The sequence below is a fragment of the Protomyctophum bolini genome (assembly GCF_963924005.1).
Source record: "Protomyctophum bolini genome assembly, chromosome: 20".
NCBI classification, from domain to species: domain Eukaryota; kingdom Metazoa; phylum Chordata; class Actinopteri; order Myctophiformes; family Myctophidae; genus Protomyctophum; species Protomyctophum bolini.
In genome coordinates this window covers 12,376,832-12,521,010 of record NC_137881.1, presented here as the reverse complement: position 1 = coordinate 12,521,010, position 144,179 = coordinate 12,376,832, and the positions used below count along the sequence as shown (strand labels likewise).

The window sequence follows — 144,179 nt, the reverse complement described above, 5'->3', positions numbered from 1 at the left end:
CTGAGGCCCCTGAACAGCAGCCCGCTGATGGCCCCTAGCATGGAGGACAGCATCCTGCGAGCTGGGAGCCTCAGCAACAGGAACCAGCAGAGCTCTCCGCTCAGCTGCAGCTACCCTCCCGTGACGGACGATGAAGATGACGATGACGACGAGGAGGATGAGGGCCTGGGGGGTCTGACGAGACCCGCGAGCCGCGGGCGAGCCATCGACGACCAGAACAGTGACACCAACAGCCAGATGTCAGACGCGCTCAACCCCCGCTTTCAGCCGGTGAACGGCACCCTGAGGCCATCACCCAAACCCCGACCGAGCCCCATCTCCATCAGTGCCCATGCATCCCTCATCCACAAGGCTCAGATCGTTTAGCACCAACAGCCAGAGGAGCAGATGTGAGACTTTTGGGGGGTGGTGGGGGTCCAAGCAAGGCATACTGTATAGGCCCCTTTTTCACCAGCGTTGAACCAGCCCGGTTCTTAATCCATGAGCCAGAGCCCCAAAATTGGAACGTTAATTACGAATTGAGTGGGCAAAACCATACCTATATTAAATTTGTTTATAGGAGTAGCTTTGTTATTTCCACCTACAGTATATACATTCACAATAGGTGAATAGGTAATAACGTAATTAATAGTTATCACCATGAAACTTCTCCAGTTGATTACTTACACAAAGCGAGTTATTGTATTACAAGTTTTTGAAAATATGAAAAAGCTACTACAGTGGAAGGGTTTTCATCATGTATTCATTTACTTATATTGACCCAACAATTTAACATAGGTATGGTTTTGCCCACTAAATTCATAATGAACCTATAAGAACCGGGGGCTGGTTATGAGAAAAGGGGCCATAGTGACTGCCAGGGGGGCCAGCCTGTCTTCAGCCTGTAACTGTATGACGCTTTGTGGTCCACCATGAGAACTTTTAGGCCTCGAATATGCTGCTGCTCGCGACCAAAGTGCTGTTAATGCACATACGGTGCCTCCTCCAGTTATAAACTGCAACGTTTAAGGGCCGGATCCCTCATTCAGCAGGATGTGTGTGTGTGTGTGTGTGCTGGACGGTGGAACTGGTCTGGTGTGTGACTGGACTGACTTGTCCGAACCAACCACACTGTCGTGCTCTCCTCCTCTCTCACGAACTACACCTCCATACCGCCAACCCCACCGTGGCCCCTTTCTACTTCTCCTGTTGTGCATTAGCCCCCGAGCACTCAGACAGTTCTTATCTGTTGGGCTAAAAACAAAAAGACTTCCTCTTCGATCCCTGCCAGGACATGCATTACGTGCAACTGCACACATGTAGTCATTTGACTACAATGTAAATTTGTACATTATATGCAAATATATGCAATTTTGGATGTCACCGTTTTATGATGGGCAACAAACACGCACATCTAAAACCTATTAGGCTGGGCGCCCGAATCAAAAACTGTGATAGTTCAAAAATGTAAAGAGTCCGCACACCAATTTCCGCTCCCAAATATATATTTTACTTGAGTGAAAGATATATTTGGGAGCGGAAATTGGTGTGCGGACTGTTTTATGATTTACAATGTTGATAAGAATTTATTCTTCTTGTTTTTTCCTTCTTTCTTTTTTTTTTACGCCAACATTGTTTTACAGTATATGTACATATCTGCATCACTTTAATATATTTATGTGAATATCTTTTCATATCTGGACTCTACTGGTTTGGAGAACAAACACTGACTAAAAAGCCAGGTTGGTGTTGGAAACATACCTTGGACATCTTTGTTTGAAAAACATATTCCTCAAGGACAGTGACATATTTTTTTATACTGAGGGAACAGAATGATGACCACACCAACTCTAATGTATTTGTAGTATTGTTCTCCAGCATAACTTGGGAATTATGCAATGTGTCAATGCAAAAAAAAGAAAAAAGTTGACAAAATAACTTTGCTTTCTAAGCAATTATGAAGTATTATTGTGTTTTTTCAACACATGTATTGCAATGCCATCTTTTACAGTATATAACCTACTTGTTATGTTCAGGGATATGCCTTAAAGTTAATACCGTCTCATTTAGAGATTAAAATGCAATAAGAATGTTGTTTCATCTCACAGTCAAGGTTCACTAAAAGGCTATAGGAATTTCCCATGTATCACCAAACCAACCATGAGTCTGGCAGAAGAATGCAGTTACAGGCTTCTAGTTACATTGGATTGTAGGTCTATATGGACTTGTAGACAGTGACCCCTAGTGTGCACTACTGCAAGGTGCATAGACCGAATGGCACTGTACAGCGAGCACTGATTTGATTTCGCCACTGTACAACCCACTACTAGATCAGTGGTTTTCAACCAGTGGTTCCGGGGACCACCAGTGGTCCTTGAGGGGGTTCCAGGTGGTCCCCAGCTAAATGATGGAGAGTTGGTAACCAAATGGACCCTCAGTCAGGAGTCAGGACCCTTATGGATCTTTATCTCTTGAGAGTTAAGGAGTTACATTATTGTTAAACATCTGGCATTACTTAATTTACAAGAAGTCTACACACTGTAGAAGAATTGTTATTTTGATCAACATTTGCTGACAGTATCGACTATGGAATTGTGTGTCAACGAAAACTAAATATTCTTTCATTTTGGGTCTGAGAGGCTAAAATCTCATAAGGGGTGGTCCGTGGCTCAAATGCTGAATATGGGCCTTGATTATGAAAAAGGTTGAAAACCACTGTACTAGATTCAAGTTTAATTATGTCTTATTTGTACTGCATGTGTGAAGTACAATGTCGGTGTAGCAGACTCTGCCAGTGCTATAGGCTACTGTGCAAACAATGTCCAACAGTAGCCTATAATACAAAAACCTACGGTAAGGTATAGTAATACTACAATGAAAGCTGTTACGTTCCACTGTGCTCTTATAGTGTCCTTGTTTTACAGTACAAATGCAGCATTATTTGGAGGGCTACAGTATATATGTGACTATGTGTGGGTTTTTAATTTGTTTTAAATACACTTGGAGGGTATTAATGTGCTCTATTTTCACACGTTGTCACTTGTCAGTGAGAGTAAAGTCCTTTAACGAGAAAATAAATGTTTGTACCATCTAGTATTATCTGTCTATTGTTATTATGCTATTTTCTTTTAACGGCAACTCTGTCAAATAAAATGAGTGACTGCAAAAGACATAATTTATTGGAGTGACAGATACAGATACAATACAATACACAATACAAGACAACAAAGGCACACAGTGACCCATACAACATTAAAGAAAACCACACACCAACATACCTAGTGCAAAGGAGGGGAAGAACATCACCTCAAAACCTTCGACCCCTACCCTGTCCGCCCTCTGCAAGGACTCTGTTAAGGAGTGTGATTGACAGAGGGACAGAGGAATGCTTGTAGTTGTACCTATTGTACTAGCACGCATGCGGAAATTGCGGAAATTGAAAATTGAGGAAATTGCGGGAATTGAAAATTGCGGAAATTGCAAATTGCGGCAATTGCAAATTGCGGAAATTGCGGAAATTGAAAATATTTATTTTTTATTCAAGAAAGTCAGTGTGCAAAGCAAAGTTTCACAGAGCCACATGACTAATGTGGGAATTGAACCCTGGACCTGTGGATCACAAACACAGCCACTCATCACACTGAGCTAGCGCGCAGGGTCCGGCCCATTCCTCTCTGTTATGTCATATGACGAGCATTTAACTTTTAATATCACAATTATTGTAGCTAGTCTAACTGAATCTGGAAGTATTCCTTTATTAAATGATTCTTCATAGTCTGGAATTGTAACTGATCAATTTTCTTTTGTGACATTCGCCTTTATTTTATATGGAGGGACAGTCAGTGGTGTAAACTTTATTTATATAGCACATTTCATACATAAAATGCAACTCTGTCACATTCTGTCTCTCCCTCAGTCTCCACACTGGCCTCCCATATCCCATTCAAGCACACCCAGTTCACCCAGTTCCATTTACACACCTGTCAACTACCTCATCAGCCCAGCAGTGAACACTTCTCCAATCAACCTGCTCACTATAAAACTGGACTCAGTACAAACACTCATTGTCAGTTCATAACCTGTGTCACAGATGTCCTGCCTGTTCATGTGTTGACTTTGATGTCATTCTGATTCATGCCTGATTCCTACCTGCATTCCCCTGTGTAAGATATCTCGTAATTCTTTATTAAATACTTTATTATTATACTCTAGTTTGTTGTGACTTTGCTCCTGGGTTCAACTCTGTCTGCATCCTTGACAACTAAAGTACTTCACATATTAAACTTTATTTATATAGCACATGTCATACATAAAATGCAACTCAAAGTACTTCACATGAAAATAAAATAAAAAATAACAAGCAGCGGAATGCCAGAAACAAAAAGTAGGTCAATCTACAATTAGCAAATAAAAATAGCAATACAAAACTAAAACATTAAAAATGGTAAGGAAATTTGTATTGGATAATACATTTTAAATTGATATTATTAGATATTCAACTTTATTGACATTTATAATTAAATTGGTGTCTTTACACTGTAGAATCCATTGTTGTTTGTTTCTGTTGCTTAACTCTGTTGCTTTAACTACATATAAGTGTCTATTTGTTTGTCTCTAAATGTTTTGATGAATTGAACAATGCCCTTTGTTCAATTCATGCCATACTATAGCACGCCGTTTTTCATCATTTTTGAGGATTTGAAGAAAATTCAAAATTTCAAAAAACATGGGTTATAGCCCATCGTTTTTTGAATTTTTGAAAAAAATGTTATCCTCATTTTTCATCATTTTTGAACATGGGCTATAGCCCCTACCGTACGGCATACTATAGCATGCCGTTTTTCATCAATTTTGAGGATTTGAAGAAAATTCAAAATTTCAAAAAACATGGGTTATAGCCCATCGTTTTTTGAATTTTTGAAAAAATGTTATCCTCATTTTTCATCATTTTTGAACATGGGCTATAGCCCCTACCGTACGGCATACTATAGCACGCCGTTTTTCATCATTTTTGAGGATTTGAAGAAAATTCAAAATTTCAAAAAACATGGGTTATAGGCTTATAGCCCATCGTTTTTTGAATTTTTGAAAAAAATGTTATCCTCATTTTTCATCATTTTTGAACATGGGCTATAGCCCCTACCGTACGGCATACTATAGCACGCCGTTTTTCATCATTTTTGAGGATTTGAAGAAAATTCAAAATGTCAAAAAACATGGGTTATAGCCCATCGTTTTTTGAATTTTTGAAAAAAATGTTATCCTCATTTTTCATCATTTTTGAACATGGGCTATAGCCCCTACCGTACGGCATACTATAGCACGCCGTTTTTCATCATTTTTGAGGATTTGAAGAAAATTCAAAATTTCAAAAAACATGGGTTATAGCCCATCGTTTTTTGAATTTTTGAAAAAAATGTTATCCTCATTTTTCATCATTTTTGAACATGGGCTATAGCCCCTACCGTACGGCATACTATAGCACGCCGTTTTTCATCATTTTTGAGGATTTGAAGAAAATTCAAAATTAAAAAAAACATGGGCTATAACCCATCGTTTTTTTCATTTTTGTCAAATCATCAAAAATGATGAAAAACGGCGCGCTATAGTATGCCGTACGATATAGGCTATAGCCCACGGTCCAAAATGATGAGAAACGAGGATAACTTTTTTTTTCAAAATTTCAAAAAACATGGGCTATAACCCATCGTTTTTTTCATTTTTTTCATTTTTGTCAAATCATCAAAAATGATTAAAAACGGCGCGCTATAATATGCCGTACGATATAGGCTATAGCCCATGGTCCAAAATGATGAGAAACAAGGATAACTTTATTTTTCAAAATTTCAAAAAACATGGGCTATAACCCATCGTTTTTTTCTTTTTTTCATTTTTGTCAAATCATCAAAAATGATGAAAAACGGCGCGCTATAGTATGCCGTACGATATAGGCTATAGCCCATGGTCCAAAATGATGAGAAACGAGGCTAACTTTTTTTTTCAAAATTTCAAAAAACATGGGCTATAACCCATCGTTTTTTTCATTTTTTCATTTTTGTCAAATCATCAAAAATGATGAAAAACGGCGCGCTATAGTATGCCATACGATATAGGCTATAGCCCATGGTCCAAAATGATGAGAAACGAGGATAACTTTTTTTTTCAAAATTTCAAAAAACATGGGCTATAACCCATCGTTTTTTTCTTTTTTTCATTTTTGTCAAATCATCAAAAATGATGAAAAACGGCGCGCTATAGTATGCCGTACGATATAGGCTATAGCTCATGGTCCAAAATGATGAGAAACGAGGATAACTTTTTTTTTCAAAATTTCAAAAAACATGGGCTATAACCCATCGTTTTTTTCTTTTTTTCATTTTTGTCAAATCATCAAAAATGATGAAAAACGGCGCGCTATAGTATGCCGTACAATATAGGCTATAGCCCATGGTCCAAAATGATGAGAAACGAGGATAACTTTTTTTTTCAAAATTTCAAAAAACATGGGCTATAACCCATCGTTTTTTTCATTTTTGTCAAATCATCAAAAATGATGAAAAACGGCGCGCTATAGTATGCCGTACGATATAGGCTACAGCCCATGGTCCAAAATGATGAGAAACGAGGATAACTTTTTTTTCAAAATTTCAAAAAACATGGGCTATAACCCATCGTTTTTTTCTTTTTTTCATTTTTGTCAAATCATCAAAAATGATGAAAAACGGCGCGCTATAGTATGCCGTACGATATAGGCCCATGGTCCAAAATGATGAGAAACGAGGATAACTTTTTTTTTCAAAATTTCAATAAAAACTCAAAAGCACCCGGAGACATCTGCTGAATGCCCAAAGGTGCCGTGGCGTAATGATGTGGAGCGCTTGGCCCGTTGCCTCTGCTACAGTCAGTTGGCTGGTTCAAGTCCCATGTCATGACATCAAGGTGCTGGAGGACCCCTGAAGAACATTTTCAATGTCCATCTAAATTCTAAAAGGCTTGTTAAATATGAGTTCCCGGTTATACCTTACATGCCAGTGTGGTGCAGGTGATAAACCGGGGGTTTGTAAACAGGACATTCAGGGTTCAAGTCCCCTGAAGAACATTTTCAATGTCCATCTAAATTCTAAAAGGCTGGTTAAATATGAGTTCCCGGTAATTCCTTACATGCCAGTGTGGCGCAGGAGATAAACCGGGGGTTTGTAAACAGGACATTCAGGGTTCAAGTCCCCTGAAGAACATTTTCAATGTCCATCTAAATTCTAAAAGGCTGGTTAAATATGAGTTCCCGGTAATACCTTACATGCCAGTGTGGCGCAGGTGATAAACCGGGGGTTTGTAAACAGGACATTCAGGGTTCAAGTCCCCTGAAGAACCTTTTCAATGTCCATCTAAATTCTAAAAGGCTTGTTAAATATGAGTTCCCGGTTATACCTTACATGCCAGTGTGGTGCAGGTGATAAACCGGGGGTTTGTAAACAGGACATTCAGGGTTCAAGTCCCCTGAAGAACATTTTCAATGTCCATCTAAATTCTAAAAGGCTGGTTAAATATGAGTTCCCGGTTATACCTTACATACCTTACATGCCAGTGTGGCGCAGGTGATAAACCGGGGGTTTGTAAACAGGACATTCATGGTTCAAGTCCCCTGAAGAACATTTTCAATGTCCATCTAAATTCTTAAAGGCTGGTTAAATATGAGTTCCCGGTTATACCTTACATGCCAGTGTGGCGCAGGTGATAAACCGGGGGTTTGTAAACAGGACATTCAGGGTTCAAGTCCCCTGAAGAACCTTTTCAATGTCCATCTAAATTCTAAAAGGCTTGTTAAATATGAGTTCCCGGTTATACCTTACATGCCAGTGTGGTGCAGGTGATAAACCGGGGGTTTGTAAACAGGAAATTCAGGGTTCAAGTCCCCTGAAGAACATTTTCAATGTCCATCTAAATTCTAAAAGGCTGGTTAAATATGAGTTCCCGGTTATACCTTACATACCTTACATGCCAGTGTGGCGCAGGTGATAAACCGGGGGTTTGTAAACAGGACATTCAGGGTTCAAGTCCCCTGAAGAACATTTTCAATGTCCATCTAAATTCTAAAAGGCTGGTTAAATATGAGTTCCCGGTTATACCTTACATGCCAGTGTGGCGCAGGTGATAAACCGGGGGTTTGTAAACAGGACATTCAGGGTTCAAGTCCCCTGAAGAACATTTTCAATGTCCATCTAAATTCTAAAAGGCTGGTTAAATATGAGTTTTGCAATTTCCGCAATTTCCGCAATTTCCGCAATTTTGAATTTTTAAAAAATTCAAAATTGCGGAAATTGCGGAAATTGCAAAATTGCGGAAATTGCGGATTTCCGCAATTTCCGCAATTTCCGCAATTTTGATTTTTTTAAAAAATTCAAAATTGCGGAAATTGCGGAAATTGCGGAAATTGCGGAAATTGCGGATTTCCGCAATTTCCGCAATTTCCGCAATTTTGAATTTTTAAAAAATTCAAAATTGCGGAAATTGCGGAAATTGCGGAAATTTGCGGAAATTGCGGAATAAATGAAAAAAAAAAACGATGGGTTATAGCCCATGTTTTTTGAAATTTTGAAAAAAAAAATTATCCTCGTTTCTCATAATTTTGGACGGCATAACCCCCAACCGTTACTTTTCAGGAAACAGGGGGAGAGAGCACCGTCTCCCGATGGTCCTTCCCAGCACCTTGATGTCATGACATGGGACTTGAACCGGCCAACTGTCTGAAGCTGGCAACTGGGTCAAGCGCTCCACACCATTGAGCCAAGGCACCTTGGGGCATTCAGCAGATGTCTCCTGGTGCTTTTGAGTTTTTATTTTTTATTCAAGAAAGTCAGTGTGCAAAGCAAAGCATCACAGAGACACATGAATAATGTGGGATTTGAACCGTGGACCTGTGGATCACAACTAAGTACAGCCACTCATCACACTGAGCTAAGTGTTCTAACCTTTTAGAATTTAGATGGACATTGAAAATGTTCTTCAGGGGACTTGAACCCTGAATGTCCTGTTTACAAACCCCCGGTTTATCACCTGCGCCACACTGGCATGTAAGGAATTACCGGGAACTCATATTTAACCAGCCTTTTAGAATTTAGATGGACATTGAAAATGTTCTTCAGGGGACTTGAACCCTGAATGTCCTGTTTACAAACCCCCGGTTTATCACCTGCGCCACACTGGCATGTAAGGTATAACCGGGAACTCATATTTAACAAGCCTTTTAGAATTTAGATGGACATTGAAAATGTTCTTCAGGGGTCCTCCAGCACCTTGATGTCATGACATGGGACTTGAACCGGCCAACTGACTGTAGCAGAGGCAACGGGCCAAGCGCTCCACACCATTACGCCACGGCACCTTTGGGCATTCAGCAGATGTCTCCGGGTGCTTTTGAGTTTTTATTTTTTATTCTAGCCTTGAAAAGTTCAAATTACTGCAGCATTGAGCTGTAGGAGGAACTCCCGATGGTCCTCCAGCACCTTGATGTCATGACATGGGACTTGAACCGGCCAACTGTCTGAAGCTGGCAACTGGGTCAAGCGCTCCACACCATTGAGCCAAGGCACCTTGGGGCATTCAGCAGATGTCTCCTGGTGCTTTTGAGTTTTTATTTTTTATTCAAGAAAGTCAGTGTGCAAAGCAAAGCATCACAGAGACACATGAATAATGTGGGATTTGAACCGTGGACCTGTGGATCACAACTAAGTACAGCCACTCATCACACTGAGCTAACTGCTGGTTACTACAACACAGCTTTTCTGTGCTAGTTGATGTTAGTGTGGAATGCAAAGTGTCAGTAAAGATTTGAGTATGTCGGGGTTCGAACCGGCACACTTCTACTAGGTATACTACGGATATCATTTGACTTATCCGTTGGTCCACTGAGGCACACAATCATGGGGAATTTCTGTGCTGCTTTAAAGTTGTCCTTCTGAAAGTCAGTGTGCAAAGCAATGGACCAATGAACCATGTAAATACAACAAATTGAGCAGGGCACTGCACGGAGTTGCACCCCGTTCCGGTAAACCAGAAGTACGACACCAGTGCCTTAGTTTTTGTGTTGTCATTTACAGGTCCTTTCGTTGAAATGTAAATTTTACATTTCAACAGTGTGTGTGTGTGTGTGTGTGTGTGTGTGTGTGTGTGTGTGTGTGTGTGTGTGTGTGTGTGTGTGTGTGTGTGTGTGCACGCTTCGATAACCAGTGTTGGACCTGTAAGGGTCCATTTGGTTGATGAGAAACCAGGATAATGGCGAAGCTCTCTGTCTTGGTCTCGGTTGCAATAAAATGATCGACTCTACACTACACTTCAGAACACTCTCTGCCTGCCTTCATTCGTTCGGTGCTTTTGACTACAGCCTACAGCCTGCCGTATTGCTTAGCCGTTTCTGTCTCAAATAGATAGAATTATAGTCAGTGTAAAGGGAGAAATTACACGACACAGGCTCCCATTGGCCCGTGAGTTCCAACCTCTCGGCCAACGGGAGATTGCCCCTGTGTTTCGATCGCGTTGCCACGTCTGCTCGTATCAAGCCTGGCTTCGTCCACTGAAAACGTTTTTATTTCGGGAACATTTTTCTGATTTTATTTGACTTGATTATGTTGTTCTTATTTGCTTGTTGTACTGTCCTGTTTTAATTATGATTGATTTTATTGTGTCACTGTACAGCACTTTGTAACATTGTTAAGAAAGGTGCTTTATAAATAAAATTTACTTACTTACTTACACAAGGCAGGTCGCTGGTTTCCGTGGCAAAACATGGCAACGACCCAGTGCGTCTCACAATGTTGTGATTTCTCTGCATGCATGCAATTAAAATGAATGACCACTAGGTGTCGTCAATGCAAAGCGTCTGATCAATAGTTGAAATGTCAATTTTGATTGATTGATTGATTGAAATATTTATTAACAGTTTGCAGAATTACAGTAGGCCTACATTTCAAGCACAAACTCAATACAAAGACTGTTAACTGTGAGTGGACGACCCAATTAAGCCTTACACTTACAAATGCCGTACGGTAGGGGCTATAGCCCATGTTCAAAAATGATGAAAAACGATGGGCTAGAACCCATGTTTTTTGAAATTTTGAATTTTCTTCAAATCCTCAAAAATGATGAAAAACGGCGTGCTATAGTATGCCGTACGGTAGGGGCTATAGCCCATGTTCAAAAATGATGAAAAATGAGGATAACATTTTTTTCAAAAATTAAAAAAAACGATGGGCTATAACCCATGTTTTTTGAAATTTTGAATTTTCTTCAAATCCTCAAAAATGATGAAAAACGGCGTGCTATAGTATGCCGTACGGTAGGGGCTATAGCCCATGTTCAAAAATGATGAAAAATGAGGATAACATTTTTTTCAAAAATTAAAAAAACGATGGGCTATAACCCATGTTTTTTGAAATTTTGAATTTTCTTCAAATCCTCAAAAATGGTGAAAAACGGCGTGCTATAGTATGCCGTACGGTAGGGGCTATAGCCCATGTTCAAAAATGATGAAAAATGAGGATAACATTTTTTTCAAAAATTCAAAAAACGATGGGCTATAACCCATGTTTTTTTAAATTTAGAATTTTCTTCAAATCCTCAAAAATGATGAAAAACGGCGTGCTATAGTATGCCGTACGGTAGGGGCTATAGCCCATGTTCAAAAATGATGAAAAATGAGGATAACATTTTTTTCAAAAATTAAAAAAACGATGGGCTATAACCCATGTTTTTTGAAATTTTGAATTTTCTTCAAATCCTCAAAAATGATGAAAAACGGCGTGCTATAGTATGCCGTACGGTAGGGGCTATAGCCCATGTTAAAAAATGATGAAAAATGAGGATAACATTTTTTTCAAAAATTCAAAAAACAATGGGCTATAACCCATGTTTTTTGAAATTTTGAATTTTCTTCAAATCCTCAAAAATGATGAAAAACGGCGTGCTATAGTATGCCGTACGGTAGGGGCTATAGCCCATGTTCAAAAATGATGAAAAATGAGGATAACATTTTTTTCAAAAATTCAAAAAACGATGGGCTATAACCCATGTTTTTTGAAATTTTGAATTTTCTTCAAATCCTCAAAAATGATGAAAAACGGCGTGCTATAGTATGCCGTACGGTAGGGGCTATAGCCCATGTTAAAAAATGATGAAAAATGAGGATAACATTTTTTTCAAAAATTCAAAAAACAATGGGCTATAACCCATGTTTTTTGAAATTTTGAATTTTCTTCAAATCCTCAAAAATGATGAAAAACGGCGTGCTATAGTATGCCGTACGGTAGGGGCTATAGCCCATGTTCAAAAATGATGAAAAATGAGGATAACATTTTTTTCAAAAATTCAAAAAACGATGGGCTATAACCCATGTTTTTTGAAATTTAGAATTTTCTTCAAATCCTCAAAAATGATGAAAAACGGCGTGCTATAGTATGCCGTACGGTAGGGGCTATAGCCCATGTTCAAAAATGATGAAAAATGAGGATAACATTTTTTTCAAAAATTCAAAAAACGATGGGCTATAACCCATGTTTTTTGAAATTTAGAATTTTCTTCAAATCCTCAAAAATGATGAAAAACGGCGTGCTATAGTATGCCGTACGGTAGGGGCTATAGCCCATGTTCAAAAATGATGAAAAATGAGGATAACATTTTTTTCAAAAATTCAAAAAACGATGGGCTATAACCCATGTTTTTTGAAATTTTGAATTTTCTTCAAATCCTCAAAAATGATGAAAAACGGCGTGCTATAGTATGCCGTACGGTATGGGGCTATAGCCCATGTTAAAAAATGATGAAAAATGAGGATAACATTTTTTTCAAAAATTCAAAAAACGATGGGCTATAACCCATGTTTTTTGAAATTTTGAATTTTCTTCAAATCCTCAAAAATGATGAAAAACGGCGTGCTATAGTATGCCGTACGGTAGGGGCTATAGCCCATGTTCAAAAATGATGAAAAATGAGGATAACATTTTTTTCAAAAATTCAAAAAACAATGGGCTTATATCCCATGTTTTTTGAAATTTAGAATTTTCTTCAAATCCTCAAAAATGATGAAAAACGGCGTGCTATAGTATGCCGTACGGTAGGGGCTATAGCCCATGTTCAAAAATGATGAAAAATGAGGATAACATTTTTTTCAAAAATTCAAAAAACGATGGGCTATAACCCATGTTTTTTGAAATTTAGAATTTTCTTCAAATCCTCAAAAATGATGAAAAACGGCGTGCTATAGTATGCCGTACGGTATGGGGCTATAGCCCATGTTAAAAAATGATGAAAAATGAGGATAACATTTTTTTCAAAAATTCAAAAAACGATGGGCTATAACCCATGTTTTTTGAAATTTTGAATTTTCTTCAAATCCTCAAAAATGATGAAAAACGGCGTGCTATAGTATGCCGTACGGTAGGGGCTATAGCCCATGTTCAAAAATGATGAAAAATGAGGATAACATTTTTTTCAAAAATTCAAAAAACAATGGGCTTATATCCCATGTTTTTTGAAATTTTGAATTTTCTTCAAATCCTCAAAAATGATGAAAAACGGCGTGCTATAGTATGCCGTACGGTAGGGGCTATAGCCCATGTTCAAAAATGATGAAAAATGAGGATAACATTTTTTTCAAAAATTCAAAAAACGATTGGCTATAACCCATGTTTTTTGAAATTTAGAATTTTCTTCAAATCCTCAAAAATGATGAAAAACAGCGTGCTATAGTATGCCGTACGGTAGGGGCTATAGCCCATGTTCAAAAATGATGAAAAATGAGGATAACATTTTTTCAAAAATTCAAAAAACGATGGGCTATAACCCATGTTTTTTGAAATTTTGAATTTTCTTCAAATCCTCAAAATTGATGAAAAACGGCGTGCTATAGTATGCCGTACGGTAGGGGCTATAGCCCATGTTCAAAAATGATGAAAAATGAGGATAACATTTTTTTCAAAAATTCAAAAAACGATGGGCTATAACCCATGTTTTTTGAAATTTTGAATTTTCTTCAAATCCTCAAAAATGATGAAAAACGGCGTGCTATAGTATGCCGTACGGTAGGGGCTATAGCCCATGTTAAAAAATGATGAAAAATGAGGATAACATTTTTTTCAAAAATTCAAAAAACAATGGGCTATAACCCATGTTTTTTGAAATTTTGAATTTTCTTCAAATCCTCAAAAATGATGAAAAACGGCGTGCTATAGTATGCCGTACGGTAGGGGCTATAGCCCATGTTCAAAAATGATGAAAAATGAGGATAACATTTTTTTCAAAAATTCAAAAAACGATGGGCTATAACCCATGTTTTTTGAAATTTAGAATTTTCTTCAAATCCTCAAAAATGATGAAAAACGGCGTGCTATAGTATGCCGTACGGTAGGGGCTATAGCCCATGTTCAAAAATGATGAAAAATGAGGATAACATTTTTTTCAAAAATTCAAAAAACGATGGGCTATAACCCATGTTTTTTGAAATTTTGAATTTTCTTCAAATCCTCAAAAATGATGAAAAACGGCGTGCTATAGTATGCCGTACGGTAGGGGCTATAGCCCATGTTCAAAAATGATGAAAAATGAGGATAACATTTTTTTCAAAAATTCAAAAAACGATGGGCTATAACCCATGTTTTTTGAAATTTTGAATTTTCTTCAAATCCTCAAAAATGATGAAAAACGGCGTGCTATAGTATGCCGTACGGTATGGGGCTATAGCCCATGTTAAAAAATGATGAAAAATGAGGATAACATTTTTTTCAAAAATTCAAAAAACGATGGGCTATAACCCATGTTTTTTGAAATTTTGAATTTTCTTCAAATCCTCAAAAATGATGAAAAACGGCGTGCTATAGTATGCCGTACGGTAGGGGCTATAGCCCATGTTCAAAAATGATGAAAAATGAGGATAACATTTTTTTCAAAAATTCAAAAAACAATGGGCTTATATCCCATGTTTTTTGAAATTTAGAATTTTCTTCAAATCCTCAAAAATGATGAAAAACGGCGTGCTATAGTATGCCGTACGGTAGGGGCTATAGCCCATGTTCAAAAATGATGAAAAATGAGGATAACATTTTTTTCAAAAATTCAAAAAACGATGGGCTATAACCCATGTTTTTTGAAATTTAGAATTTTCTTCAAATCCTCAAAAATGATGAAAAACGGCGTGCTATAGTATGCCGTACGGTATGGGGCTATAGCCCATGTTAAAAAATGATGAAAAATGAGGATAACATTTTTTTCAAAAATTCAAAAAACGATGGGCTATAACCCATGTTTTTTGAAATTTTGAATTTTCTTCAAATCCTCAAAAATGATGAAAAACGGCGTGCTATAGTATGCCGTACGGTAGGGGCTATAGCCCATGTTCAAAAATGATGAAAAATGAGGATAACATTTTTTTCAAAAATTCAAAAAACAATGGGCTATAACCCATGTTTTTTTAAATTTAGAATTTTCTTCAAATCCTCAAAAATGATGAAAAACGGCGTGCTATAGTATGCCGTACGGTAGGGGCTATAGCCCATGTTCAAAAATGATGAAAAATGAGGATAACATTTTTTTCAAAAATTAAAAAAAACGATGGGCTATAACCCATGTTTTTTGAAATTTTGAATTTTCTTCAAATCCTCAAAAATGATGAAAAACGGCGTGCTATAGTATGCCGTACGGTAGGGGCTATAGCCCATGTTCAAAAATGATGAAAAATGAGGATAACATTTTTTTCAAAAATTCAAAAAACGATGGGCTATAACCCATGTTTTTTGAAATTTTGAATTTTCTTCAAATCCTCAAAAATGATGAAAAACGGCGTGCTATAGTATGCCGTACGGTAGGGGCTATAGCCCATGTTAAAAAATGATGAAAAATGAGGATAACATTTTTTTCAAAAATTCAAAAAACAATGGGCTATAACCCATGTTTTTTGAAATTTTGAATTTTCTTCAAATCCTCAAAAATGATGAAAAACGGCGTGCTATAGTATGCCGTACGGTAGGGGCTATAGCCCATGTTCAAAAATGATGAAAAATGAGGATAACATTTTTTTCAAAAATTCAAAAAACGATGGGCTATAACCCATGTTTTTTGAAATTTAGAATTTTCTTCAAATCCTCAAAAATGATGAAAAACGGCGTGCTATAGTATGCCGTACGGTAGGGGCTATAGCCCATGTTCAAAAATGATGAAAAATGAGGATAACATTTTTTTCAAAAATTCAAAAAACGATGGGCTATAACCCATGTTTTTTGAAATTTTGAATTTTCTTCAAATCCTCAAAAATGATGAAAAACGGCGTGCTATAGTATGCCGTACGGTAGGGGCTATAGCCCATGTTCAAAAATGATGAAAAATGAGGATAACATTTTTTTCAAAAATTCAAAAAACGATGGGCTATAACCCATGTTTTTTGAAATTTTGAATTTTCTTCAAATCCTCAAAAATGATGAAAAACGGCGTGCTATAGTATGCCGTACGGTATGGGGCTATAGCCCATGTTAAAAAATGATGAAAAATGAGGATAACATTTTTTTCAAAAATTCAAAAAACGATGGGCTATAACCCATGTTTTTTGAAATTTTGAATTTTCTTCAAATCCTCAAAAATGATGAAAAACGGCGTGCTATAGTATGCCGTACGGTAGGGGCTATAGCCCATGTTCAAAAATGATGAAAAATGAGGATAACATTTTTTTCAAAAATTCAAAAAACAATGGGCTTATATCCCATGTTTTTTGAAATTTAGAATTTTCTTCAAATCCTCAAAAATGATGAAAAACGGCGTGCTATAGTATGCCGTACGGTAGGGGCTATAGCCCATGTTCAAAAATGATGAAAAATGAGGATAACATTTTTTTCAAAAATTCAAAAAACGATGGGCTATAACCCATGTTTTTTGAAATTTAGAATTTTCTTCAAATCCTCAAAAATGATGAACAACGGCGTGCTATAGTATGCCGTACGGTATGGGGCTATAGCCCATGTTAAAAAATGATGAAAAATGAGGATAACATTTTTTTCAAAAATTCAAAAAACGATGGGCTATAACCCATGTTTTTTGAAATTTTGAATTTTCTTCAAATCCTCAAAAATGATGAAAAACGGCGTGCTATAGTATGCCGTACGGTAGGGGCTATAGCCCATGTTCAAAAATGATGAAAAATGAGGATAACATTTTTTTCAAAAATTCAAAAAACAATGGGCTTATATCCCATGTTTTTTGAAATTTTGAATTTTCTTCAAATCCTCAAAAATGATGAAAAACGGCGTGCTATAGTATGCCGTACGGTAGGGGCTATAGCCCATGTTCAAAAATGATGAAAAATGAGGATAACATTTTTTTCAAAAATTCAAAAAACGATGGGCTATAACCCATGTTTTTTGAAATTTAGAATTTTCTTCAAATCCTCAAAAATGATGAAAAACAGCGTGCTATAGTATGCCGTACGGTAGGGGCTATAGCCCATGTTCAAAAATGATGAAAAATGAGGATAACATTTTTTCAAAAATTCAAAAAACGATGGGCTATAACCCATGTTTTTTGAAATTTTGAATTTTCTTCAAATCCTCAAAATTGATGAAAAACGGCGTGCTATAGTATGCCGTACGGTAGGGGCTATAGCCCATGTTCAAAAATGATGAAAAATGAGGATAACATTTTTTTCAAAAATTCAAAAAACGATAGGCTATAACCCATGTTTTTTGAAATTTTTAATTTTCTTCAAATCCTCAAAAATGATGAAAAACGGCGTGCTATAGTATGCCGTACGGTAGGGGCTATAGCCCATGTTCAAAAATGATGAAAAATGAGGATAACATTTTTTTCAAAAATTCAAAAAACGATGGGCTATAACCCATGTTTTTTGAAATTTTGAATTTTCTTCAAATCCTCAAAAATGATGAAAAACGGCGTGCTATAGTATGCCGTACGGTAGGGGCTATAGCCCATTTTCAAAAATGATGAAAAATGAGGATAACATTTTTTTCAAAAATTCAAAAAACGATGGGCTATAACCCATGTTTTTTGAAATTTTGAATTTTCTTCAAATCCTCAAAAATGATGAAAAACGGCGTGCTATAGTATGCCGTACGGTAGGAGCTATAGCCCATGTTCAAAAATGATGAAAAATGAGGATAACATTTTTTTCAAAAATTCAAAAAACGATGGGCTATAACCCATGTTTTTTGAAATTTTGAATTTTCTTCAAATCCTCAAAAATGATGAAAAACGGCGTGCTATAGTATGCCGTACGGTAGGGGCTATAGCCCATGTTCAAAAATGATGAAAAATGAGGATAACATTTTTTTCAAAAATTCAAAAAACGATGGGCTATAACCCATGTTTTTTGAAATTTTGAATTTTCTTCAAATCCTCAAAAATGATGAAAAACGGCGTGCTATAGTATGCCGTACGGTATGGGGCTATAGCCCATGTTAAAAAATGATGAAAAATGAGGATAACATTTTTTCAAAAATTCAAAAAACGATGGGCTATAACCCATGTTTTTTGAAATTTAGAATTTTCTTCAAATCCTCAAAAATGATGAAAAACGGCGTGCTATAGTATGCCGTACGGTAGGGGCTATAGCCCATGTTCAAAAATGATGAAAAATGAGGATAACATTTTTTCAAAAATTCAAAAAACGATGGGCTATAACCCATGTTTTTTGAAATTTTGAATTTTCTTCAAATCCTCAAAATTGATGAAAAACGGCGTGCTATAGTATGCCGTACGGTAGGGGCTATAGCCCATGTTCAAAAATGATGAAAAATGAGGATAACATTTTTTTCAAAAATTCAAAAAACGATAGGCTATAACCCATGTTTTTTGAAATTTTTAATTTTCTTCAAATCCTCAAAAATGATGAAAAACGGCGTGCTATAGTATGCCGTACGGTAGGGGCTATAGCCCATGTTCAAAAATGATGAAAAATGAGGATAACATTTTTTTCAAAAATTCAAAAAACGATGGGCTATAACCCATGTTTTTTGAAATTTTGAATTTTCTTCAAATCCTCAAAAATGATGAAAAACGGCGTGCTATAGTATGCCGTACGGTAGGGGCTATAGCCCATTTTCAAAAATGATGAAAAATGAGGATAACATTTTTTTCAAAAATTCAAAAAACGATGGGCTATAACCCATGTTTTTTGAAATTTTGAATTTTCTTCAAATCCTCAAAAATGATGAAAAACGGCGTGCTATAGTATGCCGTACGGTAGGAGCTATAGCCCATGTTCAAAAATGATGAAAAATGAGGATAACATTTTTTTCAAAAATTCAAAAAACGATGGGCTATAACCCATGTTTTTTGAAATTTTGAATTTTCTTCAAATCCTCAAAAATGATGAAAAACGGCGTGCTATAGTATGCCGTACGGTAGGGGCTATAGCCCATGTTCAAAAATGATGAAAAATGAGGATAACATTTTTTTCAAAAATTCAAAAAACGATGGGCTATAACCCATGTTTTTTGAAATTTTGAATTTTCTTCAAATCCTCAAAAATGATGAAAAACGGCGTGCTATAGTATGCCGTACGGTATGGGGCTATAGCCCATGTTAAAAAATGATGAAAAATGAGGATAACATTTTTTCAAAAATTCAAAAAACGATGGGCTATAACCCATGTTTTTTGAAATTTTGAATTTTCTTCAAATCCTCAAAAATGATGAAAAACGGCGTGCTATAGTATGCCGTACGGTAGGGGCTATAGCCCATGTTCAAAAATGATGAAAAATGAGGATAACATTTTTTTCAAAAATTCAAAAAACGATGGGCTATAACCCATGTTTTTTGAAATTTAGAATTTTCTTCAAATCCTCAAAAATGATGAAAAACGGCGTGCTATAGTATGCCGTACGGTAGGGGCTATAGCCCATGTTAAAAAATGATGAAAAATGAGGATAACATTTTTTTCAAAAATTCAAAAAACGATGGGCTATAACCCATGTTTTTTGAAATTTTGAATTTTCTTCAAATCCTCAAAAATGATGAAAAACGGCGTGCTATAGTATGCCGTACGGTAGGGGCTATAGCCCATGTTCAAAAATGATGAAAAATGAGGATAACATTTTTTCAAAAAATCAAAAAACGATGGGCTATAACCCATGTTTTTTGAAATTTTGAATTTTCTTCAAATCCTCAAAATTGATGAAAAACGGCGTGCTATAGTATGCCGTACGGTAGGGGCTATAGCCCATGTTCAAAAATGATGAAAAATGAGGATAACATTTTTTTCAAAAATTCAAAAAACGATGGGCTATAACCCATGTTTTTTGAAATTTTGAATTTTCTTCAAATCCTCAAAATTGATGAAAAACGGCGTGCTATAGTATGCCGTACGGTAGGGGCTATAGCCCATGTTCAAAAATGATGAAAAATGAGGATAACATTTTTTTCAAAAATTCAAAAAACGATAGGCTATAACCCATGTTTTTTGAAATTTTTAATTTTCTTCAAATCCTCAAAAATGATGAAAAACGGCGTGCTATAGTATGCCGTACGGTAGGGGCTATAGCCCATGTTCAAAAATGATGAAAAATGAGGATAACATTTTTTTCAAAAATTCAAAAAACGATGGGCTATAACCCATGTTTTTTGAAATTTTGAATTTTCTTCAAATCCTCAAAAATGATGAAAAACGGCGTGCTATAGTATGCCGTACGGTAGGGGCTATAGCCCATTTTCAAAAATGATGAAAAATGAGGATAACATTTTTTTCAAAAATTCAAAAAACGATGGGCTATAACCCATGTTTTTTGAAATTTTGAATTTTCTTCAAATCCTCAAAAATGATGAAAAACGGCGTGCTATAGTATGCCGTACGGTAGGAGCTATAGCCCATGTTCAAAAATGATGAAAAATGAGGATAACATTTTTTTCAAAAATTCAAAAAACGATGGGCTATAACCCATGTTTTTTGAAATTTTGAATTTTCTTCAAATCCTCAAAAATGATGAAAAACGGCGTGCTATAGTATGCCGTACGGTAGGGGCTATAGCCCATGTTCAAAAATGATGAAAAATGAGGATAACATTTTTTTCAAAAATTCAAAAAACGATGGGCTATAACCCATGTTTTTTGAAATTTTGAATTTTCTTCAAATCCTCAAAAATGATGAAAAACGGCGTGCTATAGTATGCCGTACGGTATGGGGCTATAGCCCATGTTAAAAAATGATGAAAAATGAGGATAACATTTTTTCAAAAATTCAAAAAACGATGGGCTATAACCCATGTTTTTTGAAATTTTGAATTTTCTTCAAATCCTCAAAAATGATGAAAAACGGCGTGCTATAGTATGCCGTACGGTAGGGGCTATAGCCCATGTTCAAAAATGATGAAAAATGAGGATAACATTTTTTTCAAAAATTCAAAAAACGATGGGCTATAACCCATGTTTTTTGAAATTTAGAATTTTCTTCAAATCCTCAAAAATGATGAAAAACGGCGTGCTATAGTATGCCGTACGGTAGGGGCTATAGCCCATGTTAAAAAATGATGAAAAATGAGGATAACATTTTTTTCAAAAATTCAAAAAACGATGGGCTATAACCCATGTTTTTTGAAATTTTGAATTTTCTTCAAATCCTCAAAAATGATGAAAAACGGCGTGCTATAGTATGCCGTACGGTAGGGGCTATATCCCATGTTCAAAAATGATGAAAAATGAGGATAACATTTTTTCCAAAAATTCAAAAAACAATGGGCTTATATCCCATGTTTTTTGAAATTTTGAATTTTCTTCAAATCCTCAAAAATGATGAAAAACGGCGTGCTATAGTATGCCGTACGGTAGGGGCTATAGCCCATGTTCAAAAATGATGAAAAATGAGGATAACATTTTTTTCAAAAATTCAAAAAACGATGGGCTATAACCCATGTTTTTTGAAATTTTGAATTTTCTTCAAATCCTCAAAAATGATGAAAAACGGCGTGCTATAGTATGCCGTACGGTAGGGGCTATAGCCCATGTTCTAAAATGATGAAAAATGAGGATAACATTTTTTCAAAAAATCAAAAAACGATGGGCTATAACCCATGTTTTTTGAAATTTTGAATTTTCTTCAAATCCTCAAAATTGATGAAAAACGGCGTGCTATAGTATGCCGTACGGTAGGGGCTATAGCCCATGTTCAAAAATGATGAAAAATGAGGATAACATTTTTTTCAAAAATTCAAAAAACGATGGGCTATAACCCATGTTTTTTGAAATTTTGAATTTTCTTCAAATCCTCAAAATTGATGAAAAACGGCGTGCTATAGTATGCCGTACGGTAGGGGCTATAGCCCATGTTCAAAAATGATGAAAAATGAGGATAACATTTTTTTCAAAAATTCAAAAAACGATGGGCTATAACCCATGTTTTTTGAAATTTTGAATTTTCTTCAAATCCTCAAAAATGATGATAAACGGCGTGCTATAGTATGCCGTACGGTAGGGGCTATAGCCCATGTTCAAAAATGATGAAAAATGAGGATAACATTTTTTTCAAAAATTCAAAAAACGATGGGCTATAACCCATGTTTTTTGAAATTTAGAATTTTCTTCAAATCCTCAAAAATGATGAAAAACGGCGTGCTATAGTATGCCGTACGGTAGGGGCTATAGCCCATGTTAAAAAATGATGAAAAATGAGGATAACATTTTTTTCAAAAATTCAAAAAACGATGGGCTATAACCCATGTTTTTTGAAATTTTGAATTTTCTTCAAATCCTCAAAAATGATGAAAAACGGCGTGCTATAGTATGCCGTACGGTAGGGGCTATATCCCATGTTCAAAAATGATGAAAAATGAGGATAACATTTTTTCCAAAAATTCAAAAAACAATGGGCTTATATCCCATGTTTTTTGAAATTTTGAATTTTCTTCAAATCCTCAAAAATGATGAAAAACGGCGTGCTATAGTATGCCGTACGGTAGGGGCTATAGCCCATGTTCAAAAATGATGAAAAATGAGGATAACATTTTTTTCAAAAATTCAAAAAACGATGGGCTATAACCCATGTTTTTTGAAATTTTGAATTTTCTTCAAATCCTCAAAAATGATGAAAAACGGCGTGCTATAGTATGCCGTACGGTAGGGGCTATAGCCCATGTTCAAAAATGATGAAAAATGAGGATAACATTTTTTCAAAAAATCAAAAAACGATGGGCTATAACCCATGTTTTTTGAAATTATGAATTTTCTTCAAATCCTCAAAATTGATGAAAAACGGCGTGCTATAGTATGCCGTACGGTAGGGGCTATAGCCCATGTTCAAAAATGATGAAAAATGAGGATAACATTTTTTCCAAAAATTCAAAAAACAATGGGCTTATATCCCATGTTTTTTGAAATTTTGAATTTTCTTCAAATCCTCAAAATTGATGAAAAACGGCGTGCTATAGTATGCCGTACGGTAGGGGCTATAGCCCATGTTCAAAAATGATGAAAAATGAGGATAACATTTTTTTCAAAAATTCAAAAAACGATGGGCTATAACCCATGTTTTTTGAAATTTTGAATTTTCTTCAAATCCTCAAAAATGATGAAAAACGGCGTGCTATAGTATGCCGTACGGTATGGGGCTATAGCCCATGTTCAAAAATGATGAAAAATGAGGATAACATTTTTTTCAAAAATAAAAAAAACGATGGGCTATAACCCATGTTTTTTGAAATTTTGAATTTTCTTCAAATCCTCAAAAATGATGAAAAACGGCGTGCTATAGTATGCCGTACGGTAGGGGCTATAGCCCATGTTCAAAAATGATGAAAAATGAGGATAACATTTTTTTCAAAAATTCAAAAAACAATGGGCTTATATCCCATGTTTTTTAAAATTTTGAATTTTCTTCAAATCCTCAAAAATGATGAAAAACGGCGTGCCATAGTATGCCGTACGGTAGGGGCTATAGCCCATGTTCAAAAATGATGAAAAATGAGGATAACATTTTTTTCAAAAATTCAAAAAACGATGGGCTATAACCCATGTTTTTTGAAATTTAGAATTTTCTTAAAATCCTCAAAAATGATGAAAAACGGCGTGCTATAGTATGCCGTACGGTAGGGGCTATAGCCCATGTTCAAAAATGATGAAAAATGAGGATAACATTTTTTTCAAAAATTCAAAAAACGATGGGCTATAACCCATGTTTTTTGAAATTTAGAATTTTCTTCAAATCCTCAAAAATGATGAAAAACGGTGTGCTATAGTATGCCGTACGGTAGGGGCTATAGCCCATGTTCAAAAATGATGAAAAATGAGGATAACATTTTTTTCAAAAATTCAAATAACAATGGGCTTATATCCCATGTTTTTTGAAATTTTGAATTTTCTTCAAATCCTCAAAAATGATGAAAAACGGCGTGCTATAGTATGCCGTACGGTAGGGGCTATAGCCCATGTTCAAAAATGATGAAAAATGAGGATAACATTTTTTTCAAAAATTCAAAAAACGATGGGCTATAACCCATGTTTTTTGAAATTTAGAATTTTCTTCAAATCCTCAAAAATGATGAAAAACGGCGTGCTATAGTATGCCGTACGGTAGGGGCTATAGCCCATGTTCAAAAATGATGAAAAATGAGGATAACATTTTTTTCAAAAATTCAAAAAACGATGGGCTATAACCCATGTTTTTTGAAATTTTGAATTTTCTTCAAATCCTCAAAAATGATGAAAAACGGTGTGCTATAGTATGCCGTACGGTAGGGGCTATAGCCCATGTTCAAAAATGATGAAAAATGAGGATAACATTTTTTTCAAAAATTCAAAAAACGATGGGCTATAACCCATGTTTTTTGAAATTTTGAATTTTCTTCAAATCCTCAAAAATGATGAAAAACGGCGTGCTATAGTATGCCGTACGGTAGGAGCTATAGCCCATGTTCAAAAATGATGAAAAATGAGGATAACATTTTTTTCAAAAATTCAAAAAACAATGGGCTTATATCCCATGTTTTTTGAAATTTTGAATTTTCTTCAAATCCTCAAAAATGATGAAAAACGGCGTGCTATAGTATGCCGTACGGTAGGGGCTATAGCCCATGTTCAAAAATGATGAAAAATGAGGATAACATTTTTTTCAAAAATTCAAAAAACGATGGGCTATAACCCATGTTTTTTGAAATTTAGAATTTTCTTCAAATCCTCAAAAATGATGAAAAACGGCGTGCTATAGTATGCCGTACGGTAGGGGCTATAGCCCATGTTCAAAAATGATGAAAAATGAGGATAACATTTTTTTTCAAAAATTCAAAAAACAATGGGCTTATATCCCATGTTTTTTGAAATTTTGAATTTTCTTCAAATCCTCAAAAATGATGAAAAACGGCGTGCTATAGTATGCCGTACGGTAGGGGCTATAGCCCATGTTCAAAAATGATGAAAAATGAGGATAACATTTTTTTCAAAAATTCAAAAAACGATGGGCTATAACCCATGTTTTTTGAAATTTTTAATTTTCTTCAAATCCTCAAAAATGATGAAAAACGGCGTGCTATAGTATGGCATGAATTGAACAAAGGGCATTGTTCAATTCATCAACACATTTAGAGACAAACAAATAGACACTTATATGTAGTTAAAGCAACAGAGTTAAGCAACAGAAACAAACAACAATGGATTCTACAGTGTAAAGACACCAATTTAATTATAAATTTCAATAAAGTTGAATATCTAATAATATCAATTTAAAATGTATTATCCAATACAAATTTCCTTACCATTTTTAATGTTTTAGTTTTGTATTGCTATTTTTATTTGCTAATTGTAGATTGACCTACTTTTTGTTTCTGGCATTCCGCTGCTTGTTATTTTTTATTTTATTTTCATGTGAAGTACTTTGAGTTGCATTTTATGTATGACATGTGCTATATAAATAAAGTTTAATATGTGAAGTACTTTAGTTGTCAAGGATGCAGACAGAGTTGAACCCAGGAGCAAAGTCACAACAAACTAGAGTATAATAATAAAGTATTTAATAAAGAATTACGAGATATCTTACACAGGGGAATGCAGGTAGGAATCAGGCATGAATCAGAATGACATCAAAGTCAACACATGAACAGGCAGGACATCTGTGACACAGGTTATGAACTGACAATGAGTGTTTGTACTGAGTCCAGTTTTATAGTGAGCAGGTTGATTGGAGAAGTGTTCACTGCTGGGCTGATGAGGTAGTTGACACAGGTGTGTAAATGGAACTGGGTGTGCTGGAATGGGATATGGGAGGCCAGTGTGGAGACTGAGGGAGAGACAGAATGTGACAGAGTTGCATTTTATGTATGAAATGTGCTATATAAATAAAGTTTACACCACTGCCAATGGTAGCCTGCACAATCCGGGCACCGGCCAATCGGTGGCCCGGAAGTTGCAACATTGTTGAAACACTTGGAACAAAAAAAGGACGAAGATGGAACTCGACAATGCAAAGTGTCAGTAAAGATTTGAGTATGTCGGGGTTCGAACCGGCACACTTCTACTAGGTATACTACGGATATCATTTGACTTATCCGTTGGTCCACTGAGGCACACAATCATGGGGAATTTCTGTGCTGCTTCAAATCAGCTTGCGCACCCCCGGACCCCACCCGGCGTGGCAAAGCAAGAAGGGGGGGGGCTTCAGATAAATATGTTGCTTGGGGCCTCAAATGGCCTAGAACCGGCACTGCTTGAGAGCGTAAAAATAAACCAAATGGACCTTGGCTTTAAGGGTTTCATTTTACGTTCTCAAGAGATACATTATTGTTAAAAATCTGCATTTACACTAGAGAATGAGGAAGATTTTTTTTTATCAACGTTTGCCTGTTCTCTGGTACCAACATCAATAATATCCTAATGGTACCAACATCAATAATATTCTTCAGTTTTGAGGCTAAATCTAATCAAATGGTGGTCCGTGGATCAAATCGAATGCCAATAAATAATGATATGAAAAAGGTTGAAAACCACTGGTCTAATATCTTGATTTGAGCCGTTTCAGTTTTTCAGGGGTAACATGATTAATTTAACCAACAAAAGTTGATTCTAGTCACTCTACTGAAATTAAACTCTAGGTTTAGCTTATTTGGAAATAAGCACAGAATATGTATAATTTAATTGTCAAATAAAATGTATTGGCAAAAAGACTAGTTGTTCCTTCGGGGCTAATTACAACTACGACTAGCTTGAACTCAGTTTCCAATCGTCCCCCTGCGCCATCTGCTGGTGAATTGTTTTGTATCTTGGCTGCACAACTGCAGCATGCAAACTCTCGTTGACAAAGACCAACTCTGTCCACAGATCATGGTTGTTGTGGACATCATGGCCAGTTACTTTTATTTGTCCACCTGGCAACATATGTACCTTCAAGGCATACAAGGCATTTTTTCAAAAGCAGCCATCAAAGTACCCTGTTTTTAATATTTTCAGTCAAATACCTGCAGTACATGCATAGAATGTTCAGTCAATTTAATTAATCATTAGTTAAAAAGGCTTAACTTTTCTCCTAAAAAGTCAACTTCACACAAAAATTAAGATGTAAATCCCTTTAATAAAACTCAATGAAACGCAGTGTAACAAAGGAAAATAATCCAACAAAAAAGCAAGTAGATAACATTTACAACCACAAAAGAAAAAAAAAAGAAAAACCTGTACAACTCTAAATGCCTGGAGTCACTTCTATTCTTCCAAAGATTTTTTTTTTCTTTTACATTTTCTTTTTTTTAATTAACCATTTTGTGATGATTTGGGGCAAAGAAAAACTTTGGAGTGAGGGATAAGGTAACGTATCAGTTTTTTTTTCTTTTTTACATACTTAGTTCTTCCTCTCAAATAAGTGTAATCTTCGTACACATAATATATGCATCGTAAACGTGGCTGTTTTCTTTTCTCTTTTTTTGGTATTTTTTTGTTTTTACCCACTGTTGTCGTCTACCGCGGTGGTGGGGGGCGGAGGGGGGGACGGGGGGTGGATGAGGAGAATCTGTTGATCGGTGGAAGGGGTAGTTTGAGGTTCAGCAGGGTTAGTTATTTGTATAAGATGTCATAATGGCCGGGTCTGTAGAGGAGGAAAACGCGCGGTTCGCTGCCCTCGGGGAAGACGTGGTGGTTGACCGTTCCCCCCTCGCCCCGGTCCATGTACTCCACCAGGATGGACACGTCCAGCGCCTGCGCCAAGGCGATGATGTGAATGTGGTCGCTCTCTTTAGACATCGGCTCTACCTCCTGGTAGGGGGGGGGGGGGGGGGGGGGGGGAGTGGGGTGGGGAGAAGAGAAAGGGTGCTTAGTTTTTATGGTGGGTGTGCATGAAAAGGGCTTGATGAAGAGCAGCTAGGGTTGAAACTAGTGCTACACAATTAAAGGAGAATTCCATACTAGAAGGCTTTCTTACCTTTATTTGGTAAGAAATAAAGGTTGGTCCAGTGTGCCTATTGCCGTTCAGCACCTGTACACTACTTTCTTTTGGGTGGGGTGTGCGTGCTTCCCTTTGGACTGTATTTGAAAAGGTCTTAACCACATGAAGCCTATATACTGTTTACCGGAATCCCTCCGGGCCCAATACAGAATACACAGAATTAATACAAGAACATTCTCCCCAAAAAACACCACCAGGTATTCCTAATCCTAACCATGTTCCTAATCTTAACCTCAGTAAAACTGCCTAAACCAGGTAATTCCTAATCTTAACCTCAGTAAAACTGCCTAAACCAGGTATCTTAACCTCAGTAAAACTGCCTAAACCAGGTAATTCCTAATCTTAACCTCAGTAAAACAGCCTAAACCAGGTCATTCCTAATCTTAACCATTATATATACATAAATTGTTGTAGGCTTAATCATCAATAAACATCGCATCTGCGCGTCTACAGTAGTCCTACAGAGGTCCGCCGGTTCTAGTCCAAAACATAAATAAATCCAGTCCAGATCTGAGCAACTTATACCTATAAAGCCACTGGACGCATGGGCTAAGCCTTTTTTTATTATTAAGGAAGATCAGCAAGCATGTCACCGTGTTCTGTTTGTTGACTTTTCGCTGACGAGAAAACCCTCAAACATCGATAGCACATGGCTAACTTGATAGCCGTAAGCCGTGCCAGTGTGGGGAGACGGATAAGAGGAGGAAGCGGCAGCGGCTGTAAACGTTCTCCCTCCAGGCCAAATGGCCAATAATGGAATTAATAATGCCAAATAGGTCTCTGCATTTATACGGTTGACATGTGTTCATCTCGTCTCGCTGTCACTCGCTTACATTTCGACTACCGCAAGTCCGCAAAGCTACCCTTGTAGCCAACTAGCCAGAAGTACAACAGAGAACTTTGGGACATTGAGGGGGCAGAAAACCGAGCCAGAGCGCTGTTCATGCAGCCTGGAGTGTGACAAGCTGGGCGGCGCAAATAAGAACAATCTTAGGCATGTGTGCAACATGACAACTGTTTTAAAGTATTGTACAGTGACAAGTACAGTCTCTGTAATGTTTATGTTGTACTATTACTAAAAACGATCTAAAATAAAGGGATTTAAGATCAGAACACGTATTTATTATTATGCAAATTAATCGTTAAAGCTGATAAAAATATCCGGATGTTTCTTAACGGTCGGCTAACCGGTTAGCCGGTTAACCCCTGACATCCCTACTCTTAACCTCAGTAAAACTGCCTAAGACGAACATAAACCTCATTAAACAAATACAAGACCGGAAATATCAGTCAACACACCAGTGGAGGTACAGTATTGCGTCATATTTATCCATACCTCTGCCCTTATTACTAGGTCTGGGTATAAATACAAGTTTTGCTCAAATGCAGTTCACTGGTTAAGGAGAACCCACCTGCTGGCAGAACTCCTTGACGGAGCGCCCGCCCTCTATGAAGTGCTGGAAGAAGGCGTGCTCTCGCTGGAGGTAGCCTGACGTGAGCAGTCGCAAGTACACCACCAAATAGTCCGACACGTTCTGATCATTGAAGGAGCCGAGAACCTCCTGGAGACTGGGCTGTTTCTCACACAGCTCTATCAGGTCCATAAACTGAGGGGTAAAAGGAAACAAGAGCATTAGCCGTGTTATAATCATGTGGCCGTAAGCTGTAAAAGCATGCTCCCACTGCCAATTTATTTGAAAAGATTCCTTTCAAACAGGCAGCGATTAACGCGTCTAATAATTAATTTTCAATGAGACCTGCATTTGTTTCTGTACGTGCAGAGAAGTCCTAAGGGGCGACAACGCAAGCGTATTTAAGTGAGCACGGTCCCGTAAAATGGTTGCGCGCGTGCTCGTTTCATGCACACGCACGCGACTGACCAGACCTGGATTCTGTTTAGCTTTGTTGTTTTTTTACGCTTGCGTTGTCGCGTCCCTCATGAGCAGACCTGTTGTTGACACAAAAACTGCTCATGAAGGAACGTTCCACCAATTAAATTCCAACCGTCAACTGCTTCCGCCAAGCTTTATTATTATATTAAATTATATTACATTATTAATTATTATTATTTTGCTTGGCCTTTCCTTCTTCAGCGATCTTAGACCGGTTTTGCGCATGCACACTGCCGTTCACTTCTTGTATAGAGACCGACTGAAAAGCTGAATAACTCTAAATCTAAAAACCTCATGTTTCTATGTCGTTTTCAAACATTTTCATGTCAAGGACCCCCAAGATTATATGTAATAGGCCGCCGACCTCCATCTGAAAATATGATTTTCCAGGGACCCCCCGGAAGCAAAGATTTGAGTTAAAAACGTTCGCTCTGAAAGAATATACATTCAAAGATTTGCAACACATTTTCAAGATTTTTCAAATATAGCAGCCCTACAAGCTCATAGCCCTCGGTACCGCGCCATGAGCTTGTAAATCTACTATTTTTCAATAGCTAAAGTATAACATAATGCTTAAAACACCAAAAGGGGTTCTATCCAGAATGGGTGTCTCTTCTGGACGGTCTTGTCTTGTTACAGAGAGGCAGCGAACTGAACTCACAGTGTTGTGGAAGTCTTCAATGGTAAACTCAGTGAAGCCCTCATTAACCAGGTCCAGTTTGCTTTTAGCTGCCACTGCTTTGAACCTGAGGAGACAGACAAATATCTAAATCATTAATTAAATCAAAAGATCTTGAGATGGCAAATTTATTCTGCCAACTACTTGCTGTACTGGTTGAATTTGTGCCAGATATTAAAAATAGTTGTACCTTATGTTATGTTTTTGAGTGGTGCAACTCCTACAACCAGCAACCAGGGGGGGGGGGGGGGCTGCACCACTCAGTTCACACTGGTGTGATTTTATTTTATTACTGGCCAAGTCTGGTACGAGACCTAAGAGGCTAGGGTTGGGGACAAGTCTGGAGAATAACAAACATACAATTGTGGACTTGGGAAGAAAACATCCTCTGGTGGAATTCTCATAACATTCACCTTTGAAGTTCTTTGCTGTCTTCCAGCAGGGACTCGAGATGTGAGAAGCCAAACGCTCTGTAGAAGCAGTTCCCGTCCGGCCGCGTCTTCCGGATGTAGGAATATTTTTTGTGTAGGTCCTGATTAAAAGCAACAAACAAACAAGCACATGACATGATTTCAACCATATAAAACTTTGGCAGTAAATAAACAGAAGCGTTTAACAGATGACTTGAACAAGAGAAAGGCGAGCCGACTCTGCCGAGCAGTTAGTTCACAGTTCTTGTGTATCGGGTGCACGGCTTTGGCAGAAATAGTATCTTAGAAAATATACAATTTATTTAGTCAAATGCCCAACAGATCATACATGACGGACGTGTCGGCCCGCAGGCCTTCCTCAGCGTGAAACATTTAAAGGGCCATAGCATTTTTGTCCCTGATGGTTTACTTGACATACGCCTTGTATATTCCAAAGACCTAAAAAACATTGCATGGATGCACCTGGGACATATCATCAGTGATGTATCCCAACTTCCCAAGGTCATCGGGGGTTTCGGTTTCTGTTTCTCGCAACATCATACCCCTCACTCTGGTGACCCAGCCGGGTGATCAAGTCCCAACTTACGTCCCAGTAGCTACCCACGATCAGTCCCATTAGGGAAAGACAGGGTCACACAGTCCACCGCTCCCGAACTACTCTGCCGGGACTGGGAGGTCTGGCGTGTGGAATGACTAGGCTCTGTGGGTTGAATCCTGTCCTGGCCCCTCCTACGTCTCACCAGGTCCACTCCTGCCCTCACCAGGTGCAGCGCAGGACCTGTGCGTTGAACCAGACTCCCAGCACCAGACACTTCATTCAGGAGTGGCAGATTATTGAGCCGCAGTGGTTCCGCAGGCTCCACCAGACAGGGGAACGGTGGTGCTGCAGGCTCTGCTTGCGGCTTGAATGGCCCTCCTAAAGGCCTTACCGTGTGCTGTTGGGCCTCCTCCTCACGGAAGACACGGTCTGGGGAGCCAACACATACTGCTCCCGGGTGCCGTCTACATTCCGGCTGCCAACCATCTCTCGGGTGGTCACCAGACTATACCTGGTTGTCACAGGCTACTATAAATAGAACAAACTAAGAACTAAAAAACATTGCATGGATACACCTGGGACGTATCCTCAGTGATGTATCCCAAGGGCATCAGGGTTTGGGGTCTCGCAACATCATACCCCTCACTCAGGTGAATACTGAGTTAGGGAAATACTGAAGAATACTGTGGTTTGTTTGTAATGTAAGGTTAGTTTTTTTTTATTATATCAAAATGTATTGTGCTATACAGAATCTCTATTACCCGTTAATTAATAACATTATTTTTCACAATATGTCAAATTTGTTTTAAAGGATTTCACAATGACTTATCTCTCTAAACTTCAAAAATACATCATCTCAGCGGACCTTCATTGCATCAAACCTGGTTTGTTTGTGCTGGTACGACACCACACCAGGTTTGTTTCAGCTAGTATGACACCACAGGCACAGACCACACCAGTTGGACCAGCTCAGCACAATGAGCACATGAGGTGACTTGTAATATTATGATGCATGGTTCACTTCAAATGTGTGCTGGATACATAACAGACAGAATTGACAGCCCCTTCGCAAAGCGATTAGTCCATTGTTGACTAAAAGGATGCACGCTGCTTACTCAGGCATTCGTAGCCTATTATTATTACTCAATCCCAGGTCTGACAATCAAACCAAAATGGCAAAAATATATCCGACTCCTGTGCATGGGAGGCACATGAGTCTGGTAGATAAATGTAGACGCCTCTTCCGGCTCTGGGGCGTCTGTATCCCGAGGGAAAGCAACATGGAGGCTCATGGCTGTATTCAACCCCCAGACATACACAAACTTGTTCTTGCACTCGCTATCATAGAGGGTATTGTGGTGGAATGTGCATTTCCAGGCCCGAAATTGAGCACATTGAAAGCCACGATAAAATAAGCCACTCTAGACACGGTGCTGTCAATCTGTCGTTGATAACACCATGAAGAAATGTGACAAATAGTGCTAATAATATCTCTAGAAAAATGTTTATGTACGTTATATGGCCAAACAAGCATGTGCACAATGACATGCATTGAAGTGTGGTTCTTGTCACAGTCAGAAGTGAGGTTAGACTAACCTTGATTTTGAGCTGGTAAATAGTGTCCTCCTGGGCATACTCTGACTGCAGAATTGACAGCTCGTGTCTGGCAGACACTAAAGGATTACTGGTGGCAATCTGGACAGACAGGCACACAGAGCACGTATGGAGATTATTAGTGGTATAAAGTCTTCGTCTGTAAAACCAGTGGTTTTCAACCCATTTCATATCAGGGTCCATTATTCATTCTGCATAAGCATTTAAGCCACAGAGCACCATTTGATGACGTTTGGCCTCTCAGACGGCCAAAACCAAAGAATATGTTGTCGTTGGATAAAGTTTTGTCCACAATTCCATGCTGTATTGACAGCGGTACCACAGGACAGATAAGGCAGACGATCAAAATAACAATAATTTATTAATTTCACATGCTCCAAATGGACCCGTTAATTTTTTACGCTCTCAAGAGTTAAAGATCTAATAATGGTCCATCTGGTAAGGTTGCCAACTCTCCTTCATTTAGCTGCCTGGGGACCACCCTGGAACCCCCTCAAGGACCACTGGTTGAAAACCACTAGTGTAAACAATTCCATTTGGCATTGATAAAATGAGACAGCTCTCACCTCTTGCTGAATTCTGTCTTGCTGAGCAATAATGGCTTCATCATATGCGAGGCAGTTAACTCCTGCTGGCAGAGAGAAAAGGGAACAAAATGAATAAAAGGTGCATTTGGCAGTGGGCCTAATCCGCATTAAAGATGATATTAATCGCTGGACGACAAAGCTCAACTAACGCGAACCGGTAATGAGAGACATTTACCCTTATCGATTATCTTAGGACGTCTTCAATCAATAATATTATACCTCAGATTACAAAGTGTTACATAATACATATCCTTTTCATTAAAAAGAAACCTCCATTTTGTGGAATAATGTTGGGAGGTAACAGTGGAAATATCTATAATAAACTATTTTCATTTTCTTACAGTACTGTCACTGGGGTGGTCTTTTGACAGTTGCCATCTTTGTGGCTATAATGCCCAGTGTGTTTTTTTATGTTCTTTCTTTCATAGTGTTTTGATAACAGTTTTGTTTTAAGAAAAGTTACCTTTGTGCCATGATGACCGTCTACTCTGCTACCTTGACATAAATTACCAATGCCTTTTTTGCATTGTCTTTGTTGTCTTAACACAAGTTGCCTTGTTAATAGTACGTTTCTGGGTCTTTAAAAGGATCTCTGATGAAGTGAAAATGGTGGACCCTGTTGTAAACAAGTGCAGTGCTTCATCATGGTTCGTCCACAGAGTAACAGTTTTTGTACTGACTTGTGCTTTCGTTTGAAATGAAACCCATACTGTGAAATACAATTCAAAATTCAAAATCCAACAATCGGGTCAGCTCTGCAGTGGAAATGACACGAAAACAAACAAACAAAAACTACAGTACAATATGTTTTGACGTGGAAATAAACCTCGCCGGGGAAGAAGAACCACGTACACCGAGGTCCGTCCACTAAACTAACGGGAGCTCGTTTTACGCTTTTATTAAACACTCCCAGGAGCCATAAAAACACCATAATGTCATTGTATCAGCGATATTTTTCCTCCTTTGTGTAGCAGTGAGCTACGTTAGCAGTTAGCTTGCTAGCCGAGCAGCAGCAGCATCTGGCCCCTGATCTTGTTTATACCGGATTTATTTGGGATTATTTGGGGGGACGCTGCAGTGACAACAAGACAGTTCGCCTGCCGAACAGCCAAGGGTGTCGTCGTGACATCTGACCGCAGAGAGATAAGAGACTAGCCCGCCGTGTTGTGTGTCTTTTTAAACGTTCCTGTCATACTGTTGTTCGTGTTTTTCTCTCTCACCCTCAAGCTCCACTTGTGATGGTTGTTCCTGCTGCTGCTCCTCCGCCATCTTAGCTGAAGATGTTCCACAACAATTCTGTTTCCTGCTTGTCCTTCTTCTTCGTCTTCTGGATTCCCCCCGCGGCCGTCACACTGGGCGCCCGTCGGCGCGTTGCTGCCCCCCCCCCACCGCTGTTGGTCTTGGGTACTGCCATAGATAGTGTACTGCACTGTACTGCCCACACTGATATAGTGACCTTAAAATCTATCTGACCTTAAAGGACACTACTTTTTTTCCAACCACGCACGCCATTTTTCATCATTTTTGAGGATTTGAAAAAAATGAAAAAAACGATGGGTTATAGCCCATATCGTACGGCATACTATGGCACGCCGTTTTTCATCATTTTTGAGGATTTGAAAAAAATGAAAAAATGAAAAAAACGATGGGTTATAGCCCATGTTTTTTGAAATTTTGAAAAAAAAGTTAGCCTCGTTTCTCATCATTTTGGACCGTGGGCTATAGCCCATATCGTACGGCATACTATGGCACGCCGTTTTTCATCATTTTTGAGGATTTGAAAAAAACGATGGGTTATAGCCCATGTTTTTTGAAATTTAGAAAAAAAAAGTTAGCCTCGTTTCTCATCATTTTGGACCGTGGGCTATTGCCCATATCGTACGGCATACTATGGCACGCCGTTTTTCATCATTTTTGAGGATTTGAAAAAAATGAAAAAATGAAAAAAACGATGGGTTATAGCCCATATTTTTTGAAATTTTGAAAAAAAAAGTTAGCCTCGTTTGTCATCATTTTGGACCGTGGGCAGTGCCGGTTCTAGGCCTTTTGAGGCCCTAGGCAACATATTATACAGAGCCCCCCCCCCCTCCTGCTTTGCCACGCCGGATAAAAATTGTAAATTTGCCATGAAAATGCTTCAATCTGGTGCACTTTGAGATCAAAATTAAGAAGCTAGGTGGGGGCCACATATGTTTATAAACAAATCCCAAATGTTTATAAACAAATCCCAAATGTTTATAAACAAATCCCAAATGTTTATAAACAAATACCAAAATGTTTATAAACAAATCCCAAATCCCTTGGTCCTACCCCCCCGACCATGAGACTTACTACAGGTCAACTGGTAGTGGTCCTACCCCCCCCATGAGACTTACAAATCCCAAATGTTTATAAACAAATCCCAAATGTTTGTAAACAAATCCCAAATGTTTATAAACAAATCCCAAAATGTTTATAAACAAATCACAAATGTTTATAAACAAATCACAAATGTTTATAAACAAATACCAAAATGTTTATAAACAAATCCCAAATCCCTTGGTCCTACCCCCCCGACCATGAGACTTAATACAGGTCAAATGGTAGTGGTCCTACCCCCCCCCCCCCCCCCCATGAGACTTACAAATCCCAAATGTTTATAAACAAATCCCAAATGTTTGTAAACAAATCCCAAATGTTTATAAACAAATCCCAAAATGTTTATAAATAAATCACAAATGTTTATAAACAAATCACAAATGTTTATAAACAAATACCAAAATGTTTATAAACAAATCCCAAAAATCCCCCCCCCCAAGGACCACTGGTTGAAAACCCCTGTATTATAATTTATAGTCAGACAATGACACAATTCTGTATAACAAATCTTGTCACCATGTGCGGTTGTTTTGGCAACCAATTAGCCAATTACAGCCCAGCCGGCGGCCGGGCCATACAGGCTATGGGATCTCATGTTGACGTGAAGGACAACAAGCATGGCTCTCTTCTCAAACAGACTAGCGTGTTGTTTGCTCACTAGGCGACTATGGAAAGCTGTGACAGTGGCGGCATGTGTTCGGCACCATTCTTCTCTAATGGGTACGTTTGGTTGAATGTGGGTTTTCATTTGTTTACCCAAAGTTAAGTATCATTGCATGCATTAGCTAGCTAACATTAGCTAGCTGTCATACATAATATGACTGTGGGTTTATGTGTGAACACTTTAATACACTGTTGGTTGAGTTCTGCTGCGCTTCAAGCTAATTCTAAATTATATCAGTAGCCAGGCTATAGTACTAGTTCTGTGCAGCTGTTTTTGACAGTGTATTTGACAGTGTATGAAAATTGTATTTCACAGTATGCAGAATGGGTACATTTCAAAGTCAAGTCAATACAAATACAAAAACTGTTACTTTGAGGACATCACGATTAAGCATTATACTTGTTTACAACAGGGTCCACCATGTTCAATTCATCAGAACATTTAGAGACTGCAAATATACACTTCTATTAAAAGAAAAACAGCAAATCATCATATAAAGAAAGCAAAAAATGGAAAAACATGTACAGTGTGGGGAGAAAGGGGGGGGGGGGATGGGGGAGCTCAGACTATTTTCGAATTTCAGCCGCTGCTATTTGAGAGCGGTTTTGAAGGAGTCAAGGGAATCACATGTCTTAATGACTGTTGCTAGGGCGTTCCACATTTTAATGGCATAGGAGTGAAATTAATTTAATCCCTTGTTTAAGACAAATCTGGGTTGCACGTGGTTTGTTATATACACACACACACACACACACACACACACACACACACACACACACACACACACACACACATACATAAACACACACACACACACACACACAGTATAATGAGTATATATATATATAGATAGACATAGACACATTTCCTTTTGTGTCTAATTCATAGCTGAACTAATTGAGAACATGGACAAGAAAGCGACCTGGGACCGGTTCTACACAGAAAACGCCAGCGCTACTCCAGCAGCCTTCAAGAACTTTGAGTGGTTCTTTGGTTTCGACTCGGTCCGCAGCTTCATCCTGCCAGCCCTGCAGTCCCTCCAGTCCCAGAGCACAGGTACGAGTTCCACCAGCTTGCTCCGAGTCCTGGACCTGGGCTGTGGAACCTCGGCGGTGGGGCCTTCCATATACAGGCACTCCCCTGTCCCCGTCCACGTCACCTGTGCGGACATCTCGCCCGTGGCCGTAGCTCTCATGCAGCAGCAACACGCACAACAGGCCCTAGAACCTCAGAACCCTCGTTCCCGGCTCGAGTTCCTGGAGCTGGACTGCACGGAGCTCCACGCGTGTTTCGGCCCGTGCAGCCTGGACCTCGTCGTGGACAAGGGCACCGTGGACGCCCTGCTGAGGTCCAGGGAGGGGAGCGGGAAGGCCAGCCGCGTGCTGGGCCAGTGCCTCAGGGCTCTGCGGAGCTCCGGGTCTCTGCTCCAGTTCTCCGACGAGGACCCGGACGCCAGGCTGCTGTGGCTGGAGACGGAGGCACGGGGGGGACAGCGGGGGGAGGAGGAGGGGGGGCTGCCGGCAACCGTGACGGTGCATGACGTCGGGGAGTTGCGGGGAGTGTGCTACTACTGTTACCAGGTCGTCCCTCGCCCCCGTGGTGTATAGTTACTAGTTTGTTAACTGTTGTGTTTGTTGTTGTTGTTGACTGGGGAGTAAACACGTTATATAACTGCAGTTCATTTCCTCCCTTTCTTGACAAAAAGAAACATCCAGACCCCCAAGAACGTGGCCAGGGGGCCGCCCTGGTTTCAGCGAATATATATATATATATACATATACATACAGTTAATATGTGTGTGTGTGTGTGTGTGTGTGTGTTAGGCAGTGACACTTGGTGATGAAAACCAACCAAACGCTATTTTCGTGCTCGGACACAGCCAGCCAGCCAGGGACCAAGGGACACAGCCAGAGACGCACAAAGCATAGTGAACTGTACTGTCACTGTACTGTACTGTCGCACCGAAAATCATTGTGTGGGGGGGCTCCACAACAGTGATGAAAACCAACCAAACGCTATTTTCGTGCTCGGACACAGCCAGAGACACACAAACCTCCGTATAGGAGTGGTTTCACCACTCAAAAAGACTGTAGTGTGGCTCTCATCTTATTGCACAAATACAGTGTGTGTTGTTGATCAGAGAATTATTATTTTAGTACTTTCCCCATTATTAAGACCTGAGAGGTCGTTCTCACACAGTTAAAAAATAGCAGCTGTACAAGCTCGCCGTGTGGCACGAAGTGACGTGATGTGAGCTTGTATATCTGCTATTTTTAGCCGCTTAATAGCCGTTCATAAAGTCTATACAAACTTTTCAGTATCACCCGTATTGCTTCCAAAATCATCGGACTTCCTACACCCACACTTTCTGATATGAACAATAACGCCATCACACGACTAGCACTCTCGATATCAAATGACACTGACCACCCTCTGTATCGTTTCTTTAACCTCATGCCATCTGGACAAAGATACAGAACCTTGCCATGGAAAAAGGTCCGTTTTAGTAGGAGTTTTGTCCCCTCAGCCATCGCGGCATTAAACAAACTGCCCCGCCGATAGGATGGTTCTGTACACAGCTTGTGGGGACCTCATGTTTTGTTTTTTTTGTACTGTCTTGGTGTTATGTGCTCTGTGTTGTTTTGATGTGGGTGTTGAACTGTTGAACAGATTGTGAAGACAAATATCCTTCGGGACAATAAAGATTATTATTATTATTATTATTATACACATGCACAAACACAATGCAAAATACTCGACGAGCAGCTTTTCATTACAACATTATGTACAGAATTTTGGCCATGTGTTTCTATACCTTGGCACCCAAAGGGGCCACAGGGTTGGCCTATATGTATACACTCAATATCAGACCACATCTCACGTGCATGTGCATTGTGCAATATGAGATTGTAGATTGTCTATTTTCGGGGAAGATATTTAGTGTGACAGTGACGCAGGAGCGGGCCTAGCTAGTATAGAGCCTGGGAGACTCCGGCCAACAAAATATAGAGCGTAAGTGGTAATACAAATGTATAATAATAATGAATAATTATGCCCGTTTCATGAATGTGGGTCATTGCAGCTCTGTTCATCAACGCTGAGGCTCCCCATACTGTACCTCTTCTGTAGTCATCCTTTTAGGCCTCATCCTCCCAGTAAACCAGTTCTGTTATTACAAGGTGCTCAGGTGGGTAAAGCTCAAACAGAACTGGTTGGTCTACTAATGAATACCACCTCAATGTCGCTCTTGAATGTAAGTGCAGTAGTATGTCAACTGGCAAAACACAATGATGGCATTTTAAGTTGTTGCTCCTTCCATGTGTGAATGTATTCTAATAGCACTAGCAGTGCTATTAGAACCTAGGTTCCACCTAGGTGGACTGCTGCTATTCGTATTTGTGTATTCGCGAGCATGGAATGTCTATCATAGTTTTCAATAGGTATTCTTTCCCGCTTGTCCAGACTAAAGTGCAATGTCAGAGTTTTCGCAACAATTAAAACATTGGTCAGAAGTGTTATGATATGTCTCCATTTAAGGGTTAAAAAATGCCAGAGTAGGGTGGATGCTATAGGTGCAAAACTGCAAAGGTAACAAAACTACAAAAGGTTTTCAAACCAAAACAGCCCTATTCGCCCTGGATTCAAATACCAACATATCCTCAGACTGTGGTCAATATTGCAAAGGACCAGGTGTCCCATGCAGGTATGAGTGCTTTAGTGTGGATGTGGCTGTACTCGCATATGCAAGGATGCATCATTTTCATTCAAAGATCGGTGCATATCAATTACCATAGACCATCACTGGCACATGGTTTCAATTGGGTTAAGGTTTGTTGTTCTAACAAAAGCAAATCTGGGAAGAGAAGCGGCAATAGGAATCCTGCTTTAATTTAAATGTTTTGAATAAGAAATGGTCAGTTCTAAAGAATAATTTGTTTCCCTATCTGTCCCTTGGCCTGTCTGGAATGATCTTATAATATATATTGATCAATTTATAGATTTACCGATATTCTCACAATAAAATACCAGTTTTATCAATTTTATTTAATGTTAGAAAGATATACAGTATTTAGTTAGAGTCTAACTAAATACTGTATATCTTTCTAACATTAAATATAATAGATAAAAGCACATGGTGAGATAAAAGGGTAGAAAGGGTCTAACTGTTACAATCTTTAGCCTTGTTTTGAACAAGCAATGTCGTATCGTATAGGCAAAGCACTGTGAAAATGCACACAAAAGGTGTATTGAGGGGAGTTATACTTTGACATTCTAACGCTATAGCCTTTTGGACCAGAGCTACCGATGGCAGAGGAAACCAAGCAAGGCACCAACCTGCACATCAGGATCAATCAGGGGTTCAGTGTCTTGCTCAAGGACACTTCGACACAACTATAACTCTGGGGAAGCCCGGGATCGAACTGGGAACCTCCCAGTTCCCATCCGGCTGCTCTACCGGCCACTTTACCCGTGTCCTGACATAACCCCCCCCCCCATCTGGTCCTTGGTCTGGTATCCACCCTGTGGGACGTAAACTATGTTTTCTTTGTTTGCCAAATGGGTGGAGGTGGCCTAGGGATAGAGTGGCCGGATTTTTTTATTCTGCCTTTATTGATACGGTAGTATGATTACCGGTAGTATCAAATGAAGATAGACAGGAAAGAAGGAGAGAGAGAAGGGTTGAGAGTGAGACACGCAGCAAAGGACGTCATGAACGGAACTCAAACACGCAACATTTCTGTCAGGCCAGAGCCTATATGTGGCATGAGCCTGGCCCTGGACCAGCGGGCGCCCCAGTATCTTTGAATTCATCCAAAACAAACGTCGATCTGTTTTGACATTTTTTTAACAAAGGGGGAGAGGACGGATGAGAGAGTCCAGGCCGGAAATGATGATTTCTGTCTTTGAGATTGAGACATTTTGAGGCCATCCAGGATTGAATGCAGTGTGTCAGGCACTCCTGCAGTGGATTATAATAGTTTATTATGAATTTTACTAATGGAGGCAGGTCAATTTGAATATCATCCACAAAGCAGTGAAATGATATGTTGTGTCTGGTTATGATTTCCCTCACTAGGCTCAGTATGTAAAGTAAAAAGAGCAAGGGCCCAATATTGAACCCGGGGGGACTGGGCCTGAGAGGGCCCAGAGGGGCCTTATTAGAAGAAAAAAATATCCTCATTATTTGTAACCTTATTTCCAGTATACATATTGATGTTCATCTCATGTTATTCATCCTCGTGCCCTGGCTATGATATTATATGACGTAAGAACCAAGACGTCTCTCTTAGCTTTTGTTTATGGTACAGCTTGTCCTCGTAAGCTTCCTTGTGCTGGTGGCAGAACAACTGTACCGTACTGTACAGGCCTGTCCGTAGTCGATGTACATCTCCTTTGGCCACGCATGTATTAAAGCATGTGGTTCTCAACCTGTGGGTCCCCACATTTTTGGGGAGTCCCCAGATTACAGAGAAGTCACAATTTAAGCAATTTGAAGTGTGTGTGCACGCACGCACGCACGCACGCCTTGCCTGTGTGTGTGCTTGTTTCTCTCTCTCTGTGTGTGTGTGTGTGTGTGTGTGTGTGTGTGTGTGTGTGTGTGTCTTTCGTGTTAACTTAAAGCACATCTCATCTACATTTGAGAACATCATGTTTTCTATATCAAACCTTTATTTTATTTTGTATCTCTTATGACTCACATATCAGTGACCACAGCATCATGGGTAAGGTCACATTTTAGTACTGTCGAGTGTTTATAAGTCCAACTCCTCATTCTATTCAACGAGCCAACCGGACAAGAGCTTTGAAACGGTGAGTCCATTTTCTAATACTACTACTAATACTACTACTACTAGGATACTACTATTTTATGTGTCTGTAGATTTTTTTCAACAACATAAAAGTAATAATGTTTTGCAGAATTGCTACGAAATTCAATGTTCTTCATTATTACTGTTACTAGATGAAGCTGTGTTTCCTGATCTTCATGATATCCACGCTGGCTCTGCCTGTAAGCTCCCAATTAGGGATACCCCTAATCTGCTACGGTATGTACAGAGGCATTCATTAGGCTTTAAATGGTCATTTCACCACATCTCATTTATTTGGAACTAATTCTGTTTGGATTTTATACTCAACTCTACTTCTGCTTCTGCACAGTATCCAACCAATCAGCCATACCCTACTGTATGTCTCTTTGCTGTGAACTTTTCACAATTAACAAAATCATTAACCATTATTATTTTACTGTGATGACATTCAAAGGTCAATGTGATTCTCTGTGTTTGGACTTTACAATCATGCACCGGTACCGGTGCTGGATTTGTTGTGGAGGTACGTACTGTATGTACACACATGAACACTAGTTCAAATATGTCAAATATATACACAGAATGCCTAACAACTACTACATGAAATACACACATGAATGACTAACAACTAGTACGTCAAATACTGTATAAACATGTAAGTGTCTCTGTTGAGCCTTTATAACTCCAACTCTTCATTCTGTTCTCAGACCCTTTGATGATGATGCCCGCCGCCGCCCGTGCAGATTAGTAATTAATGTGGTGAGTCAATATGTTCTCCTGTTCAGTTTTAACTAATGACTACCAACTAGTACAGTACATCAATGTATACAATGACTATCAAACTACAGCAGTGGTTTTCAACCCTTTTCATATCAAGGCCCATTATTTATTCTGCATTTGATCCACGGAACCACCATTTGATGGCATTCAGCCTCTCAGACCCAAAACTTAGAATATTTAGCTGTTGTTGGATAGGATTTTGTATGATATGGTACCATTAGGAGAGATGACAGGCAAACATTATTAAAAATATATTCTTTTTAGATTTTTATCAATAATTTAACTCTTGAGGGTGTAAAATGAAAAATCATTTTACGCTCTCAAGAGTTAAAGATCTAATTTGGGTCCATTTGGTTACCTACCAACTCTCCATCATTTAGCTGCCGGGGACCACCTGGAACCCCCTCAAGGACCACTGGTGGTATGACTATCAAACTATAGAATAGTACAACGTTAGCTATATCACACAAACGGTTGTGAAACCAGCGTATCAGTGGTGTAAAATGTACTCACATTTGTTACTTAGGTAGAAGTATCAATACTGCAATGTAGAAATACTCTTACAAGTGAAAAGTCCAGAGTTCAAAATGTATTTAAAAGTACAAAAGTATTGGCATCAAGATGCCAATACTTTTGTATTACTCAATTACTCTGTACTCAATTTACAGAATGTCCTGCATTCAGGAGTTTTCATGTCTATAAAGTATATTTAAAGTAACAAAGTATATTTACTCAAGTACTGTACTTAAATGCACTTTTCAGGATTTTTACAGCCAGAGCTGTAAAAATCTTCTCTTATGGGCATTATTTTCTAGTGGGGGGTCCTTGACATGAAAATGTGTGAAAATGAAAACCTGATAATGACCTGATGAAGATCCTGTGAGATCGAAACGAGTCAGGTTAGTTTCGTCCCGACAGCAGAGATATCTATTGTATTGATTATTATTTATTATTATTATTATTATAACTCCAACTCTTCATTATTTTGTCTGTAGCTGCACCCTGCTCAGCCTGCTGGATGAAGACGATCAACGGTGAGTCATATGTTATTATATGCTGTTCAGTTTAAACGAATGACTAACAACTACATCAATGTATACACAATGACTATCAGACTATACTTTATACTACAATGTATATCTATCTATAGCTACGCTGCTAAGCTTTAGCTCCGATGCGAGGTTCCCTGTCAGGATATCCCTGCACAGGTCGAAATGGGCTCTATAGCTGGATCGAGCCCGTCCACCAACAGTGGTGAGACAGTAGGCTATCTGTAAACAGTACTCTTTTCAAAAAGTAAAGGAATTGGAACCGAGATACAGTTGATAAACTTAAGGCCGGCCCGGCATGTAAACTCTTACGTCTGGGGTAAAACTTGTTTGTCAGCCAGTACCATGTTTTCCCAATGCAATCTTACGGAAGCAGTACTGCACATGCGAACGGGGCTTGACTGGACTATTTTTTTTATTTAAAGCCTGATTTAAGCAGTCCAGTCTAGATATATCTAGTTGTATTCATTATTCTTTATTTATCATTAAATGTATCTAAAACACTTTGAATTGTCTTTGTGAACAAATAGATGAACAAAGTGGTCCAGCGCTGACCCCGGAGAACCCAATGGACACAAATCAGACGACCATGAGGGAAGAGGAGAAGCCAGACGGAGGATGGATTATGCGATAACTGAATTGATATAAATGTTATCATTACAATGTTCTGTAAAGACAGCTTAATACATTGATCTAAATGTTATCATTACAATTAATGTTGTCAAGACAGCTTAATATATTGATCTAAATGTTATCATTACAATTAATGTTCTGTCAAGACAGCTTAATAAATTGATCTAAATGTTATCATTACAATTAATGTTCTGTCAAGACGTCAGCTTAATAAATTGAAATATGCTTCAGGTTCACAGAGGATTTATAGTGTACATACTATAGCACGTTTTTCATCATTTTTGACGATTTGACAAAAATGAAAAAAACGATTGGTTATAGCCCATGTTTTTTGAAATTTTGAAAAGAAAAGTTATCCTCGTTTCTCATCAACCAAATGGACCCTTACAGGTCCAACACTGGTTATCGAAGCGTGCGCACACACACACACACACACACACACTGTTGAAATGTAAAATTTACATTTCAACGAAAGGACCTGTAAATGACAACACAAAAACTAAGGCACTGGTGTCGTAGGCCTACTTCTGGTTTACCGGAACGGGGTGCAACTCCCTGCAGTGCCCTGCTCAATTTGTTGTATTTACATGGTTCATTGGTCCATGGCATTGCATTTTCCGCAATTTGCAATTTCCGCAATTTTCAATTTCCGCCAAATTTTCAATTTCCGCAATTTCCGCAATTTGCAATTTCCGCAATTTCCACATTTACTTAAGTACTGGACTTAAGTACAATTTTGAGGTATTTGTACTTTCAACTTTACTTTACATTTTCTGAACTTTTACTTCTACTCCACTACATTTCCGAGGCAAATATTGTTTTTACACAGTTTTTACTCCACTACAATTATTATTGTAACTAACTATTGTTACTAGTTATTTTTATTATTACAAAACATACATTAACCACTTCAGCCCCAATACATTCCATCTACATACAGTATAACCTCACAATGCGTCGTGATGCAATGCATTGTGTGCATAAGTACTTTTACTTGAGTACATTTTTCAACACCATAATGAACACCATTTTGGGCGGGAACCCCTTTTGGTGTTAGCATTATGTTATGCTTTAGCTATTGAAAAATAGCAGATCTACAAACTACGAGCTTGAAACTCATGAAACAAGTTATAAAAGTCATCTGGTCCTTCTCCATCGTCATCTTGAAGCTGAGCGTCCTTACAGAACGGTGGAGGTATTAACATCTGAGGGTCCATGATCCCCCGGACATTGTTGAAGAAGCTGCATGGTGGCAGAAAAGCACAGACCAACTGAAATTGACCAACTGATTCATCAATCAATCATCACACGACAATCAGGGCAAACACAGATTGCAATTAGAAAAAACAAGCAGGCAAATTTCGAATTGCCTGCTTTGGTCTAGTGGTTAAGATTCAACCTCCGTTCACTGGCTTTCGGGTGCTGCTCACATCCTTCTAAAAATACTGGTGACAACCGTCCTACAGTTAAGGCATGGCACCCCGTTACCTTGAGGACGTGATCCACCCGTCCTGTGTTTGGTCAGATAACACACGGGACGTCTTCCTCCCTTCCCTACGGCAACCCACCCTGGCCTTCAGTCATGACTTTTCAGCGTTATGCCTCAATTGTCAGTGCGCCAGTTAAGGCTATCATATCCTCTTCCTCTTATTTGAGTTAGTTTTTTGGATCACACACATGGTACACTATTCAATTATAAATGATAAAGATATCATCAGTTCAACAATTTGTCTAGGAGTAGCGCTGACTGACACATTTATTTGGGAAAGCCTTCCTCTCATATTATGACCAGAAATAAAACATTGAATGAAAGAAAGAAAGAAAGAAAGACCCCTGAGCTTTAGGCCAACTGACCTGGTCACCATCCATCCATGTTTTTTGGTGTGGAACAGAGTGCTGACGGGGATGCATCCAAACTCGGTGACAGTGCTCATGTATTTGGCTGTAGAGAGAGAGAGAGAGAGAAGTACAGTAAAACTCCCGTGGGAACTTGGGCTATAGAAACTCACCTCACTCAAAAGAAGAAATGTGCACACATAAAGAGGAAGTGCACATGTACACAATGGACGACTGTTCCATTTGTACACTTAACAGAAGTATATTGTTCCATGTCAGCAGCGTGGTCCGCCAGCGAGAGGAACTATTTGGTCTTTGGTCTCAAATCTACTGCCATGAGAAGAAGACAGAAGTATGAAAGATGTCATTACTTTTAGCTTACCCTTTCCCTCGCGTTTCCTCTTCAGTTCCCCAAACCAGGTATTGACCAGGAGTCCCATCTTGGGTCCAGAGGAGCTACCCAGCACAGCCTGGCCCAGAAGAGATGCATCCTTTGGGATGGCCAGGGGATGGAAGTCTGCCTTCAGTCGCTTCTTGCAACATGACTGGTTATGGTGGTCGATCCTATACATAACACCCTGGCAGACAGATACAGTAGGGTGACATTGTTGTTTTTTTTGTATATGCATTTGGAACAATTTCCTAAATTGCTTGGACATTGATCTGTTTATTGATTTTCATGCGATTAGCACAAAAATGCTCCCCATGCACCTCTTGATAGAGTAGAAGTACGTCAGCCCGGAATGTCTTGTTCTCATGAGCTCCAATCTCTCTGAGGCGGATCCGCTTAAATAAAGCATCGTAAATGTATTTGGCGTAGGCTGTGAACTTCCCACTTTGGACGGACTGTGAGAAAGACAATGAATGTGACTTGAATTCTTTAGTTATGTAAGTCAAAATCATTGAGGACAATACATTCTTTCAATGTCTATGTTTAACGACACATCTAAAGAATTTAAAAAACGTACCACGGAAAGGCTTCCAGTCATAAGAGGCGGCGATCCTGTCATGACAGAAATGTTTTATTGTTTTAAGAAAACAATTAAACTACTCGATTCACCTGGTATCTTGGCTTTTCCGAGGATACAAATGTACAAGCAATGAACAGAACAGCAGTTATATAACATTAACATGTTTATAGCTGGCTGAGCAGGTGAAATCAGAGACACAAGATAGTTCAGCTTTGATTTATTGATTGAAGTATTTATTTACAGTATGCAGAATGGGTACATTTCAAACGAAAGCACAATTTAATACAAAAACTGTTATTGTGGGCGACACCAGGCATAAAGCATTTGCACTTATTATAGGGTCCATTTTCAATTAATCAGAATTGATCCCATGGATTTAGTTCTGATCTTTAAACATTCATACACTCATGTCATGTCTCCTATTAGTTTGTACTTACTGCATGGGTGGGGTGTGCGGGCCATGCAGCCCACCGCCAGGCACAAGAACAGGAGCAGGCTTCTTCTCATGGCTTCTCTCGGTCCCTCTCTCTCACACACAGAGAGAAATGAACAAACACTCTGCATGCATGTTCTGACTTCCTCGTAAAACAAGGCTCCAGTTTTTACATCTACTTCCATGTTTTTACAGTAGCCAAAAAACCTCTTTGCCTTCATAGTTCATACTGAAATAACAGTGTTGAAGTAGAATGCAATGATTTTACATATCTCTGCTGTCAGGAAGAAACCAACTAACCCCAAAATGTTCATTCTTGGCCTGTAGGAAATTTAAAAAATATATTTATATTTTGAAAACCAAGCAATACTGCCTCATCAAAGTTGTTGTGACATTATTGCTATACATTTCCCATGTTTTGGTTCTAGCAGTCAAGCAGTGGTTCTCAACCATTAGAATTTCAAGGCATTTTAGGCCACAGACCCCCATTTGATACTTGATACCACTCTGGGAGTGGGACCCCAATCCAGAGAAACTAAATGGATACACACTTCATACACACAGAGTTGCAGACCATTTGGACCCCTGGTGGTCCCCCTGGTGGACCCCTGGTGGTCCCTCCCCAGATCCGACATTGAGAACCGCAGGGCCTTTATGTGACATACAAACCAACGAAAGGTAAACAGAATCTATTCTACAGCATTTGCTGTGGTGGCTGAAAGGAGACAACAAAAGCCTGTGCTGGATTTTAGGGAACTCTGTGTGTGTGTGTGTGTGTGTGTGTGTGTGTGTGTGTGTGTGTGTGTGTGTGTGTGTGTGTGTGTGTCTGTGTGTGTGTGTGTGTGTGTGTGTGTGTGTGTGTGTGCGCACGCACATGCGCTGTCATGTGATCTGGGGGATTTGCAGACTACCTGAGCTACAGAGCACAAGATTAGCACTGGCATCTGGAATTTCAAGGCCAACAAGTGGAGTCAGTCAAGTTCCTATTGTGTACAAACATACCTGAAAGCAGCTGATTTCTCATCTTCTCACAACCCCTAATTAATTTGGTTTAAAATCTAGGTAATTACTTAAAGTTTGAAGTCGATAAATAATAATAATACTAATAATTATTGTTATTATTATAATACATACGATTTATATTTTTTCAAGGTACTCAAAGTCTGTTTACAGGACCAGAAAAAGGTTAAAAACTATATGTAACAGGGAGACCTAGCTGTCTCCACACAGAGTGTCCACGACCCAATTACTCAGGTCAGGTGTAAGTAGTCACTGATGATTACCCCTCCCCTATAAAGCCTTGGTGCTCATTCATTCGTTCCAGCTTAACTCTCTCGGCAGTCGGCATGCACTGGCTTGTTTGAGCAAGGTAGGCACTGGATTGTTTTGATATAGCCTTTGTTTAGACCAGTTTCATTTCAAGGCCCATTATTTGTTCTGCATTTGAGCCACGGACCCCCATATGATGAGATTTACCCCCCCCCCCCCAATCTGTCAGGTGAAAAGAAGCGGCTTGGACAACTCATACTGTAGATTAGAAGGAAGCATGAGGTCAGTCCGTTGCTCTCCCCATGTTGGCAGAGGAAGTGTAGCGCCCAGGATTACATTCGATAATTGACACTGGGTGAAAAAATGGGTTGCAAAATCGTGGGATAAAAATGATAGATTTCTTTTTTTTTTTAAAGCAGTTGATTCAAAGTTCCAAGTATCAAATGATACCCGGCAACAGGCTATTGTTGTAAACTCTAAGTACTGGACCCTCGTCTGGTTTGACAGACAGGTAGTGTGTGCAGGCTGGGTGGTGTGTGATGATCCGGTTGAAGTATTAATTTGGTACGGCGACACGAGACAGTATCACGCTAAAGGTTCACCAAGTTTATTACACACACAGGAACATATATAGTGCTGGATCCCAAATGACGTGACAACAAGATATGAGACATAATAACTGCTAACTGCAGCAAGGCTGACCTTGCTGTCTGCGATGTCTCTCGTAGCCTAACTATAAAGTATGCTACAGATCAGTCAGTACACAATACATATCAAGTACACTGTGTCTCACGTTCAAGTACACAGCCATGGGCGATCATGATTATAACAGCTATGATGGAAATAAATGCCAGCCAGATGCTTTATGTACAGCAGGTTCCCTTTTATTCATTTATTTCACAATGCCAAACACGCATACATGTAAATATGGATCAGTGCACATTTGTATTAGGCCTAATACTTGAATATTTCAAGTGCATGGCTAATTGCTGTTTAGGAGGAAGTAGAGTAGGTATTGATTTTGTTTAGCATTTTTCATTCAAGTGAGAGTCTAAATCTGTCTCAGACAATGCATTACACATAAATGGTGTATTTATATAGCGCTTTTGTCCAAGGTGCTTTACATAGATTGTGCATTCACCCATTCACACACATTCATACACCGGTGACAGAGGAAACCATGCATGCAAGGCACCAACCTGCACATCGGGAGCAATTAGGGGTTCAGTATCTTGCTCAAGGACACTTCGACACTAACTCTGGGGGAGCCCAGGTTCGAACTGGCAACCTTGCGGTTGTGGCCCATCCGGCCACTCTACCTCTGAGCCACCGCTGCCACGTATATAGTAGTAGTAGCTGCAGTGTTCTCAAATCACAAAATGCTTTAACAATTATACCAACTCTAAAGCAACATAAGCGCAGATACTCAAAGCCAAGGCTGACAATTTGAACACCACAGAGATGCTCAGTTCCTCTTTAGGAACAAACTCAAGAAGTCAGCTGGTGGTGGTTGGTCTCCATCCTCGGCACTCATCTCTGCTTTAGGGCAGAAGTCTGGACGGATGAGCTCCCCGGGGTCCGTAATTCCAATGACGTTATTGAAGAAGCTATAGAGGAACAGAGGAGTGACAGAGATGCTCGGTGAACCATAGCGTCCAGATCTTGGGCATGTCCTACACAATCTCAGTGATAATGTGTTGGCGAACATTCAACAATAGAGATGCTCCGATCAATCGGCCATGCACCGATCGGTGATCGGCCGATATTCACTCCAAATGACTCGATCTGTGATTGGCAATTTACCCTATCTGTGATCGACCTTATTTTATTTATACCATTTAAGTGGTATAAAAGCTGCCTTACTGAGACAACATGTAGTCCAGGAAGGAAGTGAGACCGATGCCTATCACGTCATCAGGCATTTGATATACCGACTAAAATATCTCTTGTGCACTAGAAATTAAAATAAGATCTGGTTGCAAAAGGGGTGAAGTGGCCCTATGAATAAATATAATAATCACTGAATAACACTGGAATCCTACAGTGTCCTACAGTATAGAGACATACCTTACTGCGACCCAGCCATAATCAGCAGTTTGATATGCAGTGTAGACTGGGATGCAACCAAACTCTGTAACAGTCATCGTGTACTTGTCTGGAGGGACAGATATGGGAAACAAACATTATCAATATTGGTTAGTTAGCAATATAACAGATGTGCACACAGTGGACAGATCTATATGCAGGTTGGACAGATAGACAGACAGACAGACAGACACAGTGTACGGTGCACAAACAAAATTACAGTTATTTGTTACCATTGTTTTTCTGTGCCTATACATTTTGTTTACAAGCAGACAATAGAAGACCACACATTCAAACAATTGTGTGTATATTAGGGGTGTAACGATATTATTGTAACCATATCGATTTTCATTTAAAAAAAAATCGATTGTATCGCTTGACTTTAACATATTGTTTTGCAATGGAAAGGAATCGGTATCGAATCGATATCGTAAATAATACATAATAATAATAATACATAAATACTAAGTATTTGTGCAATTTTAATAATTTACATATTTAATATATAAATCACGCTTAGAGCTGGTGGGAAAGCCAACCGGCTCAAAACGTCACTTTTTTAGTGGCAATAAACCCATTACCTTCTATTCGTGTACTATATATTTAATTTACACCACACACGTTTATCAGGGCCACATTTGGAAATACAACAAGGCCAAATACTCTTCCACACTCTGACCTGTTGAATTAGGCTGCGTTCCCCACCAGGAGTTGACTAGGAGACCCTGACCGGGTCCCGAGGAGCTGCCCACTATGGCCTGGCCCATGAGAGTGGCGTCCTCCGGAATCGTTAGGGGCTCGAAGTCCGCCTTCAGTGCTTGTTTGGTGCATTTGTGATTTGGAGCGTCGATCATAAACATGGCATGCTGCGTGGAGGATGACATTTACAGGAAAGCAAGCAGTTATTTGGATCATTTGGGGCCACACACTCCCTAGTCTCGCGTAGCCAGACAACTATTCCACAATCTCCGAATGCTAGAGCGTCGCAGTCCCGCCCCCTTTCATGACGACGAGTGTCCCGTGCGTGCGTGTGTCAGTGCGTGTGTCAGCGTGTTCAGTACGGTAGCATGTGTTAAGGGGCCAGGGGTTCCTTTAGGGCCTAAAGGCCTAAAGTCTAGGCGCTAATAATTATTTGGAACCTTCATTATTATGAAGTGAAAAGCATAATCAATGTTGATGTAATCAGTACTAGTAGTTATGAAGCATCCTTCCAGAGGGTAAGGTTTGTGTCATTAAGATTAATTTGTTCATTTCGTTAATATTAACTGCCCCAACCATTATTTTGCCTACTGGGTCATTTAGTCCAACATTAGTCCTTGGTATTGATGCCCCCCTACCAACGGACTGATCAATATACCAGCTCATATCTGATGTTATCCATGTCCATCAGGACGGCTGTGGCTCAGGAGGTAGAGCAGGTCGTCCAATGATCCGTGTGAATGTGGGACGCTGGCGTCGACTGTTCGCCGCTTCACTTCCCAATGTATGAATGGACCATTGTAAGCGCTTTGAGTAAGCACGTAGTGCATAGAAAAGCGCTATTATTATTATTATTATTATTATTATTATTTGCTGTTCATATTCATATCATGAAGGGAATGTTCCCTTGTATTCATTAAATGCTAGTGATAGGTTCCATTGAACAAGTGAAGTAGTTAATTCACTACATTACTTGTAAAGTACACACACACACACACACACACACACACACACACACACACACACACACACACACACACACACACAGATCAGGAGCGAGGCAGTGTTCCCGGCAAGGGATTGTCAGAGGCCACGTGTCTCCACTATCACTGTGGTTACCTCTCTGTACAGCAGAAGAGCGTCGATGGAGAAGGTCTTGTTTTCGTACAGCCCCGTCTCCTTAATGCGGAAACGCTTGCCCATTGCATCGTACCAGTATTGTGCATAATAATACAGCTTCTCATTCTGGGAGGTCTGGGAGAAGAGGAAGAGCAGTTTGGTTTGAGTATAGGGGTGCAATTAACAGAACATATCGATTTAATCGACATTGTTGTAACTCAAGTATAATAGTCAAACAAAGAAATAATTATGTTTTTTCTCCTGTTAGAATAATATTATCCCTAAAAACATGTACACGCTTCTTGATTATTCAGGTAATTGATATATTGCTAAGATGATCAATAGTTGCAGCACTATTTGAGTCTGTTTAATTTTCAACTGAGAAATGTTAATTACATCCATAATGCTGTTGTGCTCGATTTGTTTCTAGTTTGTATTGCTCGAAGTGATACCGATGCGTAGTTACACAAAACACTCACCACAGTGAGGGCTCCAGTCAGAAGAGGTGGACTTGCTGTGAGAAGCAGGGAAATATTGGTGTTTTTATTACAATTACTGTGCATTTGTCAGGGAATAAAGACCAACCAGCTTCTTATAAATAATGCAATAGGCCTATAGGCTTTTACAAAAACAATGATAAAAAAGATAAATGAAATGAGAACCATGCAGAGAAACAGATCCACCCTTATAATGTAAACAGTAACAGCAGTTGTTATGTTATGTAATGTAATGTTATTTTACTTACAGCATGGATAGGGCTTCTGTGCCAGAAATATTGGTACCAGCAGGCTCAACAACAACAAAACCGAGTTCCTCATCCTCTCCTGCTTGCTCACACAGACATACACACACAAACAGCAACACACACACACACTGTACACACAGTACACACACTGACAGGATAATGGCTATTGCCAGAGCTACTTCCTTATAAACAAGACCCTGCCGCGGCTCCAGTTCTGGATCAGCTGCCAGAGTTTCTTTCCAACAGCTCTTTGACTGAGAGCCCAGGCTTTTTGTAATCACACGTGCTGGGTCCATAAAATTCAGCCTGGGAAGTGGAGCTGTGCTGTAGAGGCCCTCTTCGGCCACTTTAAGGTCCTAATCTCGTGTTATTAGACTGTTGCCTCTCGCAGTTAATTTCCAAATGCTTTCATAGCATTCGGAGGTTGTGGAATAGTTGTCTGGCTACACGAGACTACTTTAGGTCCTAAAGTGACCTAAAATCACTGTCAATTTGTCTTGGAAATTATAGACCTAAGAAAATATGAAACAAATCCAGGCCAGCCTGGTTCGGCCTGGACTGGGCCGGTTGTTCTGTAATTGTTATGTAACAGTTTGCAGAATGGGTACAGTCGAATCTACAAACCTGCTAAGAGGATAAAACCAGAAAAAAGCACTAAGACTTGTTTACATAAGGGTCTTCACATTTTCCATGATGATAAGAGGCAATTAACAAAGCATGTGACTTTATCAGATCATAAAAAACGATGTCCTAGATAATATTGTGTACTTTATTATCCCAGAACACAGGTTGCTAGAGGACATGCAAATAAGTAATCCTCTATTATGATCAGTTTAATATTTTTTTTTTTTACAATTACAGAAAAAGAATGGCCGGAATACAGTTATTATTCCATGCACAGCTTGTTTGGTTTGGCTAAATGGACATACAGTTTACTGCATGTTAACTCTGAATGATCATTTGCACGTTTAAGTGGTGGAAACTTACTAAGTACATTTACTCAAGTACTGTACTTAAGTACATTTCCGATACTTGCATGCGTTGCAATGCGATGCATTGTGAGCTTGTAGACCTTCTATTTCCAAAAGATGGGACATTCTGCACAATGAGTACTTTTACTTTTGGTACTTTAAGTATATTTTGATGCCGATACTTTTGTACATCTACATTGCAGTATTTATACTTTTACTCAAGTACAACATTTGAGAACTTTCGTGTTCTCCAAACACACTGGGTCAGAGGTAATGGTGTTGTACTGTACTCACAGGAATGACGGAGGCTTGGAAAACCAGTATACTGGAGTTGTGGCTGTCTGGAGAGGATCACATTGCACTAAGGTGACATCACTGTCATGTGAGCCTGAGGAAGTCATGGGACTGGAATACCTGACTACACTGATACAGGTACGGACCGGAACACACAGTCCGAGGATGGGCCTCGCTCATGTGAGCATTATTAGGCAATGTGATCATATTATGTTTGAAGAAAGGTTATTGTACATTCACAGTATAGGAAACGTCCAGAAAGACACCGTTTAGGGAGACAGAATTGATTTATATGAGCCTACAGATGTCGTGTAACATCCAGTTTGGGATGTTGCATCCAAAACTGTTTTGGATGTTAAATCACACGAGTGTGATCATATGTCCAGAAAGATGTGTGGGTTTGTGTAGACACAAACAGTAAATGCCATTGACAATGAATGGCCAGTTTTGAGTGTTTTAGCAAACACATAACGTAAACACAAACATTGATGACGAAGGTGAGGACCACTTCACGCAAGTGTGATATTTATTTTATCAACGTGCCAACAAATGGCTTCCATTATAGCATGCTATAGCTTTCCAGGAATAGAAAGCCTCGATCCCGTTTCTATTAGCTTGGATTCCCCCACCGGTATAGGCAGGTTTCTGAACTGTCCACGCTCCTCCTCTGAGAGTGAGCAGACATAAATGGTGCCATTTTATAATGAGCCATCTTATAATATTATAATTATAGTGAGGACCAATTATATGAAGATAAGGTTGGACACTTAAAATGACAGTGGCGCAACATCTGAAGCGGACTTCAGCCACATGAAGCACCCTTGGGTGAGCTGTCAGGGAAGCGAGGGGCCGCGCTGAGCGTTACAGTGATGCATTGCTACGGGCCGGCAGTGGCTCATGGTGTAGTAGAGTGACCAGATGTGGTTCCATAATGTCGAAGTGTCCTTGAGCAAGACTTTGAACCCCTAATTTCTCCCGATGTGCAGGTTGGTGCCTTGCATGGTTTCCTCTGGCATCGGTGTGTGAATGTGTGTGGGTGAATGTAATGCACAATCTCTGTAACGCGCCTTGGATAAAGGCACCATTTACCATTTAGTCAAGTAACTCCATAATAGGTACAGTGAGGTAATGGTACGTCACAAACAGATTTATATGCAGCAGCCTCCAGGCCCCATATCATTCAAATAATTTATCCATATATAAACAAAGTAATTTACAGTATAATAGCAGAGAATATAATCACAATTTGAAGTTCTTAAACAGCAAAGCCGTACAAGATAAGACCAAGTGGTAAGGAAACCACAGCAATGGAAACAATGCAAATGTACACGGATCACATGGTGGAGACACAGGAGTTGTTGGAGAATAATGTGGAGGAGAATGAAATAATGGAGAAAATCCTGAATAATGTGGAAGAGAATGAAATGATGGAGGTGGGGATGAAAATCCTGGAGGAGATGAAGAGACTGCAGGCCTGGGCAGACAATTTAGACGAGCGGGAGATCGTGCTGTTGACGGAGACGGTGAATAGGCTCGTCGAGCTCAAGAGGATCATGGGACTTCCGTGTGGCCCGCCAGCCCACGCACTGAGCCTGAGCTTTGGCTCCACACAGCAGGGTGCGGCAGCAGGCCAGGAGGAGAAGTCTGGCGTCGCTGTGGAGCCAAAATACATGTCGGTGCTCAAGCTCAAGATGATCTTCGAGCAGGAGATGAAGACGGTGGTGGAGTTCACTTGTCAGTCAGCAGCAGTCCCCAAGCTCAAGATCGTCGAAGGAGCCGATCCCAGAGGGACGGCAGTCCCGGTCCCGTGGATCCCTCCTGCACCACCGACCACTGCACAGGAGGACCCCAGCTCTGGCGCCGGAGAGGGTGCTGCTGCCGTCGTCGTGGAGGAGTCAAAACATCAGTCAGACCTCAACCTCGAGAAGATGGCTGAACAGGAGGAGCATCCCGGTGACGGAACAATGGGAGCCCCGCAGGCCTCACCACCAACAGCATGTGTACTAGTACAGACACCGTCTAGTGTCGGTTTCATACAGGATGCCGATGTGGAGCAGCAGGAGCATCCCGGTGATGGAACAATGGGAGTCCCGCAGTCGGCCCCACAGGAGGAGCATCCCGGTGATGGAACAATGGGAGCCCCTCAGTCGGCCCCACCACCACCAGCAACATGTGTACTACAGACACCATCTAGTGTATGCTTCACACAGGATGACGATGTGTTGCAGCAGGAGAATCCCGGTGATGGAACAATGGGAGTCCCACAGTCGGCCCCACCAGCAACATGTGTACTACAGACACCGTCTAGTGTGAGCTTCATACAGGAGGCCGATGTGGTGCAGGAGGAGCATCCCGGTGATGGAACAATGGGAGCCCCTCAGGAGGAGCATCCCGGTGATGGAACAATGGGAGTCCCACAGGAGGAGCATCCCGGTGATGGAACAATGGGAGCCCCTCAGTCGGCCCCACAGGAGGAGCATCCTGGTGATGGAACAATGGGAGCCCCTCAGGAGGAGCATCCTGGTGATGGAACAATGGGAGTCCCACAGGAGGAGCATCCCGGTGATGGAACAATGGGAGTCCCACAGGAGGAGCATCCCGGTGATGGAACAATGGGAGTCCCACAGGAGGAGCATCCCGGTGATGGAACAATGGGAGTCCCACAGGAGGAGCATCCCGGTGATGGAACAATGGGAGTCCCGCAGTCGGCCCCACAGGAGGAGCATCCCGGTGATGGAACAATGGGAGTCCTGCAGGAGGAGCATCCCGGTGATGGAACAATGGGAGTCCCACAGGAGGAGCATCCCGGTGATGGAACAATGGGAGTCCTGCAGTCGGCCCCACCACCACCAGCAACATGTGTACTACGGACACCGTCTAGCGTTGGCTTCACACAGGATGCCGACGTGGTGCAGCGAGGGCCAATGGATCACTCGGTCCTCATGCTCAAGAAGCTCTTTGAACAGGACGATCCCAGTCGCCAGCCAGTCTCCAAGCTCAGGAGGTTCTTTGAAGGCTTTGGCCAGAAGGCTCCGGGGGAGAGGAGAGAGAAGTGCCCGCTCTGGTGATGACGCAGGATATAAATGGTAGGTTATACACCTTGATTAAGCCCTTCAGGCCTAATTAAGTTACAGGTACTCTTTATAAAGGCCAAACAATCAGTTAGGTGTATCAATCAATAAATTAATCAATCAATTAGACAATCGGGATATACTAATGAATAATGAGTTATAATAATTAATGAGAATTCCCATTTCCTTTGAAAAGGTCATACTCTCCCTGATTAATAACAAGAGTTGGCATCTCTAACCACAAATAACAAGTGATCTTGGTGACGTTTATTCTTTCTTTCTTTTTTCCAACATTAATGTGCATCCTATAAGGGGCTTGCTTTCCTTCTAGAAGACCGTTTGTGCTTGCGTGTGTGCATCTGTCCGCCCACCCACCTGCTCGCAATTTCAAACTCGGAGAAAAGATCCCAAATGTCCTCCTCAAGACCTGAAAAGAGGGACAGCCATGAGAGAGACTGTGGGACTGTGTTATGCATTAATGAATGTATCTGTGTGCGTCCAAACAACCACTGTCTGCGGGAGACCAGCTGACCACTGGGCAGGATATTTTTTAGCTCTGGAAGAGATGAAGACGCTGAAGGCATGATGGGCAGACAATTCAGATGCGCTGGAGAGCCACACAGGCCCAAGCTGGCCTGCATGCGGCTATTTAGGGGAAATGGCCCCTGAATAATGTGCATCTCACAAAGTGAGAATGCATAATTTAACAGTTTGATGAAAGTAATGTTCAAAGTTGTTTGTACTTTGCTTCACTCTCCGGGAGACATGAACACGTGCACGGATGCGCTCCTTTCATTAAATATCACAGGCACAAGCGTGCACAGGCATACACACACGTGCGCAGTACCTCCTTGTGTGTACGCTCATAACCTACACCACATCAGTACCACAGACACTACCCCCCCGGTGATGGGAATCAAACAAACAACGCCTGCCAGACGATGGAAGACGATTTAATTGGACGGAAGTTCAGATTTTTATTTGTGCAGTAGGCAGCGCTCTAATGGGCAAAATCTCAGTTTTAAGAATGCAGAGAGACAATGTAGTGCCTCAGTGAAATCAAAGTTTAAAGGAAAATATGAAAGTTGAAAACATGCAAGCTAGCCTCCCAACCCTTATACCCGTTATATTTGTGCAACATGTGGAGACAATTGCACTAATGGTGTGCCATGAAGAGGTGAACAGATACATAAAAGGACACATTAAAAATTGTGTGAGATAAGATTTCTTTGTGCCCGGAATTAATCATGCAAACCCCTGGACCGATCAGCTCAGACTTTTATCGAGGTCCACAATATTTTTTATTTAATTTACAAATAAATAACTTAATGAAAAATGTAGAAGTAAAAGTGAAGGTTAATTTGAAAATAAATACATATGCGCAGAAACAGAAATTAATGTTTTTTGTATTCATGATTTGTATTTCCCAATTGATTTATTTCCCAATACATCCATTTATTTAATTAGTATCCTGTTATTTCTCTATCTCTATTTAATTATCTACAGTATCTTTAATTTCTGTATTAGTCGATACCGATACCGAATACCAATACCAGTGTCGTGATCTCATGTTATGTTTATAGCTAAATCTAGCTATATATCTCATTTTGTGTTTATAGCAGACTTAATATTTATTGCATATTAGTTCATGATCACAGTATCACATGTCATTTTGTATGATGTAAAGAATATTATTATATGTTGAAATGTGATGTGTTATAATTTAATAAACAATGAATTGAAATGTTACATTACATTGACTTAGGTGTGTAGCATTATCATGAGCTATCATTTATATGGATGTGTGTAATGTGAATATTAGGACAAAAGGGAGGTAATAGAGACAAACTGAACTGATTTATGTTATTTGTTTATGACTGAAAGTGTAGAATGTTCCTGTTCTGTTCAACTCAAAAGAGAAAGGTATGAAATATGAGTCACTTGTACTTGAGACATGTTTACAGCACCCTCTGGTGGGCAATAGCATGGCTTTCTAGTTTCTGCTGACTAGATTAGATGTATGCACATTGCAGTTTGAGTTTTTGGATATTCAATAAATTATTGAATAAATTATTATGCACAAATACAGCAGTGGCAACATTTCAGGCATCGTTGTGGTCTCAACACTGTGGACAGTGAAAATGAAATGGGAGGATTAAAATGTAATGCATAACAATAGCTAAAACATGTGTTAAAATTATCATAATTATACAGTTTTCAGCACTAGACAGTATTTGTTACATAACACTGAATTGTGCAGCAAATCAAAAATGCCTCACTGGGCATCCCAGTCATTTGCAAGTGTCTATTCTTTCAGTGAGGTAAAAAGTATAATCTGAAAGCAATGGCATTCAAATTGTTCCATCAGGTGTAGCCTCTGGTACATATTATGTCTTATCAGTAGCCTACATTTGATTCCATCAATATTGGAGAACAGTTTAAGGACATGCATTACCATTCAAATACTCTGCATTGGTGTTTGCCTTCGTGTATGCATTTGTTATAATGCATTTGTTATAAGTAACAATATGTCCTTTATCCCCATTTACTTTGAATTACATATCTTTGCTAATAATGACATTTACAATTGGCTATTACTGCATAGTATTATGGAGACACGGGAAGCTTATCGTTAAGAAGATGAGACGTGCAACCCATGGAATCAAGCATCATTAACCAGCCAAGTCGCACAAACTCACACACCCCGCCACCTCCCACAGTTTGAGAGAGGAGTTAAAGTAATGGTGTTGACATTGGGGGCAGTTTGAGTAGCTGGCAGATCCTATTGCACTCTGGTCCATGTTGCTCCTCCAGGAAGTACCTGAGGCCTCTGTCTGCAAAGTTGGCGGGTCCTCTGGGGGTCCTGCTGGAGTGGATCTGGGGGTCCGTCAAATAGGTCAACCCTTTACCGTTGGCTGTCACCCAACCTGTGGAAAAGACGACACACCGAGATGATGCTTTCAGAATTGGATGCACTCTTGACTAATTATTAACATACCGTACGTAGGTACATCCAGCAGTCATTTTAAGGATATTTCAAAGGACAGCCAATAAAGTTTAAGTTTAACATCCCTCTGCAACATCACGTCCCCCAAGTACTTGCTAAATGCGTAGGGGTTGGGACGAATGTGACAAAAATACATTTCCTTTCAATACCTTATCTGCACACCATCACAAGTGATAAATAGTCAGCATGACAAAAGGAAATGTATCGCTATTAGTCAAAAAAATCATTTCCTATCACTGTTCAGTAAATTAATCTATATCCACAAAATGTAATCAAAGCCATGATTAAAATTATATTGAAATGGGGTGTTTAGCCTAGAAAGTCAATCTTATGGAAATTGATTAGTCTGTGGATTATCAATGAGCAATGTTGAAGGGGTGCATGTGTTTGGTCCGACAGGCATTAGTCCGACACCCTACACCAAACCCTAACCTCACAGGGAAGCCACGGGTGAGTTTTAACCAGCCACGCATGTGAGAAAACTGACTTCACCAAATTTGGAGGATGCCCCTCTGCACTGTTGTTCACTCCTAGCCTGGTAAAACCACTCTCCCTGCTGGACAACATGGGGAGGGGTTTACCCAGGCTAGTTCACTCCCACTCCTAGATCGAGGCTAGTGTCAGACTAGACTAATGCCTGTCGGACCGTTACTGTAGCACGGCGGACCAACCTATGCGCTGTTGCACTCCCATGTCGAAGAACTCACACAGTAAATATGAATTCTTTCAATGAGCAAGCGTGCACTGACACACACACACACACACACACACACACACACACACACACACACACACACACACCTTGTAGGTCCACAACAACCTCTTGGCAGTTGGAGAACTGGTAAGTGAAATGTCCAAAGGCGATGCCATACTCTGTGGCCTGAAACTTCTCTTCCTTCTTCCATGTGTTGTTGGTTAGTTTGACAAAGTCACCAAGCATGTAAGGCTCCACTGTAATGCATCCCACAATCTCCTCCCCATCCAGCACCTATTCAACCACAAAGATAAACACAAGGGACGTGGGAGAATGAGTTTGAGAATATTTTTTCACCTGGCTCTGTCTGAAAATCCCTTGTTATCATGGTTATGTGAAGGTGTAATGAGTTATGACATGTCCATTGTCCTCACTCCTCACTAATATACCATTATACTATGGCACCATTTCCATTTACTCTGTGTCTCAGAGGTGGGCTGTGGACAGTTTAGAAACCTGCCTACCATTCACACGGGCAGAAGATACAGTCTACCATTCATTGTTAATGGAAGCCAGTGACATGGCGATACAATGCATGCATCCAACGTTTCTAGCTGCTGCAAAAACTACAAATTGAAGCTGAGCTGGGTTCAACTTCCAGATGCAAAGCTACAAAGCTACAACTGTAGCTGCAATGATACACGTCACTACTACTACGGAAGCACAAAGCGAGAACACAACAAATCATGCTGTGATCTTTTGCATCTTTGCATCTGCCTCGTGTGAACGCGGCGTTACAGGATCTCACCAGCAGGAGCTCGGAGGGAATGAAGAAGATGTGAGCGGTGACCTCCTTCTCGTAGAGTCTCTTGTTGAACTCGGTGACGTAATACTGAGCCGTCATCTGTCTCTCCACGTCCTTCAGGTGGAACTGAATGCCCCGAGGCTCCAGGTAATCCTTACCCACATAACTGGACGAGGAAGACACAACACGTTTTTATTTTAAAGTGAAATATGCCTTTGATGGGTTTGTTGGACTACTGTATGTTGAACTGTAGATGACTGCTAACCTGCTCAACCTTTCCTCCTGGTGGAGAAACTGTACCCACAGTGTTGTTCTCTGCTTGCCCTTCATGCCCATCAGCTCTCCGATGTACGCGCATGTCTCTCTGGCCGCCCACAGCCCAGTGGCCCTGGAGAATTTCAGATGAAGGGCACCTGTGGAAGACAGACAGACACCGCAGATTGAGACAAAGAGAGACAATTAATCCGTTTCAACAGGAGAAATGGGATGTATTAATGTGGTTTCAGAGTGAGATCAGAGTGAGACCTGAGATCAGATTCTAAAATGTTCTTCTAAATCCTGACAGTTTTCTGAAAAAGCTATGTTTCTATGTCAGTGGTTCTTTGATTTTTCAAAAATAGCAGACCTACAAGCTATGAGCTTGTAGATCTGCTATTTTTCAATAGCTAAAGCATAACGTAATGCTAACCTGGCATCCCAATTTTGGGCAAATGAGAAATCACACCCGTGTGAAGTGAGGAGCGCTCTTATCGTCGTACATCATCATGTCGTAAAATAGGCACCGCCTATTTGCTCAGACACTATGACTAAATTCTCCTTTCATTGTCAATGAGAATTTAATGTTTGTTAATGATGAAGTTTGTGGACGGTAACTAAAAGCTGGATGTAGGAGGCGCTATAGTGCCTCTCAAAAAATGTAGGTTCAACAGATTTACAAGCTCACGTGATGAGATGCACCGTGGGCTTAAGTGGTTATGTGTTAAAGTTGTTTCAAGAATCATTTCATTACGTAAAACATATTTGTGGGTAGGAGTTTCAAGAAAAAAGGATGGCAGCATGCACTGGCTCAGCAGCCACTCATGCAAATTTAGTTGAGGGGCCCCTCCTATGTGCAGCTTTGAGGGTTTGTGTAATCACAAACATTGTCCTGAACACAAACATTGAATGCCATTGGCAATGAACGGAGAATTTACGTCATATGTGTCTGAGCAAATTGGTGTACCGGTATGCATGTTGGTGGGAACCCTTGGCCAATAAGGGACCACCATTATTGATGATGATGTACAATGATTAGAGTGCCCCTCACTTCACACGAGTGTGATGTTTTTTTAGACACAACCCTATAGAAACAACAGGCCATGAAGAACTTACTGTAGGCGGTTCTGTAGGCCTTGAGCTTGAACTGGGTCTTCTCACTCTGCAGCCTCTTCAACAGACATGCGTGGCAAACCCCGGCCAGGAGCGCACGGCGATCCTGCTCCGTCAACACGTACTGCCGCTCCGGGTCCACGCTACCCACAAAGCACTGCTGCACACAGCTGTAGCACGAAGGGTTCCTTCCATGAGGGGGGTCATTGTGCATCTCTGCCGAGCCGGGCATTATTCCCATCTCACTCACCTCCGCAGAGCTGGGCTTAATTCCCATCTCACTCGCCGAAAACATCTCAAACGAGCTCTCCGACCACGTTTCAGTTGGGGCACACTGGCTGATACCGACAGACGGCCTCGGGCTCCGCTGTGGGCCCTTATTGGCGTCAGGCTCAGGTTGGCCAGGAGGTAAGCCTCCAGATCTTTGGGTCGGGTTGCTGCAGTGGCCCGTGCCTGGTTTGGAGGACCAACCAGTTGGATGAAGAATGCCGCTCGTGGGGGAATTTGTGTTAAGTGAGAGTTTGTCCCAAGATGAACGAGAGCTGAGGCTGTCGCTGAGAGAGCTGCCCGTTCTGACATTACTTTGGGATATGGGCCACGTCGATCCACTGCTTCCCAACCCCGCGGCAACGTCGGCGATCCAACTTTCGTCAGTTTCCACCGCCGTCTCTATTGCAGCCTGTAGCAATTCAAACTGATCCGAGTCACTTCCTGGACTGGAGGTGGATGTCGAGTGCTGCACAGGGGATGCTGGGCCCGGCTCAAAACGGACGGCAGCTTTGGAGCCGACTTTGTCTCTCTTCCTGTTCTCGCTGATGGAGTCTTCCATGCCGCCAGACCCGTCCTCGCTGACCTCTGTAGTCGGACAGCTCTGATCGGAGACATTAGCTTTACTTTCCCCGGAAAAAACACAGCTCCCTGTATACCCGCTGCTGCTAGGATGCGGAGACCCCGAGCTGCTCAACGAAAACCTCTGCCACGAAGAGCTGAGCTCATCGGTGCTCCCTAAAGTGGTGCCGACGTCGTCCTTCTGTGGTGGATGCAGGGGGACTGCCCTAAAGTCAGACCTCCCGTCAGTCAGACCTGTGCTGCGGGTTGAAGGTGCATGTTGGGGCTCTCCCTCCAGACTGTCTCCTGCAGCTCTGTGGCTTTCAGTAGTGCACTCTGCGCTCAGTGTACCGACAGTCGTCCCCATCGCAGTTATACAGTCCGAGTGACCGTCCCATTGACAGGCCGAGTGACTGGGTTCGCACAGTGACGCGTGATGCTTCTGAACCCTCGCCAGCACCCGGGAGAAACCCTCCAGAGTGAAATCCACCGGCCTTTCCTGAATGTTTCTGTAGCCGTCGGGGATGAAAGAGCCCTTGTCGGAATTTGGGAACGGTTCGACGCGTAGCAGACGTTTGACTTGGGACACGAGGCGCATGATCTCAGCACAGAGGCCGTCTCTCTCCTGGTTATCGGCGCGGCAGTAGTCGTAGAAACAGGCCAGCGCTTTCTGGCAGGCTAGCGTGGCCAGTGCCAGCACATCCGGAGCCGCGGCGCCCAGCCACCTGTCGGTGACGGTCAGTGAGTAAGCGGCCTTGACAAAGGTGTGAAGCTCCTGTTGGCTGGTGACCAGCTCGCTCTCTGCTTTGGTGAGCAGGCCGATCTCGAAGGCCTCTCGCGCGTGCAGCAGGAAGGAGCGCCTCTCAGAGACGGGGCACTCCATTGAGAAGCTGTAGGACAGCAAGCAGGTCCCCTGAGCTGCCTGGAGACAGACAGACAAGGTAAGAGACAGACAGATATTAAGTATAGGAGTGAGAGGCAGACAAGGAGAGACAGACAGGACAAGGAGAGTGATAGAATGAAGGACAGAGAATATAATTAATGTTTCATACTAGATATTGACATTCCCTTCCTTGACACAGAGCAGCATGGGGGCAGCTTATGGAGCGCACTTGTGGACAAAAGATTTCTGGTAGGGTCATGAAAAATGTGGGTGGGAAAGTGAATGTCCAGTTGCTTAGTGAGTGAACCTACCCACGATAAATAAATATGAATGAAAAACAAATACACCATGAAGAACTCCCCAGGATCCTTTTAGACTGAATGCACCACGTGCCGTTTACATTTCTGACTAATAATGTATTCAATCAATCAATCAAAACTTACCACATTGGTCAAGACGTACAGTGAGGCATATTGACTGTACACCACCGCCATTTTAGCAGCCTCGGCTGCAGAGAGTAGACGATGATCCTGATCCCCAAGGAGAGACTGACGCACGCATGCACGCGCACATACACACAGACACATACAAAAATAATATACAATACAGTAAGACATTGTTTTTATTAGGGATGTTCCTCAATTTCTGTGATAGCCGATACAGAATACCGATACCAGTGTCGTGATCTCATGTTGTGTTTATAGCTACCTGTATCTAGCTATATATCTCATGTTGTGTTTATAGCAGACTCCTCACTCAAATGTGCACTGTTTTTATGTATAAATTATTAAATGCAATTTCATTGGAGGCTTACCAAATCAATGTCTGGATTAGTCTTAAACGCACGGAAGTCCTCATCATTCATAGACACCAATATATTGGCCAACACACCAAGAGATGTCCCAATTCCCTATTGAACACACAGACATGCACACAACATACTGGTGAGGGAACTAGTACGGTTATAACAGGAGCCTCTTAAAATGGAAGGGAATATTCTAAATCTAAAGTAAAGGTAAACACAATAAACAAAACATTTCCACAACTATCACTACAGTATATGTAGCCATGGCGGTCGCAGTATACCTTTTTATCAGGTTGAGGGAGAGCGTAGTAACCGACCAGAGAAGCCCATATTAATCCTGCAGCCTCCAACCACAGGCCTGAGACAGTGTTGAGAATATAATTTTCTCAACTCAAATCGGGAAAACATTTTTTTCCCCCCTATCTCACAAATATAATGAACAGTACAGTACCTAGCTTCTGCAAGATCAGCCCACGCACTTGAATGCTGACCGCCTGCACGAGGGCCCTGTCGCTTGGAGAGTGGTACACCCAGAAACCTATAGTACGTGGGGGAAGACAAGTCACTTTTTAGCTGGGGACCCCCTGGAACTCCCTCAAGGACCCCTGGGGGTCCCCGGAACCACTGCTGTATAGCAGCGATCAATAAGACGGTGGTCAGCGGTATAGCCTACCTGTGGCACCGCTGTTGCTGATCAGTCTGCTCAGAATGTACTCTGCCTTCTGCAGCTTGCCTGTGTGGGCGTGACAACCATGATCATTAAATGTATTTTGCATGGCCTTCCGGTATTACTGTCCAAGTATATAGACTTTTAATGTTTGTGTACGTGACTAGAAAGTTTCCCCGTTGTTCGCTTGCACAGTTCCCTGTAAACGCTCCTTTGGGTAGAGCTGAGCATGGCAAACCACATGGCACCAGCACCGCCATGGGTTACTGCAGCGTGAGGTGTGTTGGATAAAAGCATCCTCCAAAGCACGTACACACGTTATCCACTGGGACCAGTAGCTACGGTCGTTCTAGGATCGATCCAAGCCATCCAGCCGCCCCCGTTGCTTACCCGAGTTAAGGTAGACCCTGGCCTGTCGTATAACAAGCTGCGGAGCAACAGGGGCAGCGGGGTGACGTCTGTGGAGACACTTGGTGATTTTCAGCAGCCGGCTGGATTCGTCTGTCCAGTACAGGAAACGGTCCACCAGGAATATCACTGCCAGTGCACAAGGCGCCTCCTGGGCCAAGATGGATGCCTTCAGCAGAGCCTGTCCGGCACAGGCAACAGATTAGTTATTCCAATGTCTGGCTCTCGGAATTACATCATATTATGGCAGCCAAGTCTATGGACTTTTTAATGTTTGTTTACAGCACTTAAACAAACATTACCATGCGCCCCTCACTTCATTGACACAAGTGTGATTTTCATTTTTTACAATAATTGGCCCTAATTTGAGTTTCTACTCGGCAAGAGAAAAATCTCATCGTCCACAATTGAAAAGCTAAGAAACTTGACTGTCACAATCAGATTCACTGTTGCCCATTAGGCAATTCAAACTAGGATTGGTCCTTCAAGAGAGCATTGCAGAACAGCAGGTCTGTCGGATGAAAGTGTGTTTTTTATTTGAAATGACTGAACTGTTTTTCCAATTAAATTCACAAAACATTTTTCTGCCGAATGCGAACGAAAATATAAGCCCATGGGTACCGAGGCTACCTCTATGTGAACTTATGAGATGAAAGAAGCTTGTCACTGTGCAGAGTGGCAGATCCACATGACACATCTGTGGTTCTGTGACATCACTGGGCCGGTGGGACCTGTAGTACTTTGACGTGTGTGTTCATTATTCCATTTAGACCTGAGGACGATTCTACAAATGCCTTCTATATCCTGACAGGTTTCTGAAAAACAAATGCTTCTATGTCAGTGGTGCTCAACCCTTTTCATGTCAAGGACCCCTAGAATTATCAGTATTTGGTTGCGGACCCCCCATCTGAAAATATGTAGTTCCAGGGACCTCCCAGAGGATTTGAGTTAAAAACATTCGCTCTGAAAGAATATACATTCAAAGAGATGCGCTACATTTTCACAATTTTTTAAAAATAGCAGCTCTACAATCTCATAGCCGCGCTGCGCTATGAGCTTGTACAGTAGATCTGCTATTTTTCAATAGCTAAAGTATATAAAATAATGCTATAAACAGGGTTCCCGTCTAGAATGGGTTATTCTACCAGCAGTGGAGGCAGGTGCTGGCTAATGAGGTCAGCGAGGTTGGTCTTATCCGCGGTGCTGACTGGCTGCTTGTACTGCCACTTCTCTGGGACGAAGGGCCAGCTCATCTGTTCTGCCTCCTGGAGCAGGGAGAGAAGCTCCACACACAGGGACTCTGCCAGAAAGTGTCAGACAGAGTTAGAGACACATTGAGCAGAAGGTAAAATGTGACCCACCGTGAATGGGAGCCTGTCATTGGATTACTATTCATTTTCGTTTTTTCATGTCATATGAAAGCAAGGAATCATGGCTTCAAATTGACATATTGGTTGTTCAGTTTGACCCACCAGTCATGGAGATATGGCTTATATAGTAATTTTCCCCTCTGGTGAAAAGCTGGAGGTTGCACGATGACAGGCTTTCAGTCAAATGGTGAAAACATTATTGCACATAAAGAAAGAAAAAAAACAGGTGCGCTTCCTCTGGAAACTGCTCTTTGTTAAAGGCAGTGAAATAACTCATAAACCAACTAAATGGAAAATGCGGCACAAAATAAAAGTCTGCCCTGAAGAAGGCTCTGCCAAAACGCGTCAGCGTTCTAAAAAAAGAAAACAAAAAAAACATGAGAAATTGCATCTGAGCCAGTCTTGCATCTTTTCTGTTGGATTATTGCACATAACTTTGTGTTAATACATTCAGCAGCATCCATGAAATAGTAATAATGACCAGTGGTGAAGTGGAGGGTATACAAAGGTATATAATTGTATACCCAATTATCTTTCAGTTAGGCAATGCATCGAGGCCCCACACTACTCAATTATAGTGTGCACACTGCGCAGCCATCGGTTTTACTGTAGTCACAAATAGAATTCTTTCAATACTATATTGATTTAGAATATTTTAAACTACCGTGTATCAATCAATCAATCAATCAATCAATACTCATTTGCCATACTGACTTTGTACATTGACCACATTGTATTTCCTGCTTGGAAATACGTTACATTTGAGGTGAATTCACAAGAAAAGACACAGGTTTCCAACAAGCCCATAAACGTAGAGTAGTCGCTATTTTAGAGTAGACTAATCAGATATACATATACTTGGAGTGAAGAAAATACCCTGAACATTGTGTTGTTCTTTTTTCCCCCTCTTGGTTTCAGTAGATTTGTTTTGTTCCATTATTGCATGGGCACATTTTCACAACATCTATAATAATATACCCACTTCTAGGGCTGCCCTAGTGTGGCTAGCATATGCCTTTCATGTGGAAGGTTGTGGGTTTGAACCCTGCCTGGGGTCAACGTCAGCAAGGGAATGCAGTCCTAATGCCAAATCAAATTGGTTCAGATCTGAGCCAATATGTCTCTTGAGGAGGCATATTTTTAGCCTGTCCTGGACGGAGTATCTGGATGTAAAAACAAATCCACTATACCCACTTCTCCAGACCAGGGATGTATCCACTGGTGGACCTAGGTAGGCTTGGGCCCACCCTGAATTATTTTTTTAATCATATTAACCGATTTTTGATAACAGTATCGTCATTATATAACATAACATAATGTGGATAATGCAATCACTGCATTACATTTTGGCAGTGGGTATAATGTGTGTTCTGACTCGCCTTTTCCTATTTGGCTTTCTGGCACTGCCTACTAGTTTGTCCCTCTGTGCCTGTTTAGATTGATTGGTTATGCCTGATGCCTGACACTATCATGAGCTTGTGTTTGCTGTTTCTAGAATCTTCTTTCTTCACCCCTGAAACTCGCGTCTTTGTTTTTGATTAAATACAAATGAGAAGCCTCTCCAGAGTAGCCTAAATGTTAGCCTCACAATCAATGCCAAACATAATATTACTGCAAAGATTTTGGAAGGAAAACAGCAGTTCCTGGAGTAGCTACAACAGTTGTATCCTGAGGAGTTCAACTTCAAACTCTGCCCTTGATTATGGATTACTACGTGATTGAAGACATCAAAGGTCATAATTGTAATTTTTGCTGAATGGATTTCATTGTCTGCTGCTATGCTATGGGGACGGGGTGCTATCCTTCTTAATTTGGAATTTGGAAGCGAGTTGCAACTGTTGCACTGGTGCTGTGTGTGTGTGTGTGTGTGTGTGTGTGTGTGTGTGTGTGTGTGTGTGTGTGTGTGTTGATCGATTGATTTGATTTATTAACAGTTTGCAGAATTACAGTACATTTCAATTTTACGGGGGCCAGTTTCGAATTGCAGCCGTCCGTAGGTGCCCTTTGAGAGCAGTTTTGACAGAGTCAAGGGATTCGCATGTCTTAATGACTGTTGGTAGGGCGTTCCACATTTTGGTGGCATAGGAGCTAAATTAATTTAATCCCTTGTTTGTGCCGAATCTGGGTTGTTGAGCTCCCTCTGCTGTTGTGGGTGTGGACTTCGTTGACATTAAGGAAGTATTTAGAATTTTAGACGGGTACATCTTGGTGGTGTAGCGAATCTTGTGGACCAGACCCATTGCAAGGTGCTGTACTCTGTCGACAACCCTAAGCCATTCCAGCCTGTCAAAGTGGGCAGGGGTGAGGTGGGTTCGGGGAGTAAGTAGTAGCCTGACCAGTTTGTTTTGGAGCCTTGTTTTAAGGGCCTTAGAGGTGCTCATGTGGTACCGGGAGGTGCAAGCGTAGTCGAAGAAACCCTAACCTCCTGTTGGGGTCTTCAAGGTGTTTTTGTTGACCAGTGAGGAGATCCTGTATAGGAATCTTGTTCTTTGATTGACCTTTTTGATTAGGTTGGTGGCCATTTTATCACCGGAAAGATTTGCCTCCAGGATGGAACCTAGGTAGGTCATTTCATCTTTTTGTGTGATAATATTGTCACCCACTCTAACCAAGAAGCCATCTGCCTTGCTGAGATTACTATTTGATCCAAATAGAATGGATTCAGTTTTTCCCAGGTGTAAAGATAGTTTATCAGCGAGCCAGGTGCAGATTCTACCAAGTTCAGAGCTGAGGGCCTTTTCAACCTGCAGTTTGTTCCTGTCCGAGACCAGCAGTGCTGAGTCATCTGCGAACAGGAACAAATTGCAGTCACAAGCTGATGTCATGTCGTTTACATATATTAGGAACAGTACAGGTCCTAGTGTGCCTGCATGCGTGCGTGCGAGCTGCACTCACTTCAACACAATATTATGGTGCTAGTAAGCTGCCTGGGAGTGTGTGTTGGAACTTAGCCTACTGTTGTTTCATGGACAGTACTTTGAATTATAGTTTATATTTGGGAATGTGTTGTGTTGTGTTTCGCCCCTCCCGTCCGTATGCCAGAGCTGGCGAGAACTTCTGGGAACTCTGATTATGTAACAGTCTAACTAATGGAACCGTTGGTTAGTTTTATTTTTTATGATGTCAGGCGGTCAATGGGACCCCCGTGACCTGTCAATCTCAACACCTGACTTCATATTTTGGGACACACAAAGCTACATGATGGAGACGGTGTGCCCACCGCTCAAAAAATGTGTGCCCCATTTGCCAGGCCTAGTAGTCAGTACTTAATTCCTGTATGTATATGCCACTGCTCCAGAGTCCACTACAGCTTGCTCCCATGCATCAGCCTCACAGTTTACTTCCATTAAGAAAAATAAACACACTGCACCATCTTGTGTCTCACCTCTGTAACTGCAGTAGATCGCTGCGGTCTCCTCAGTGGAGACTAGTGGGCTCCTACTATGTGGTGCAGAAGATGCTACTGCCTGGAGGCATTCTTCAAGCCAGAGCCCGACCTCCCTGCTGTCCATCATCATGCACGTAGGATTAATGTATGTTCCCTCTGCCTTTCAGTCAGCGTTAGTCTGAAAACGGATGTAGGATGCTCTTATGAGACGATTGTTAAGAGCCTTAAACCCAGTTATTTGAGTGTGGCCATCTCAGACTCAGATAGCCTACAGTATGCCTGTGTCTCAATAAGGCCCAGAATCAGGTTGTCTATTGGTTGAGACGCTCCTATACGAAGAAACAAAATGCCATAAATTATATTAAAAGTACCACTTCACCAATTTTCAACCTAATATAATACTATCATAATATAATAGGTAGGATTTGGTACCATTTTTGTCTACTCCTTCTCTGTGGACAGTTCAGAAACCCTATTACACCAGAGGTTCTCAAAATGGGCTCCGGGGACTACAATCATTTAACTACTTTACATCATGGGTTTTCAACAGGTGGTCCGTGGACCACTGGTGGTCCGTGAAGGTGTTGCATGTGGTCCCTGACCAATGTGACCATGCATTTAGTAATGTAGGAAAGTGAAGATTCGTATTTGAATTTATTGTATTAGGTTAGGATTAGAGAAAGTTGAGAAACAATGCAGTAAATGATCTTGTGACGCATCGATGTTGTCAGTTACTGGGAAGTCGGATGTCAAGAACTTCCACAGAAAAGTGAGTTAGAATCTCAAGGGAAACCATACCGGATTGCCTGTGTGCGAAGTGTCTGCTTACTATATATATATATATATATATATATATATAATAAGTTACAATGAACAGCAACATGAGTTTAATATGGAAGGTTAATTTCTTTCCCACACACCATGACCATATCCCCCCTCCCAACACAAAAATGGTCCCCAGGTTAATTCTCAGTCAGGGTGGTGGTCCCCAGGTTGATTCTCAGTCAGGGTGGTGGTCCCTGGTTCATACTCAGTTGAAAACCCCTGATTTACATTATTGAAAAGATAATTTTGTGCCGCGCTGCAAGCTTATTGTTGTAGCCTGCTATTTTTGAAAAGGTTTGAGAATAATGTACTAGAGTAACTATAGCCCATGTTGTTATTATGATAATCATGTCCTAACTTCTCCATGGTTTAAATGCCAAGGCGTTATGTTATTCTATTCAGATTCCCTGAATAGATAGTTAGATAGATAGTTCCTCTGCAGCGGAAACCATGCAGGGCACCAACCAGCACATCGGGAGCAATCAGGGGTTCAGTGTCTTGCTCAAGGACACTTCGACACTGACTCTGGGGGAGCCCTTGGGTTCGAGCTGGCAACCTTGCGGTTGCCATCCAGCCACTCTACCCCATAGCCACCGCCACCGCCGCCCATATGTAACAATGTAACATGAATGACGCTCTAATTGTTTGTATGACACATGACAGACTTGACAGTCATGTTTCATGTCTTATACCAGAGATGCGATGCAATCATGATCACTGCCATCATGCCATGATGTTATGTACTGCACTGTACATGGTCTTCCAAGTCAGTGGTTTAATTTCAACCCTTTTCATTTCAAGGTCCATTATTTCTTTGGCATTTGAGCCAGGGTCCACCTGACCTTTTGATGACATTTATAGCCTCTCAGACACAAAATATGTTGTCATTGGATAAGATTCTGTCCACATTTCCGACATTATTGATGTCGGTACCATTAGGAGAGATATAATAGGCAAACGTTGATCAAAATAACAATTCTTCTACATGATCTAATTGTGTATACTCTCAAGACAATCATTTGGTTACAAACTCTCCAACATTTAGCTGGGGACCACCTGGAACCCCCTCAAGGACCACTGGTGGTCCCCGGACCACTGGTTGAAAACCACAGTCTTGCATCAAGGCTATAGAGCTGTAGGCTACTGTCGGTACTGTTGATTGATTCATGGACTGACATGAGCCGAGTATGATATCAGATGTCATAACTCATAATATGAGTTTCACTTTCCTATCCAAACAGTAAGTCAGCAGCCAGCCAGCATGGAAATTGTTGCAGCAGAGCGTAGCAAATTAGCAATCACTTTTCAAGGCAATAAACGAAACCAAATAGTTGTGTTGAACATAATTATTAAAATAATTTTCATATACATACTGTAACCACCGCGACACAGGGCAGGCTGTTCCTTCCTGGTTTATTAGAGCAGAGGAGGAGTCTCTCTCTCTCTCTCTCTCTCTCTCTCTCCCTCTCTCTCTCTCTCTCTCTCTCTCACACACACCCACGCGTGTGTGTTTGTGTGCGCGCAAAACGCTTGATTCGAGTGATTCAAACACTGATCCCCACCACCACAGAGAATTAAACCCACCCAACCCAATAAATAAAATATAAATAATCAAACGGGCACTGCAGAGCTCATAGTTTTTGACACGTGAAGTGAAGATCAACTTATAATCTATTATTAGGCTAATGTAATTAAATAGTGTGTGAAAGAAGCGTGTCGATCGCCGTTGTTTGTAGTAGTAGAATGCATTAACTGCTTGTGGTTGTCATGTATTGTCAGCACTGCAGCTACACACACACACACACACACACACACACACACACACACACACACACACACACACACACACACGCACAGCTGGAAGGATTATGCATGGCCTGGTATGGCACGCGCTCCGGCAATGCGATCCATGTGGCGCGCGCACAGCCGCACACACACACACACACACACACACACACACACACTGACACACATCCTCCTCAACTTGTAGCAGTGGGTTGTGCCCAGTGCCCGCATAGCTTACACATTATAACACATACCGCCACCACGAACTCCATCATAGGACCCCGTGCGTCTGTTTCTCTCTCTATTTACGCGGTTTAGGCTAAACTGCGACTTAATTGCGTTTTGTTTCTCTGCGCAGACAGACAGTTCTCGGACACATGCAGTCAGAGTTTCGCTATCAAATGGGCGTTTCGGGTCTGGTGATGTAATGCATTTGCATCTCGGAGAACACATTCCGAAATTATTACTGTAGTGTAGCAGCATCGCGCCACTGAGAGAGAGTCGAACATGGTGGTGGGACTCTTCAAGCTGTGAAAGGTAGGGCATAAACAATGTGTGTCTGTTTGTTGTTTCCTCTTTTGGATTGTTTTATTACGCATGCATGCTTTAGTTGATGTTTCACAACATGTGTGATGCTTCTGCAAGTTCTGCCATGCCAAACAAACATGCCCATGCAGATGCAGGGAGTTATTTAACTTATTTCACAAAATACTATCCTACACAACAACAAAAGTTATCCACGGGTCGAGATCTTTTACGCAAGTTGAAATGCTCTAACGCCTGGTCAAATTGCACGCCTATAGCCTAGCTATGGTGACAGGATATGATGTGCTATATATTGTGAAAGCCGAAAACCGCACCAGCCTCCCCTATTATCACTAGACTAGAGAATCAGATATTTGCTTGCTTGCGCCATAAACATGGCATGCATGACAGTATTGGCTATATAAAGCAAACCAGCTGGTGTTTTCTTGTTTCCTCCCCTGGAAAACTATATGCCAAGGCTACTCAACCAAGACTCCTCAGTCAACAGCTGTTTGTGTGTGTGTGGCTACTGGCTACATGAAACTATATGGGGGGTTTATTCCCTCTCCCCTGCTTTCCTAGTGCAGTGCCAGCTGAAGAGCCTATCTAACATGGTATTATTGCCAAGAAAGCATCACATCAGTGCATTGTTGGCTTGACAAATAAACTACCTAGTCTTTCAATCAAATGTATTCACTTCACTGCCAAACTAAATCAACCACAATTACATGGTGTGTAATTATGTAGCCTAATGTCACTCATGGATAATAGCAGGATAATACTGTATAGCCAACATAATCCCTGTTTAATAATGCTTAAGTTTTGGTGGGAAAATATTATTTTCCTCTCCGCTGGTTGTGCTTCTCTAGACTGTACCATATCTTTGGTTAAAAGGTGTACCATACCATGCATACATGCAGTGTACTCCCTGATTGTGTCATGCCTCTGTGAGCTACCCTGAAGGATGGGGAGATGGCTTGTATTCTGTATTTATTTATATATAGTTTTTCTTAATGAACCTCTATTAAGGCTACAAGTATACTGATTGTGTGTTTGAGTTGGGGGAGGAACAGCCTTTATTTAGATTATCCTAATTGTTTGTTTTGTACTGTATTGTTCTTTATGTGTTGTGCCTTGAGGACCCCCTTGAAAACGAGTTGCTGCAACTCAAGGGACTTATCCTCTAGTCTAGGGAAATATAAAAATGAATAAATGATATAAATTTGTTCTTAATCTTAACGTGTGTAATGGTGAGATGATGAGGCCAAGGTGCAACAGTACCAAATGGACCATTTAGTTTCACCTGAATGATCATTAGAGCAATTACCCAAACTTTCTCCCAGACTCCCTCCCCAGTCAGAGTTAGGAGTTTGAATGAAGGTTATTGTGCAGGGTGTAATTTGTGTGTAAATGTGCAGGGGCTTCATTTAACTGACTAGACTTTTTTGAATATTTAAAAAGAAAAAATGTCTCTCACACTTATGCCAGTGTGCCAGCGATCACCCGCTCCTGTGTCAATGTTGGCTATATCCTGGGTTCCAGCTTGATTCACTGTGTTCCGTGGATTGTATTATGTATGCCAGCAGGCAGCAAACTCGCATTTCATAATGTCACCTGTTACATAGTCACGTTGTTGCTGATACGTCATCGGCCAATCCAACCCATTGATGCTGAGTGCCAAGCAGGGCATTGGGTCCCATTGTTACAGTCTTTGGTATGACCCGGCTAGGGATCGAACCCCAACCTCCCAGTTTCAGGGCCACTCTAACCACAAGGCCACTCTCTGGAACGCAGCGATTCAGGCTGGAACCCAGGCTAAATGTTGGCACCCGTGCCTAAGGTTGCCTTGCCCCGTGGTAATGACAATGAGGTGTTGGGTGAAATCAGCCCTCAGCTATTCCTTCAAGAAATACTGTGCAGGGATGGGGAGGGAAGCCTCGCTCCCCTCCCCATCTCCTCCCCCTACTGGTCAGGGCTTTTCTTACCCCTCCCCTACTGGGCGGGGTCTTTCCTTTTCTTTTACATGAGCTGGGCGTGTTATAATATAGTAGACTCTGGAAAAGCATTGCAGAAGCCAGCTCTTATGGCTCGTTAGGCAATAGACTTTCAATCCATGCTGTACCTCCTGGGTTTTGCGGATAAAGTAAAGTTTGCTTTGGTCCGACATGCGTTGCGTCGTGCTTGCGGATAGGGTTAATAAGGTTTGGGGTTTGAGGTAGGGTTAGTAATACTAATGTCCGACATACAGTACATGTTCACCTGTGGCTGGATGCATGGCCCAACCCCTTGTATTCTTACAGATATGGCTGGGGCTGAAAACACCCGCGTGCCAACAATGAGTGCAGGGTCGCCTTCTCAGTATTGTCTCGATTTTGTGCCACATGGTGATGAATAAAACAAAAGAAACTCTAAAAAAAACCTCTAGCTCACTTTGTTTCCTATCAATCTGCCGCTCTGGCACCCTCATTACCCGCTGTCTGGAGATATGTGCTGGGTCCGTCTGACATGCTGCGGCTTCGAGGTGATTGTCTCCCCTCGACCGCATAGTGGCGGGGGATTATCGGACATCTCTGAGAGTGTTGGGGCTCTCTTGATTATTCGGCCTAGTGGCTGCAGGCAGTCATGCCGCCAATCATTTATCCGCCCAGACGGATTTTTATACATGCTAGTCATGTCTGGCTGCTTCCAACGGCTCATCATCACATCCTTGTGGGAGAGAAGGAGAGGACTTTAAAATATCTTCTCTAGAGAAGTTTCACAGCAGCAGGGTCCACCTGAGGTCACATCGTGGCTCCATGTGGTGAGGCTGGTATGAAGAGAGCCATGAAGCACACTGTTGAACCATGGCACTTGTTATCTGACTATTAAACACGCACACTTAGCCAGCATCTGTTGTTCTGAATTGGAATATAGGGGAAATTCAGAGCCAATCTGATAAGTCGGCAATCGGCAATAGAATCACATAACAGCAGCCTACTGTGCCACTCAACGAATGTGTTGCCAGCTAAGCACGGATCAATTAGTACAAAGTCCAATATGTCAGATGGTGCTTTATCCAATAGCCGTTAGCTCACAGCAGCACTCTCCATGCCCTGTGTCAATTCCCATGTCCTGACAAGTGAGAATTGAAAAAATACAGGATTTGGAGCATTCAGAATGCTATATTTGCATTGTTAGTGTAGCAAATCTTTTGAAAGGACATTACAGAGTGCTTTTTTTCTCTTCACGTTGTATTCTTTGGCCTTGGTTTCGTGATGTTGCGGGCATTGAGGTTTTTCTCTTATGCTAACAGATGTAGAAGATAAAAAGATTAAAGACCACTCTCCTTCTCCTCTATTGCTGCAGTGCCACTATCACTTTAGGCCTCGGTCCCACACACACGCCCTTGACATTTAACATCACTTCCGACACCTGCAGTGACGCCCCCTTACACCACAGCCCACCCCAGTGTGACACTTGTTAGGACAGTCAAGCCGTAATTGGATCCTTTTGTGAAGAGAGCTGATTTATGCTGAAAGGCGCGGTAAATATCAAGGTTGAAGAACCGGGCTAATTATTAACAAGAAGAGAAGTGGACTATAGAGATGAGAAGAGCAGGTTTGGGGGGATTATATATAGCCCACAGGAGAGGAAAGTAAAAGTAATAGAATCTTTTGCACAGTGGTCATTTTGACAGCTTCAGGTAATTATAAGGTGTGGCTTTCATTTAGTTGTGCACCAGAATGTGCCTGGTAACGTCAACTTCATTCTGGCACGCAGAACATTTTATATTATGGAACGCAAAAGAGACTCGGAGTAAAGTCGCTGCTTCTTTGCCTGGAAAGGAGCCAGCCTAGGTGGTCCGGGCATCTGGTTAGGATGCCCTCGAGGCACGTCCCACTGGGAGGAGACCCCCGGGGCAGACCAAGGCGCAGATGGAGGGGTCACATCGACTCAATAGCCTTGGAAAGCCTCGGGACCCCCCAGGAGGAAGTTACTAATGTTGTGACTTGAGTATGGAAGTCTGGAGCTGTTGCCCCCGCAACCCGACTACAGATAAGCGGTTGAAGGTGGATGGATGGATGGAATGAGCACATAGTGAAAATGATAGGGAACAGCTGTTCAGACAGCCAATGGTTTCCTCTGCCTACTCTCTCTCTCTCTCTCTCTCTCTCTCTCTCTCACACTCACACTCACACTCACACTCACACTCACACTCACACTCACACTCACACTCACACACACACACACACACACACACACACACACGTTCCATTAGAGGCCAGAGCAGAGATCGCTGTGTAATCTCAATTTGTCAGTGCCGTCTCTCATAAGGGAGGAAGGGGGGGGGGGGGGGGGGGATGGAGAGAGAGAGAGGTATAGAGTGAGGTAGAGGAGTAGTTGCATGCATTTTGAAAGGGGAAAGAAAGGCCATGCATCAAACAGCTGGATTGGAATGTAATCATCCTGGGACAGGTCATGTTAGTTGAAGCACAGGCTGATGCATCAGGGTGACTATTGATCGTAATGATGATGATTGCGAGCCAGTGATTTGTAGGGTGTTTGTTGGCATGCATTACTTACTTTCTCTAAGGAAGGTATAGGCTAAAAAATGAGCAACAAAAATAAGAAAGAAAAGAGATTGGTATCGTCGTGCACCTGCACAGGAAAAGATCTTTGGTTTTATACGCCACACTGGTTTGGAGGATGAACAGTTTGTTGTTTATACTGACTGTAAACTGTTATTGTGTTACACTGCAGTGTTTATCGTGTTGCGAAGGAGAGAGTGCATGTAGTGTAGAGGGGTTTTCAACAGGGGGTCCGCGGACCACTTGGTGGCCCCTGGAAGTATTGCATGTGGTCCCTGACCATTTTCTGGAAATGTCTTTCCACTATAGTTGAGAAACAGTGAACTGAATGACCTGGTGACCTATGATGAACGTCTATGTAGTCAACCAGACAGTGGCCTTGTGGTTAGAGTGTCCGGCAAACTGGTGGTCCCTCGTTCACAATCACTTGAAAACCCCTAACGTAGTGCATGTAACTACAGTATGTATCATTGGGTGGACTTTCATCACCTAAGACAGGGGTTCTCAAAAAACGTTTTTGGCTGGGGACCCCCGGAAATGCTTTGGCCACGCCCCTCCCCCCTCCCCAACCCAATACAAACTGACTGCAAAAATAACCTTAATAATAGAGAAAATAATATCATAAATGAATACTGAAAACAGATATAATCATTAAGGAAATGTATGCATGTATACTATGTGTACTATGTATGTAAACTCTTCATTTCCATTTTCCAGCCATCCAGCAAATGAATGGCTGGACCCCGAGGGGTCGCGACCCACGTGTTGAGAACCCCTGCCCTAAGATACTCCACCAGCGTTGGGGCCGGTGGTCCAGCTGTTTAATGGAAGGGAAACAAACATGATTGAATTTGCGTTTTGCGTCTTAGTTTATATATAGACTATACGGTGGTGGTGGTTGATTTGGTGGAGCATGTGAAATTCCACAGGAGCTAGTCAGAAAACACAGCTTTGGTATTTGAAACTCTTGACTGACTGGGGTGGGTGAATATAACTGCTGCTGCAACGGTGTGCAAATAAAATACCCTTTCAAATTCCTGAGGGTTTTGTGGGTGAAACTGTAGGTGAAACTCAAATATCAAAATTGTTATGTAGAAAACAGGAACTTGTCTTCACCCGCACCTCTCTGCAGCCACAGAGCTGGTAATGTTGGAGCAGTGTTTCTCAAAGTGGGGTCAGGGGATAAGCTGCTTGTAACGTGTCATATTTACATATACACACACACTCTGGAATAAGAGAGTCTGCTTAAAACGACTAAATTGTAAAATATTCCCTCTGGCTGACACCCTACGATCCTGGGTAACAACAGGAAGTGCATGAGTCTCCTGATTTCAGCAATGCAGATAGACAGAAATGTACCCCCCGCCCCTCTCTCTGTCTGTCTCACTCACACACACACACACACACACACACACACACACACACACACACACACACACACACACACACACACACACACACACACACACACACACACACACACACACACACACACAGCGCTCACGCCCTGAAGTGTTTTTGTGGAGAACGATGATGAGTCCCTCTTCGTCTCTCTGTTACACAATGCACTTCATCACATGCTCTCACGTCTCAGTCATTCAGATGACATTCAGGGATTGTAAGAATGTGTGTGTGACAGAGAGAGCACATGTTTATATTGTCAGAGAGAGAGAGAGAGAGAAACACACACACACACACACACACACACACACACACACACACAGAGAGAGAGAGAGGAATGTTCATTCTGTATATGCCAACACGTTCCAGAAAGTCCCATACAGTACATATACATTGCGCACAGAGCCACATACTGTATACTGTACTGTACGCTCGGCTGTATTACACGCGCACGCATGCATGCACACGCGCTGGTCCCCACACCCTTCCGGCATTTGTTATGCGGCAGCTTTTTCACATCTGGCAAAAGGCAGAGGTTTTAGCTCATTCTGGACGGGAACACCCTTTTGGTGTTTTAACTGCATAATATTATAACTTTAGCTGTTGAAAAATAGCAAATCTGCTATTTTTTGAAAAAATAGGGAAAATGTGGCACAAATATTCTTCCAGAGTGAACGTTTTTAACTCAAATATTTGCTCCTGGAACAACATATTTTGAGATTGGGGTCTGTGGCCAAATACAGATAATTCTGGGGGTCCATGGCATGAAAAAGGCTGAGCACCACTGACATAGAAACATAGGGTTCTTCTGAAAACGTTTTTTTTCTTTCTCGAAGACCTCAGTCTTAAATGGGTTAGAGCAGGAAGCATGCGAACAAAGCAATGAAAACAGGGCAGGCCTTTTAAACTGTGCTGTTCTGACACAATGATACATTGTGGTGTTTTGGAGCGGTGGGGCAGCTATCATAACAGCACATGGGACTGGAAACAACACCCTCTCTCTGTCGAGTTATTGTCCATGTCGCTGCGCCTACGTACATCAGATAGACAGCTCTGGTACTCGTGTGCGTGAGTGTGACTCGCGGGATCCAAATGTTTGATCAGAGCCAGAGAGTGTGCATATTACATGCAGCGCAGCAGTGGTCTTTCTTCTCAAAGCCCTTTCATGTCCAAGGACCATCCATCCATCTATCTTCAACCGCTTATCCGTAGTCTGGTCTAGATCTACACATGATCCTCACAGTGAGGCACTAGATCTACACATGATCCTCACAGTGAGGCACTAGATCTACACATGATCCTCCCAGTGAGGCACTAGATCTACACATGATCCTCCCAGTGAGGCACTAGATCTACACATGATCCTCACAGTGAGGCACTAGATCTACACATGATCCTCACAGTGAGGCACTAGATCTACACATGATCCTCCCAGTGAGGCACTAGATCTACACATGATCCTCGCAGTGAGGCACTAGATCTACACATGACCCTCCCAGTGAGGCACTAGATCTACACATGATCCTCACAGTGAGGCACTAGATCTACACATGATCCTCCCAGTGAGGCACTATAGCTGCCGTTTCCCAACAAACAGTGGTTGTGACATGGGAACACATTCTCCTTGACATGAAACTCCCATTGTTTCACCTAGATGTGCAGTTTTTTGGCAGCAGTCTTAGTCATAGTCTCTTGAATAGTTTTCATTTAGTTTCAGTCACGTTTTAGTCACCTGGAATGTCTTAGTGTTAGTGCGACGTGTTGTTGGCTTGAAGATCGGCTATTTTCAGCATGCAAACCAAGTGTAAAATGGATCTCTTGTCCACTAGTCCCTTCCTAACATTTTAGTCTAGTTTTTATTTGTTGACAAAATTGTCAGTATATTTACTATTTAGTCATAGTTTTAGTCATCGTAGCTTAGTTTTAATTTAGTTTCCATTTAGTTTACGTCAGTGGAACCCTGTCAAGGACCCCTGCACGGGGGTCCCCGGGCCGAAACCCCACTTTGAGAACTGCTTCTGTACAAAACTGTCCGTGAGGCGTGAGTGCTTCCACCCCCCCATCCTTTCTCTAGGCCAGTGCTACTCAACCTGCGGCCTGTCGGTCATACCAATACTTTAACCCACTCTAGACGGGAACCCCTTTTGGTGTTTTAAACATTATGTTCTTGTTTAGCTATTGAAAAATAACAGATCTACAAGCTCATAGCTACGAGCTTGTAGGTCTGCCATTTTTGAAACATTTTGAAAATGTGGCGCAAATCTTTGATTATATTCTTTCAGAGCGAATATTTTTAACTCAAATATTTGCTTCTGGGAGGTCACTGGAACTACATATTTTCAGATGGAGGTCGGCGGCCAATTACATATATTTTTGGGGGTCCTTGACATGAAATTGTTGAGCACCACTGACACAGAAACATAACTTTCAGGATTTAGCAGACATTTTGTAGAAGTATCGGGTCTAAATGGGATCTTCATTGTTTTGAACAAGATTGTAGGTATAGTATTGTTTGTTCCAAGAGAAAGTGATGTCGCCTGATGTCAGCTGAGTATTAACTACATTATCCATTCAGCTGATGCTCAGCTGATGCTCAGCTGATGTCAGCTGAGTATTAACTACATTATCCATTCACCTGTGATAACCTGTTCATTAGTACGGTATGTTCTATTCACATTTTGTGAATGAAAACTCATTTCGTAACTTCAATTGTGGGTTTTTCCTTATAGAAATGTGGCTTTTTGTTCCGCGTTTCCTTAACTAGTTGTGTAACCTGTTACAAAACAAATTTGTAAACGTTTCAAAAATAATACTGACATTTTTAGCTTGCGGCCCTTGGACTTTTGGAATTTTGTGGCCAGTGGCCGCTGAGCCATCTTAAGTTGAGTATATCCATGCTAAGTCTAGGCTATCTCTGAGCATCTTTTGATCGGCTGACTGAAGTGTGTGTACGCTCTCAGCATGCCTCTCTCTCTCTCTGTTTGCACAAGCTCTCTTTCGATAAGTGGCCTTTTCTCGCCTCTAGTCCTTCGTATCTTTCCCTCCCTCTCCTCTTGTCTCTCCATCCATACCCCACTGCTCCTGACAGAGTGTGTGTGTGTCTGTGTGTGTGTGTATGTGTGTCTGTGTGCGTGTGCGTGTGTTGGGTAAACTAATCTCAGTGACTGCAGCCGGCCCCCCTCTACAGAGGACAGGAAGCTGGTCTCCCTTCCTGCTCTCTGTATACCCTGCCAGCCGCAAATAGAAATGTTTGCCACCAAAGTGCTGCCTCGGACCACACTGGAGGCTGGAGGCCCCCCTATCTCTGTCCCAACAACAAACACCCCTGTTACAACTTCCTGAAACAGACCCAGGGAGAGACAGAGAGGAGGGAGGGTGTCAAAACAGAATAACTAGCAGGAAGGAGTCATAGACATTGTGTACTACACACTATATATAGGGAGGGGAGGGGAAGTGTGTGTGTGTGTATGTGTGTGTGTGTGTGTGTGTGTGTGTGCGTGCTACCCAGTCTCACCCAAACACGGTGAAATAGCACGGTATGGCAATTCTGTACATATACGACTAGAAAACCCCCTACATATTGAAATCCTCCCCTACCGACTACCGTATATGTGTGATGGGGTACTGTGTGTGTGTGTGTGTGCACAATAAGTGTGTGTATGCGTGTTAGTGCGTGCGCACGTGTGTGTGTATGCGAATGTGTGTGTGTGTGTGTGTGTGTGTGCTTGCGCATGCGTGACAAACTATCTGTATACGTCTCATTCTTGTGCGGCCGTGGCCCGTGGAGGCCTCCAGATTGTCCAGAATGTTAATCAGAGTGAATGAATGGCTATTACCCACGCGGACATCAATCAAACTGCGTTTCCCAGAATGCCTTTGGGGGGGGAGAGTGGAGAATGACAATCAATGGCCGCGCAGAGGGCTGTACGTCAGCCGCGGGTATTTACCGCTAGCATGGAAATTAGCCCATCATGCAGCATTATCGACACCACGATGGATCTGTGCCCCCCATGTCTCTTCATCAATCTGTGTGTGTGCGTGCGTGCACGTGTGCGCGTCTGTTATGCTCTATTGCCCCATCACACTCGTATAGATCTAGGTAATGAGAAACACTATGCAAAAAAAAAATATATATATACTACAAACACAAAAAAATCCATCTCTAGCTAACTTGAGCCAAGCGCCCTAAGGGGCTCGAGTTGCCGTGTCGAGCGCTGCGAAGGTCGCTAGAGCCCCGTTCGAGTTGCAACTTGATATGGACAGAATAGTAAATTCACGCTCTGATAGACCTCTGCATTACTTAATTAAGATTACAGAATGTAGAAGAAGTGTTATTGTGATCAATGCCTGTTATCTCTATACAAATGGCACCATCAATACAGCATGGAATTGTGGACAATATCCTAATCCAACAATGAAATCTTTTTTTGGTTTTCTTTGGTCTGAGAGGCTCATCAAACGGTGGTCGTTCCGCGTCTCAAATGGCGAATAAATAATAATGGTCCTTGATATGAAGTGGGTTGAACACCTCTGCTCTAAGGGCAGATTCACACTATGGTCCCGGGCGGGTGCGTATACTCGGGACCACTTGGCAGATGTTGTTGTTAGTGTGAATGCTGCGTACCGTTCCCTGGGAGCGGATCACCCCAACCGTTCCCGGGTATGGAGTATGGAGGTATAGTCTCATCCCGATTGAAGTGTATACTCTGGTACGGACCGCTGCAACGTGAAAGCAGTGAATACAGTCGAGTGAAGTGTACTTCTCTGGTGCGGAAGAATCAAGGCCAATGTGAGTCATGGCCATGGCAATTGTATTCGGGAACAGTTTTAATTCAAACAGACTCGGTGTGTGTGTGAATCTGCCCCTTTTAAAACTATACCAGGGAAGGTTTCAGAACTGGTATAGTATTGTGATGTGAACTGTCACTGTGGACCTTACCTTACCATGTGAACTGTCACTAGCTGTGGACACCCACCCAACTCCCCCGCGGTCGTCATCGTAGTGACTCTGAATGTGTTTTCGTGCCTCCCATCTCTCTTACTGCCCACGCCGTTCAATCAGCTCCCCCCCGTGCGGCTGATGAGGTCAGGGCTGAGGTGTCACACAATCAGCGCTGCAATCACGCATTCACCTCACTGACCATCTCTCTCTCTCTCTCTCTCTCTCTCTGCCAGTGGTAGAGTCCTTTTGGTATGCACGGATCACTGTCAGTCCCAGCTCTCTCTCTCTCTCTCTCTCTCTCTTCTCTCTCTCTCACTCACTGTCTCTCTCTCATGCTCGACCTCCAACCACCACTCCCCTCCACATGCAGGTTTGAGTGGTCATCTATTATTGACGGCCGCTGCTGTGATATGATACATGCGGTCACGCAGGCGCATGTACTACTACAGATGTCATGCTTATAAATAAATACTACTGTCTGTCGGTCAGTGTTCTGTCTATACTATAGGGCTGTCACGATTACACATTTAAGTTGGCGATTAATTGTCACACAAGATACAGTAATTGCGATTTCATTGTGTTTTTGTTTTGCATTGAACGTCGGAACGTTGTGATTTGTATATTCTGTTTGCTCTTTCAGGCTTCATAATCACATTTTGCACAGGGCAGATATATGACAAAAATGTACAAAATAGCAGAAATAGTTGATCCACAAGCTATTGTAAACTTGTAGCTATTTCTGTTATGTATATATATTTTTTTAATATATGGACATTTTTCAACATGGAAACGATTGACGATCATGCAAAAATAATTGTGATAATCTCAAATAATTGCGAATAGGCGATCATGTAATAATTATTGTGTCTGGTGGCATTGCTTGCTGAAAAGAAGATATTTCCAAGCCATCACTATGGTGTGAATGATTAGAAATTAACCGTATATCACATAGGCAAACATTCAGCAAGCGTAGGCGAACATGCCAATCAATCGGACAAGCTTAACACAACATCGCATCATGTTGTGAGCTGTGGGATCTACTGTTTTCATTTGAGATGTAACTAAATATAGAATTTAAGCGGCCAAGTTTAAGGGCTGCCAATGAGAGAGGTGGACGGAAGTCTCTGTGCCATGCTGAATGCCCTGCTAAGCCCCTCGGCTGTACACCGTGGATTTAGTGTACCTTGCATTGACCAATAAGCACCTATCAACCTGCCTTTATCCCTGCCATCATGCCCCCCCACATCCCACCCCCTTAATCTGCCTGATCGATGGCCTCAGAAACCCCGTCACCAGGCAACTGAGGATGACAGCGGAACCATTGCAGTGGCCGCCTCCCACCAATCAATGCACCAGTTACTAACTATGGAAACGGTCTTGGAGACCAGATTATACTGTATATACGAAAGGACAATGCTTGGCTTTAGTCTGATGAGGAGGGGAGGGGGGGGGGGAGGAGAGGGAGAGAGACAGAGAGATCGGCTATTTTCAGCAAGTATATAAAAATCAACTAGATTTAGTCGACTAAAATCTTATGATATTTACTCGATTAAAACTAGACTAACACTATAAACTTTACTTTACACTATTCACATTTTAGTCACCTGGAATGCTTTATAGTATAAAGCATTCCAGGTGACTAAAATGTGAATTCAAGAGACTATAATGACTAAAACTAAAATAAAAATTTGCTGCCAAAAACAACACTGGTGACAATTAAGGTGGGCACAGCGTTTGCTGCAGTGCCGAGCAAGATAAAGAAAATACAAAAAAAGAGAAGCAGCAGGCACTACCCCCCCCCCCCCCCCCCCCCCCCCCCCCCCACACACACACACACACACACACACACACACAAACACACACACACACACACACACACACACACACACACACAGATAATATCATTTGATGGCGTCTATGAGAGTCTGTTTTCAAAGAGACAGTATAAGTGCACTTGTCTACAGAGGCAGATGTGAACTCTAGGATTCCTCAAATGAAGATTTGTTTTTCCGGCACAGGAATGATGATGAGCCACAGAGTGAAACAAAGCCTTTCCTTTAGGTAGATCCTAGACAGCTACCTACTGTACTATAATGAGGAGTGCTACTGTACCATTATTGTGTGGCTAACGATGATAGCCTTCATCATCGCTGTGTCTGCTTTCCTCTCATGTCTCTGAGAGAGGCAGAGTGGGATCTATTTTGGTAGAAACTCTACTTTGAGAAGAAGAGCATGGCAAAGAGAGCATGGGCTTGGAAGGAACGTCTTCTTAATGTGAACCTTGTGCAAACTCTGCAGCAGAATAAAAAAAACAGGCCTCTTTTTTGTTGTGTGCAGACTGCAGAGAGCAGACCACACACACACACACACACACACACACAGTCACACACACACACACACACACACACACACACACACGCATATAATAACTCTTTTCCTCAAGTGGCCAATCTTCCGTCCCGGGGGGGGGGGGGGGGGGGGCTGTTACAGGCTACTGCAGTGGTTTTCAACCAGTGGTCCGGGACCACCAGTGGTCCTTGAGGGGGTTCCAGGTGGTCCCCAGCTAAATTATGGTATCCAAATGGACCCTTATAGATCTTGAGAGTGTAAAAGGAAACATTATGGACCCATATAGCGGTCCGTTTGGTTTCATTTTTTATCTCAAGAGTTAAATTGTTGTTAGACCTCTGCATTACTTAACTGACAAGAAGTCTACACAATTAGAGAATGTATAGGAGAACTGTCTGTCTGTCTGTCTGTCTGAGTAAAGAGGAGAGGTCCCAACAACTTGTATAAGTCACGATGCAAATACTTTGTTTTAAGATGACCAACCAATGACCAACCAAAATGCCTCCTTCAGGGTGTTAGAGACGGACTGCAGCACCATGGACAGTGCCACAGTGGGCTTGGACTTCCTGCCTGACAGCAGGTCATTAAATAGATGTGCTATGCACATACCTGTCTGGAACAACGTTCCCCACACAACCACGACCACACGCGCTTCAGTTGTGGTATTGTGTTATTTATTGCCAGATGTCGTGGAACACTGTGAGCTCGTGTGTCGAATTTGAAGTCGGACGGTGGGGCCAACGGTTCTCGAGTTACGTGGATTACAGACACAGAGACTTGGTGCATTTATAGTTAGATTTAGTGGAAAAGTGAAAGTATTTGAATAATAATACAACTTGTGTGTGTGTTTCTCTCTTCCTCTCTCTCTCTCTCTCTCCCCCCCCTTTCTCTCTTTGTTATGGCCATCTGATGCTTAGCTCCCTTGATCTTTCCTTTCTTTTCTCCACTGCGGAACTGTGTGTGTGTCACTGTGTGTGTGTGTGTGTGTGTGTGTGTGTGTGTGTGTGTGTGCGCGTGCGCGCGCAGGCGCGCGTGCATGAATGTGTGTGCACACATGTGTGTATGTTTGTGTGTCTGAAGCAGCTTGTGTATAGCCTGTAATTGAGTGTGTCCACCCACCACTCTGCAGTGTATCCAGAAAAGGGTAAAAAAGCTTCATTATGACACACACACACACACACACACACACACACACACACACACACACACACACACACACACACACACACACACAAATTCTGCTGCAGTGCCTTCACCCATTCAAATGAATTCACATTCACACAGAAATACCTTTTTGTAGCAAGAGAGACACCCCTACTTCAGTCGAACAAGCACAGTGGAGCACATCAGCATGGATGCACGCACGCACGCACACTTTTACACCCTTCCCACACTCAATTGACCACATTTCGAAACCATTAGTGGATGCAGCAGCATTGAGGGTTAATGTGCATTTTGTTGGATTAAGCGTGCGAATGCTCTTAATAAGGTGTAAACACCCCCCCGGCGTCGTCTTTTTTGGGGGAACGTCAGCAAAATGAACATTGATTGCCAATGAACCTGCCCCTAAACATCTCCCGATTTGTCACTATAGTACTAGATCATCAAACCAATGTTAAATGCTGCATTTATATAGCGCCTTCATCCAAGGCGCTTTACATAGATTGTGCATTACATTCACCCAGTCACACACACATTCATACACCGATGGCGGCGGAAACCATGCAAGCAAGGCACCAACTAGCACCTCAGGAGCAATTAGTGGTTAAGTGTCTTGCTCAAGGACACTTTCGACACGAACTCTGGGGGAGCCCCCGGGTTCGAACTGGCAACCTTGCGGTTACCATCCAGCCACTCCAACTCCCGAGCCACAGCCCCTTCAATGCAGCCGGATTGATTGAATCTGTCTGATTCAGTCCATTTCACCACTCCATGCATTGCTGCATGCATGGGGCCAGAACCGCATGGGCTGAAGCGCATGGGCTGAATCATGCACTTCTCTAATCAGCTGTGCATGATTAGAGTTGGCTCTGATCCAGAGCTCTAATGCCTTCATAATTAGAGCTCTGCTACTCTTCTCTTCCTGGCTCGCATGAAACGCAGACCTGCAGCCTCTCCTCTGCCGTGGAGATAAAAAATAACGTTTTACCTACTCACCAATACAAAGGTGGCTTGTGTTATTAGAAAGCCTACTTTTTGGCCAGAAAGGGATTAAGTGGAGTAACTAAGTATTATTTTTCCTGGTGAAAATAAAAATCCCTTTCTGGCAAAAAAGTGCATTTGTTTTTTTACGTGTGGTGGGAGGCTCAGAGCGTGTCCACTAAGGAAAGTATAGGCTTTGTAATTACACAACCTGTCTTTGTATTGGTGAGAGGTGAAACGTTATTTTTATTTCCGTAACAGAGGAGCGTGTGTGTGTGTGTGTGTGTGTGTGTGTGTGCGCGCACGAGGAAGCTGGGCATATACAGTAGCTGTGGTTACCATGGTAGCCCCACGTACTTCTGAAGTCTTAGTAAGTAAAGTAAAAGTAAGGTGACACATGTCCAAACATACGTTTGCTCATACGTGTCTTAAGATACGCTGCACCAGTTATCACTTTGAATAGTGCGGTATTTGAGTTATAATTCTTCCTTTCGAGGAATATCGAGGGATGTCCATACTTTAGAGAAATGTGGACCCGGCTGAGAAAAAGCACCACATGATTTTTTTCCACATGCTCTCCATCACTATACATTTCCTTTTTAGAAGGCGGGGCCACGTCCAATTCAGTAGCTTAATGCCAGTTATCGCCAGTTACATGTGAACATACCATTAACAACCTATAAGGCAAAAATATATGTCAATTATGCTAGTAGCATCTGACGTATCAAACTAGGGGGTTTTCATGATTCTGAATCCATTCCATGCATTCGTTTTGCACAAAAAAACCACTCCTTGGGCAAAATTCTACCATATGTGATGACCTCATCACATTTGTGTTGACGGCTATGGCTGTTTTTAGCCCAGGGATTGTTGAAAACCCACTAGTTTTGGCCCCACTTCCAAAATGAAACGTATGGTGATGAAAAAAAATAGCGCTTTTGTCAGCCGTGTCCACAGTTTTTTTGCTAACCTCCCTCACTAGAAGCCTTTAATCAACTCAAAGTCATACGATTAAGCAATATTACACGAGAGGGTGTGGTTTAACGTGATTATTGACACGACAGTGATGCGGTCAGGAACGAGACGTAGTCGAGTTCCGCAAGCATCACTGAAGTAAGGTATTAAGCCCCTACCCCCTTTTGCTTTTACCCATATAACTTAAAAATATGTGTACACACATATATTTACAACAACCCAATTTATCGTTGCCCAAAGGAAGACATGAAAATAGAGCAAATAAAAACAATCTCGGCAATAACAGAAATAAAATCGATACAACTGGTAAAACCGGTACTTTAACAAAAAAAAATATATATATATATATATATATATTTCCAAAGGCCCACAACGGGCTGCCACAAAGGTGCTAGGTGTGTTGACTCAATGCGTCAACACCGCCCCTCCTCGTCTAAGTACCTCCTAAATATAATCATTTATGACCTCCTAAAGTGGTTAATGTTAGGGCTCTTGGAGCGGTCGGGAATCATTAGTTGGTTTGACCCCCAATCCAACCCATTGATGCTGAGTGCCGAGCAGGGAGGCATTGTCTCATTTTTACAGTCTTTTGGTATGACCTGGGATCGAACCCCCGACCTCCCAGTTTCAAGGCGGATACTCTAACCACAAGGCCACATATCTCCGTCTACAGTATCATTGAGGTCATCCACCATGGTACTGTGCCGCTCTCTCCCATCTCTCTCTGTGTCTCTCTCTCTCTGTCTCTGTCTCTGTCTCTAGCTCTCTCTCTGTCTCTGTCTCTGTCTTTGTCTCTCTCTCTCTCTCTCTCTCTCTCTCTCTGTTGCAAAGGCCCTTTATATCACAGTGGAGTGCCAATTGATAACACCCTCAAGTAGTCATGCACCAGCTGTGTTTCGTGATAATCAATAAATTAGAACAGGTGTGCTGCCCCAGAGGTAAACAGTCCTCATGCTGACTCTCCACGGGAAGGAAGAAGCCCAAGATAGAATATCCAGGTCCCCCCCCGACCCCCCCTACACACACACACACACACACGCACACACACACACACACACACACACACACACACACACACACACACACACACACACACACACACACACACACACACAATCTAAAATTACAATTCAGTCATTATCGAAGGCAAACTCAGAGTGGAAATATATTACCTTATAACTATAAGGTAATATATTTCCACTCTGAGTATAACTATAAGGTAATATATTTCCACTCTGAGTTTGCCTTCGATAATGACTGAATTGTAATTTTAGATTGTGTGTGTGTGGGGGGGGGGGGGGGACCTGGATATTCTATCTCATGCATAAAGTGAGGGGCAAATCGACTGGCAAAGTGAGTGGCAAAGTGAGTGGCAAAGTGAGTTTAACGTTGTTTAATGCAATCAATATTTGGATATATGGACTGTCAAGGCCACAAAGTAGTTGTCGCGCACATAGTACCCTCTATAGGCTTTGCTCTACATTTCAACGATGTCTTCCTGCTCTGCTCCTTAACCTATAATTTATGAACAGTGATTGCTTGCTGCTAAGATTTTTGAGATGTTCGACTGAATCTGTATAGCTACAAATGGCTCTTCTAAATTCTGAATCTGCAATCATCAGCCTCTGCCATGAACTATTACACAAGATCACTGTACTTGAAACTCTGTGGTTATAGAACACTGCCTTGTTTTTTTTAAAGATGTTGTTTTTTTTTTTATGTTTTTTTTATTGAACAGTATGGTTGAGAATGACCGGAAACAGGGAGCGAGAGACACAGGGAGTGACATGCAGCAGAGGTCGTCGGGCTTGGGAACTGAAGATGTGTTGTCAAGCTGTAATTGAGCCCTATACTGTACTTATGGTGCCTTAACCTACTACGTCCGGAACAACACTGCATGTTATGGATGTGTCCTATAGTATCGGCCCAGTGAACAGTGGGCCGATACTCACATATATCCAGATTTGTGTGCCTGGGTGTACCCAATATCGATGATTTGATTGGCTGAGGGCTTAAAAAGTGAAGATAAAATGTGAGGACAGAAAAGTGAGGACGGCTCAAAGTGATTGGCCCGGAATGTGTCATGATGGTATGACGATAAGAACGCCCCTCATTTCACGCAAATGTGATTTTTGTATATACTGTAGTAAAACAATATGTACATAAATCCTAATGAATTTGAAACCGAGGGTGCCAGGCCCCTCTTGCACCCCCTGTGGCGCCGGGCCTGCCAGTTGAAACTCAGAACGACATACTAGCATTGGATGACAACATGACACCATCATTTCCCAATTGGTGGAAGCGAGACAGCACGAGTACAGCCAGCTGAGCTGAGTGAATCTAACGATGCTGCTCGCTGGCAGACACAGACACCATGCCCAAGGCTGCACTTCCTTGCTGAACACCTGTCCACTCAACACAAGTTAAGACCACTTTCATCACGGGTGTGTGTGTGTGTGTTTGCTCCGACGTACTAACAGTCCGACAGGCATTAGTCCAACACCCAACCCTATACCTAACCTCACAGGAAGCCACGGGTTAGGTTTAACCTGCCAAAGCGTTAGTTTTAACCTGCCACGCATGTCAGGTGAGGAGCCATGGGTTAGTTTTAACCCGATGCTATAACTACAGCGTATGTTTTTTTTAACCATTAATGCAGTGGGTTCTCGAACATTACCATGTCAAGGACGTCATAATATGTATTTATTTGGTCACGAACCCTCATAAGAGAAGATTTATCAACGCTTGGGATGCATTGTGAACTCATAGATCGGTAGACCGGTAAGTGGGGAACCGGACTCCACTGGACCGGACTCCACTGCAATAATGAATCTGTGTGAGCAAGAAATGGAGACCAGCACGAATGATCGTTACAGGAATAAATTACCCACTTAAACCCATTTTGGGCGGGAACCCCTTTTGGTTTTAGCATTATGTTATGCTTTAGCTATTGAAAAATAGCAGATCTACAAGCTTGTAGGTCTGCTATTTTCTGATCTCAGGTCAAAATGGGTTAAACCCTCTGGACCAGAGTTGGCTCTATACTTTTTTTTTCTGTGTACACCAAATCTCAGCAGATTGTGACACGTTGTGAGCTTGTACATCAGCTATTTTTGGCTAATGTTACTCCCAGAATGTGTACACTGGGATTCAAGTAGTTAATGCAAAATATATGCTTGAGCAGTGAGTGCACTGGAGCCCTGCATGGGCCCTTGCAGATACTGGATCAAAACATGACGAAGCAACGAGAAAGTAACACCAGTAAAAAAACCTCAATCAAAGCACATATATTAGATATATATAGATATTCACGGAGAAGAACAATCAGAAGAACTGCTAAAATAGGACAAAAAACGGCCATGAATGAAGACACAAAGAGCCAACATCAGCGACAGTACAACGGTGCGCTCCAGGAAGGACATGGCAGTCACAAGGACGGTCACAAGGACGCAGCCTGAGCCCCGATGACGACCACGATGACGCACAGCTGGCCTGGGATGGCCTTCCCACACAGACACACTCTCAGCCCTGGTCTCCATCCTTCTTGTTCCCTTCTGACCGCGAATGGAACTTTAGTATAAAGCCCTATAGCTAGCATCAAACTTACTCCGCCTTCTACCTCTGACCCCCGACCCCGGCCTAGACCAGACCAGCTCAGAAACGCAGCGGCCTAAAGTTTAGCAGTCAGAGAGATGGACATTTTCCTGATGCCTTCAAAACTTTTTGTTTTGTGTACTGAATATACATAAAGGGTCCAAAACAGTCACTGTGACCAAAAGAGTAGAGTTTAAAGTCCTTCTACTTTAATTTAAAAAAATCTAATTAAAACTCTCAACTGGTAACTTATTGATTGAAATTGATTGAAACCTTTATTTCAGGGGAATCCAATTGAGACCAAGGTCTCTTTTTCAACGGCGCCCTGTATACAAACAAGAACATTTACAGCAATGATTTTACATACATGACAAACACACGGTACAAAAATATATAATACAAAAACCCACATACACCTCAGAATCTTAAAACCACATATTAGAATTTCATTCTTTTAAAAATAGCATTATGTAGGGAGTCCTACATGTTAGGCTCCCTGCTGTTTTATATTCCTTCACGATATATATAGTGCGTATTATTATTATTGCTGATAATTATTTGCTGATGGTTCTACCATTTCGTTCAACCATTATGTGCAGAATGGAACGAGGAGCTGACTATATACTGTACTGTAAGCCATCCAGAGTGACTTGCAGTTTTCTGAATTTCATTTCATTTCAACATCTCCTGTTCATTCTTTCCTCTAATGGGTCTTTGATCGTTTCATCTCTCTTTGTCTTTCCCGCACAGAGCAGATCCTCTGAGGTGGAAAGAGTGTCAGAGAGACAGACCTGAAGCAGCAACACGATAGAGAACAGTGGAGAGGGAACAATGGAGCCTGTATTGTCAGAACAACAATCAGCCTCGGTGGATGAGCTGGTGGAGGCCTGCATTCAAGCATTCGGTTTGTAATTACAGTCACCCTGCACCCTTCTATACGCTTGATTCAATCTATTAAAGATGTGCCATATGAGGTGGAACTCGCTGATTTTGCGGACCATTTCCAGACAAAAAACTGCAATCTTTCAAAGTCCGGCACTGACTATACTCTAGTCTAGTGGATGTTAAGCTCCATGGCAGTGGTTTTCAACCAGTGGTCCTTGGGGGGACGATGACGACGACCAAATGGACCCATAAGGGTATTTTACGCTCTCAAATGTTAAATTATTGTGATACATCTGCGTTCATTAATTTACAAGGAGTCTGAACAATTAGAGAATGTAGAATAATTGTTATTTTTGATCAACGTTTGCCTGTTAATATATCTCCTATGGAGACAAACATCAATGCAGCATGATGGAATTGTGTAGAAAATCTTATCGAACGACAACAAAATATTCAAAGTCTTGGCTAAGCCTCATCAAATGGTGGTCCGTGCCGTGGCTCAAATTCCAAATAAATAATGGACCTTGATATGAAAATGGGTTGAAAACCACTGCTCTATATGGGCTCAATGCTGACGTTGAGGGGACATGGTGTACCAATTCCTGGTTGTGACTGAGGGGGATTTTTCTGTTTCAGATGAAAAGGGAGCTTTGAAGGATGCCTCCACAGTGCGCATGTTTCTCATGATGCACCCGTGGTACATCCCCTCCACGGAGATGGCCAAGAAACTTGTTCTCAAGTATCCTTCACCTATTATTACTGACTGGAAATGGATCAGGAAGGGAATGGCCTTCAGTCATGGCATGCCTTATATTTTTTAATATTTATTCAGTAGTTGTGTGTTTGCCGATGTCTATGTGCCTTTCCAGTGCCTTTCTAGGCTTCATAATATCAAACATTCCACAGAACAGATTATGACAAATAACTTAAAGATACAAAGAAATGACTGACATAATATAATAAAACAACAGTAAATAAACCCAGTTCAAATCCCAGTTCAAATCGTGGAAATAGCTGATCTACAAGGTTATTTATTTGTATTTATTTAACAGGGACAATGCACATTAATCAACACGTCAGTTTTCACATCTATGTAAATGGGCCAGAGTTAGCCAGAAGCTATAATTTTAGATCTGTAGTCCCTGAGCAGGCTGCAACATGTAGGCTTGTAGATCTGCTATTTCTGCTACGATGATGACGATTATGCAAAAAATAATTGCGATTTAGACGATTATGTACGCAATCGTTGTGACAGCCTGCCTACTTTCAAAAAGTGAAAGTTTGCTTAATCGAAACATCCCAATCCTAATAATTATCTAACTAGTCTGAAAGGAGGACTCAAACTAGTGCTGGTTGTGTTCCTTGACTCTGGATATCAGATCTCAGGAGGAGAGCTGCACTGCTGAGCTCCGGACAAGAATCTGTCATCTCGTCAAGTGAGCAACCATTTTCTCTGTACAGTATAATATCCCTATTTCATCTTTCTGCACCCCTATTCACTCTCACTGCACCTTTCTTGCCTTTACACTTCTCCCTTCTATTTCTCTGTTTCCCCTGTATTATTGTTCCTTTCCTCCGAGGAATTTAATCTCCTTTGTGTCTTTTCGTCTCTGACATTTCTCTTCCCCCTTGGTATAGGCCAGGGGAGATAAGATGGAGATAATAGAAAATACCATTACTCTTGAAGTAAATGACATACAAAGACAAAATCTCCTTGAGATTAGAAAGGTTGAAAATCACTGCTAGAGCCGTAAAGATCTTCTCCTATGGGGGTCCTTGGCATATATTTTCTAATGGGGGGTCCACAGGCTAATGAGAATCATTTTGGGGGTCCTTGACATGAAAAGGTTTCAAAGGAACCACTGGTTTACCACACCCCTTTGATCGCTGGTTTCTCTGTCCTCCTCTCTCTCTGGGGTCCAGATATTGGATCTCAGAGTTCCCCGCCGAGTTCAACCTAAACCCAGACTTGGCGGAGCAGATCAAAGACCTCAAAGACCTCTTGACCACAGAGGGCAACGAGAGCCAGAGTCAGCTCATTGATATCGACAGCGTGTGAGTCAATAATAGATTCTCTTCTCAATATATTTTGTGCGTGGGTGTGTGCGTGTGTGCCTGCGTGCATGCGTGCCTGCGTGTGGTGCGTGCGTGCGTGCGTTTGTGTGTGCGTGCGTGCGTGCGTTTGTGCATGCGTGCGTGCGTGCGTGCGTTTGTGCGTGCGTGTGGTGCGTGCGTGCAATGAATGAGCTGTCTGTGTTTGGGTCTCTCCTTCTATCTGTGTATCCCTTTATGTGCAACATTCTCAGGCCTTGCGTGACCGTATGTGAGGTCAGTGACCTTTCCTATTCCCATAAAGGTCATTTCTTGGTGATCCAGTGTTCCCTATAATGTCCTAAGGGACCCTTACTAGTGGCCTTTTGGGGGAAGCAAATTCTCTGCCAAGGCAGAAGCGTGGATAGAGGACATTTCAGTTAGTACACTACAGTTACAGCAGCATACTGACTTCATACTGTAATAGCAATTTAGTTGACACTTATTAGTCTAATGGCTTCGGCCATATACAGCATGCACATAAACATAAACCAAATGGTTTGTTTTTAGATTTGCTGTTTTAAAGTGTCATAAGAAGACAACAACCCTGGGAAACATAATTTCTCCAAAGTGCATGCAAACTGATTTCCTTGTGACTCCATCACAGCAGAGTCTTCAACACGTAATCCACAGCAACTCAAACAGACCATCAATGGCAGATGTAAAATGATCTTTAGAAAGAATTACAAAATTGTGTTATTTCAGACCAATTCATATTTAGTCGAATAAATTAAGTCCCTCACATATGTATGTAAATTATGTCCTGCACATAATTCTACAGTCAGTAAAACTCTGGACCCAGACTGGGGAGGGAGTCTGCAGGGAGATAGGTGGGTTATTGTTATAATCATCATTATAACAATGTACAATGTGGAAGAAAATATTTAAAAAGAAGAGAAATGGTTATATTCGTGGACAAACAAAATATGTTAGATGTTTTGATGTGGTATCATTAAAAACTTATGTTGACACTTTTTTTCAGACCCTTGGGCTAGTGAGTTAAAAAATTTAAAGATTGAGAACCCCTGCTTTATCTTGTGCTATGCATCGTCCTGTAATGGCTTATATCCTTTCAAACTCTGTAGTATTTAACCAAGCATCTCGTTTGGGATATTTAACGTTTCTAAAGAGAGATCAGACTTATTGGTGCGGGATAGTAATGGAACATTATACCTCCTGGTTTAGGGGGGAAATGGAAGGCAGGGCTTTTCAGAGTTAAATCTGCCTCATCTGCTGGGCAATCTAGTACCTTTTATTTTGAAAAACTCCGGGGCATGAATAACATTTATCATCCCTCCTATAGGCCATCGTACAAATGGAAACGCCAGGTGACTCAGCGCGTGCCGTCGGTGTCCAAGAAAAGGAAGATGTCTCTGCTGTTCGACCACTTGGACTCCTGTGAGCTGGCAGAACACCTCACTTATCTGGAGTACAAGTCCTTCTGCAAGATACTGGTACGTTCCAACCATGTGGACCACCACTGCTATCTGACAACCATTTGAACACTACTTGCCACAGGTGTGCTGCCACCGGAGCCTTTTAGAGTATTCACTGACTGGCATTCCAACAAACGCAACTGGCCATGTTCGGGGTTCTTCGTTGCTTAATGCCGTCTTGTCGGCAGGGCTGTTGAACATTTCATCACCGTTTAGATGAGAGAGTTGTGACAACTCCGTTCACTTCATGGGGCCAGTCCAATGGTGGCTCTTCTACATAGACTTCTATTGGCAAAGTGTGACAAAGAATGCACTGGACTCGGGCAATAGCCTAGCTTCAATGATCTTAAATCCCTTTATTTTAGATCATTTCAGTACAACTAAACATTACAGAGACTTTAGTTGTCAGTTGTCACTGTAATCTTCACAGGTCCATTCTGGTCCTGTGAAGACCTCTACCTCCTGGTGAAGCTCTCCACCAGGAGGTATGATGACTAAATGATGACTGGCATGATGACTAAATTGCGAGAAAGTAGGAAAGTTGGCACACACACAAAAAAAGTCTCCGCTAGTTCCACATTTACTTATTGGAATATTTAGTTGCTAAGCAACAACTCAAAAATCATCGAAATAGCTTTGCCTTTCTGGCGACATTAGCTTTTGGAACAGTCTATCGGGACTCACTGAACTATTTGCCAGCGTTTGTTGAATTTAACCCAATTAGGCCTGACGTCGAAATTTAAAAATTCTATGTCAGTGGTTCTCAAACTATTTCATGTCAAGGACCCCCAAGATTATTATGTAAGTGGCTGCCGACCCCCATCTGAAAATATGTTGCTCCAGAAGCAAAATAATATTGATTGAATATATATAATATTTATTCAGATTTGCTCTACATTTTCGCGATTTTTCAAAAATAGCAGACCTACAAGCTTGTAGCACGGCACTCGGTGCCTCGCTATGAGCTTGTAGATCTGCTATTTTTCAATAGCTAAAGTATAACATAATGCTTTAAAACACCAAAAGGGGTTCCTGCCCAAAATGGGTTAAGTACTAAAGTTTCCCACAGTACATTGCTCTGATGGCGGCGCGCTCAGTGTGGAGGCTTAGCAGATGGTTATATTCGTCTGCATGTCCCGGTGGACACTCGCTCTCACTTACTTTCTGAAATTGTCATTTTCCCCTCATTTTCAATTCTTGAATTGATGTCTCGGCCAAGGTTTGCTCTGCATGCAAAAAGAGAAACCAGAGCTCATGCAGCTGAGTACAGAAGAAAAGAAATAATGTGTTTTGTTTGCTCACTGTTTAGCTCATTAATCTTAAAATGTATTGGTTATCTGCATCTGGCAGTATCTGTCATTTTTTTACACTAGTATTAATACAAATTTAAACTGTGACTAAAACATTAAATTACAATTAGAAAAACTTGGACGGACGGACGGATGGACTGATGGATGCATGGACGGATGGATGGATGGATGGACTGACTGAGAAGTCAAAGAGGGTCGTAGCTGTTACAGTTTGGCCAGAAATGAGAGAAATAGCAATGGAGGGTAGCTACTATTGAAATTGCAATAATGCCTATAGTTATTTAATTTGAAAAATTCAAATTAAAAAATCTAATTTGTCCACTCAAATTATATGAAACAGAATACTCTCCCTTGTATGATGTCCTCTACTATACCGGCATCATATACATTTCAAATGCTCCCTATAATTCACATAATGAAATAAATGGCCCCAATAAGGCAGATAGATGACAAAGAGGCCCTAAAAACATATCAATAGAGACATTGTAGTGCCAAGGCAGATGGTCTACCCCCTCAGACATATTATCAACAGCGACCAAGGCAGATGGACTGGGTACTTTCATAACTTGTGTTGTGTCGTTGCCTATTAACCAGCCAACCTCAGAAAACATACCATGAACTGTACTGTACCACAACATAGAAAGAGGGAGGCTTGGAGTCCTTCCCTGGCAGACGCCAGGCAAGCATGTGCTTCACTTCAGGGCCTTTTTGCGACACCAGGCCTGCATGGCCCTATGGGCACATCACGGTTCAATTGGCCCAGCTGGAGTTCCTTTCGTTGGGCCGCTATATGCCAGCCAGGACCCAACAGATCCATTCAGTCATCCAGACATTTCTATTGGGCATTTTAGACGCCTTTATTGATAGTACAGTAGATAGACAGGAAACGGGGAGAGAGAGAGAGAGGGGGGGGGGGACTTGGGGATGCACAGCAAAGGCCGTCGGGGATCCGGACTTGAACCTGTGACGCGCTGGAAGGCTGCATTTTAGCCTAGGTGCCCGGACCGCTAGGCCAGCTGGAACTGATCATCTTGACATTAAAAGGGTCTGTCTGCATGAGTTAATGCTCTCAGTCAATTGGATTCAATAGAAGCCAGCACGTCTTCTATGGCAGTGGTTCCCATTCCCAAACCTTTTCATGTCAAGGACCCCCAAATTGACACTAATTAGGCCGCGGACCCCCATTTGAAGAGACATGCCAGGGACCCCCTGGCATGCTAGAGCCATTTTTATGGCTCTAGCAGTGATTCTCAACCCGTTTTATTTCAAGGACCCCCAGTTTGACATGAATTAGGCTATACAGACCCCCATTTAATGGCATTTCTATCTCTGAGATTTATATTTTAAAATCAGTAAATTTTTTGGTTCCATTTATACACTCAGAGTTACAGACCCATAAGGGTCTATTTGGTTCCAAACTATCTTTTAGCTGGGGACCCCCTGGGACTCCCTCAAGGACCCCTGGGGGTCCCCGGACCCCACTTTGAGAACCACTGTTCTAATGGAAGCATGCCATGTGCCGAAAATAGGCTATCTATCTACAAGCTTTACAACACCTCACACTGTGACCAATTGTTGTAAGCTTGTACATAGCCTACTTTTAGATTTATTTTGAGATGAAATAGTGTTTGAAGTGGTAAATGACAAATGTTCAATCTTCCAGAAATTTTCATATTTCAGGTATTTAATAAAAAAAGGTTTGCCCTCTGGCGCTTTAAAGCATTTGGTTTTAAAATACAAAATGACTATCATTTTTTGTCAGGGCTGGCATGGCTGACTTTAGCATCAATCTGCAATCAGGGTACCAAAACATCATAATACTACATATTATGCTGATTGAAAAACACAGCTCTCAGTGTGTGTGTGTGTGTGTGTGTGTGTGTGTGTGTGTGTGTGTGTGTGTGTGTGTGTGTGTGTGTGTGTGTGTGTGTGTGTGTGGGCGTGTGGGCGTGTGGGCGTATGGGCGTGTGGGCGTGTGTGCGTGGGACCGAGACTGGTGACATATTGGCGCTGCGCAAATGTAAACACAAGCTAACAAGACTACAACTCAAAATGATTATGGAGTTATCAGATTTTTGTCCTGCTGCTTCCGGTTCATCGTTTCTGCCTGAGAGAGACCAGATCAAGGTAGAAGGAGGGCACTTGTGAACTCAATACTGCCGCAATCTGGCAGCGTCAGATTATAGGGTACCCTCACAAAAAACAGTAATCCTGGTCTCTAAACTGCCTCCCCCGGGCCAGCCGGGGCGCCTGATGGAGGGGAAAAGAACTGGTCGGAATAATGTGTTCCTTCCACACACTACGTCCAACCAGGGAATTTAATATTTTTTATCCCACGATTTTGCAACCCAGTTTTTTTTCACAATTATCTAATGTAATCCTGGGTCCAAGCTGCTTCCTTTCACCTGACAGGGAGGAATTTCCCCGGCCGGACGTAGCGCGTGGAAGGAACACGTTATTCTGACCAGTTCCTTTCCCCTCCATCAGGCGCCCCGGCTGGCCAGGGGGAGGTAGTATAGAGACCAGGATTACTGCATGTTTTTGTGAGGATACCTACCCTAGGGGACACGGGGAGAACATGCACACTCCACACAGAAACTCCCTCTTTTCAGGTGAAAAGACTGTTGCAGAGGCAGTGTAGAGCCCAGGATTACATTATCTAATTTTTTGACACTGGGTGAAAAAAATGTGTTACAAAATCATGGAATAAAAATAAAAAGCATATTATCTTGATAGATTTTACTAAAATTCTAACCCATGTCCTCTTAGTTCCAGGACTACCATAGCTTCGTGATGCACGGCTGCACGGTGGACAACCCCATCCTGGAGCGCTTCATCACCCTCTTCAACAGCGTGTCCCAGTGGATCCAACTGATGGTGCTCAGCAAGCCCACTGCCCCGCAGCGCGCTGCCGTCATCTCCCACTTCATCCGGGTGGCACAGGTCTGTAACACACCGCGGGGAGGGGGATAATATGGAGAGCAACGGGATTAACCACCTGTTTTTAGCCCCTGGTTTGGTCGTGTCATCCATCCATCCATCTTCAACCGCTTATCCGTAGTCGGGTCACGGGTGCAACAGCTCCACCAGAGAGCTCCAGACTTCCCTCTCCAGAGCAACATTAGTGACTTCCTCATCGGGGATCCTGAGACCCTCCAAGCCCAGTGAGTTGATGTGTTTCCTCCATCTGTGCCTTGGTCTGCCCCGGGGGTCTCCTCCCAGTGGGACGTGCATCGAGGACCTCCCTAGGGAGACGCCCGAGAGGCATCCTAACCGCAGATGCCCAAACCACCTAAGCTGGCTCCTTTCCAGGCGAAGAAGCATGCAGCGATACTGCGAGTCTCTCTCATGTGACTGAACTTCTCACCCTATCTTTAAGGGAGATGCCAGCCACCCGTCGAAAACCTCATTTCGTCCGCTTGTATTCGCAACCTTATTATTTCTGTCATGACCCTCACTTCATGACCATAGGTGAGAGTAGGAACGAAGATTGCTCGGTATAGACAGAGAGCTTTGCTTTCTGGCTCAGCTCAGCAGGTCCTGTCATTATAGGCGAAAAATGTCAAAAGGAAAATGCAGTTTTCAAAAGCATAAAGAATAGCAGGTGTACAAGCCTCACAATGTCCTGACTTTAATCCTGGATGATCTCCTCTGCCCTCCTTGCACAGAAGCCTTTCAGCTTCCTCACCGTGACTGCCAAAGCATATTATACTGTATAAGAGTCATGCCGTTTATGGTTCTCTTACTGTATAGTGTATAGTATGTATACCATCTTCCTTTCACTGCTGGATATATGCCACGAGGTGCAGTGCTAGTAGGCCAACTGTATTTTTTTGTACGTTAATCGACAATGTTTACATGTGTGTGTGTGTGTGTGTGTGTGTGTGTGTGCGTGCGTGCGCGTTTATGTGTGTACATTACAAGAGACATGGCTACGTTAACACATACAGGATATGCAATAGGAAAATGATATACATTCATTGTACTATAATTTAAAGTAAATATAAATATAAAACTTTTAACATTTACAATTAAAAAAGACTGCATGGGGAAACTGAAGCAGAAGATAGGATGTTAGGTCCAACTGCTATTCAGCCATAACTTCAGGGAGGACTTAAATGTGATAGCGGAGCTGGTAGTTTTAATCTTTTTGGGCAACTCATTCTGTTCCACCTTACAACTGCAGAGTATAAAAACTAGTTTTTTTTAATAATTGACCGTGTCAAAGGCCATTTGGTGGTCTATCATGACCATGCCACAATAATTTCCCCCATCAATTTCAGTCCTGGTCCTAAAGTATAGCAGACGGTATCGGTGGAGTGGGATTTTCTGAAACCTGATTGAAACTCGAATATAAGGTCCTGAGATGTCAGATAGTTTATTTGATCATAAATGATCCTTTCTATGATTTTAGATAGAGCGTTAATTTGATTGACTGATTTATAATAACAGTGACGCATGGTGTAATGTAATGACTTCTGCTGCGTCCCGTAATAATTTGGCTATTGGATATTAACTGGTTTTAAATTTCTCTGCCTTATGGGGCAGGGTTTATCACTTTTTTGGGGGACATTTCATTTCAGCCGCCGCCACTATAATCAGAGGAGAAGTTCACTGAAGTTCACTGAAGAAGTTCTACTTTATTTCTGGGTTGTACTGTCACAATACACCTCAGGCTGCTCCCACTGTTTTTTTTTTTTCTTTATCCCTCCACCGTCACTCATCATTTATTCACCAGTGACTCATCCGGTTTTCGACCACCCCCGTCTGTCACACACGTGCACCACTCGCCTCCGGATCCACCCGGGCTGTTGCAGAGGTTGTACAATTCCACCCTATAGAATAGGGGACATTTGTATGCAATTCCTTGTCAATTCAATGGGGTGATTCATAGTAGATCGGGTGGTGGTATCTACTCCTGAACCTACGTTGAACACAACTTGCCATATGTTAATGTCAGCGTGGTAACTATAGGTGCAATTTCCCATTGACAGCCCATACATCCAAACAAAGAATGTTAAACTCACCAACATTGCAGCTGTCTGAAAAGCTTCAATTATCCTCTTTCTATCTGCAAAGTGTTTGTTTCATAAAAACCCACTGTATAGACGTTATGATGTTTTTGTTATGAGCTACTTTATTTTCCTTGCAGGTGATTTATTTTTTCTTTTTATTATAGTATTGCGCAGTTTGGAAGTGCTCGTTAGATATCACTCAACAGCCCAGGCGTACCACCTGTTTTGAATTTGCACATAATGCAGGAGGCAGCAGGATGTTGCTTTACTGAAAATGAGCGCTTCCAAACTCTGATGGCCGCGGTCTGCAGATGCAACTGATCCCAGGGTACTGAGGCGGCGGGGGGAGCGAGTTATTACACAGCTCACAGGGGCACCTGCGGCAAGTCAGACTTAATTACCTAAAGTAATTATGTTCCAGGTGTTACCTAATGTAATTAGGTTCCAGGCAGTTTTTAGTGATCTAAACTTTTCTTTTGGCTGCAGTGCGGCATTGGGTCCTGACTCCTGACATAGAAGTGCATACAGTGTGGTAAAGTCCCGGCACACTGCTGCCCTTTTCCTATATGTTTAGCTGCGTTTTTCCGAAAAACGCGTCCACTCTGCAAACAACCTGAGGTTGTTTTATTTTGGGGACAGTCGGTGCTCGTAAAAAAGTCGGTGCTCGTGGGATTGGATGCATACCTGTGTATGCATCCAATACACATGATTCCTGTGCCTTGCCGTTATCAGAGGAATATAACGGTCTATAATATAGATCATCACACTGCTCATCTGCGTACGGTTTGGGTGCGATCCTGATGTCAATTTACAATTTACAATTTAGGCATTTAGCAGACGCTCTTAATCCAGAGCGACTTACATTAAGCAAGAACAAAAAAGCATGGGAATACATCACATAAAGACATTTATCATGAAACATGCGTAAGCTAAGAAAGTAACAGTGGAATATCTATAATGAAACTATACATATAAGCTATACATCTATACTACTATGCTACACATATGTACTATGACGTGCTATGACTACATACAATGCACTTATGCTGTCTACATAACATGCTATAAGTCTGTATCAAATGCTATCTAAGTCTACAGAATTGCTATCTAAGGGGGTGGGGTAAGTCCTGACACAGAAACCCCTCCACGATACACATTTACACACTGGTTTAATTGAAGTCGCACCGCACAGGTGTTCGGGGGCCACTCAGTGGGGAGGGAGGTGGTGGTGGTGGGGGGGGGGGCGCCTTCCACACAGCTTAGCCTTAGTCAATTGATTCCAGTAGTGGGTGTTTGAGCTGAAGGAGGGCTGAGGAAAAAAAATGATGCCCTCTGGCAGCCCGCCCACACAGCTGCGACCCACCATTGATTTTCGGCAGGGCTGAAGGGCAAACTGCTGAGCCCCGCGGAGTGCCATTCACACAGCGTTAGCATATTACTTTGATACGTAGCGGTTAACCGAATGTATGCCAGGAACGCGGGACCTCGTTCTTCTCTCCACGACCCGCCCTGTGCCAAAACGAGGGAACTCGTCTTTCTTTAATTTCATTTAATCCAGGGGGGGGGGGGGATTTTACTCACATGTTTACTCACACTCACAGCCTCCGCACGGATCCGACGCGCACATGGCCGCACGCACGCTTAATAGTCCCCTTTCTCCTCAAAATGAGACCTCTTTGAGACCTTACAAAAGTCTAAACTTTGATGACGCTAAGAAAGTGAAACCATCCCGCGACGATGCATATAGGCCCTAGAATGAAGATTTGGCTCAAAAATATGGACGGCTATCACTTCCGGGGCGGGGCGGAAGTGACCCGTCTTGTAAGCATATATAGCGTGGATTTCTTTGGCACTGCAGGGCACCACGTTCTGGCACACATTGTGTTAATAGCGCACGGCCAAAACCAGCCCAGCCCTCTTCTTGAGTGGCATTCATTTAGGTTTAATAATGGCCTGTCATGTTCGCGTCGAGGTGATATTATGTGCTTGCGTGAGACGACATGCACGATCGTACCTGCATACGTGTGTGGGTGCATGCATGGGTACGTGTGTTGATGGCAAATTGCCTTGTCTATTACTCAGTCTCTCCCAATTTCTTAGTATAACCTTCAAATTGGTTTCTGTCTCTACTCCTCCGAACTGACTCTGACATCAATCTTCTTACCATCATGCCAGACCACAAATTTTAAATCCTCTTTTGGCTATGGCTCACACAAGCCCACACAGTGCTCTCTGTCTCTGTCTCTCTCTCTGTCTCTCTCTCTCTCCATTCACTTCTCCTCTGTCTATCAGTGGTTTCCAACCCTTTTCGTATCAAGGCCCATCATTTGTTTGACATTTGAGCCACGGACCGTTATGAAGACATTTAGCTTCTCAGGTCTAAAATTAAAGAATATGTTGTTGTCTGTCCACTATATCCAATAGGTTGTATAATGTGGTGCCATATTAGGAGAGATAACATGAAAACTATCAAAATAACAATTCTACTACATTGTCTATTGTGTAGACTTATTGTAAATTAAGTCATGCACATTAATAATGTAACTCTTGAGAGTGTAACATGAAACCCGTACAGGTCCATTCACATTTTACACTTTTACACTCTATAGGGTCCATTTGGTTACCAACTCTCCATCATTTAGCTTGGGACCACCTGGAACCAAGGACTCAAGGACCACTGGTGGTCCCTCCTTCCATCTGACTCTCTGTTTCTCTGTCTCTGCGTCTACAGAAGCTGCTCCAGTTGCAGAACTTCAACACTCTCATGGCGGTGGTGGGCGGCCTGAGCAACAGTTCCATCTCCCGTCTCAAAGACACGCAGAGCCACATCAGTGCCGAGACCAACAAGGTGAACCTAAACAAAGTCTGTCACAAAGCATCTGTCTGGTTGCGTGGGGCGACCAGACAATTATGCAATATGCAATATGAATACAGCGTAACTGTATAGTAGTATTAGTAGGGCATTAACGAGTTGAGGTTTTTCCCAGTCGACTTGTCAGACAGTACAGTTGAAGTTGAGGGCATAAAGTTCAACTTCAGCCAGTCAATTAGTGGGACACCGATGAGAGCACATCAAAGGTCAGGAGAACACAGCTGTAGTCAGATAGGTTGTTAATTAAGGCTGAACTCCAATGCAATTGCAAAGGGAAATCTAGAAGACTAAATAATAACTTTTCTGTCCGTGACAATAACCAATCCTACAGTTTCATTTATTTTTTCATTTCCTGAAAAGTTCATAGGAATGTATAGGACAACAAAAAAAGGGGGATATTTACTCGCGAACCATGAAAATGGATCCGGGCGGGCGGGCCTCTGTCACGGTCTAGCCCAGCATAGAGTTATATATTTAGGTCTAGTCCGCAGTTGTGGTAGTGGGGAGTGGTTATAAGCACAACACGCGCAGTATTTAGAATGCCACTTCCGTTCCGTGACCCACTGTCACTCCAAATCCCACTTCACCTCCTTCATTCCTTCCCCTTCCGTCAGGTGTTCAACGGCCTCATTGAGTTGGTGACGTCGTGCGGGAACTACAGCCACTACCGCCGGCGCTTCTCGGAGTGCACGGGCTTCCGCTTCCCCATCCTGGGCGTGCACCTGAAGGACCTGATCGCCGTGCACGTGGCGCTGCCCGACTGGACGGACCGGGAGAAGACGCGGGTCAACCTGGCCAAGGCGCAGCAGCTGTACGCCATCCTGCAGGAGCTGGCGCTGATCCAGACCACGCCGCCCAGCAGCGTCGACGCCAACACGGACCTGCTCAATCTGCTCACGGTTAGTTACAGTAACTGTATTATAGCACTGTCTCTCTGTATTACCGATCTTCTCAGTTTTGAGGCCCTTACCGATCTTCTCAGTTATGAGGCCCTTACCGATCTTCTCAGTTTTGAGGCCCTTACCGATCTTCTCAGTTATGAGGCCCTTACCGATCTTCTCAGTTTTGAGGCCCTTACCGATCTTCTCAGTTTTGAGGCCCTTACCGATCTTCTCAGTTATGAGGCTCTACATAAGCAAAGCTAAATCAATCATTTCACTCCATTTTGATTAGCTTCCACTTCCATGGAAACGTGAACAGCGGCAGAATAATGGCATGTTATTGAGAACAGTGGTCTGCTATTCAGAAATATGAGACTTCAGAATGGATCAATCAGAATTGAGTATTAAACAAATTGTAATCTCTTCTAATAAAAAAGCATGATGCAACAGTTGATCACATTTAAAAAATAAAAATAAAATAAATTTTGACAAAACTGGGAGCTGATCAAATTTACCCAGGTCAGTGACAGTGTGTGAGGATATTGTGAGGATAAAATGCCTTTGGTAAGTAACGGTATTTTTATTCTTTTACCCAATCTCCTGAGCCTTACGCCTGCCATTGCGAATCGATACTTTCTCTCATATCGCCTCATACAAGGCGGGGGTGAGTGGGCGTGGGGTACGTGACAAAGTGCCTCTCCAGAGGTCATTTATCATCCTCATTATGCCCTTGTCTACTACAGTTTTGCCCACGCCTCAGAAGTGGCCTGTGTGCACATTCTGTGTTTTAAGTCCATCGCTGTATTACTGACCCCATGCATGCATCCTCTGATGTGGGGAATGAGCGATCATCTTTAACTGCTTGTCTGGGTGGCTAGACCTAGCAGCGAATTGCTCTGTCGTGTGGATTTCAACATCTGATTCTGCACCTTTGTCTGGGAATACAGAGTGAGATTGATCTTGAGTGCAGACTCTCTTCCTCTCAGACAGCTATTGCCACTGCTATTGAGGTCGGTTACCGAATGTATAGCGCATTCAGTCTCCTAGGTTTCAAGGTTGTACTTTACTGTTACATCTCGTGTACAGGTACTGTACATGAGAGTAAAACTTATGTGCATGTTTTCCCTATAGAAAAGGTAAGTCTTCTGTGAACCGCTAGCTTAACACAATTTAGTTTAAGAAGGTGCAATATGAGGTTATGTTCCATAATATACAACACAATTAGTTTAGAAAGTTGCAATTTGAGCATGATAGTGCGAGAAGGTTCTGGTTCTGGTTCTTCAGTTCATTCATGTATCTGATTGTTCATGGAAAGAAAAATAATCTTTTTTGCAGTCTAAACTGCTGTGTCTCTGTTTTTGATCTATATCCTTTTTGTCAGATGCAGATAACACTTCTGAATTTAGCAGATCTACAAAAACAAATATAAATATGCCAAATTTTTCATAACTTTTGGATATAAGAGGCAACCTTCTTATTTAATTTTGTTTACATGTTAGAATCAAAGGTTTTAAGTAATAAGTTGCTACCCCATCCCGTCCCGTCCCACACAAGTGATACTTCTGTCCCTCAAATGAACACTTTGGATCTAGTCACCCTACATATTAGGGGGGGTCCCTGGAACAACATATTTTTAGATGGGGGTCGGTGGCCAATTACATATAATTGTGGGGGTCCTTGACATAGATTTAGTCTTAGAAGACATTTTGTAGAATCTGGTCTCAGGTCTAAATGGGTGTCTTCCTGAACAGCTTCCCCTCAACTGTCCCCGAGATCAATCACTACATTTCACTGCAGGTGTAAATTACTTATTATTCAGAGCTGAGGAGAGACCCACGGAACTGGACATGGTCAATACCTAATTGTCCCATCATGCAGACACTTATTTCCGTTGAGGTGTGCTCTGCTTTGCTGCGAGGCAACGAGAGTTGAACAGTCAAGCGTGGTAAGGTATAGCTAAAATAAGCAAACTGATGAAGGCAATGCTTTTTCTCCTCCTGGCTGAGTCATACTCAATGCTCGTTATAAAGAGGACCTATTACTGCATCCTCAATATTCTAGTCTAACCTCGATCCTGCGATTCAGAGGTGAAAACAATCAAAAATCCAATTTCCACCCTGGTGTCAACCACTTAAACTCAATATAGCCCATGCAGGAACACAATAGAGTCAGTGTATGGAACACCTCTGTGTGGAAGAATGTAGCTAACAACAAATGACAGTGGATGATTATGGGGGACAGCTGGGGCCGCTCGAACATATGTTGCAATGGTAGCATCCCTTTACAGAAGCCAGCCGTATGAAATCGATTAAACTCAGTTATCCGTCTTGGCGATGGGATTCTAATGATGAACCTGTAAACCTGTCAGTGAGAAGTCCATTACCTTATGTGACTGGCCCTGGAATTTATAAAGACAGACCATCCCAATTAGAGCCACTAGAGGCGAAATGGTACACCAATCCTACAAATGGTATCCTTAAGGTACTTTCAGACGGGCATCGATTAACGCAGACGTCTGCTCCAGGTCTGCTCATGAGGGGCGGTACAACGCAAGCGTAAAACAATGCTAAACAGAATCCAAGTCTAGTCAGTCATTGGCGTGTGCACGAAACGAGCAATACGCTTGTGTCGTCGCCCCCCCTTCGACTTCTCCGCACGTACAGAGAAAAGTAAACGCAGGTCTCATTGAAAATGAATTACTAGCTCGCGTTTAATCGCTGCCCTTTTGAAAGGACCTTAAGTCTGACGGCAGATCACGCAAACGTCATACAGTATGTTTACTGGTAGGCAATCCCACGAGAGTGTGTTGTCGGGACAGAGAAAAGGTCTAACAAAGTTGATTTTCTCTTGATTTGTCTCTGAAAGAAATCCATTTTAGTATGAAAATCTTGGGAATATTGTGTGGTATTGTGGTCCAATATTTCTATCAAAGTCAAAGTCATACGATTTGTCACACGTTACCGCAGTGAAATTTGTTTTCCATATGTGCCCCATCTCTTGGAGCGGTGAGCCACAGCCATGCCGTGCTTGGGAATCATTTGATTATTTGATCTGACCCCGCCAATCCAACCCTTTGATGCTGAGTGCCAAGCAGGGAGGCATCGGGTCCCATTGTCTTTGGTATGACCCGGCCGGGGATCGAACCCCCGACCTCCCAGTTTTAGGGCGGCCACTCTAACCACAAGGCCACTGTCAGTGACCATGAGGCTAAAGAATGGTTCAGATAAGCTGTTCACTCTTCTAATGTAATGAATAGACTCCAACCTGCTTCCGGTGTCCTGAAAAAGGCATCCACCTACTTCACGCAGATACGGGAAGTAAAGCGGAGATGGCATGTCTTGCTATTTTAATCTTGGCTGTACTAGTCTGTCACTCTGTTTATACTCCTACACTGTTCCGCTGAAACTTGTCCATGTGCTTGTTTTCAACCCATTTTTAACCTGAGGCCGTTAAAAAAAAATGCTTCTAAATCCTAACAGTTTTCTGAAATGTTTCTCAACCTTTTCATGTCAAGGACCCCCAGAATTATCTGTATTTGGCCATGGATCCCCATCTGAAAATATTAAGTTTCAGGGACCCCCCCAGAAGCAAAGATTTGAGTTAAAAATGTTGGCTCTGAAAGAATATATATTCAAAGATTTGCGCCACAGTTAAAAAAAAAACTGTGGCGCTGTGGTGCTACAAAAAATAGCAGATCTACAAGCTATGAGCTGAGCTATTTTTCAATAGCTAAAGTATAACATAATGCTTAAAACACCAAAAGGGGTCTTATTTGTGCTTCATTCCTAATGTTGTTTAAATCAGTGGTTTTTCATGTCAAGGAACCCCAAATTAATATGTATTTTCCACAGACAGACCCCCATCTGAAATTGTTTTATTGCCAAGGAGTTAACGGTGACAGTGACTTAAATGTGTGTGGGGAAAATTGGGAATTGGCATGTAGATGCTCCGATCAATCAGCCACCAATCGGTGATCGGCCGATATTTACTCCAAATGACTCGATCTGTGATCAGCAATTTACCCTATCTGGAGAAAAAACTTCTTATACTATTTTCTTTAAGTGGCATAAAAGTCAATCAGATATATAGTAGAATATAAATTTGCATCTTTGTTACAGGCCTAAACATTCTCCCCTTCCTCCCCACACACACGGGAACAGTTTTAGACATATAATAAATATTATAATAAATATTTACATTTTCCCCTTATGCACAAGATCGGTGATCGTTATCGATCTAAAACCCCCCCCCCAAAAAAAACATCAGTGCTTCAGTGAAAGCACATCTCGCCACGTGTAAAAAAATGACTTTTCACTCATGACTCGAAACAAGGCAAAGCTTTTTATAACTCCACATTTTGACGATCTGACGAGGCTGTTCCATTTGTTCCGCCGTGCTGTGCAGGTGTCCTTAGACCAGTATCACACGGAAGAGGAGATCTACCAGATGTCTTTACAGCGAGAGCCCCGCAGCGCCAGGCCCGCGGTGAGCATTGATTTTATTACACCGGTCCATTATACAGGAGATCATTATCGTCATCTTCCCCACCGACCTTTAACTGTGCACAGACAGACGCATAGTCGATGACGTAACCCAGAGGTGGGCAACGTTGACGATGGAGAGAGGGAGCACTGTTGTTCCACACTCACGCCAGAGGGACACATTGCATATAACTGTGCACAGACTAGGCATGTAACGATATATCGATATTAATCCCGACGATATGAATCGATTCGAATCGATTCATTGGTGTTATGTGAAATATGAGCTTTAGTCATATTCAATCATATTCAAGTGCTTTTGGAGAGAGATGATAGTTACTTCCAGTAGTAGAGGGGAGCTTATTTTATTGACCTTTATTAAATCAGGGAAGACCATTGAGAGCATGCTCTCTTTTGCAAGTACAACATGATCACACATACAAAACAGCAAATAACACAATTTTACATAAGGTGTAATATAGATGAGCAATATTAAAAAGAACATAATATAATGCTAATACACTGGGGCTACAAAAAAACAAGTACAGTCACTATGTGTTGCATCCTCAAGTAGTGCCTTAAATGACTCGATAGAGACCAGTTTGTGCAGTTTCAGAGAGTCCTTGCCACACAGGGCCTAAATAAAACACAATTTTGTTCTCTACGAATGGGGTCGAATGGTCCAATTTTTCATAAAACACAGTGATGAGTATAAAAGCTATCATGTATGATGTAACCTGAGGTTTTTTTTGGTGTGGGTGGGTGATGGGTGGGCTGAAACAGAACTCCAGCCCCTCCCCCGCCACCCCTGACCCTAAGCCCAGCATGATCGATGAGTGGGCCGTGTCGGTCAAACCCAACGCCGACCCGACCATCATCAAGAAACACATCGAGAAGATGGTGGAGGTGAGTGTCAGTCTCACGCACGCACGCACCCACGCACACACACACACACACACACACACACACACACACACACACACACACACACACACACACACACACTGACGCAATGCACACACGCAAAGCACACACGCAATGGACGAAACGCACGCAATGCATGCAATGCACCCAATGCGCACACACAATGCACGCATGCAATGCACACACACACACACACACACACACACACACACACAATTCAATTCAATTCAAAGGGCTTTATTGGCATGAGAAAACATACGTTTACATTGCCAAAGCAGAAAGAACAATACAACAATACAGCAATACAATCAAAACGAAAATGATGTACATTTGAAGGTCAGAATCTTCAATAGATCAAATTCTATGTACCAAGGTCACTCGATGCAGGTATAGTGCAGGAATATACACAATGATTAGTCTTTAGGGTGGTTGTGTTCCATTTGATATCCTTCTCCTATCACAGCAACTCACAAATCTTTGCTGTGTTCGCCCAGCAGATATGGGAGTTTTTTGTCATTGGTCATGTTTTCAAAATCTCTGTGTGTGGTTGTAATCTGTGGGAAGTATGTGTCTCTGATGTCTTGGTACAATGGACACACACACACACACAAACACCTCGGTGCTAATTACAGCCTATTCTCCTACATGTTGACATGTTAACTGTTGTAGCACGCAGTTGGATCTTCAGCTAAATTGGCTTGGCACAGAGTGATCTGTTGCCATAGTAACCAGAACTAGAAAGTATTGGATTATATATACTAGCCCTTACCCGTTGTGAGATATTTGCCCCCCTCTTGTGGCCGTGGGGGGGTACTGCGCCCGGTGTGTTTTTAATTCACTGATAAATCTTGCATCCTTTGGTATTCTTCTCCTGATAAACTACACGGTTTGCACACATCTCACCATGCACAACGGCGACAGGTAGCCTGTCCACACATGGACCGCTACTTTGCATTCATATTCATGTGATATAGACAGTACAATACCCATTTTTGCATTTTTTAATCCACTAATAAATTCATTATAAATCATTAATGTGTCAAATCTGAAAAAGGGCTCCATTAAGACCTCCATGTAATTATGGTCCATGCCTGTGTGTGAAAAGTGGGAGTGATTGGGCCAGGCAATGTTGAGATAAAGCGCTGTCAGGGACATTCAGACAGACAGACAGACAGACATTCGCTGAATTTTAGTATGATGATATACCGGTATAATGGGATTATAGTAATTTGATTTTTTTCCTCAGAGTCCTTTTTCAACGGTTACATGCTGTTCATATAGTCACATCTCTTCCACAGTGGAGCAAATAAACAGCACTTTTATTTTAAATACAGTAATTACTCATACACTGCAGAAAACACTGAATTATGGATATGAATAAAGCAGAAAAACAAACAAATGTCATTCGTGAGGCATTATGATGATTGTATAGTACATTTTGAAATAAGGATTCAGAAAATACTGTATTGAAGACAGAGTTCAAATCAAGTGAATACTAAATAACTTAAATTGATCCGATCGTCATATCGTTGTTTTACATTGGCTGATCGGTGATACATAATCAATCACATATGAACCACTTTAGCCCTATTATATACTTTGTGATGCGCTAATGAAAATAGCCGATCTACAAACTAGCTCACAATGAGTCGGGAGATGCATTGTGAGCTCGTAGGTCTGCTGTTTTCACAAGAAAATCATTGTGTTTATTTCAGGAAATTGTTATTTGCCTATAATAACATGGCCAGGTTGAAAATGAATGTCATGAAACCGTTAAATGTTCTGGTCATTCCAGTCGGTCTTCAAGAACTTTGACGCAGACGGCGATGGACACATCTCCAGGGATGAGTTTGAAGCCATCAGGAACAACTTCCCTTACCTCAGCAAGTTTGGAGAACTGGACAAGAACCAGTAAGAGACCAGACATCTAGCGCAGTGGTTCTCAAAGTGGTCCTGAGTAGAGTTTAGTTCCAGCTAAATGATAGATAGTTAGGAACCAAATGGACCCTCATGGGTCTGTAACTCTATAGCCCCAACCACACCAAAGGTTCGAGGCGGTTTTAGCGATATGTCTTGTTGCACGTTGACCCACGTTGACCCTAGTGATTCAACGCATGGAATCCAATGGCCCAAACCACACCAAAGGGTTTGGGCTATTGGATTTAAGCGTTGAATGACTTGAATCGCTAGGGTCAAGCGTTAACTCCTTGCAACCGTTTGGACCCAAGGAGTTGCATGGTGACCCTTTGGTGTGGTTAGGGCTTAAGAGTATACAAATGGAACCGTTTCATTTGTACACTCTCAAAGTTATATCAAGCCTGCGGATTAGCGTTATTACAATTTACAATTCGGTCATTTACTGTAGCAGGCGCTCCTAATCCAGAGCGATTTACAGTAAGCAAGAACAAAAACATACATCAAATACATGAAGTCATTCAGTGATTCAGTTGTTATTCTAGGAATCAATGGAAGCCGTGACAGCTGTGACAGACACCTGTCAAGCATCAATCAATCCTGACACTCTTTACTTCCGTTTTGCTCTCACAGGGACGGCAAGATCAGCCGTGAGGAGATGATCGACTACTTCATGAAAGCCAGCTCGCTGCTCAACTGTAAGATGGGCTTCATTCACACGTTCACCGAGAACACCTACGTCAAGCCCACCTTCTGCGAACACTGCGCCGGCTTTGTGAGTGCACAATGTTTTAAGCATTATGTCATGCTTTAGCTATTGAAAAATATCAGATCTACGAGCTTGTAGGTCTGCTATTTTTGAAAAATCCTGAAAATGTAGTGTAAATCTTTGAATATATTGTTTCAGAGCGAACGTTTTTAAATCAAATCTTAGCTTCTGGGGGGGTCCCTGGAACAACATATTTTCAGATTGGGGTCGGCGGGCCAATTACATATAATTTTGTCTGAGCAGAGCCAAGCAGCAAAAGAACAAACATCAGCTCTCGGTTCAATTAAGGTTCAACGTTTCAACTCTATTTTTTATTTCCATTGAGCTCTCTTTTCTTTGGTGTTACAGCTTGTGTACAGACACATGTATACCGGTAACATTATTTAGTTTTTGTTCCTGAGATATCGTAGCAGCAATAAGTACAACAAAATGGAAAATTGCAAACAAAACAACAAAACAAGGAATAATCAGACCATCAGAGGAGAAGCAGTGTCATGACTCATGAAGAGTTTGTGTCATTGGTTCTAGCTCTTAAGGTGCTGGAAGGTGTCTGTGTGCAAAGGTCTTACTCATGTAGCAGTGTCCTTCAGCATTGTGTGGTCTGTGAGCTCTGAGTCAGCCTGAAGTGTTACTTCAGCATTCAACATTAAGCCCTGTTTTATACAGTGCTAAGTCGACGGTGACACACTGAAGATTATGAATAGTTTTAGTGTGAAGACAATTTCCAAGTACAATGGAAACGCACTGGGCTTTTGAACACAATAAAAAAGAATAGCTATTAAAAAAACAAGAATAAGTTAGAATATATAAATAAGCTATGCGGTGCAGCAAGAGAAAATATTGAAAACCGCCCAAGTGGCAAACGAGAGTCTTCTACAGCACAACCGAGATCGTTGTTGCAGACCTGCAATTGCGTGGGAGTTTATTCTAGATGGTGGTACATGAAAGCTGAACGCTATACTTTTCCGTGTTCAGAAAGCACACCTGTCCCCAGTGACCTGGAGGGTTCATAATGTAGCAGAGAAGATCAATAACACTCTCTGCCACACAGTAACCCTCCTGTGTGTGGCGGCGTTATATCTGTCAAGCTGTGTGACTGTCCTTTGGCCCTTAACCATCCCCAAGGTCCCTCATTGCCTGTACTATTATCCCAGGAAGGAGCTGAACAGTGACTCAGCCGTTAATGAGGAGCTGAGGGGGTGAATTTGTGGGCTGAGAAGAACCTACAACAAAATGCCACAAATACACACTTGTAGATTGTTGTAGTCATTCAGTTGTGCAGGTTGTTATGCACCAGGTACTGTACATGTGTCAGGTACACGCCACGCACGGTCACGTGCACACAAGCATAGATACAGACAATGGTATGCATTGTGTAATCTTCACACACCGATCATATAGTGTGAACGCAGCATAAGAGGAATAATGCTCTGTCATTTCCACACCCCTTACGTGGCTATTTAAAATTGGCAACACAGAACAAAAGATAAACACCCGTGTCGTTTTGTACAACTCTGCTCGTCCTGTGTCTGTCTGTGTGTGGTGGTATGAGGCTGATATACCAGCCATTTCCTCCAGCGCCCTATACATGCTTTGTGGTTTCCTCTTGGCCAGCGCTCAAAAATAATATTTGTCTGCAAACCCATTTATCAGCTCTCTTCTCTGGCTCAACGGTCAACACTAAAAAATGAAAAGAAAAAGAAACAAGCCTATGCCTGGCCGCCCACAACCATTATGGAGTTCAGTGACCCCCCCCCCCCCCCACACACACACACCCCAGTGACTCAGATCTATATTTATAATCATATTCCATTCTAACGACAGCCCGCTCCAGTCTTATCGTCCTATTAATGATTCAGAGATTAAACTCTACATTATGCTCAGCGGGGGTAGTTCAAAGCTGTAGTGGAGTTATTGACCTCGTTGGTTTTAGTACTGCGCATGTATGAGACTACAGCAGCACGCGTGTGCGTTGTGGTTTTAGTACTGCGTATGTATGAGACTACAGCAGCACGCGTGCTTCCGTCCGGAGGGCCTTTGGCACTTTACCGTGCTGGAATTCGAAAAGAGCGGAATTGAGTTATCATGTCCTCTGTCATGTCTCACTGCAGAAAATAACTTCAGAGGGTATCTGTCTGCCTTGGTTATGCATTATGCACTAGTCGACACAAGTCATCAATGAATGTGACCAAAAGAGAATGTTAAAGAGAATAGTTAAAGTCACAGATGTTGTACAGCTGCTGGCTTTTCACCATGGGTGACAAACAATGCTAGCTGTGATATTTTTGTTCAGGCACGTAAGAGGGGAATGTTTTTTTTTTTTTTTACTCAAACATTTTATCCCACAATTTTGTAACTCATTTGTGTCAATTATCCTATATAATCCTGGCGCCAACCTGGGGGGGGGGGGGGGGGGGCAGCGGACTGACCTCATGCTGCCTTCTATGCATGAGGAGTCCAAGCTGCTTCTTTTCTTTTCACCTGACAGGGGAGAGTTTCCCCGGCAGGATGTAGCACGTGGAAGGGACATGTTATTCCGACCATGCAGTTAATTTCCCCTCCATCAGGCGCCCCGGCTGGCCAGGGGGAGATAGTTTAGAGACCAGGATTACTGCATGTTTTTTGTGAGAGTATATACCTACCCTAGGGGACACGGGGAGAACATGTGAGAGTACCTACCCTAGGGGACACTGGGAGATTAACCAATGTTTGTCACTGTACGGCAGGGCTCTTCAATAGGCGTTACTACAGGGGGGCACCAAATCTTTGTGCATTAGGAGCTTCAACCCTCACATCCCTAATCCTATTCTAAGGGGAACATTAGCCATTAGCCAACCTCTTGTTGCAGCAGAGACACTGAGCTTGGAGAGTTGGTGTAGAGGGAAAAGGAGCAGAGTCAGCAGACCAGACTAGCCAACGGTCAAGTTGACTTATTTACATGTCGATTTCAGCTCTAATATTTATTTCAGACATGCTCTAGTCTATAGTATGTGAAGAGTCTGCCCGTGCTCATTTTGGATAAAATATAAATATATTCAGTTTTTCTCCACAATGGCAGGCTCTCAGATCTGGTCACAAATATTGTGTAATATAACAGGTTAGGTGTCTCACACATTAATACACAAATCCAACATATTCATGGGAAGATGTGTAAACAAACAAACAACTATGAATTGACACACTCTCTCAGCTAAGAGGTCCTTGGCCTGACAAAACATTGAGAACCCCTGCTGTACGCACGGTAAGTGTTTGTGTGCAGTATTTAGTTGCCATAATAATGCAACACTGTGTCCTTGCAGGGAAACAAACCTTGAGTTTGTCTGGTAGGACAAGATAGTGCAGAAGAACATTCTTTATTTTGAAATAGTATTTGTTATTGTAGTGCATGGGAAATACAGTGTGCACAGATGTTTTATTTGTAGAGATGTCCTGTATACTGTATCGGTATCGGGAAAAGTATCGGATCGGCCCTTATTTGTCATATCGGGTCATCGGTAAATATGCCAGTCTAACCAGCGATCCGACACAGGGGTAAGGGGTTGACACTATGGCAGGTAAATACAATGTTGGGACATGTGTAGTTTGCTTTTTCACTCAAAGCTGCATTTCAGTGAGGAGTCTGCTATAAACACAACACGAGAGATAGCTATAAACACAACATGTATCGGTATCGGCTAACACAGAAATTGAGGTATGGGGATGTCCCTATTTATTTGCATTAGAAGAGACTTGCACCGGTGGTGGAGTCTGAATTCTATTATGAACTGAACCATTTAGCATTTCATATCTTTAGTACAATGTTAGCAAGGACACATGCTTTTTTTTTTTTTGTGGTATGAAGATTGTCAATGAGATAACCCTACAATATCCATTCGCATACCTTCTGTTCGCCTTCTCACCCCCAGATTGCAATCCACCTTTGAGGGGATAATTCTTTTCTTGGAGGCATTGTTTGTGTATTTGTAGTGGAGTAACACATGCAATAAGGAGAACATCTTTTGATCAAATTGATCAATCGGCTACACTTCTTGAGTCACTGCAGGGGTAGACTGGAACTCACCTATGCTTTCTATGGCATAGGCAGCTCCCGGCAGGATCCGCCGGGAGAAACTACACGTAGCTGCATGACATGAGACTAATTAATTAGAGCGACAGAGAGAGAGAGGTGTGTGTGTGTGTGTGTGTGTGTGTGCGCGCGCGTCAATTTAACAATGGTGCAGACGATCAGAAATCAGCAGAGAGTGCGCGACGTTTGCGCTATTGTATGCCGAATTGAAGTGGACTCGGCCCCAGACTTTTTTTCTTCTCCCTGGAAATAAAAACATCTGGGTTTCCGAGGCTACTCCAGCACTGTAGTTCCCTGGAATAGAAATGTACTACAACTCAAGTATGGTAAGTGGCCATGCAGCAAAGAGGAATGAATGCACTGTGTGTAGGACCTTGAAGTACTCATGGTGAGAAGTACACATGAAGTGCACATGGTGCCATTAACAGTGGCAGTGAAGGTCAAACCTGTGATGATGGATGGAGGCTAGGTCTGTTTATGATGGTGGTCTGCTAGTGCCTTCGTTCACTTTGTTGTATAGCGAGCCTTTGAATGTGCAACGGGCCTCCTGCTGTGTGTGTGTGTGTGTGTGTGTGTGTGTGTGTGCGTGTGTGTGTGTGTGTGTGTGTGTGTGCACGTGCGCGTATGCGTGCGGCGCGCGTGAAGAGGTCAGTGTTTTTTTGTCTATCCTCAGATGTGGCAGACGTCTCTTTTATGTCATTGTTCGTCCGCCTGCCCGCCGGCCGCACACATCCTGCTTGATCTGAACGGCCCCACGGCCTCCCTGTCCGTCCTCCATTCTACATTATCTTTCTCTCTCTCTATTCCTCTGTGTTCTATTGTTCACGACCTTGTTCACTCTTTACCCCTTCGATGGTCTGTTCCTCTCCTTTGCCCTTCATCCGGGCAATTCTCTCGCTGGCATCATTTGTTTTCATAGAACTCTCTCTCTCTCTCTCTCTGCTGTCATCTCTCTGGATGTGTTTGTCTGATTGGTTTCGTATCAACGTCGTCAACTCTGAAGACGACCCAATTGTACTTGAATCGATACTGTGCATCTGCTGGCATCTCTTGTCTTATAGAACTCTGTCTCTGTCTGTCTCTTTTTGTAGATATGGGGATTCTACAAGCAAGGCTACAAGTGTAAAGGTAAGAGAGCCACCGTATCACACAAACTCTGTCAGTCACAGAGGTTTCTACGGCAATCTACACTTATTGTTAAACATCTGCAGTACTTAAGTTACAAGAAGTCAATACAATTATCCTAGATAATGCAGAAGAATAGCTTTTTTGATCAACGTTTGCCTGTTGTCTCTCATTGTGGACAAAATCTTAGCAGACGGCGACAACATTATTCTAAGTTTTAGGTCGGGGAGACGAAATCTCATCAAATGGTGGTCCGTGTCTTAAATGCTGAATAAATAATGGACAAACATGGAAAAGGTTGAAAACCTTGAAAACCTATACAAACGCAGCATTGAATGAGCTTATGCCATTCCCATTGATTTCCAGACAGCAGTCAGAGTCACGTACACACACACACACACACACACACACACACACACACACACACACACACCGACGGTCGGCTGAATGTCAACAACGTGGAAGCTACTGTATGGCAAACATAGCATGGCCCCTTTTATTTCCTCGTTCAAACCCTGTTAGTGCGTGATTGAATGAGCACAATGATCCCACTACTAGGGTGGAATATTTGTCTGTTCAGGGTCTCTGGCAGAGCGCTGTTTGAAGAAGGTGCCTTATTTCCCAAGTGTACACACACACATTACACACACAGGCAAACCTATTTGCTTTCGCCATGCACGCACGGCACGCACGCGCAGATGAACAGGCACACGCACGTACAGCACAGGCACACGCACGCACATGCACAGGCACACAGACTTACACACTCACTACCACCACCATCATCATCATCTCCCCAACCCAACCCAATCAATCTTCCTTCCTTCCTATCGGTCCAACTCACTGACAAATAATTAAACAGTGATGGTCTGCAGAGATAGTTACTCCGACACGTGCCAGTGCACGCAGGCACGCACGCACACATCAGGACTGTGCGCTCCCGCCCTAGCTCCCCTGCATCCTGTCCACTCTCTAGTGTAGATTGCATTTCACTGACAGCCTGACCGTGTGTATGTGCTTGTGTGTGTGTGCGCCCGTGCCTGCGTGTGTGTGTGTGTGTGTGTGTGTGTGTGTGTACATTAATGAGAGGCGAAGGAAGTCATTGAGAATCTCCCCCCACCCCTCCCCCACATTCTTCCCCCGTGTCACTGTTAGCCTACGCTCAGAGTCCAAGAGGGAACTACAGGGATGTAATTGAAACTAATGGCCTGCAGTGCGGAATGTCTTTAGCAGGGTGTGTGTGTGTGTGTGTGTGTGTGTGTGTGTGTGTGTGTGTGTGTGTGTGTGTGTGTGTGTGTGTGAGAGAGTGTGAGTGTGAGTGTGTCCACTGTCCATGCTGCAGTAGTAGATAACTGTCAGCCATGCACGGTCAAGTTTTGTCTGCTGACGTTGGCATATTTGTAGCCGGAGTGCAAGGTGCCTTGCAATCAACGGACAGGTATAGGCAGGTGTGCGTGCGTGCGCTCGCATGTGCGTTCCAGATATCGGATGCCCATTTCCAGTGGCACTGGCATATTGCACGCTGGGCAATTAAGACCTACGCTGTAGAGCAGGGATTTTCAACTGATTATGAACCAGGGACCACCACCCTGACTGAGAATCAACCTGGGGACCGCTGTTGTGTGGCCCTTTAACAGCCATTATGTATTATATTGGTTATATGGGCAGTTGGGCACATTGCCTAATAATGGTGACTCAACCAGTCAATCCTGTACAGTGTGTGGGTGGTACACTTTCCCGTACAACTGTGGAAGTTATTGACATCCAACTCTCCAGTAAATGACAACATTGACGTGTCAGTTATTGTTGTGATTGCACTGAAGTCTTTCTGTGCCCCCCCCCTCAGCGTGTGGGGTGAACTGCCACAAAGCGTGCCGGGGTCGCCTGGCCGTGGAGTGCCGCAAGCGGACCAAGAGCATCAGCCACGAGGCTCCGCCCAGCCTGCAGGCACGCTCCTACAGCTTCCCCCCGCCCGCCAACACCCCGCCCAGCCTGCAGAACACAGGTGAACACACACACACACACACGGACGCACACACACACACACACACACACACACACACACACAGACGCACACACGGACGGACGGACGCACACACTTTACCTTTCTCCTTTTTGTAGGAAAAGCTCTGTTTTCAGTCTGATGGAAGGGAACAAATGGAAAATGTGCTACAGACACATACTAGGCCTATAGAGCGCCCCCTGCGAGGGCACCAGGAAATAATTCCCCATTCATTTTTTCCCATAGACGTTTCAAAAAGTATTTATTTAAAGACCTTCAAAGCCTCGGACAAAGCCAACATCCGACTTGACAAATCATGACAATAAACACATTTTTGGGGGCGGAACAGATAATCAGAAAGACGAAAAAAGGGCAGGGTACAACACTTTTATTTTGTTGTTTTTCCTTCTTTCTAATTATTTGTTCAGCCCAAAAACATGTTGTTTATTGTCATGATTTGTCAACTCGGCTGTTGTTTGCTTTGTTCGAGGCTTTGTTCGACCCCTTTTGGTGTTTTAACCATTATTATAATCTTTAGCTATGAGTGCCACTCTACAAGCTTGTAGATCTGCTATTTTTTTAAATCGTGAAAACGTGTGCAAATCTTTGAATATATACTTTCGCAGCGAACGTTTTTAACGCATATGTTTGCTTCTGGGGGAGTCCCTGAAACAACATGTTTTCAGATGGGGGTCGCCCTACACATACATATAATTATGTGGGTCCTTGACATGAAAATGTTTGAGAACGACATAGAGAAAGACATAGAAACATGCGTTTTTCAGAAAACCGGATTTGTGAATCTACCTCAGGTCTAAATGGGTCTTTAATAAATACTTTTTGAAATGTCTATGGGGAAAATTAATTATTTCCTGGTGCCCTCGTCGTTCTGAAAGGGGGCGGGACTGCGACGCTCTATATACAGACGTACAAACTTGTGCATTCATCCAATCAACAATCACCTCACAAAGAGACATTGTTCGGTGGGATATAAGTAATTATAGACTGGTTCGCTCAACAGAGGACAATCTCATGGCTTTCCTTGCTTTTTGAGCTGGGTGGGTATTTTTAGCATTTGGCATGCTTTATTCAGAGAGCGAGAGCGAGAGAGAGAGAGAGAGAGAGAGAGAGAGAGAGAGAGAGAGAGAGAGAGAGAGAGCTGTGCAAGGAATGAGCCAATATGGTGCACTCTGCCAGGTGAGCCACCTGCACTGTGCTCCGAGAAACAATTGGAGAGTTAAAAACAACAACGGCATTGCAGATCCAATCCAAAGACTTTACAGAAATCAACGTTTGATCTAGAATAGTCATTCTTATGCATTACTAATCTCATTGGGCTAAACTTAGCTGTTGAAATAACAGTGAAACTGTTCTTCATTTGGCCGGGAACCCCCCCTGGCACGCACCCAACCCTTTAATACACAACAACCCCCCCTGGCACGCACCCAACCCTTTAATACACAACAACCCCCCCTGGCACGCACCCAACCCTTTAATACACAACGCAAGCACTGATGGACATTATTATAGCTTGTGTGCAAAGATGATAATTTGGCCTGAGGCCTGAGACAAAGTTAGGTTTTGGATCTCTCAAATCCTTCCAGGGAGCATGAATGCTGGTGCTTGATGATGAAAGGCCATGGAGTCACCAAAATCACTATTGTTCATCCTTGCAGAACATGTTAAGGTTAATGACAATTACACACAATTCAACTTTGAGATGTGTGTGTGTGTGTGTGTGTGTGTGTGTGTGTGTGTGTGTGTGTGTGTGTGTGTGTGTGTGTGTGTGTGTGTGTGTGTGTGTGTGTGTGTGTGCAGTAATTGGATATTTTGGCCTAAGGGTGGTGTTGGAGCAAAGGCCAAATTATACAATTTGAAACAACGTGCAACACATACAGTATAATCTGTATGTAGTGTATGCTGTATGTATATAGTCTGATCAGCCTGTGGTGGGCCAACCTCGGCAGAGGGTGTCTTGTGATAAGTGGCCGAAACATCCGATGAGGTCGGGATACACAACTGAAGATGTGTCGTACTGGTGGCACCACGGGATCATTGACAATTCCACCCCACCCAAGAGGTCATCTCCAATGCGTTCAATTGTTGTGCTGAATATTTAGGGATCTTTAACAACCAGTCCTATTAAGAATCCATGAACAACATTGAAATAATCTCAAATGCAGCTGCAGTCCTTTATTCTTGCCCATTAGCTGCCACAGAAGTAGCAGCTATAGTCTACTCTTCCTGGGGTCCATGACAAACATATAACACGACACAATAAAACTACCACAACACAATAAAAACATGTACAATTCATCATTGATAATACAAATTCATTCAAAAGTATTACGTCAATTAATCCAAATTAAAATTGGGGTAATTGATCAGGTGTCCTCAAGTTGTACCCTGAATGTCTCTATGGAGACCAATCCATTCAGTTTTAGAGAGTTCTGAAGTGTGGTCCATTTGTCTGGAGATTAAAGCAGTCTTTCCTACAGTTCACTATTATTATAGTGATAAGTCTAATGAGTGTCTGTGAGCGAGTTTGACATTCCGTGGTTTTACAGTATTTGAAAAATGATGAAGATAAAAAGTGCATATGAGGTGAACCTTGAAGTGCCTCGTTTACAACTGAGTGTTTGTCCTTGATCAAGGTTTCCTCACTTAATCACCGTTTGAGGCATTTCTTCCTACTGGCTGCACTCCGCTGGCTATTTTTTTGATTTGATTTGATTTGAATAGAAATTATAGCCAATGAACCATTTCGGTGGTGGTCACTTATGTTGTCACACTCTTACAAGGGCAGGTTACTCTTGACTGAGTAGTAAACACAATACATTTCAAATATAATACTACGTTTTGCCGTCTCTTTTCATCTCTCCTCCAGTCATTGCGGAAGAAGACATCGAGACGGTGGAAGACGGTGTGTTTGACATCCACCTATAACCAGGTGAGGATGTTTATTTACCTCTGCTGGCACTCGGGCTCCGAGGCCTGACCACGGCCACAGGCACTCGCTGTCTTGTTTAAACAAGACCATCTAACGCAGGAAGAGTGGGCTTACGGGGATATTTGAAGAGGAGGAAAAAGGAAAACACTGAGGATGTGTCACATTGATTGATCGGTCTGTTGAAGTTGCCGTTGCTCTTTTTCCCCCCAGAATCCTTCCTTTGCTTGGCGGATTAAGCTGGAAATTCCAGCACTTATGTTGGAAGCCATGCTGTGGCAAAGAGAGAGAAGAGAGTGCAGCCTGAATGTCAGTTAGACATCTAGACAGGCCTCAAAAAACAGAACATTGAATTGCACTGAACATGACAAAGCATACCTACTACATGCTGCCATTTAGTGGACAGATATGGTTACTGCAACTTCAACAACATCCCTTCATGCAAAGAGACGAATGTGCTGAGAAATGTGAACTCAAAGTGGAATGTCTTTGTATGTGGTAATCTATGTAAAATCTCTGCATTTTGGTTACATGTCAACATGTAGTGTTATAGAGCGCGCAGTCTCGTCCCCCAGCGAGGACACCAGAAGAGAATTTCATTCATTACATTTTTTTCCATAGACGTTTCAGAAAGTATTTATTTAAAGACCTGTACAGCCGAGTTGATTTCACTTAATTCAAATATCAATTCTTTTTTGTTTTGTTGTGATAATCCTCCCTACTATAGAGTGTGCGGGCCATAAGGAGTTCCTCCCTGGGGCTGGGGGTCAAAAAACCATAGGTTTCGTTTTTGGCTAGGTGCACGTGGCCCAGCCTTCATCCAATCAGGATAGAGAGGGGCCTTCTGCCAATCATGATCGAGCGGGGTTGAGCCTTGGTGTGTGTGCTGTTGGCCTGTCACGTGTCCCCCCCACTGTAGTGCGTGCATGTGCACTTATTATTACCGGGGCGGAGCGGGGGGTTTTCCAAATCACTGAATGCTCCTTTAAATAAATACTTTTTGAAACGTCTATGAATGATAAATTCTCTTCTGTTGCCCTCGTCGTTTTGAAAGGGGGCGGGACTGCGACGCTCTATACTGCAAAAAAAGGAAAGAAAGAAAGAAAAACATGACTTATTTTAACACTTAAATGTAAGAGTAAATCAGACGAATATTTACTCGTTAGAATTTCGGGAGTAGTTGATTTTTTTTTAAATTCTATTTTGGCGTGCACGTTGCTGCAGATTGCAATGGCTGTACATGTATGTGTTACCCATGTGTTTCTAAAAAAAAACAGGTGCTGTTATTGCCAAGAATGTAAACTTAATGCCACATAGACCAGTCTCAGTATTTCTGAGACCCTCTTGCTTTGTATTGTAACGTCTTGTTTTGAAGTAGATTTCAATGGGCCAATTGTAGGACCAATTTTTATGTCATATCCAGGAGAAGAAGAAGACAAAAAAAAGACATTCTCCAATGCATTGATATTGTCAGATATGTAGTGGAGAATGCAGCCATCTTGCAGACAACATACGTAAACAACAGTTGAAAGCAGTGGTTCTTAACCTGTGGTCCATTAGGTCGCAAGGGTATTGCAAGTGGGCCCTCAAATAATTGGCTAAACACTAAGATTTTAATGTAACATAGACCTATATATATTACAGTATATATGAAAATCTTGAAAAATAAATTTCATTTTGATACCAATAAATACATAGGCTACCTAAAGTACACCACGTGAGTGAAAATGCCGTACGTGTTAACCCAGTCCCCACCTTTGGCGTGAACCTGCATCATTTTGATTAATATCAGGTTTATTCCACGGCCCATAGTCGACGCTGTGATCCTCGCCATCATGGTTTCTCTGCCCTCATCGCAAAACCAGAAGTGATATGCGACAACACACACATTAATTAGAAGACAACGTAACATCCGGTCGCAGATTTTTGGCTCTTCAAAGGGTTGACCGGGGGGAAATCCTGGCAATACAAGGTGAATTAATGAATGAATCCTGGCGGGGAATGGGTTGTGATCAAACAGGTGGGGGGCCCCTTATGAGATCTCCAAGTGGGTCCTGATGGATCCAGGGGAGGTTTGGAACCACTGCTTTATACCACCGCGTGGACAGTGACAACGGATCGTGATGTACAGAGTACAGTGTTACAGTATATTTTTGTCATGTTTATTTCAGTACAACTGTCCTGCGGTATGGTATAGTTGCTGTGCTGTTGACTTCCAGTGTACAGTATACTGCCAGTGAGTGCACAGATGAGATCGTTCTGTACTAATAGCGTTCTATGAATGAATGAATGTAGCAAAACAGAAGGAAAACACTGCTGTCAGATGAAAACCCTCATCATGTCAAATTAATCATTTATCACCGTAAGTCCTATCTAATTGAACCTACATTTATATTTTATTGTGAAGATAGCCTATCTACAAGCTTGCATGTCTTGTATATTTTTATTTAGGAAATGAGGATAAATACATTTAAAAAAGAACATATACATTTATTTTATGCTCACTTAAGGTCAAATCTACTTTTAGCAAAGTCAAAGTCAGCTTTACAGAGCGCTGAGATTGCGTTTCCCTCTCATCCACGGTGCAAAAACATAAGAAATAAAACGGCAAACAGTAAGTCACAGTGACAATAACAACAATAGTGCAACAAGATTAAAAAGACAATATAGTGGAACAGACAATACCTAGTATACAGTATATGTATACACAAAATAACCGAATACAAACAATTTAAAAGTATTGTACTGTATTTTACAGTACATGTGCAAACCAACCACACACCAACATCATGGTATCTTTCATCTGACAGCAGTAGGGTAGGGTGGGGGGGAGGGGGGGTGGGATATTGCCCTGAGAATCTATTTTGATACCAGTTGTATTTTAATGTTTTACCGTGCATGCTTTTAAGCTTCCTGAGCTCCGTTCTCTATAGCCAGGATGTCTCTTATTGCCAAACATATTGTCTCTGTTGGGTGGAAACCTCGTATGACCTGGTAAACCTGTTTTATCTGGATTCAGATGAAAAATAGCAAAAGTAGCAGACAGTGTTGATTTTGTTGACTAAAACTATGACAAAAAAATGCCAAAAAAAGTCAAAATCAACACTGGTAGCAGATCTACAAGCGCAAAGCGTGTCGTTTCGCATCGCATTTCCTGCTTGCAGATCTACTACTTTTGATGCTTTTTTCTGTGATGCTGTACTGTGACCAAGTATAGGACGTTAATTTCAGTGTTGTTTTTGTTGACTAAAACAAAGACGAAAAATGTTCGTCGACTACATTTTTCCACTGACAAAAACTATTATATTGGAAACTAAATGAAAACTAAGCTATGATGAACTAAGACTAAATATACTGACAATTTCGTCAACAAATAAAAACTAGACTAAAATGTTAGGTAGCAAGACAAAAGATCCAGTATAAGTCCTTTTACACTTGGTTGCATGCTGACAATAGCCGATCTACAAGCTCACAACGCGTCGCAGTGCTTGTAGATCGGCTATTTTCAGCCATTATGACGGCATCAAGGCCTGCCAAAGTAGATTTTAGTACCCGCATGAGATTTAGTTGACTAAAACTAAACCAACACATTCCAGGTGACTAAAATGTAAAACTAAGTGAAAACTAATCAAGAGACTATGACTAAAACTAAAATAGAAATTTGCTGCCAAAAACAACACTAGTTAATTTAAGTAAGTAAGGAGGTTTCTGCCTGACATCAACAATAGTTTTTTTTTAATGTAGCATGGGTAATTCTCCTTTATTTAATTAAGGACACATGCAATCTTGAATGTCACTATGAAAGAAATAGCTGAATATTTCCATGGTGCTTGTGCCTGTCGAAGAGATGGAGGTGAACCTTGAAGTGCCACGTTATATACTGTAGTCTGTAACTGATTGTTTGTCCTTGATCAAGGTTTTCCTCCCTTATAAAAGCTGTTTGAGGTATTTCTTTCCCAGATGTATAAGAGAGAGTAAATACTGGCTATGTCACTATACTGGCTGGACTATTTTCTTGCTTCGTCTGTGAAATAATCTCTCAGGGTAATAATATAGTACATTAATGTTTGTCCCTTAAAACACAATATTTGCCACACTGAACGCGAAGTCTCTGGATTCGTGCTCGCAACCGCCTTTGCCAACACGAGATATCTCGGGTTTGTTTCATTTAATTTGATCCAGAATTAATAGTAGCCTATTTTATTTGCCATTTTTAGAAGCCATCGTTTGCCTCCGGTGGCTCCCATGGTGTGTTGTCATCATATATCCCATTTTAGGGCACAGATTGAGATAAAAGACTATGTTTAATTGAGGTCGCGCTATGAAAAATAATAGTCCACCATGAAACAGAACACCACAAATGTTTGGTCAAACCATGTGACTCCCATTGGAAATGCATTGTTGCGGCCATAAAAGAAAAAGACCAAACATTTTGTTTGATGGTATTTTATAAGTGTCGCCCTTACAAATAATAGAAAAAATGTAATAATAGGCTATATTGACATAATGTAGCCACATCCTCAAAGGAATTTAAGCTATTATTGCAGCTTACTATCACAATCAACTATAATGCAAGATACAGTTCACACCGTTTTTGGGTCAATCTGCGAGTGATTTTTCCACCCCTCGTCAAATAAATCTATATACAAACACAACAGATGGCTGACAACATTTCCATGAGGGGAGATATTTTCTAATTATACAGTAAATGAGGTTATATTAGCAACATAAATCAATAATGAATAAATTAGTACAAGCGCACGGTCTCACACACACACACACACACACACACGCACACACACACACACACACTAAACTAATCCCAAACCACACACTCCACTAGCATTAACACAAACCAACTCTTTTTCTCCTGGATACATTCTTAATCACAATTCTACCACATGGTTAAATTACCATGGTTAAATTACCAGGTTCACCTGGTGAAAGCCCGCACATGAATCAGCATTATAATCCTCACAGCAGCGGGTTCGAATCATCCATCCCCAAGGCTCCCTGCTGATGCTGTGCGTCATCCCCCCCTCTCTCCTTTCACTGTCAAAAATAAATCAGAAATGCTGAAAAACAAAATAGCCTACACATGCACGTTGAAGACCATATCCAACATAAATACACTCATTTTAAAGGTCTAGTAATTCAGAGGTCTTCAAAGTTTTTCAGGCCAAGCCAAGAACCCCTAACAGGAGGGGGGGGGGAGAGAGAGAGAGAGAGAGAGAGAGAGAGAGAGATGAAGTATAGGGACCCCCGCTACATATTGTATGAAATTGTGTTGCAGACATTTTCATATAGATTTCATAGCTTCAGCAGGTGAATAAGGCTTTATTGTCACTATAGAATTGTGCAGACATCCTCATATACACTCCGGCTAAACGCCTATGTTGGTGTATTTGTTTACTGTTGAGTGACAAAACAATGTTGCATGTTACTAAGTTAATCATCTGGGGACCCCCACAAATAATGTGGGGACCCCCCTGGGGTTTGGGAACCACATGCAGAAGGTCTATACTATTAATGACCCAGCGAAAAAGAGGCAAAGGCATTCTACCTGCTACAAATGTTATGTAGGCTAGTATATACCGTATGTGAAAGGTCAACCTTTCACCTTTTACGTGAAAGGTCAACCTTTCACGTACAGTGAAAGGTTTTTGTTTTTGACACACACACACACACACACACACACACACACACACACACACACACACACACACAAACACACACACACATACACACGCACACACACACACACACACACACACACACACACACACACACACACACACACACACACACACACACACACACACACACACACTGTCTGAGTTTGAGTGGCAGATGAGTCTTGGGTCTCCTCTTGTAAGGCGGTAATGAACAGATTATTGATTTAGATGTCGTATCATCAACTAGCTGGGAGCAGAGCCAAGTACTGCAATGTGGTTTGATGTCCGTTCATCATGTTTGGAAAATTAAATTAACAATTTTCAACACGCACAGCATTTTTTGCAACGCTGCGTGTGAAACAAATGGTACCATGCAGCCATAGCTATAGGGCGTTCCACCACAGTAGCTGTCGTAGCTAGAACGGTCCACTTGGTGGCAGTGTTGGGCTATCAAATGAATTATGTTTTGATATGCAGGGTCGTGCATTGGGAGACAGTGGGAGAGTGATGTGGTAAATAAAATAACACCCACTGGGGGGTGGGAGTGGGAAGTGTGTGTGTGTGTGTGTGTGTGTGTGTGTGTGTGTGTGTGTGTGTGTGTGTGTGTGTGTGTGTGTGTGTGTGTGTGTGTGTGTGTGTGTGTGTGTGTGTGTGTGTGTGTGTGTGTGTGTGTGTGTGTGTGTGTGTGTGTGTGTGTGTGTGTGTGTTAGGTGGCAGTGATCTACCATCATCACACAATACACACATACAAACATGACCACTGTTATGACAATTAATTCCATGGACCACATGGATAGCACGTGCACAAACCAATGAGTGGTCTGTCTGTCTGTCTGCCACTCACTCACTCACTCACTCACACAACCAATCAAGAAAAGCTATAGTTTCTGCTTTCATAGTTCTGCTTGTCGTCATTGCAAGTCAATAAGCACGCTATAATATTACGTGACTAGGGGACATTATATCACAGACAGAGTATACAGCACATTAAATCTTATATTTGGTTCCATGAGGATAATAATACAGAATCACGCTCGTCCATTGCCATATCTGCTTAAAAAATAATTAGAATTCAGAGAGCATGCACGCTGGAGTATAAGGCTATAAGCTGATAGCGGCCTGCCCTCATCAGACAGAACAAACTGTTAGAGCGCATGTGCTCAGCTTATCTACAGTAGCTTCTATATGTCCACAAATGTTAATACGTGGCTGGGCAAACAGGCTTTAGTTAACCAATTTAGACCTGAGCTCCATTCTACAAAAATGTCTTCTATATCATGACAGTTTTCTGAAAAACCTATATGTTTTTATGTCAGTGGTTCTCAAACATTTTCACATCAAGGACCCCCAAAAATATATGTAATTGGCCGCCGACCCCCATCTGAAAATATGTAGTTCCAGGGACCCTCCACAGAAGCAAAGATTTGAGTTAAATACTCGCTCTGGAAGAATATTTTATTCAAAGATTTGCACCACATTTTCAAGATTAAAAAAAAAACGCAGATCTACAAGCTCGTATAGCGCAGCACAATCTGCTATTTTTCAATAGCTAAAGTATAACATAATGATTAAAACACCCAAAGGGGTTCCCGTCATGAATGTGTTAAAGCTAAGGACGACCTACTGTAAGAAGAGATATTGCAGCAGCAGCGGCACAGACAGACATAATTGCATTAGTATTATAATTGCAGAAGTGGTGGAGCCGGCGCATTACAATCATTCTCATTTGAAGACAATCGGTTCTGATGATGGATATTTTGCTTCAACAGCATTTGCCTTCATCAGAAGAAAGCAAGTGGGACTTCAGAGGTCTTAATTGGCACTGCAGTGCGGGTTCATAAATAAATACATAAAGGCTCTCAGTCCGTATATAGCTCTAAATTTATATCATTAAAGCTACTTATGACTTATTTTCATGAATAAAATGATAAAAGTGGGACTTCACAAGTGTTGGCACCGCAGTGCGGGTTCATAAATACATACATAGGCCTGGCTCTTATAGTCCGTGGCTCTAATTTTATATCATTAAAGCGACTTACAGTATGACTTATTTTCATTCATAAAATGTTATTTGAACTCATGGTAGAGTATGTTCATACTCTATGTTCATACATTGTTCATGCATTTTTAAAGCACAGCTTAAGACCCACTTCTACACTCTTGCTTTTAATTGATGTTTACATTTTTTGTTATTCATGTGCTCACTGTATTGCATTACTGCTCTTGTTTTTTAATGTTTATGCCTTGCTTTTATTTTTTTCTCTCCATTGCTCTGTAAAGCACTAAGTGCTATACAAATACATTTGTATTATTATTATTATTATTTAATTTAAATAAAGCGTATAGCGATAGTTCAGGCACGCTTTATGGTCAATCTTGTTGTTAGAGGGTGAAACAGTATGCAACTCAATCAACTTACGACCGTCCGGCAGCAGTTTTCATGTAATGCACGGAAGACTACTACGGTCATTAGTATTATTGCCATCACCTCCCAGCAAGCACGGTCAGCACCTGGACGAATTAGCGACGTCTTGATTGTGGCCAGATCAAGTCAAACCAAGACTAGTCAGATCTGGCCCAGAATATCACCTGATTTCAATCAACATAAATTCTGCCCACTAAGACGGACATCCCTGGATGCATCAGAAGAGAGTCTGATCGAGGCCAGATCAACTTAGGTCATATCATAATTAGTCAGATCTGGCCCAGAATAAGCTATATTATTTAAACTGGTGAAGACGTCCTGGAAATGACGTAAAGATCATCCCCATATGGGCTGTGATCTGGTCTAGCCCTGAATGTCACCGGAGGATGTCATCACGACGTCATTTGGCTTGCTGGGCTGGGTGGCTCAGTCGTGTAACTTTCCCGACCTTAAGCTGTGTATGTGTTCAACAACACAGCCATACAAAATAACACTGACAGTTATGAGGTGAGGAAAGCTTGCCATCCGTAGCGGCGGTTGCTAAGCTATAGTTGGATTGGCATTGGACAATCACTTTTTGGGGTGGATTTTAGCAAAGGGCTAATTGACATGTTCAAGGGCTAATTGACATGCGTTGGCTACTCCCTTTCTGATTAAAGGCCAGTCCATACTGCTTCCAATCGTGACGGTAGCAGATGGAACCGACGCTCTCGTCTTCGGTTCAGTCCGCTTCAACTACAAAATGACGTCACTCGCAACTTGTCGAGACTTGTCGAAACTGCCATTGACAAGAATGGGGGGACGCTTCACTTTCTCGAACAAGAAGTAGCCTATAGTATGGATGGCATTGTCTTTCCGACGTCGGTTTTTAGAAAGCCTGACCTTCCTGAGAAAAAGTTGGGCCCTCGGACACATGGACCAGCCTATGTTTCCCAGGGTTAGGTGTAGGCCCACAGAAAGGACACATAGACCAGCCTATGTTTCCCAGGGTTACTGTAGGTGTAGGCCCATAGAATGGACACATGGACCAGCCTATGTTTCCCAGGGTTACTGTAGGTGTAGAACCATAGAAAGGACACATGGACCAGCCTATGTTTCCCAGGGTTACTGTAGGTGTAGGCCCATAGAAAGGACACATGGACCAGCCTATGTTTCCCAGGGTTACTGTAGGTGTAGGCCCATAGAAAGAAAATAGATGCCTCATTGGCCACTGCAGTTCGGCTGAGCCATGTGTGACGACGGGAGGGCGGAACAATTTACACTCTTGGGGCGGAAGTGCCAATCACAGTGCATCTTTTCCCGGGACTTGTCAGACCCGAACATCCACTCTGCGACCCACGTGGAAGCTTCCGCTCATGCTTTCGCTATGCTTCGCAAAGGAATCTCGGGAGGGAAAGCTTTCCCCCGAAAAGAGCACACGCCCCAGAGCCAGAAGAAACCTTTATATTATGTCTATGACCGTACCCTACCTGACATTTTAAACATCCTGGGAACACTATTATCGTTAATGGGAGAAGTGGCGGAGAGAGAAGCCATCACTGTGGAGAACGTTAATAGTATATAAACCGGTCGCCTCTTGGCTGAGAATAATGGCCACAGGCATCGACTAGCTGGCTGCCTGGCTGCTATCATAGATACTCACAGAGAGAACTCAACTGAATCACAGAGTACACCCCCCCCCCCCCCCACCCCACCCCTCTCCCCCCCACCCCACCCCTCTCCCCCTCCCATAACCCCCCCCAACCCCCCATAAAGTCTCATTTAGCTGGCTGGAGAGAGAAAACCGTCGCTGATACCAAATCAACTGACTGCGGCCTGGGAGATTGACACGCAATCAATGCCGTTGCCTCTGCAGCAGGAGGGACGCCTCGCATATTTAATATTCTTGAAGCCGCAGGACAAGTGGGAGAGGGAGAGAGAGAGACAGAGAGAGAGGATGCCGGCGAAGGATCTCAGCAGCAGGGATGCGCGGTTTTGACTGATGCACCTGCAGATTGCATCTCGTGACCGTACCGAGGTATCAGCGATAGCAGCTCACCCTGACTTATCTATTTACATCCAGCAGAGACATGAGGTGCATGGCCGGGCGCCGTGTTGTCAAGAGTTCCTTTAAAACAGTGAAACGCGCGCACGGGCACACACGCATGCACAGGCGCACGCACGGGGCGGGCGCTCGCACGCACGCTGAAAAGCTGAAAGCTTTATAGTCTATATTTTAGTATAGTATAATTCCCTCCACATACTGTAGTGAAATTCAGCACCAGGAGGCTATACTATAGAACCCCGACATACTCAAATCTTTACTGACACTTTGCATTCCACACTCACATCAACTAGCACAGAAAAGCTGTGTTGTAGTAACCAGCAGTTAGCTCAGTGTGATGAGTGGCTCTGCTTGTGATCCACAGGTCCAGGGTTCAAATCCCACATTATTCATGTGTCTCTGTGATGCTTTGCTTTGCACACTGACTTTCAGAAGGACAACTTTAAAGCAGCACAGAAATTCCCCATGATTGTGTGCCTCAGTGGACCAACGGATAAGTCAAATGATATCCGTAGTATACCTAGTAGAAGTGTGCCGGTTCAAACCCCGACATACTCAAATCTTTACTGACACTTTGCATTCCACACTCACATCAACTAGCACAGAAAAGCTGTGTTGTAGTAACCAGCAGTTAGCTCAGTGTGATGAGTGGCTCTGCTGCAATGGAAATTGCGGAAATTGCGGAAATTGTAATTGCGGAATTGCGGAAATTGCGGAAATGGTAATTGCTGAAATTGCGGAAATTGCGGAAATGGAAATTGCGGAAATTGCGGAAATTGCGAAAATGCGTGTAAATACAACAAATTGAGCAGGGCACTGCAGGGAGTTGCACCCCGTTCCGGTAAACCAGAAGTACGACACCAGTGCCTTAGTTTTTGTGTTGTCATTTACAGGTCCTTTCGTTGAAATGTAAATTTTACATTTCAACAGTGTGTGTGTGTGTGTGCACCCTTCGATTTTTTTTCAAAAAACATGGGCTATAATCCATCGTTTTTTTCATTTTTTCATTTTTGTCAAATCATCAAAAATGATGAAAAACGGCGCGCTATAGTATGCCGTACGATATAGGCTATAGCCCATGGTCCAAAATGATGAGAAACGAGGCTAACTTTTTTTTTCAAAATTTCAAAAAACATGGGCTATAACCCATCGTTTTTGTCATTTCGTCATTTTTTTCAAATCCTCAAAAATGATAAAAAACGCTGGATGCTTAAAGGGGCTAGCGCCCATCGAAGATGAACCATTCACAGCTCAAGCACCCTTGATTGGCCTACTTTTGAGGGGGCAGACGTAATGGCTGTTTGTGCATTGCATGACAGCAACCCCCCCCCCCTTACATCTGACTGGGTATCTTCAGCATTGATGATGGTAGCATAATGCAACATCTGCAACGTAGTTGCAATCTGCACGCCAGAGAGAGAGAGAGAGAGAGAGAGAGAGAGAGAGAGAGAGAGATGATTGCTGTCTCTCCTTCGGGACAGCTGCGGACAGCCACCTCAGACTTATTATTCCAATTTTAAATCCCTATTTTAAGACCCTACTAATAGCTCGATTCTCATGGGCTTATACAAATGGAGGAGCTCTCGTGGCATGTTGTTGACCATCATCACCATGACCTTCCCTTTGGAGTTCATTAGGGGCGAAGATGTGGAATTGATTATTTGTTCACAGAACAAATTGCTAAGTGATGCATGGGATCTCCATGTCAGTGGTGTTGGCATTACGTTATGCTTTATTTAAAAATAGCAGATCTACAAGCTCATAGAACTTCTAGGTCTGCTATTTTTTTTAAACTGTCAGGATTTAAGACATTTTTTTAATCTGATCTCAGATCAAAATGCGTTAAAGAACCACCGTTATTCTGTGTGTTAGAATCTGATCTCAGGTCGGAATGGGATAATGTGCGTGAGAACCAGTGTTATTATCTACTAGGGCAGTGACAAACAGACAACTAGGACTTTGAGATAGCCCTACCGGTGTGACTACCTTTTTTCACTGACGAAAACCACATGGAAACTAAACGAAAACTAAGCTATGATGACTAAAACTAAGACTAAATATACTGACAACTGTCGTCAAATAAAAACTAGACTAAAGAAGGGACTGGTGGACAAGAGATCCAGTATAAGTCATTTTACACTTGGTTGCATGCTGAAAATAGCTGATCTGAAGTGTAAAATCAGCCAAACGGCATCAAGGCCTGCTAAAATACATTTTAGTCGACTAAATCAACTGTAGATTTAGTCGACATGGCATGACATTTAGTCCACAAAATCTAGACTATAACACTGAGACATTCCGAGTGACTAAAATATGACTAAAACTAGATGAAAACTATTCAAGAGACTATGACATTTGCAGGTAAAAACAGTATAGAACCAAGCACATTGTTTTCCTTATCTCCAAAGCTGTCATAAACGTGAAATGGATGCTTGTACATTAGAAAAAACATTTTACTGCTAAATTTATATTGTTATACACCCCCAACCTAAAAATAAAGCCTGGTCGTCTTGTATACCTGCACATAATGTGACTCTTTTTTGATAGAGACAGTCATGGCGGCAAGACTGTTCAGGAGAGGATAAAAACTGTTATCTTTTTTTAATCCAAAATGAGTTAATGGCACAGGCAGACTGTTCACATACTAGAGCATGTCTGAGATAAATGTCAGAGCTGAAATCGATGTGAATATGAAATAAATGGTGTAATGTTTTCTGTAATTCATCACTCTATAAGCCATATCTCCTAAACTGATGGGTCAAACTGAACAACCAATATGTCAATTTGAAGCTATGATTCCTTGCTTTAATAATATAAAAATAATATTCAATGACTTACTGTGTGTCACATACTGTAGGTCACATATGAGGCCTATTGGCCTCATGGGGTTGTGCATTTGAGTACCATAGACATAGATGTGTGTTCTTTGTGTGTGTTTAATGGTATTTTTATGCCTTTACTGTATGTAAAGCACTTTGAATTGACCTTGCCTTCCTTCTGAAGAACCAAGAACTTGGTTGAATGAAACCCAATCAAAATATCAATCTCCTTAAACATTTATTGTGTGTTTATCATATTTCATTGCACTATACTCACTTCAACCATGGCATCCCTATTTTGGATATGTGATTTAATGTGAATATGTTCTAAAATCTAGCCATTTCTTTCACACAGAAAACAAGCATTTGTTTAGCACAACATGCATGAAGATGAAGAAGTATAAAATAGGGTTTACTTGTATGTGTCATGGTTGTTTGTTTGTAGCCTACTGTATGTTTGTGTTTTGTTTTGTCACAATAAGGTTTTTTTCTTCCAGGAAATAAAACATCTGGGTTTCCGAGGCTACAATAAGGTGGACCACAGTGGAAACAAGCTTTTCCTTTTTTTGTGTATAGTCCATGTTGGCGTTTTTTCTAAATTGATGACATTTTTTGTGATTTTTTAAACTGCCCTTAAAGTATTCTAATCTAATCTAATCTAATCTAATCTAAGTCTCTTTGACTGCCTTATACCCAAAAGGACACCAATTATTATGCATCACGACATCCGTCTTGGTCTCTGCCCGCTCGGTTAGGCGAAGGCGAAGCATCTTCTCCTCTGCGGCTCAGAGGAGGAAGAACACGTCTTTCCATGGCTGAAAATAGTCCCTGCATCTCCCACACGCTTAGCTGCATAACCCACCTTGACGACAGAGACGGAAAATGCTAAGTACTGGAACTAATACATCACAAAGCCTGCAGGTCTGAAGAGCGGAATGCTCATAAGTTATTCACAGATCTATTCTCTGTCTCTGCCGTGCTCTCCCTGTCTCTCCTTGTGTGTGTTCTTCTGATCAAATCAAGACAAATGTAACCATGCGGAGATGAAGCAAGAGGGCTTGAAGCATGGGAGGCTAGGGGGAGGAAAAAGTGGATGAGGAGAAAAGAGGGAGAGAGAGAGAGACGGTCAGGTGAAGAGAGAGCAGCCGGATGGATCGGAGGCACAGAGAGATGCGAGTAATACATATGATATGATGGATTAGACACCTTTATTGATCCTGTGGGGGGGATTTCAGTCGCCCAGAGGCAGCTAATAAGCTAAGAGAGACCCTATATACGGTTGTGCCGTTTGTGAAACAAGCTTGTAAATATCTGAAACCCCTGGCTTAGTTGTACTGTAAATAAGCCAAGGGAGACCCTATACGGCTGTGTCATTTGGCTGTGTCAATCTGAAACCCTTTATTTGTACTTTGTGGTAAAAGCGCTAAATCTTTCTTCCTTCCCTTTTTTTTAAACTTCTGATTCTGATTCAGCACAGCAGTTAAGAGTTACAGGCACAGAGAAGGAAGGTACCGTCATATACAGCAGTACAAGGCAAGAAAAACAATAAGAAACAGAGTACAAAACTCTGATGCTGGCATTCAAAGCAACCAAAGGTATGGCACCATCATATCTTGCAAGTCTGATCGCAGGCTACAAACCCTCCCGAGTGCTCAGATCAGCTGACACAGGGAAGCTGGAAGTACTTTAGCTAAAAACGCCGGAACAACGCTCCACACGTCCCAAACTCGTCTCCCTTCTGGCTCCAAAACTATGGAATGCACTTCTCATTGCAATCATAACTGCAGATTCTCTCCCAATCAACGGCTCAACTTATGTAACTTAAATTGCACTTTACAGTATGTATAGACATAGCACTCTATAGCGTATACACATATAGTTTCCTTAGATAGATATTCCTGTGCTTTGTTGATTGAGTGGTCTGTGGTCTGTACTTGGCCCCTTACTTCTTTCCTTCTACACCACATTTCTTTGCCGAAAATAGCCGATCTACCTATAGCTTGTATATCAGCTATTTTCAGAGAATGTTCACATGACCAGATTCGGGATGCCAGGGGTTAAAGTGGTTAAGAGGAGAATGTAGAAGAGGTGTGGGTAATGACAAGCACAAGAAAAACCTATGTCTGAGACACTCGTGTTGCCGATGTCGTCAGAGAAGGATGTTAAGTCTTTTACAAGCCTATAAGTGCCGGTGTATAGCCTACACGACTCTGCCTTTTTCCCCTTTTTTATGAGAACAGGCCTGAGAGGCATGTAAAAACCTGGC

At 42.1% G+C, this 144,179-nt stretch overlaps 6 protein-coding genes across 10 annotated transcripts in view; 3 read left to right on the top strand and 3 right to left on the bottom strand.

Moving 5' to 3' along the window:
* nectin4a (nectin cell adhesion molecule 4a) overlaps nt 1-548 on the top strand; it is a 25,293-nt gene extending 24,745 nt beyond the window's left edge. The window contains exon 11 of the mRNA XM_080792758.1: nt 1-548. This exon is cut by the window's left edge and continues 66 nt beyond it. Within this exon, the coding sequence (XP_080648884.1) occupies nt 1-366 (366 nt within the window). The 3' untranslated portion in view covers nt 367-548.
* A 26,943-nt stretch (nt 549-27,491) lies between these two features.
* Nucleotides 27,492-35,435, bottom strand: otub1b (OTU deubiquitinase, ubiquitin aldehyde binding 1b). 2 transcript variants are annotated; one of them, XM_080792004.1, is made up of 7 exons: nt 35,337-35,435; nt 34,096-34,157; nt 33,512-33,610; nt 31,360-31,478; nt 30,929-31,013; nt 29,788-29,982; nt 27,492-28,185 (listed from the first exon to the last, which is right to left on the bottom strand). In XM_080792004.1, exons 1-7 carry the CDS (start codon nt 35,383-35,385, stop codon nt 27,988-27,990), a joined length of 807 nt encoding a protein of 268 aa, XP_080648130.1. In that variant the 5' UTR covers nt 35,386-35,435; the 3' UTR covers nt 27,492-27,987. The 2 variants fall into 2 exon arrangements, with proteins under 2 accessions (XP_080648130.1, XP_080648129.1); XM_080792003.1 differs by having other exon boundaries at nt 34,096-34,160; nt 35,337-35,391.
* Nucleotides 35,436-37,059: 1,624 nt separating this feature from the next.
* cskmt (citrate synthase lysine methyltransferase) lies at nt 37,060-38,745 on the top strand (the record flags this gene model as incomplete). The annotated part of the gene is made up of 2 exons (XM_080792205.1): nt 37,060-37,194; nt 38,027-38,745. The coding sequence occupies exons 1-2, from the start codon at nt 37,092-37,094 to the stop codon at nt 38,743-38,745; spliced, it is 822 nt and encodes a 273-aa protein (XP_080648331.1). The 5' UTR covers nt 37,060-37,091.
* Nucleotides 38,746-46,406: 7,661 nt separating this feature from the next.
* On the bottom strand, nt 46,407-54,754 carry epdl1 (ependymin-like 1). Its single transcript, XM_080792202.1, has 12 exons — nt 54,568-54,754; nt 54,302-54,336; nt 53,823-53,957; nt 52,684-52,870; nt 51,987-52,074; nt 51,387-51,526; nt 48,655-48,792; nt 48,215-48,249; nt 47,958-48,092; nt 47,629-47,824; nt 47,265-47,352; nt 46,407-46,652 (listed from the first exon to the last, which is right to left on the bottom strand). Exons 1-12 carry the CDS (start codon nt 54,638-54,640, stop codon nt 46,505-46,507), a joined length of 1,398 nt encoding a protein of 465 aa, XP_080648328.1. The 5' UTR covers nt 54,641-54,754; the 3' UTR covers nt 46,407-46,504.
* A 5,909-nt stretch (nt 54,755-60,663) lies between these two features.
* alpk1 (alpha-kinase 1) lies at nt 60,664-75,366 on the bottom strand. The gene is made up of 14 exons (XM_080791982.1): nt 75,325-75,366; nt 73,124-73,304; nt 69,514-69,668; nt 68,351-68,549; nt 67,967-68,026; nt 67,745-67,831; nt 67,575-67,651; nt 67,303-67,398; nt 66,932-67,036; nt 64,781-66,527; nt 63,675-63,822; nt 63,413-63,575; nt 62,712-62,898; nt 60,664-61,830 (listed from the first exon to the last, which is right to left on the bottom strand). Exons 2-14 carry the CDS (start codon nt 73,254-73,256, stop codon nt 61,637-61,639), a joined length of 3,351 nt encoding a protein of 1,116 aa, XP_080648108.1. The 5' UTR covers nt 73,257-73,304; nt 75,325-75,366; the 3' UTR covers nt 60,664-61,636.
* Nucleotides 75,367-76,007: 641 nt separating this feature from the next.
* Nucleotides 76,008-132,946, top strand: LOC308335653 (RAS guanyl-releasing protein 2-like). Of its 4 annotated transcripts, none has more exons than XR_013966069.1 (18): nt 76,008-76,273; nt 96,983-97,136; nt 97,754-97,856; nt 98,497-98,553; nt 99,041-99,172; nt 100,512-100,662; nt 104,724-104,897; nt 109,701-109,817; nt 110,456-110,740; nt 115,127-115,207; nt 115,987-116,109; nt 117,923-118,038; nt 118,675-118,816; nt 123,968-124,004; nt 125,848-126,006; nt 128,891-128,953; nt 129,164-129,448; nt 129,506-132,946. XR_013966069.1 is itself a non-coding variant. In XM_080792760.1 (17 exons), exons 2-16 carry the CDS (start codon nt 97,064-97,066, stop codon nt 128,947-128,949), a joined length of 1,809 nt encoding a protein of 602 aa, XP_080648886.1. In that variant the 5' UTR covers nt 76,008-76,273; nt 96,988-97,063; the 3' UTR covers nt 128,950-128,953; nt 129,164-132,946. The 4 variants fall into 4 exon arrangements, 2 of the variants coding, with proteins under 2 accessions (XP_080648886.1, XP_080648885.1); XR_013966070.1 differs by having other exon boundaries at nt 129,164-130,082; nt 130,128-132,946; XM_080792760.1 differs by having other exon boundaries at nt 96,988-97,136; nt 129,164-132,946.
* Nucleotides 132,947-144,179: the final 11,233 nt, after the last annotated feature.

Excerpts from the sequence above, each read along its gene's own strand:
- otub1b (XM_080792003.1), bottom strand. The coding sequence starts at position 35,385 with ATGGCGGAGGAGCAGCAGCAGGAACAACCATCACAAGTGGAGCTTGAG. Across the intron at positions 34,161-35,336 it reads ATCACAAGTGGAGCTTGAGG|CAGGAGTTAACTGCCTCGCA; the intron begins GTGAGAGAGAAA and ends TCTCTCTGCCAG. Across the intron at positions 28,186-29,787 it reads TCAAGGAGTTCTGCCAGCAG|GAGGTAGAGCCGATGTCTAA; the intron begins GTGGGTTCTCCT and ends CCCCCCTACCAG.
- epdl1 (XM_080792202.1), bottom strand. The coding sequence starts at position 54,640 with ATGAGGAACTCGGTTTTGTTGTTGTTGAGCCTGCTGGTACCAATATTT. Across the intron at positions 48,250-48,654 it reads CCGCACACCCCACCCATGCA|GATCGCCGCCTCTTATGACT; the intron begins GTAAGTACAAAC and ends CTGTCATGACAG. Across the intron at positions 48,093-48,214 it reads TGACTGGAAGCCTTTCCGTG|TCCGTCCAAAGTGGGAAGTT; the intron begins GTACGTTTTTTA and ends TCTTTCTCACAG.
- alpk1 (XM_080791982.1), bottom strand. The coding sequence starts at position 73,256 with ATGATGATGGACAGCAGGGAGGTCGGGCTCTGGCTTGAAGAATGCCTC. Across the intron at positions 67,832-67,966 it reads CAGCAACAGCGGTGCCACAG|GTTTCTGGGTGTACCACTCT; the intron begins GTAGGCTATACC and ends CACGTACTATAG. Across the intron at positions 67,652-67,744 it reads GCTGATCTTGCAGAAGCTAG|GCCTGTGGTTGGAGGCTGCA; the intron begins GTACTGTACTGT and ends ACACTGTCTCAG.
- LOC308335653 (XM_080792760.1), top strand. The coding sequence starts at position 97,064 with ATGGAGCCTGTATTGTCAGAACAACAATCAGCCTCGGTGGATGAGCTG. Across the intron at positions 99,173-100,511 it reads CTCATTGATATCGACAGCGT|GCCATCGTACAAATGGAAAC; the intron begins GTGAGTCAATAA and ends TCCCTCCTATAG. Across the intron at positions 124,005-125,847 it reads GCAAGGCTACAAGTGTAAAG|CGTGTGGGGTGAACTGCCAC; the intron begins GTAAGAGAGCCA and ends CCCCCCCCTCAG.